General features: G+C 42.5%; 4 protein-coding genes across 7 annotated transcripts in view; all 4 read left to right on the plus strand.

Annotated features, from left to right (window-relative positions):
* The first annotated feature begins 37,620 nt into the window (after positions 1-37,620).
* p4hb (prolyl 4-hydroxylase, beta polypeptide) lies at positions 37,621-83,845 on the plus strand. The gene is made up of 11 exons (XM_061880814.1): positions 37,621-37,934; positions 48,821-49,027; positions 51,177-51,310; positions 53,280-53,417; positions 56,154-56,258; positions 56,373-56,498; positions 56,599-56,799; positions 58,203-58,323; positions 59,646-59,827; positions 60,910-61,029; positions 82,790-83,845. The coding sequence occupies exons 1-11, from the start codon at positions 37,796-37,798 to the stop codon at positions 82,853-82,855; spliced, it is 1,539 nt and encodes a 512-aa protein (XP_061736798.1). The 5' UTR covers positions 37,621-37,795; the 3' UTR covers positions 82,856-83,845.
* An 11,743-nt stretch (positions 83,846-95,588) lies between these two features.
* LOC133538914 (protein phosphatase 1 regulatory subunit 27-like) lies at positions 95,589-98,626 on the plus strand. Its single transcript, XM_061880816.1, has 3 exons — positions 95,589-95,901; positions 95,973-96,123; positions 96,191-98,626. Exons 1-3 carry the CDS (start codon positions 95,688-95,690, stop codon positions 96,312-96,314), a joined length of 489 nt encoding a protein of 162 aa, XP_061736800.1. The 5' UTR covers positions 95,589-95,687; the 3' UTR covers positions 96,315-98,626.
* A 10,012-nt stretch (positions 98,627-108,638) lies between these two features.
* On the plus strand, positions 108,639-129,124 carry anapc11 (APC11 anaphase promoting complex subunit 11 homolog (yeast)). 3 transcript variants are annotated; one of them, XM_061880817.1, is made up of 3 exons: positions 108,639-108,836; positions 109,241-109,359; positions 128,685-129,124. In XM_061880817.1, exons 1-3 carry the CDS (start codon positions 108,760-108,762, stop codon positions 128,828-128,830), a joined length of 342 nt encoding a protein of 113 aa, XP_061736801.1. In that variant the 5' UTR covers positions 108,639-108,759; the 3' UTR covers positions 128,831-129,124. The 3 variants fall into 3 exon arrangements, with proteins under 3 accessions (XP_061736801.1, XP_061736802.1, XP_061736803.1); XM_061880818.1 differs by having other exon boundaries at positions 108,775-108,915; XM_061880819.1 differs by lacking the exon at positions 108,639-108,836 and adding an exon at positions 109,005-109,166.
* A 7,083-nt stretch (positions 129,125-136,207) lies between these two features.
* mgarpb (mitochondria localized glutamic acid rich protein b) overlaps positions 136,208-144,179 on the plus strand; it is a 40,224-nt gene continuing 32,252 nt past the window's right edge. Inside the window, exon 1 of one of the 2 annotated variants that reach the window (XM_061880821.1) lies at positions 136,208-136,426. In XM_061880821.1, coding sequence (XP_061736805.1) covers positions 136,354-136,426 — 73 coding nt within the window. In that variant the 5' untranslated portion in view covers positions 136,208-136,353. The remainder of the gene's footprint in view (positions 136,427-144,179) is intronic. The other variant, XM_061880820.1, reaches the window with a different exon arrangement.

Consider the following 144,179-nt stretch of genomic DNA (forward strand, 5'->3'; position numbering starts at 1 on the left):
ATAGTGACCATCTACCTGTCTACCACCTCAAAGCCTGACTTTAAATTATCTCCCAACCTGCATATAGTGACCATCTACCTTTCTACCACCTCAAAGCCTGGCTTTAAACTGTCTCCCAACCTGCGTATAGTGACCATCTACCTGTCTACCACCTCAAAGCCTGGCTTTAAACGGTCTCCCAACCTGCGTATAGTGACCATCTACCTGTCTACCACCTCAAAGCCTGGCTTTAAACGGTCTCCCAACCTGCATACAGTGACCATCTAGATGTCTACCACCTCAAAGCCTGGCTTTAAACTGTCTCCCAACCTGCATATAGTGACCACCTGCCTGTCTAGCACCTCAAAGCCGAGCTTTAAACGGTCTCCCAACCTGCATATAGTGACCATCTACCTGTCTACCACCTCAAAGCCTGGCTTTAAACGGTCTCCCAACCTGCGTATAGTGACCATCTATCTGTCTACCACCTCAAAGCCATGCTTTAAACTGTCTCCTAACCTGCGTATAGTGACCATCTACCTGTCTACCCCCTCAAAGCCTGGCTTTAAACGGTCTCCTAATCTGCATATTGTGACCATCTACCTGTCTACCACCTCAAAGCCTGGCTTTAAACGGTCTCCCAACCTGCATATAGTGATCATCTACCTGTCTACCACCTCAAAGCCTGGCTTTAAACTGTCTCCCAACCTGCATATAGTGACCACCTACCTGTCTACCACCTCAAAGCCGAGCTTTAAACGGTCTCCCAACCTGCATATAGTGACCATCTACCTGTCTACCACCTCAAAGCCTGGCTTTAAACAGTCTCCCAACCTGCATATAGTGACCATCTACCTGTCTACCACCTCAAAGCCTGGCTTTAAATTATCTCCCAACCTGCATATAGTGACCATCTACCTGTCTACCACCTCAAAGCCTGACTTTAAATTATCTCCCAACCTGCATATAGTGACCATCTACCTGTCTACCACCTCAAAGCCTGGCTTTAAACGGTCTCCCAACCTGCGTATAGTGACCATCTAGATGTCTACCACCTCAAAGCCTGGCTTTAAACGGTCTCCCAACCTGCATATAGTGACCATCTAGATGTCTACCACCTCAAAGCCTGGCTTTAAACTGTCTCCCAACCTGCATATAGTGACCACCTACCTGTCTACCACCTCAAAGCCGAGCTTTAAACGGTCTCCCAACCTGCATATAGTGACCATCTACCTGTCTACCACCTCAAAGCCTGGCTTTAAACGGTCTCCCAACCTGCGTATAGTGACATTCTACCTGTCTACCACCTCAATGCCTGGCTTTAAACAGTCTCCCAACCTGCATATAGTGACCATCTACCTGTCTACCACCTCAAAGCCTTGCTTTAAACTGTCTCCTAACCTGCGTATAGTGACCATCTACCTGTCTACCACCTCAAAGCCTGCCTTTAAATTATCTCCCAACCTGCATATAGTGACCATCTACCTGTCTACCACCTCAAAGCCTGACTTTAAATTATCTCCCAACCTGCATATAGTGACCATCTACCTTTCTACCACCTCAAAGCCTGGCTTTAAACTGTCTCCCAACCTGCGTATAGTGACCATCTACCTGTCTACCACCTCAAAGCCTGGCTTTAAACGGTCTCCCAACCTGCGTATAGTGACCATCTACCTGTCTACCACCTCAAAGCCTGGCTTTAAACGGTCTCCCAACCTGCATACAGTGACCATCTAGATGTCTACCACCTCAAAGCCTGGCTTTAAACTGTCTCCCAACCTGCATATAGTGACCACCTGCCTGTCTAGCACCTCAAAGCCGAGCTTTAAACGGTCTCCCAACCTGCATATAGTGACCATCTACCTGTCTACCACCTCAAAGCCTGGCTTTAAACGGTCTCCCAACCTGCGTATAGTGACCATCTATCTGTCTACCACCTCAAAGCCATGCTTTAAACTGTCTCCTAACCTGCGTATAGTGACCATCTACCTGTCTACCCCCTCAAAGCCTGGCTTTAAACGGTCTCCTAATCTGCATATTGTGACCATCTACCTGTCTACCACCTCAAAGCCTGGCTTTAAACGGTCTCCCAACCTGCATATAGTGATCATCTACCTGTCTACCACCTCAAAGCCTGGCTTTAAACTGTCTCCCAACCTGCATATAGTGACCACCTACCTGTCTACCACCTCAAAGCCGAGCTTTAAACGGTCTCCCAACCTGCATATAGTGACCATCTACCTGTCTACCACCTCAAAGCCTGGCTTTAAACAGTCTCCCAACCTGCATATAGTGACCATCTACCTGTCTACCACCTCAAAGCCTGGCTTTAAATTATCTCCCAACCTGCATATAGTGACCATCTACCTGTCTACCACCTCAAAGCCTGACTTTAAATTATCTCCCAACCTGCATATAGTGACCATCTACCTGTCTACCACCTCAAAGCCTGGCTTTAAACGGTCTCCCAACCTGCGTATAGTGACCATCTAGATGTCTACCACCTCAAAGCCTGGCTTTAAACTGTCTCCCAACCTGCGTATAGTGACCATCTACCTGTCTACCACCTCAAAGCTTGGCTTTAAACAGTCTCCCAACCTGCATATAGTGACCATCTACCTGTCTACCACCTCAAAGCCTGGCTTTAAATTATCTCCCAACCTGCATATAGTGACCATCTACCTGTCTACCACCTCAAAGCCTGACTTTAAATTATCTCCCAACCTGCGTATAGTGACCATCTACCTGTCTACCACCTCAAAGCCTGGCTTTAAACGGTCTCCCAACCTGCGTATAGTGACCATCTACCTGTCTACCACCTCAAAGCCTGGCTTTAAACGGTCTCCCAACCTGCATATAGTGACCATCTAGATGTCTACCACCTCAAAGCCTGGCTTTAAACGGTCTCCCAACCTGCGTATAGTGACCATCTACCTGTCTACCACATCAAAGCCTGGCTTTAAACGGTCTCCCAACCTGCATATAGTGACCATCTACCTGTCTACCACCTCAAAGCCTGGCTTTAAACGGTCTCCCAACCTGCGTATAGTGACATTCTACCTGTCTACCACCTCAATGCCTAGCTTTAAACGGTCTCCCAACCTGCATATAGTGACCATCTACCTGTCTACCACCTCAAAGCCTTGCTTTAAACTGTCTCCTAACCTGCGTATAGTGACCATCTACCTGTCTACCACCTCAAAGCCATGCTTTAAACTGTCTCCTAACCTGCGTATAGTGACCATCTACCTGTCTACCCCCTCAAAGCCTGGCTTTAAACTGTCTCCTAATCTGCATATTGTGACCATCTACCTGTCTACCACCTCAAAGCCTGGCTTTAAACTGTCTCCCAACCTGCATATAGTGACCACCTACCTGTCTACCACCTCGAACCCTGGCTTTAAACTGTCTCCCAACCTGCATATGGTGACCATCTACCTGTCTACCACCTCAAAGCCTGGCTTTAAACGGTCTCCCAACCTGCATATAGTGACCATCTACCTGTCTACCATCTCAAAGCCTGGCTTTAAACGGTCTCCCAACCTGCGTATAGTGACATTCTACCTGTCTACCACCTCAATGCCTGGCTTTAAACGGTCTCCCAACCTGCATATTGTGACCATCTACCTGTCTACCACCTCAAAGCCTTGCTTTAAACTGTCTCCTAACCTGCGTATAGTGACCATCTACCTGTCTACCACCTCAAAGCCATGCTTTAAACTGTCTCCTAACCTGCGTATAGTGACCATCTACCTGTCTACCCCCTCAAAGCCTGGCTTTAAACTGTCTCCTAATCTGCATATTGTGACCATCTACCTGTCTACCACCTCAAAGCCTGGCTTTAAACGGTCTCCCAACCTGCGTATAGTGACCATCTACCTGTCTACCACCTCAAAGCCTGGCTTTAAACGGTCTCCCAACCTGCGTATAGTGACCATCTACCTGCCTGCCACCTCAAAACCAGGCTTTAAACGGTCTCCCAACCTGCATATAGTGACCATCTACCTGTCTACCACCTCAAAGCCTGGCTTTAAACGGTCTCCCAACCTGCGTATAGTGACCATCTACCTGTCTACCCCCTCAAAGCCTGGCTTTAAACTGTCTCCTAATCTGCATATTGTGACCATCTACCTGTCTACCACCTCAAAGCCTGGCTTTAAACGGTCTCCCAACCTGCGTATAGTGACCATCTACCTGTCTACCACCTCAAAGCCTGGCTTTAAACTGTCTCCCAACCTGCATATAGTGACCACCTACCTGTCTACTACCTCAAAGCCGAGCTTTAAACGGTCTCCCAACCTGCATATAGTGACCATCTACCTGTCTACCACCTCAAAGCCTGGCTTTAAACGGTCTCCCAATCTGCGTATAGTGACCATCTACCCTTCTACCACCTCAAAGCCTGCCTTTAAACGGTCTCCTAACCTGCATATAGTGACAATCTACCTGTCTACCACCTCAAAGCCTTGCTTTAAACTGTCCCCTAACCTGCATATTGTGACCATCTACCTGTCTACCACCTCAAAGCCTGGCTTTAAACGGTCTCCTAACCTGCATATAGTGACCATCTACCTGTCTACCACCTCAAAGCCTGGCTTTAAACTGTCTCCCAACCTGCATATAGTGACCACCTACCTGTCTACCACCTCAAAGCCGAGCTTTAAACGGTCTCCCAAACTGCATATAGTGACCATCTAGATGTCTACCACCTCAAAGCCTGGCTTTAAACTGTCTCCCAACCTGCATATAGTGACCATCTACCTGTCTACCACCTCAAAGCCTGGCTTTAAACTGTCTCCCAACCTGCATATAGTGACCATCTACCTGTCTACCACCTCAAAGCCGAGCTTTAAACTGTCTCCTAACATGCATATAGTGACCATCTACCTGTCTACAACCTCAAAGCCTGGCTTTAAACTGTCTCCCAACCTGCGTATAGTGACCATCTACCTGTCTACCACCTCAAAGCCTGGCTTTAAATTATCTCCCAACCTGCATATAGTGACCATCTACCTGTCTACCAACTCAAAGCCTGACTTTAAATTATCTCCCAACCTGCATATAGTGACCATCTACCTGTCTACCACCTCAAAGCCTGGCTTTAAACTGTCTCCCAACCTGCGTATAGTGACCATCTACCTGTCTACCACCTCAAAGTCTGGCTTTAAACGGTCTCCCAACCTGCGTATAGTGACCATCTACCTGTCTACCACCTCAAAGCCTGGCTTTAAACGGTCTCCCAACCTGCATATAGTGACCATCTAGATGTCTACCACCTCAAAGCCTGGCTTTAAACGGTCCCCCAACCTGCATATAGTGACCACCTACCTGTCTACCACCTCAAAGCCAAGCTTTAAACGGTCTCCCAACCTGCATATAGTGACCATCTACCTGTCTACCACCTCAAAGCCTGGCTTTAAACGGTCTCCCAACCTGCGTATAGTGACATTCTACCTGTCTACCACCTCAATGCCTAGCTTTAAACGGTCTCCCAACCTGCATATAGTGACCATCTACCTGTCTACCACCTCAAAGCCTTGCTTTAAACTGTCTCCTAACCTGCGTATAGTGACCATCTACCTGTCTACCACCTCAAAGCCATGCTTTAAACTGTCTCCTAACCTGCGTATAGTGACCATTTACCTGTCTACCCCCTCAAAGCCTGGCTTTAAACTGTCTCCTTATCTGCATATTGTGACCATCTACCTGTCTACCACCTCAAAGCCTGGCTTTAAATGGTCTCCCAACCTGCGTATAGTGACCATCTACCTGTCTGCCACCTCAAAGCCTGGCTTTAAACGGTCTCCCAACCTGCATATAGTGATCATCTACCTGTCTACCACCTCAAAGCCTGGCTTTAAACTGTCTCCCAACCTGCATATAGTGACCACCTACCTGTCTACCACCTCAAAGCCGAGCTTTAAACGGTCTCCCAAACTGCATATAGTGACCATCTACCCGTCTACCACCTCAAAGCCTGGCTTTAAACGGTCTCCCAACCTGCGTATAGTGACCATCTACCAGTCTACCACCTCAAAGCCTGGCTTTAAACGGTCCCCTAACCTGCATATAGTGACCATTTACCTGTCTACCACCTCAAAGCCTGACTTTAAATTATCTCCCAACCTGCATATAGTGACCATCTACCTTTCTACCACCTCAAAGCCTGGCTTTAAACTGTCTCCCAACCTGCGTATAGTGACCATCTACCTGTCTACCACCTCAAAGCCTGGCTTTAAACGGTCTCCCAACCTGCGTATAGTGACCATCTACCTGTCTACCACCTCAAAGCCTGGCTTTAAACGGTCTCCCAACCTGCATATAGTGACCATCTACCTGTCTACCACCTCAAACCCTGGCTTTAAACTGTCTCCCAACCTACATATAGTGACCATCTACCTGTCTACCACCTCAAAGCCTGGCTTTAAACTGTCTCCCAACCTGCATATAGTGACCATCTACCTGTCTACCACCTCAAAGCCGAGCTTTAAACTGTCTCCTAACCTGCGTATAGTGACCATCTACCTGTCTACCACCTCAAAGCCTGGCTTTAAACGGTCTCCCAACCTGCGTATAGTGACCATCTACCTGTCTACCCCCTCAAGCCTAGCTTTAAACTGTCTCCTAACCTGCATATTGTGACCATCTACCTGTCTACCACCTCAAAGCCTAGCTTTAAACTGTCTCCCAACCTGCATATAGTGACCATCTACCTGTCTACCTCCTCAAAGCCTTGCTTTAAACTGTCTCCTAACATGCATATAGTGACCATCTACCTGTCTACCACCTCAAAGCCTGGCTTTAAACTGTCTCCCAACCTGCATATAGTGACCATCTACCTGTCTACCACCTCAAAGCCGAGCTTTAAACTGTCTCCTAACCTGCGTATAGTGACCATCTACCTGTCTACCACCTCAAACCCTGGCTTTAAACTGTCTCCCAACCTGCATATAGTGACCATCTACCTGTCTACCACCTCAAAGCCTGGCTTTAAACTGTCTCCCAACCTGCATATAGTGACCATCTACCTGTCTACCACCTCAAAGCCGAGCTTTAAACTGTCTCCTAACCTGCGTATAGTGACCACCTACCTGTCTACCACCTCAAACCCTGGCTTTAAATTGTCTCCCAACCTGCATATAGTGACCATCTACCTGTCTACCACCTCAAAGCCTGGCTTTAAACTGTCTCCCAACCTGCATATAGTGACCATCTACCTGTCTACCACCTCAAAGCCGAGCTTTAAACTGTCTCCTAACCTGCGTAAAGTGACCATCTACCTGTCTACCACCTCAAAGCAGAGCTTTAAACTGTCTCCTAACCTGCGTATAGTGACCACCTACCTGTCTACCACCTCAAACCCTGGTTTTAAACTGTCTCCCAACCTGCATATAGTGACCATCTACCTGTCTACCACCTCAAAGCCGAGCTTTAAACTGTCTCCTAACCTGCATATAGTGACCATCTACCTGTCTACCACCTCAAAGCCGAGCTTTAAACTGTCTCCTAACCTGCGTATAGTGACCACCTACCTGTCTACCACCTCAAAGCCTGGCTTTAAACTGTCTCTCAACCTGCATATAGTGACGATCTACCTGTCTACCACCTCAAAGCCGAGCTTTAAACTGTCTCCTACCCTGCATATAGTGACCATCTACCTGTCTACCACCTCAAAGCCGAGCTTTAAACTGTCTCCTAACCTGCGTATAGTAACCATCTACCAGTCTACCACCTCAAAGCCGAGCTTTAAATTGTCTCCCAACCTGCATATAGTGACCATCTAGATGTCTACCACCTCAAAGCCTGGCTTTAAACTGTCTCCCAACCTGCATATAGTGAGCATCTACCTGTCTACCACCTCAAAGCCTGGCTTTAAACTGTCTCCCAACCTGCATATAGTGACCATCTACCTGTCTACCACCCCAAAGCCCAGCTTTAAACTGTCTCCTAACCTCCGTATAGTGACCATCTACCTGTCTACCACCTCAAAGCCTGGCTTTAAACTGTCTCCTAACCTGCGTATAGTGTCCAGTTACCTGTCTATCACCTCAAAGCCGAGGTTTAAACTGTCTCCTAACCTGCGTATAGTGACCATCGACCTGTCTACCACCTCAAAGCCGAGCTTTAAACTGTCTCCTAACCTGCGTATAGTGTCCAGCTACCATTCTACCACCTCAAAGCCGAGCTTTAAACTGTCTCCTAACCTGCGTATAGTGACCATCTACCTGTCTACCACCTCAAAGCCTTGCTTTAAACTGTCTCCTACCCTGCGTATAGTGACCATCTACCTGTCTACCACCTCAAACCCTGGCTTTAAACTGTCTCCCAACCTGCATATAGTGACCATCTACCTGTCTACCACCTCAAAGCCTGGTTTTAAACTGTATCCCAACCTGCGTATAGTGACCATCTACCTGTCTACCACCTCAAAGCCGAGCTTTAAACGGTCTCCCAACCTGCATATAGTGACCATCCACCTGTCTACCACCTCAAGGCCTGGCTTTAAACGGTCTCCCAACCTACATATAGTGACCATCTACCTGTGTACCACCTCAATGCCTGGCTTTAAACGGTCTCCCAACCTACATATAGTGACCATCTACCTGTCTACCACCTCAAAGCCTTGCTTTAAACTGTCTCCTAACCTGCATATAGTGACCATCTACCTGTCTACCACCTCAAAGCCATGCTTTAAACTGTCTCCTAACCTGCGTATAGTGACCATCTACCTGTCTACTCCCTCAAAGCCTGGCTTTAAACTGTCTCCTAATCTGCATATTGTGACCATCTACCTGTCTACCACCTCAAAGCCTGGCTTTAAACGGTCTCCCAACCTGCGTATAGTGACCATCTACCTGTCTACCACCTCAAAGCCTGGCTTTAAACGGTCTCCCAACCTGCATATAGTGACCATCTACCTGTCTACCACCTCAAAGCCTGGCTTTAAACTGTCTCCCAACCTGCATATAGTGACCACCTACCTGTCTACCACCTCAAAGCCGAGCTTTAAACGGTCTCCCAACCTGCATATAGTGACCATCTACCTGTCTACCACCTCAAATTCTGGCTTTAAACGGTCTCCTAACCTGCGTATAGTGACCATCTACCTGTCTACCACCTCAAAGCCTTGCTTTAAACTGTCCCCTAACCTGCGTATAGTGACCATCTACCTGTCTACCCCCTCAAAGCCTGGCTTTAAACTGTCTCCCAACCTGCATATAGTGACCCTCTACCTGTCTACCACCTCAAAGCCTGGCTTTAAACTGTCTCCCAACCTGCATATAGTGACCATCTACCTGTCTACCACCTCAAAGCCGAGCTTTAAACGGTCTCCCAAACTGCATATAGTGACCATCTACCTGTCTACCACCTCAAAGCCTGGCTTTAAACGGTCTCCCAACCTGCGTATAGTGACCATCTACCTGTCTACCCCCTCAAGCCTGGCTTTAAACTGTCTCTTAACCTGCATATTGTGACCATCTACCTGTCTACCACCTCAAAGCCTGGCTTTAAACTGTCTCCCAACCTGCATATAGTGACCATCTACCTGTCTACCTACTCAAAGCCTTGCTTTAAACTGTCTCCCAACCTGCATATAGTGACCATCTACCTGTGTACCACCTCAAAGCCGAGCTTTAAACTGTCTCCTAACCTGCATATAGTGACCATCTACCTGTCTACCACCTCAAACCCTGGCTTTAAACTGTCTCCCAACCTGCGTATAGTGACCATCTACCTGTCTACCACCTCAAAGCCGAGCTTTAAACTGTCTCCTAACCTGCGTATAGTGTCCAGCTACCTGTCTACCACCTCAAAGCCGAGCTTTAAACCGTCTCCTAACCTGCGTATAGTGACCATCTACCTGTCTACCACCTCAAAGCCTGGTTTTAAATTATCTCCCAACCTGCATATAGTGACCATCTACCTGTCTACCACCTCAAAGCCTGGCTTTAAACTGTCTCCCAACCTGCATATAGTGACGATCTACCTGTCTACCACCTCAAAGCCGAGCTTTAAACGGTCTCCCAACCTGCATATAGTGACCATCTACCTGTCTACCACCTCAAAGCCTGGCTTTAAACGGTCTCCCAACCTGCGTATAGTGACCATCTACCTGTCTACCACATCAAAGCCTGGCTTTAAACGGTCTCCCAACTTGCATATAGTGACCATCTACCTGTCTACCACCTCAAAGCCTTGCTTTAAACTGTTTCCCAACCTGCGTATAGTGACCATCTACCTGTCTACCACCTCAAAGCCAAGCTTTAAACTGTCTCCTAACCTGTCTACCACCTCAAAGCCTGGCTTTAAATTATCTCCCAACCTGCATATAGTGACCATCTACCTGTCTACCACCTCAAAGCCTGACTTTAAATTATCTCCCAACCTGCATATAGTGACCATCTACCTTTCTACCACCTCAAAGCCTGGCTTTAAACTGTCTCCCAACCTGCGTATAGTGACCATCTACCTGTCTACCACCTCAAAGCCTGGCTTTAAACGGTCTCCCAACCTGCGTATAGTGACCATCTACCTGTCTACCACCTCAAAGCCTGGCTTTAAACGGTCTCCCAACCTGCATATAGTGACCATCTACCTGTCTACCACCTCAAAGCCTGGCTTTAAACGGTCTCTTAACCTGCATATAGTGACCATCTACCTGTCTACCACCTCAAAGCCTTGCTTTAAACTGTCCCCTAACCTGCGTATAGTGACCATCTACCTGTCTACCCCCTCAAAGCCTGGCTTTAAACTGTCTCCTAACCTGCATATTGTGACCATTTACCTGTCTACCACCTCAAAGCCTGGCTTTAAACTGTCTCCCAACCTGCATATAGTGACCATCTACCTGTCTACCACCTCAAAGCTTGGCTTCAAACTGTCTCCCAACCTGCATATAGTGACCATCTACCTGTCTACCACCTCAAAGCCGAGCTTTAAACTGTCTCCTAACCTGCGTATAGTGTCCAGCTACCTGTCTACCACCTCAAAGCCGAGCTTTAAACCGTCTCCTAACCTGCGTATAGTGACCATCTACCTGTCTACCACCTCAAAGCCTGGTTTTAAATTATCTCCCAACCTGCATATAGTGACCATCTACCTGTCTACCACCTCAAAGCCTGGCTTTAAACTGTCTCCCAACCTGCATATAGTGACGATCTACCTGTCTACCACCTCAAAGCCGAGCTTTAAACGGTCTCCCAACCTGCATATAGTGACCATCTACCTGTCTACCACCTCAAAGCCTGGCTTTAAACGGTCTCCCAACCTGCGTATAGTGACCATCTACCTGTCTACCACATCAAAGCCTGGCTTTAAACGGTCTCCCAACTTGCATATAGTGACCATTTACCTGTCTACCACCTCAAAGCCTTGCTTTAAACTGTTTCCCAACCTGCGTATAGTGACCATCTACCTGTCTACCACCTCAAAGCCAAGCTTTAAACTGTCTCCTAACCTGTCTACCACCTCAAAGCCTGGCTTTAAATTATCTCCCAACCTGCATATAGTGACCATCTACCTGTCTACCACCTCAAAGCCTGACTTTAAATTATCTCCCAACCTGCATATAGTGACCATCTACCTTTCTACCACCTCAAAGCCTGGCTTTAAACTGTCTCCCAACCTGCGTATAGTGACCATCTACCTGTCTACCACCTCAAAGCCTGGCTTTAAACGGTCTCCCAACCTGCGTATAGTGACCAATTATATGTCTACCACCTCAAAGCCTGGCTTTAAACGGTCTCCCAACCTGCATATAGTGACCATCTACCTGTCTACCACCTCAAAGCCTGGCTTTAAACGGTCTCTTAACCTGCATATAGTGACCATCTACCTGTCTACCACCTCAAAGCCTTGCTTTAAACTGTCCCCTAACCTGCGTATAGTGACCATCTACCTGTCTACCCCCTCAAAGCCTGGCTTTAAACTGTCTCCTAACCTGCATATTGTGACCATTTACCTGTCTACCACCTCAAAGCCTGGCTTTAAACTGTCTCCCAACCTACATATAGTGACCATCTACCTGTCTACCACCTCAAAGCTTGGCTTCAAACTGTCTCCCAACCTGCATATAGTGACCACCTACCTGTCTACCACCTCAAAGCCGAGCTTTAAACGGTCTCCCAAACTGCATATAGTGACCATTTACCTGTCCACCACCTCAAAGCCTGGCTTTAAACGGTCTCCCAACCTGCGTATAGTGACCATCTACCTGTCTACCCCCTCAAAGCCTGGCTTTAAACTGTCTCCTAACCTGCATATTGTGACCATCTACCTGTCTTCCACCTCAAAGCCTGGCTTTAAACTGTCTCCCAACCTGCATATAGTGACCATCTACCTGTCTACCTACTCAAAGCCTTGCTTTAAACTGTCTCCTAACATGCATATAGTGACCATCTACCCGTCTACCACCTCAAAGCCTGGCTTTAAACTGTCTCCCAACCTGCATATAGTGACCATCTACCTGTCTACCACCTCAAAGCCGAGCTTTAAACTGTCTCCTAACCTGCGTATAGTGACCATCTACCTGTGTACCACCTCAAACCCTGGCTTTAAACTGTCTCCCAACCTGCATATAGTGACCATCTACCTGTCTACCACCTCAAAGCCTGGGTTTAAACTGTCTCCCAACCTGCATATAGTGACCATCTACCTGTCTACCACCTCAAAGCCGAGCTTTAAACTGTCTCCTAACCTGCGTATAGTGACCACCTACCTGTCTACCACCTCAAACCCTGGCTTTAAACTGTCTCCCAAACTGCATATAGTGACCATCTACCTGTCTACCACCTCAAAGCCTGGCTTTAAACTGTCTCCCAACCTGCATATAGTGACCATCTACCTGTCTACCACCTCAAAGCCGAGCTTTAAACTGTCTCCTAACCTGCGTATAGTGACCATCTACCTGTCTACCACCTCAAAGCCGAGCTTTAAACTGTCTCCTAACCTGCGTATAGTGACCACCTACCTGTCTACCACCTCAAACCCTGGCTTTAAACTGTCTCCCAACCTGCATATAGTGACCATCTACCTGTCTACCACCTCAAAGCCGAGCTTTAAACTGTCTCCTAACCTGCGTATAGTGACCATCTACCTGTCTACCACCTCAAAGCCGAGCTTTAAACTGTATCCTAACCTGCGTAAAGTGACCACCTACCTGTCTACCACCTCAAAGCCTGGCTTTAAACTGTCTCTCAACCTGCATATAGTGACGATCTACCTGTCTACCACCTCAAAGCCGAGCTTTAAACTGTCTCCTAACCTGCATATAGTGACCATCTACCTGTCTACCACCTCAAAGCCGAGCTTTAAACTGTCTCCTAACCTGCGTATAGTGAGCATCTACCAGTCTACCACCTCAAAGCCGAGCTTTAAATTGTCTCCCAACCTGCATATAGTGACCATCTAGATGTCTACCACCTCAAAGCCTTTTTTTAAACTGTCTCCCAATCTGCATATAGTGACCATCTACCTGTCTACCACCTCAAAGCCCAGCTTTAAACTGTCTCCTAACCTCCGTATAGTGACCATCTACCTGTCTACCACCTCGAAGCCTGGCTTTAAACTGTCTCCTAACCTGCGTATAGTGTCCAGCTACCTGTCTACCACCTCAAAGCCGAGGTTTAAACTGTCTCCTAACCTGCGTATAGTGACCATCTACCTGTCTACCACCTCAAAGCTAAGCTTTAAACTGTCTCCTAACCTGCGTATAGTGACCATCTACCTGTCTACCACCTCAAAGCCTGGCTTTAAATTATCTCCCAACCTGCATATAGTGACCATCTACCTTTCTACCACCTCAAAGCCTGGCTTTAAACTGTCTCCCAACCTGCGTATAGTGACCATCTACCTGTCTACCACCTCAAAGCCTGGCTTTAAACAGTCTCCCAACCTACGTATAATGACCATCTACCTGTCTACCACCTCAAAGCCTGGCTTTAAACGGTCTCCCAACCTGCATATAGTGACCATCTACCTGTCTACCACCTCAAAGCCTGGCTTTAAACGGTCTCCTAACCTGCATATAGTGACCATCTACCTGTCTACCACCTCAAAGCCTTGCTTTAAACTGTCCCCTAACCTGCGTATAGTGACCCTCTACCTGTCTACCCCCTCAAAGCCTGGCTTTAAACTGTCTCCTAACCTGCATATTGTGACCATTTACCTGTCTACCACCTCAAAGCCTGGCTTTAAACTGTCTCCCAACCTGCTTATAGTGACCATCTACCTGTCTACCACCTCAAAGCTTGGCTTTAAACTGTCTCCCGACCTGCATATAGTGACCACCTACCTGTCTACCATCTCAAAGCCGAGCTTTAAACGGTCTCCCAAACTGCATATAGTGACCATCTACCTGTCTACCACCTCAAAGCCTGGCTTTAAACGGTCTCCCAACCTGCGTATAGTGACCATCTACCTGTCTACCCCCTCAAAGCCTGGCTTTAAACTGTCTCCTAACCTGCATATTGTGACCATCTACCTGTCTTCCACCTCAAAGCCTGGCTTTAAACTGTCTCCCAACCTGCATATAGTGACCATCTACCTGTCTACCTACTCAAAGCCTTGCTTTAAACTGTCTCCTAACATGCATATAGTGACCATCTACCTGTCTACCACCTCAAAGCCTGGCTTTAAACTGTCTCCCAACCTGCATATAGTGACCATCTACCTGTCTACCACCTCAAAGCCGAGCTTTAAACTGTCTCCTAACCTGCGTATAGTGACCACCTACCTTTTTACCACCTCAAACCCTGGCTTTAAACGGTCTCCCAACCTGCGTATAATGACCATCTACCTGTCTACCACCTCAAAGCCTGGCTTTAAACGGTCTCCCAACCTGCATATAGTGACCATCTACCTGTCTACCACCTCAAAGCCTGGCTTTAAACGGTCTCCTAACCTGCATATAGTGACCATCTACCAGTCTACCACCTCAAAGCCTTGCTTTAAACTGTCCCCTAACCTGCGTATAGTGACCATCTACCTGTCTACCCCCTCAAAGCCTGGCTTTAAACTGTCTCCTAACCTGCATATTGTGACCATTTACCTGTCTACCACCTCAAAGCCTGGCTTTAAACTGTCTCCCAACCTGCATATAGTGACCATCTACCTGTCTACCACCTCAAAGCTTGGCTTTAAACTGTCTCCCAACCTGCATATAGTGACCACCTACCTGTCTACCACCTCAAAGCCGAGCTTTAAACGGTCTCCCAAACTGCATATAGTGACCATCTACCTGTCTACCACCTCAAAGCCTGGCTTTAAACGGTCTCCCAACCTGCGTATAGTGACCATCTACCTGTCTACCCCCTCAAAGCCTGGCTTTAAACTGTCTCCTAACCTGCATATTGTGACCATCTACCTGTCTTCCACCTCAAAGCCTGGCTTTAAAATGTCTCCCAACCTGCATATAGTGACCATCTACCTGTCTACCTACTCAAAGCCTTGCTTTAAACTGTCTCCTAACATGCATATAGTGACCATCTACCTGTCTACCACCTCAAAGCCTGGCGCTAAACTGTCTCCCAACCTGCATATAGTGACCATCTACCTGTCTACCACCTCAAAGCCGAGCTTTAAACTGTCTCCTAACCTGCGTATAGTGACCATATACCTGTGTACCACCTCAAAGCCTGGCTTTAAACTGTCTCCCAACCTGCATATAGTGACCATCTACCTGTCTACCACCTCAAAGCCTGGCTTTAAACTGTCTCCCAACCTGCATATAGTGACCATCTACCTGTCTACCACCTCAAAGCCGAGCTTTAAACTGTCTCCTAACCTGCGTATAGTGACCACCTACCTGTCTACCACCTCAAACCCTGGCTTTAAACTGTCTCCCAAACTGCATATAGTGACCATCTACCTGTCTACCACCTCAAAGCCTGGCTTTAAACTGTCTCCCAACCTGCATATAGTGACCATCTACCTGTCTACCACCTCAAAGACGAACTTTAAACTGTCTCCTAACCTGCGTATAGTGACCATCTACCTGTCTACCACCTCAAAGCCGAGCTTTAAACTGTCTCCTAACCTGCGTTTAGTGACCACCTACCTGTCTACCACCTCAAACCCTGGCTTTAAACTGTCTCCCAACCTGCATATAGTGACCATCTACCTGTCTACCACCTCAAAGCCGAGCTTTAAACTGTCTCCTAACCTGCGTATAGTGACCATCTACCTGTCTACCACCTCAAAGCCGAGCTTTAAACTGTCTCCTAACCTGTGTAAAGTGACCACCTACCTGTCTACCACCTCAAAGCCTGGCTTTAATCTGTCTCTCAACCTGCATATAGTGACGATCTACCTGTTTACCACCTCAAAGCCGAGCTTTAAACTGTCTCCTAACCTGCATATAGTGACCATCTACCTGTCTACCACCTCAAAGCCGAGCTTTAAACTGTCTGCTAACCTGCGTATAGTGACCATCTACCAGTCTACCACCTCAAAGCCTGGCTTTAAACGGTCTCCCAACCTGCGTATAGTGACCATCTACCTGTCTACCACATCAAAGCCTGGCTTTAAACGGTCTCCCAACTTGCATATAGTGACCATCTACCTGTCTACCACCTCAAAGCCTGGCTTTAAACTGTCTCCCAACCTGCATATAGTGACCATCTACCTGTCTACCACCTAAAAGCCCAGCTTTAAACTGTCTCCTAACCTCCGTATAGTGACCATCTACCTGTCAACCACCTCAAAGCCTGGCTTTAAACGGTCTCCCAACTTGCATATAGTGACCATCTACCTGTCTACCACCTCAAAGCCTGGCTTTAAACTGTCTCCCAACCTGCATATAGTGACCATCTACCTGTCTACCACCTAAAAGCCCAGCTTTAAACTGTCTCCTAACCTCCGTATAGTGACCATCTACCTGTCAACCACCTCAAAGCCTGGCTTTAAACGGTCTCCCAACCTGCATATAGTGACCATCTACCTGTCTACCACCTCAAAGCCTGGCTTTAAACGGTCTCCTAACCTGCATATAGTGACCATCTACCTGTCTACCACCTCAAAGCCTTGCTTTAAACTGTCCCCTAACCCGCGTATAGTGACCCTCTACCTGTCTACCCCCTCAAAGCCTGGCTTTAAACTGTCTCCTAACCTGCATATTGTGACCATTTACCTGTCTACCACCTCAAAGCCTGGCTTTAAACTGTCTCCCAACCTGCTTATAGTGACCATCTACCTGTCTACCACCTCAAAGCTTGGCTTTAAACTGTCTCCCGACCTGCATATAGTGACCACCTACCTGTCTACCATCTCAAAGCCGAGCTTTAAACGGTCTCCCAAACTGCATATAGTGACCATCTACCTGTCTACCACCTCAAAGCCTGGCTTTAAACGGTCTCCCAACCTGCGTATAGTGACCATCTACCTGTCTACCCCCTCAAAGCCTGGCTTTAAACTGTCTCCTAACCTGCATATTGTGACCATCTACCTGTCTTCCACCTCAAAGCCTGGCTTTAAACTGTCTCCCAACCTGCATATAGTGACCATCTACCTGTCTACCTACTCAAAGCCTTGCTTTAAACTGTCTCCTAACATGCATATAGTGACCATCTACCTGTCTACCACCTCAAAGCCTGGCTTTAAACTGTCTCCCAACCTGCATATAGTGACCATCTACCTGTCTACCACCTCAAAGCCGAGCTTTAAACTGTCTCCTAACCTGCGTATAGTGACCACCTACCTTTTTACCACCTCAAACCCTGGCTTTAAACGGTCTCCCAACCTGCGTATAATGACCATCTACCTGTCTACCACCTCAAAGCCTGGCTTTAAACGGTCTCCCAACCTGCATATAGTGACCATCTACCTGTCTACCACCTCAAAGCCTGGCTTTAAACGGTCTCCTAACCTGCATATAGTGACCATCTACCAGTCTACCACCTCAAAGCCTTGCTTTAAACTGTCCCCTAACCTGCGTATAGTGACCATCTACCTGTCTACCCCCTCAAAGCCTGGCTTTAAACTGTCTCCTAACCTGCATATTGTGACCATTTACCTGTCTACCACCTCAAAGCCTGGCTTTAAACTGTCTCCCAACCTGCATATAGTGACCATCTACCTGTCTACCACCTCAAAGCTTGGCTTTAAACTGTCTCCCAACCTGCATATAGTGACCACCTACCTGTCTACCACCTCAAAGCCGAGCTTTAAACGGTCTCCCAAACTGCATATAGTGACCATCTACCTGTCTACCACCTCAAAGCCTGGCTTTAAACGGTCTCCCAACCTGCGTATAGTGACCATCTACCTGTCTACCCCCTCAAAGCCTGGCTTTAAACTGTCTCCTAACCTGCATATTGTGACCATCTACCTGTCTTCCACCTCAAAGCCTGGCTTTAAAATGTCTCCCAACCTGCATATAGTGACCATCTACCTGTCTACCTACTCAAAGCCTTGCTTTAAACTGTCTCCTAACATGCATATAGTGACCATCTACCTGTCTACCACCTCAAAGCCTGGCGCTAAACTGTCTCCCAACCTGCATATAGTGACCATCTACCTGTCTACCACCTCAAAGCCGAGCTTTAAACTGTCTCCTAACCTGCGTATAGTGACCATATACCTGTGTACCACCTCAAAGCCTGGCTTTAAACTGTCTCCCAACCTGCATATAGTGACCATCTACCTGTCTACCACCTCAAAGCCTGGCTTTAAACTGTCTCCCAACCTGCATATAGTGACCATCTACCTGTCTACCACCTCAAAGCCGAGCTTTAAACTGTCTCCTAACCTGCGTATAGTGACCACCTACCTGTCTACCACCTCAAACCCTGGCTTTAAACTGTCTCCCAAACTGCATATAGTGACCATCTACCTGTCTACCACCTCAAAGCCTGGCTTTAAACTGTCTCCCAACCTGCATATAGTGACCATCTACCTGTCTACCACCTCAAAGACGAACTTTAAACTGTCTCCTAACCTGCGTATAGTGACCATCTACCTGTCTACCACCTCAAAGCCGAGCTTTAAACTGTCTCCTAACCTGCGTTTAGTGACCACCTACCTGTCTACCACCTCAAACCCTGGCTTTAAACTGTCTCCCAACCTGCATATAGTGACCATCTACCTGTCTACCACCTCAAAGCCGAGCTTTAAACTGTCTCCTAACCTGCGTATAGTGACCATCTACCTGTCTACCACCTCAAAGCCGAGCTTTAAACTGTCTCCTAACCTGTGTAAAGTGACCACCTACCTGTCTACCACCTCAAAGCCTGGCTTTAATCTGTCTCTCAACCTGCATATAGTGACGATCTACCTGTTTACCACCTCAAAGCCGAGCTTTAAACTGTCTCCTAACCTGCATATAGTGACCATCTACCTGTCTACCACCTCAAAGCCGAGCTTTAAACTGTCTGCTAACCTGCGTATAGTGACCATCTACCAGTCTACCACCTCAAAGCCTGGCTTTAAACGGTCTCCCAACCTGCGTATAGTGACCATCTACCTGTCTACCACATCAAAGCCTGGCTTTAAACGGTCTCCCAACTTGCATATAGTGACCATCTACCTGTCTACCACCTCAAAGCCTGGCTTTAAACTGTCTCCCAACCTGCATATAGTGACCATCTACCTGTCTACCACCTAAAAGCCCAGCTTTAAACTGTCTCCTAACCTCCGTATAGTGACCATCTACCTGTCAACCACCTCAAAGCCTGGCTTTAAACTGTCTCCTAACCTGCGTATAGTCTCCATCTACCTGTCTACCACCTCAAAGCCGAGGTTTAAACTGTCTCCTAACCTGCGTATAGTGACCATCTACCTGTCTACCACCTCAAAGCCGAGCTTTAAACTGTCTCCTAACCTGCGTATAGTGACCATCTACCTGTCTACCACCTCAAAGCCTGGCTTTAAACTGTCTCCTAACCTGCGTATAGTGACCATCTACCTGTCTACCACCTCAAAGCCGGGCTTTAAACTGTCTCCTAACCTGCGTATAGTGACCATCTACCTGTCTACCACCTCAAAGCCGAGCTTTAAACTGTCTCCTAACCTGCGTATAGTGACCATCTACCTGTCTACCACCTCAAAGCCGGGCTTTAAACTGTCTCCCAACCTGCATATAGTGACCATCTACCTGTCTACCACCTCAAAGCCGAGCTTTAAACTGTCTCCTAACCTGCGTATAGTGACCATCTACCTGTCTACCACCTCAAAGCCGAGCTTTAAACTGTCTCCTAACCTGCGTATAGTGACCATCTACCTGTCTACCACCTCAAAGCCGGGCTTTAAACTGTCTCCTAACCTGCGTATAGTGACCATCTACCTGTCTACCACCTCAAAGCCGAGCTTTAAACTGTCTCCTAACCTGCGTATAGTGACCACCTACCTGTCTACCGCCTCAAACCCTGGCTTTAAACTGTCTCCCAACCTGCATATAGTGACCATCTACCTGTCTACCACCTCAAAGCCGAGCTTTAAACTGTCTCCTAACCTGCGTATAGTGACCATCTACCTGTCTACCACCTCAAAGCCGAGCTTTAAACTGTCTCCTAGCCTGCGTAAAGTGACCACCTACCTGTCTACCACCTCAAAGCCTGGCTTTAAACTGTCTCTCAACCTGCATATAGTGACGATCTACCTGTCTACCACCTCAAAGCCGAGCTTTAAACTGTCTCCTAATCTGCATATAGTGACCATCTACCTGTCTACCACCTCAAAGCCGAGCTTTAAACTGTCTCCTAACCTGCGTATAGTGACCATCTACCAGTCTACCACCTCAAAGCCGAGCTTTAAATTGTCTCCCAACCTGCATATAGTGACCATCTAGATGTCTACCACCTCAAAGCCTGGCTTTAAACTGTCTCCCAACCTGCATATAGTGACCATCTACCTGTCTACCACCTCAAAGCCCAGCTTTAAACTGTCTCCTAACCTCCGTATAGTGACCATCTACCTGTCTACCACCTCAAAGCCTGGCTTTAAACTGTCTCCTAACCTGCTTATAGTGACCATCTACCTGTCTACCACCTCAAAGCCGGGCTTTAAACTGTCTCCTAACCTGCGTATAGTGACCATCTACCTCTCTACCAACTCAAAGCCGAGCATTAAACTGTCTCCTAACCTGCGTATAGTGTCCAGCTACCTGTCTACCACCTCAAAGCCGAGCTTTAAACTGTCTCCTAACCTGCGTATAGTGACCATCTACCTGTCTACCACCTCAAAGCCTGGCTTTAAACTGTCTCCTAACCTGCGTATAGTGACCATCTACCTGTCTACCACCTCAAAGCCGGGCTTTAAACTGTCTCCTAACCTGCGTATAGTGACCATCTACCTGTCTACCACCTCAAAGCCGAGCTTTAAACTGTCTCCTAACCTGCGTATAGTGACCATCTACCTGTCTACCACCTCAAAGCCTGGCTTTAAACTGTCTCCCAACCTGCGTATAGTGACCATCTACCTGTCTACCACCTCAAAGCCTGGCTTTAAACTGTCTCCCAACCTGCGTATAGTGACCATCTACCTGTCTACCACCTCAAAGCCTGGCTTTAAACGGTCTCCCAACCTGCATATAGTGACCATCTAGATGTCTACCACCTCAAAGCCTGGCTTTAAACTGTCTCCCAAACTGCATATAGTGACCATCTACCTGTCTACCACCTCAAAGCCTGGCTTTAAACTGTCTCCCAACCTGCATATAGTGACCATCTACCTGTCTACCACCTCAAAGCCGAGCTTTAAACTGTCTCCTAACCTGCGTATAGTGACCACCTACCTGTCTACCACCTCAAACCCTGGCTTTAAACGGTCTCCCAACCTGCGTATAATGACCATCTACCTGTCTACCACCTCAAAGCCTGGCTTTAAACGGTCTCCCAACCTGCATATAGTGACCATCTACCTGTCTACCACCTCAAAGCCTGGCTTTAAACGGTCTCCTAACCTGCATATAGTGACCATCTACCAGTCTACCACCTCAAAGCCTGGCTTTAAACTGTCCCCTAACCTGCGTATAGTGACCATCTACCTGTCTACCCCCTCAAAGCCTGGCTTTAAACTGTCTCCTAACCTGCATATTGTGACCATTTACCTGTCTACCACCTCAAAGCCTGGCTTTAAACTGTCTCCCAACCTGCATATAGTGACCATCTACCTGTCTACCACCTCAAAGCTTGGCTTTAAACTGTCTCCCAACCTGCATATAGTGACCACCTACCTGTCTACCACCTCAAAGCCGAGCTTTAAACGGTCTCCCAAACTGCATATAGTGACCATCTACCTGTCTACCACCTCAAAGCCTGGCTTTAAACGGTCTCCCAACCTGCGTATAGTGACCATCTACCTGTCTACCCCCTCAAAGCCTGGCTTTAAACTGTCTCCTAACCTGCATATTGTGACCATCTACCTGTCTTCCACCTCAAAGCCTGGCTTTAAAATGTCTCCCAACCTGCATATAGTGACCATCTACCTGTCTACCTACTCAAAGCCTTGCTTTAAACTGTCTCCTAACATGCATATAGTGACCATCTACCTGTCTACCACCTCAAAGCCTGGCGCTAAACTGTCTCCCAACCTGCATATAGTGACCATCTACCTGTCTACCACCTCAAAGCCGAGCTTTAAACTGTCTCCTAACCTGCGTATAGTGACCATATACCTGTGTACCACCTCAAAGCCTGGCTTTAAACTGTCTCCCAACCTGCATATAGTGACCATCTACCTGTCTACCACCTCAAAGCCTGGCTTTAAACTGTCTCCCAACCTGCATATAGTGACCATCTACCTGTCTACCACCTCAAAGCCGAGCTTTAAACTGTCTCCTAACCTGCGTATAGTGACCACCTACCTGTCTACCACCTCAAACCCTGGCTTCAAACTGTCTCCCAAACTGCATATAGTGACCATCTACCTGTCTACCACCTCAAAGCCTGGCTTTAAACTGTCTCCCAACCTGCATATAGTGACCATCTACCTGTCTACCACCTCAAAGACGAACTTTAAACTGTCTCCTAACCTGCGTATAGTGACCATCTACCTGTCTACCACCTCAAAGCCGAGCTTTAAACTGTCTCCTAACCTGCGTATAGTGACCACCTACCTGTCTACCACCTCAAACCCTGGCTTTAAACTGTCTCCCAACCTGCATATAGTGACCATCTACCTGTCTACCACCTCAAAGCCGAGCTTTAAACTGTCTCCTAACCTGCGTATAGTGACCATCTACCTGTCTACCACCTCAAAGCCGAGCTTTAAACTGTCTCCTAACCTGCGTGAAGTGACCACCTACCTGTCTACCACCTCAAAGCCTGGCTTTAATCTGTCTCCTAACCTGCATATAGTGACCATCTACCTGTCTACCACCTCAAAACCGAGCTTTAAACTGTCTGCTGACCTGCGTATAGTGACCATCTACCAGTCTACCACCTCAAAGCCGAGCTTTAAATTGTCTCCCAACCTGCATATAGTGACCATCTACCTGTCTACCACCTCAAAGCCGAGCTTTAAACTGTCTCCTAACCTGCGTATAGTGACCATCTACCTGTCTACCACCTCAAAGCCTGGCTTTAAACTGTCTCCCAACCTGCATATAGTGACCATCTACCTGTCTACCACCTCAAAGCCCAGCTTTAAACTGTCTCCTAACCTCCGTATAGTGACCATCTACCTGTCAACCACCTCAAAGCCTGGCTTTAAACTGTCTCCTAACCTGCGTATAGTCTCCAGCCACCTGTCTACCACCTCAAAGCCGAGGTTTAAACTGTCTCCTAACCTGCGTATAGTGACCATCTACCTGTCTACCACCTCAAAGCCGAGCTTTAAACTGTCTCCTAACCTGCGTATAGTGACCATCTACCTGTCTACCACCTCAAAGCCTGGCTTTAAACTGTCTCCTAACCTGCGTATAGTGACCATCTACCTGTCTACCACCTCAAAGCCGGGCTTTAAACTGTCTCCTAACCTGCGTATAGTGACCATCTACCTGTCTACCACCTCAAAGCCGAGCTTTAAACTGTCTCCTAACCTGCGTATAGTGACCACCTACCTGTCTACCGCCTCAAACCCTGGCTTTAAACTGTCTCCCAACCTGCATATAGTGACCATCTACCTGTCTACCACCTCAAAGCCGAGCTTTAAACTGTCTCCTAACCTGCGTATAGTGACCATCTACCTGTCTACCACCTCAAAGCCGAGCTTTAAACTGTCTCCTAGCCTGCGTAAAGTGACCACCTACCTGTCTACCACCTCAAAGCCTGGCTTTAAACTGTCTCTCAACCTGCATATAGTGACGATCTACCTGTCTACCACCTCAAAGCCGAGCTTTAAACTGTCTCCTAACCTGCATATAGTGACCATCTACCTGTCTACCACCTCAAAGCCGAGCTTTAAACTGTCTCCTAACCTGCGTATAGTGACCATATACCTGTGTACCACCTCAAAGCCTGGCTTTAAACTGTCTCCCAACCTGCATATAGTGACCATCTACCTGTCTACCACCTCAAAGCCTGGCTTTAAACTGTCTCCCAACCTGCATATAGTGACCATCTACCTGTCTACCACCTCAAAGCCTGGCTTTAAACGGTCTCCCAACCTGCATATAGTGACCATCTAGATGTCTACCACCTCAAAGCCTGGCTTTAAACTGTCTCCCAAACTGCATATAGTGACCATCTACCTGTCTACCACCTCAAAGCCTGGCTTTAAACTGTCTCCCAACCTGCATATAGTGACCATCTACCTGTCTACCACCTCAAAGCCGAGCTTTAAACTGTCTCCTAACCTGCGTATAGTGACCACCTACCTGTCTACCACCTCAAACCCTGGCTTTAAACGGTCTCCCAACCTGCGTATAATGACCATCTACCTGTCTACCACCTCAAAGCCTGGCTTTAAACGGTCTCCCAACCTGCATATAGTGACCATCTACCTGTCTACCACCTCAAAGCCTGGCTTTAAACGGTCTCCTAACCTGCATATAGTGACCATCTACCAGTCTACCACCTCAAAGCCTGGCTTTAAACTGTCCCCTAACCTGCGTATAGTGACCATCTACCTGTCTACCCCCTCAAAGCCTGGCTTTAAACTGTCTCCTAACCTGCATATTGTGACCATTTACCTGTCTACCACCTCAAAGCCTGGCTTTAAACTGTCTCCCAACCTGCATATAGTGACCATCTACCTGTCTACCACCTCAAAGCTTGGCTTTAAACTGTCTCCCAACCTGCATATAGTGACCACCTACCTGTCTACCACCTCAAAGCCGAGCTTTAAACGGTCTCCCAAACTGCATATAGTGACCATCTACCTGTCTACCACCTCAAAGCCTGGCTTTAAACGGTCTCCCAACCTGCGTATAGTGACCATCTACCTGTCTACCCCCTCAAAGCCTGGCTTTAAACTGTCTCCTAACCTGCATATTGTGACCATCTACCTGTCTTCCACCTCAAAGCCTGGCTTTAAAATGTCTCCCAACCTGCATATAGTGACCATCTACCTGTCTACCTACTCAAAGCCTTGCTTTAAACTGTCTCCTAACATGCATATAGTGACCATCTACCTGTCTACCACCTCAAAGCCTGGCGCTAAACTGTCTCCCAACCTGCATATAGTGACCATCTACCTGTCTACCACCTCAAAGCCGAGCTTTAAACTGTCTCCTAACCTGCGTATAGTGACCATATACCTGTGTACCACCTCAAAGCCTGGCTTTAAACTGTCTCCCAACCTGCATATAGTGACCATCTACCTGTCTACCACCTCAAAGCCTGGCTTTAAACTGTCTCCCAACCTGCATATAGTGACCATCTACCTGTCTACCACCTCAAAGCCGAGCTTTAAACTGTCTCCTAACCTGCGTATAGTGACCACCTACCTGTCTACCACCTCAAACCCTGGCTTCAAACTGTCTCCCAAACTGCATATAGTGACCATCTACCTGTCTACCACCTCAAAGCCTGGCTTTAAACTGTCTCCCAACCTGCATATAGTGACCATCTACCTGTCTACCACCTCAAAGACGAACTTTAAACTGTCTCCTAACCTGCGTATAGTGACCATCTACCTGTCTACCACCTCAAAGCCGAGCTTTAAACTGTCTCCTAACCTGCGTATAGTGACCACCTACCTGTCTACCACCTCAAACCCTGGCTTTAAACTGTCTCCCAACCTGCATATAGTGACCATCTACCTGTCTACCACCTCAAAGCCGAGCTTTAAACTGTCTCCTAACCTGCGTATAGTGACCATCTACCTGTCTACCACCTCAAAGCCGAGCTTTAAACTGTCTCCTAACCTGCGTGAAGTGACCACCTACCTGTCTACCACCTCAAAGCCTGGCTTTAATCTGTCTCCTAACCTGCATATAGTGACCATCTACCTGTCTACCACCTCAAAGCCGAGCTTTAAACTGTCTGCTGACCTGCGTATAGTGACCATCTACCAGTCTACCACCTCAAAGCCGAGCTTTAAATTGTCTCCCAACCTGCATATAGTGACCATCTACCTGTCTACCACCTCAAAGCCGAGCTTTAAACTGTCTCCTAACCTGCGTATAGTGACCATCTACCTGTCTACCACCTCAAAGCCTGGCTTTAAACTGTCTCCCAACCTGCATATAGTGACCATCTACCTGTCTACCACCTCAAAGCCCAGCTTTAAACTGTCTCCTAACCTCCGTATAGTGACCATCTACCTGTCAACCACCTCAAAGCCTGGCTTTAAACTGTCTCCTAACCTGCGTATAGTCTCCAGCCACCTGTCTACCACCTCAAAGCCGAGGTTTAAACTGTCTCCTAACCTGCGTATAGTGACCATCTACCTGTCTACCACCTCAAAGCCGAGCTTTAAACTGTCTCCTAACCTGCGTATAGTGACCATCTACCTGTCTACCACCTCAAAGCCTGGCTTTAAACTGTCTCCTAACCTGCGTATAGTGACCATCTACCTGTCTACCACCTCAAAGCCGAGCTTTAAACTGTCTCCTAACCTGCGTATAGTGACCACCTACCTGTCTACCGCCTCAAACCCTGGCTTTAAACTGTCTCCCAACCTGCATATAGTGACCATCTACCTGTCTACCACCTCAAAGCCGAGCTTTAAACTGTCTCCTAACCTGCGTATAGTGACCATCTACCTGTCTACCACCTCAAAGCCGAGCTTTAAACTGTCTCCTAGCCTGCGTAAAGTGACCACCTACCTGTCTACCACCTCAAAGCCTGGCTTTAAACTGTCTCTCAACCTGCATATAGTGACGATCTACCTGTCTACCACCTCAAAGCCGAGCTTTAAACTGTCTCCTAACCTGCATATAGTGACCATATACCTGTCTACCACCTCAAAGCCGAGCTTTAAACTGTCTCCTAACCTGCGTATAGTGACCATATACCTGTGTACCACCTCAAAGCCTGGCTTTAAACTGTCTCCCAACCTGCATATAGTGACCATCTACCTGTCTACCACCTCAAAGCCTGGCTTTAAACTGTCTCCCAACCTGCATATAGTGACCATCTACCTGTCTACCACCTCAAAGCCTGGCTTTAATCTGTCTCTCAACCTGCATATAGTGACGATCTACCTGTTTACCACCTCAAAGCCGAGGTTTAAACTGTCTCCTAACCTGCGTATAGTGACCATCTACCTGTCTACCACCTCAAAGCCTGGCTTTAAACTGTCTCCCAACCTGCGTATAGTGACCATCTACCTGTCTACCACCTCAATGCCTGGCTTTAAACGGTCTCCCAACCTGCATATAGTGACCATCTAGATGTCTACCACCTCAAAGCCTGGCTTTAAACTGTCTCCCAAACTGCATATAGTGACCACCTACCTGGGTACCACCTCAAAGCCGAGCTTTAAACTGTCTCCCAACCTGCATATAGTGACCACCTACCTGTCTACCACCTCAAAGCCGAGCTTTAAACTGTCTCCTAACCTGCGTATAGTGACCATCTACCTGTCTACCACCTCAAAGCCCAGCTTTAAACTGTCTCCTAACTTCCGTATAGTGACCATCTACCTGTCTACCACCTCAAAGCCTGGCTTTAAACTGTCTCCTAACCTGCGTATAGTGACCATCTACCTGTCTACCACCTCAAAGCCTGTTTTTAAACTGTCTCCCAACCTGCATATAGTGACCGTCTACCTGTCTACCACCTCAAAGCCTGGCTTTTAACTGTCACCTAACCTGCATATAGTGTCCACATGTCTGAAGCAGACAACTTGATTTCCTTGAATTGCCGCTGGGTATATAGTATGCGCCTGCCTAGAATTACTGCCGGGTCAAATTCATTTCTTAAAATAGTTAGCGCATGCTCAGCATTACCGCCGGCTCAGGATTAACGCCGGGTCCAACTCGTTTCGCAAAATGGTATTTTTATTAGCTTATGTCTAGAATTTCCGCCGGGACAAACTTGTTTCGCCAAATAATTAGCGCATGCCTAGAATTTCCGCCGGGTCAAACTCGTCACGTCACGAGTGACACTTCACCTGTCATCATTTTCAAAACGGAGGAGGCTGATTTCAATCAATTGAAATCGCATAAAGGGAATAAGATTAAAAGCTATTCAGTAGGATTTAAGGTCCAAGCTATTGAATATGCTAAAAAGAACAGTAAGCAGCTATGTTTTATTAATATACCGTAGCTGCGTGTGTCAAATATGAGTCATTAAATGACTCCCGCCTCCTGGTGGTAGAGGGCGCTACTGATCCTTCTTGCGACTACTCGGCTGCAGAAGAAGTGACAACAAGCAGCAAGAGTGAGCAGCGATCGTTTATTTTTTCCTGTTTTAACATGGAGGATTACATATCTAAAATTAAACCGTTTTCTAAACTGGACTCTCAATCGAAGCAGGAGGTAATAAAGGAAGATCTCCATCGAGACAGAGAGACTTTTAAAACTGAAGAAAGATAAGGAAGACTTCTATAAACAAGTTATCGATGCTTTTGATCAGAAGGAGCTGCGCATGGACTTCATTTATAAGTAAAGGTAAGACCATAACAATGTTGTTTTTATTAAATGTGCTTTTAATATTGGTATCCTTACATCACACTTAAATTTATAAGCGCAGGCCTAAATTTACCGCATGCCTTTGGTAAGTGCCGGAGTGAGAAGAGGTTTTAAATTAATTAGCGCCCCGGCGGATATTCAAGGAAATACGGTATTTCCCATGAGTGGTCACAATAGACAGGTTTGACTATATTCCCAACAAAAATGCTGCTTGGCGGTTGAAAATGTTATTTTTTGCTATTTCTACTCGCTCTATTGTTCTCTTCTCTTTTTGATGCACCCAAAATAAGAAGACGGCTCCCAAGCGGCATTGTGATGCAACATTATTTTAGATTTGTGGATTATTCTCCGGGCTTCACGGTGGCAGAGGGGTTAGTGCGTCTGCCTCACAATACGAAGTTCCTGCAGTCCTGGGTTCAAATCCAGGCTCGGGATCTTTCTGTGTGGAGTTTGCATGTTCTCCCCGTGAATGCGTGGGTTCCCTCCGGGTATTCCGGCTTCCTCCCACTTCCAAAGACATGCACCTGGGGATAGGTTGATTGGCAACACTAAATTGGCCCTAGTGTGTGAATGTGAGTGTGAATGTTGTCCGTCTATCTGTGTTGGCCCTGCGATGAGGTGGCAACTTGTCCAGGGTGTACCCCGCCTTCCGCCCGATTGTAGCTGAGATAGGCGCCAGCGCCCCCCGCGACCCCAAAAGGGAATAAGCGGTAGAAAATGGATGGATGGATGGACGGATTATTCTCCTGCGTTCAAAAGGCAACCACCTCCTCTTGGCAGCTCAGCCAGGTTTTGCCACGTGCGTGCGTGCGTGTGTGTGTGCGTGTGTGTGTGTGTGTGTGTGCTAAGTCAGGAGAGCACATCCTGACCATAAAAGAAGAAAACAACTGCTTTAAGTCATAACTCAAATGTTGGCATAGAGTTGACAGGTATTCTCTTCTCAAGGATATGGTTATATACTTTTGCATTAAAAAGTCCCAATTAGGGCCTCTTTCCTAAGAGAAGTGATCCAATCCACCTGTGAATGTCAAACTAAGGGGTCTTATCTTATATGTGCTCAAACCTAAATACCATTATTTACTAAAACTTAGTGGTTTGCTTTCTCCAAGATGAATATGAACATTTACTATATGTGGAACACAATATGAGTTAGTTAATTCACTTCAATACCAAGTGTGATATTAGTATCAGATTGATACGAGCGTGATGAAATCGATATTTTTCACTTCTCTTTTTAATCGCTAGTGTCACAATGTTTTCGTTGTTGTGTTATTCATATTGCAGCATTGATATTTTTATTTTTACATTTTGTTATATTGGTTGCAAACTGAATGAATAAGTTATTGGACAAGTAGGGCTTCTGGGGTAAAAGGCAAAATTATCAAAAATAGAATATATATATAGTTTTCGCTTTTGTTAAGTTACTTTCCATTCGTACCTGAACTTAGGAGTTTGCCAACTTAAGAGTGTTTTGAGATAAGCTTATTGTTACGTAAACATTTGAGTTAAAAGCGTCCCGGCAATTAGTTGGTGTAGCAAATGCCCCCGCGCACCCTTTAAGATCTGACTAAATCGTCTGGTTTAACTCGTTGGCAATAACTTTATTAATTGTGGACGTTGTGTCCGCCAGATCAAAGACGAAAAGAACCATCCAGACTTTTATAGGTGCAAAGTATGGGGGTGTATTAGTGCCCAAGGCATGGGTAATTTACACATCTGTGAAGGCACCATTAATGCTGAAAGGTACATACAGGTTTTGGAGCAACATATGTTGCCATCTAAGCAAAGTTTTTTTCCTGGACGCCCCTGCTGATTTCAGCAAGTCAATGCCAAGCCACATTCTGCGTGTGATACAACAGCGTGTCTGTACATCAAACAAGAACGGGAAATAGTACCACCTGAAAAGCTTCAAAAATTGGTCTCTTCAGTTCCCAAACGTTTACTGTTATAGCAAGAGATTGACATAACTTGGTTTTTCCAACCATGGGAAGGAAGAAAGTGAGTGTGAAGGACAGATCTGAGAAGAAGTGGATGATATTTATTGAATTAAAAAAAGAAATAATCAAAAACATGATGGATCTTGGAGCCAACTTGCTTTGAGTTTACAGTATCACTGCTGGTCTGCACCATATATAGAACAAGTCTAACGCCATGAGTCAAGAATGTTAAAGTATGTCTCAACAGCCGACCTTTTATCCGTGAAAGTATGGAGAACCTGCTTATGGTGTGTTTGACGGAGAAGCAGCTGGATGGAGATACTGTCGACTCTCCAAAGTAAATAATAGGGTTGTGCATCTCTACAGTAAATGGCTATCCGATATAAATCTAGATACATAGGTTACAGTACGATCCACTAACAATACATTTTAAAACATTACAATTCGATGCAATATAATGCCGATGGAAACTTTGCATGGCGAAAAAAAAACTGGTGTGTCATGTCAGTGCAATGTCATGTGTTCCTTTTTTAAATGGACACAGACAAAACGGACAGTTCCTGTATTAGTCATGAACAAATAGTAGAACTAAGAATCTGGGTGTTATCTTTGACCCAATTCTCTCCTTTGAGTCACACATTAAAAGCGTTACTAAAACGTCCTTCTTTCATCTCCGTAATATCGCTAAAATTCGCTCCATTCTGTCCACTAAAAACGCTGAGATCATTATCCATGCGTTTGTTACGTCTCGCCTCGATTACTGTAACGTATTATTTTCGGGTCTCCCCATGTCTAGCATTAAAATATTACAGTTGGTACAAAATGCGGCTGCTAGACTTTTGACAAGAACAAGAAAGTTTGATCACATTACGCCTATACTGACTCATCTGCACTGGCTTCCTGTCCACTTAAGATGTGACTTTAAGGTTTTACTACTTACGTATAAAATACTACACGGTCTAGCTCCATCCTATCTTGCCGATTGTATTGTACCATATGTCCCGGCAAGAAATCTGCGTTCAAAGGACTCCGGCTTATTAGTGATTCCCAAAGCCCAAAAAAAGTCTGCGGGCTATAGAGCGTTTTCCGTTCGGGCTCCAGTACTCTGGAATACCCTCCCGGTAACAGTTCGCGATGCCAACTCAGTAGAAGCATTTAAGTCTCACCTTAAAACTCATTTGTATACTCTAGCCTTTAAATAGACTCCCTTTTTAGACCAGTTGATCTGCCGTTTCTTTTCTTTTTCTTCTATGTCCCACTCTCCCTTGTGGAGGGGGTCCGGTCTGATCCGGTGGCCATGTACTGCTCGCCTGTGTATCGGCTGGGGACATCTCTGCGCTGCTGATCCGCCTCCGCTTGGGATGGTTTCCTGCTGGCTCCGCTGTGAACGGGACTCTCGCTGCTGTGTTGGATCCGCTTTGGACTGGACTCTCGCGACTGTGTTGGATCCATTGTGGATTGAACTTTCACAGTATCAGGTTAGACCCGCTCGACATCCATTGCTTTCCTCCTCTCTAAGGTTCTCATAGTCATCATTGTCACCGACGTCCCACTGGGTGTGAGTTTTCCTTGCCCTTATGTGGGCCTACCGAGGATGTCGTGGTGGTTTGTGCAGCCCTTTGAGACACTAGTGATTTAGGGCTATATAAGTAAACATTGATTGATTGATTGATTGACAGTGCATTGCATTCTATGAACTTTAAGAAAAGAAGATGCAAACAGAAAATTTTTGGAAACACTACCAGGTAATTACTGTTGTTTTTTCAAGTAGCAATAATTAAATACATAGAAAAGCAAGCTGTGCATAGTCCAAACTATAGTATTAGAAGCTGTCAAGTTATCAGGAACCTACCAATAAAGATGATTATTCGGTGGTCGCGTTCACATCTGTGTGCAGTAGTAGCAGGTGTTTTTCAAACAGCTTTATGGTGACAAGTACTCATCACATTTGCAAAAAAAAAAACATAGCACCTGATACATAGAAGTCATTTGGTAAATGTTCAGCTCTGTATTTTGGAGTTAATTTGGTAGTTTGAGGTGGCCGTATGTCCCGGAGACAAGTACAGAAATTACTCCAGAAGGGTGCACCATTTATGAGTATTAATAATATTAATGGATTAGATTTATATCGTGCTTTGCTATATATTAGACATTCAAAGCGTTCACAGAGATGTGAGAACCCGTCATTCATACAATCCACATTCACACATGGTGGTGGGGGTAAGCTACATATGTAGCCACAGCTGTTATTGAGGTAGACTGACAGAAGCGTGGCTGCCAATTTGCGCCTACGGCCCCACTGACCACCACCTATCATTCATTCACCTGTGTGAGCGGCACTGGGAGCAAGGGTGAAGTGTCTTACCCAAGGACATAATAGTAGTGACTTGGATGGCAGAGGCAGAGATCGAACCTGGAACCCTTAAGTTGTTGACATCATGACAACTACCCCCTGGCTGGCACGGCTCTATGCAGGTGATTGTTAGTCCAGTGCATGGTAAAAATGATTTCCCCTTTTCTTCTCAATGACAGTATCTGAGTCACTTTACGCCAATTTCTGAAACTTTGCACTTTTAGTCTGTTTTTAGTACAAATATATGATTCTGTTTACCTCCGCGTACCCAGAAGTGGGCCGGTAAAAGTATGACTCCAATTGGCTGCTTCGCGGCACCTGAATTAATGTTTCAGCGTGTTTGTGTCAATATTACGATGGTCAGATGGATGAAAAAGTACAGATAGCAGTATCATTAGTTCACAATTTTAACGGTCTGCTTTGACCTACCCACTTAAATGTATCTATTCGGATTTTTTAACTCTTTTGGTACTGTCTGCCATGTTGCTCTGTTGATGTCGAAAGTCGCAAACGATAATGTTTCTCTCGTTATACGTCATCACAAGATTAGAAAGGCCATATTTTATAACAGATCTCCAGTCACCCGATTCATGACGCACTTAATAAGTCATTTGTAATTCATTTCAATGATAGACGTGGATTTGAGTTACGTTGATATAGTGTTAAGAGCTCCGCCACAGAACCAATTCATCTCTTAAGTTAAGGTACTACTGTACTTCGCTTGAACAATTGTATGCACAAAACCCAAAACCGGTGGAGTTGGGACGTTGTCCATCCATCCATCCATTTACTACCGCTTATTCCCTTTAGGGTCGCGGGGGGCACTGGTGCCTATCTCAGTTACAATCGGGCAGAAGGCGGGATACACCCTGGACAAGTTGCGACCTCATCGCAGGTTGGCACGTTGTGTAAATGGTAAATAAAAACAGAATACAATGATTTACAAATCCTTCTCAACTTATATTCAATTGAATAGACTGAAAAGACAAGATACTTAATGTTCTAACTGGAAAACGTTATTTTTTGCAAATATTAGCTCATTTGGAATTTAATACCTGCAACATGATTCAAAAAAGCTGGGAAAAGTGACAAAAAAGACTGCGAAAATTGAGGAATGCTCATCAAACACTTATTTGGAACATCCCACAGGTGAACAGGCTAAGAGGGAAAAGGTGGGTGCCATGATTGGGTATAAAAGCAGCTTCCATAAAATGCTCAGTCATTCACAAACAAGGATGAGGCGAGGGTCACCACTTTGTGAGCAAACACGTGAGGAAATTGTCCAACAGTTTAAGAACAACATTTCTCATCCAGCTATTGCAAGGAATTTAGGGATTTTACCATCTACAGTCTGTAATATCATCAAAATGTTCAGAAAATTTGGAAAAATCACTGCACGTAAACAGCAAGGCCATGACTTTCGATCCCTCAGGAGCTACTGCATCAAAAAGCAACATCGGTGTGTAAAGGATATAACCACATGGGCTCAGGAACGCTTCAGAAAACCACTGTCAGTAACTACAGTTTGTCACTACATCTGTAAGTGCAAATTAAAACTCTACTATGCAAAGCCAAAGTCAAAGCCATTTATCAACAACACCCGGAAACACTGTCGGCTTCGCTGGGCCTGAGCTTGTTTTATTTGTTGATGTTATGGCAATCTTGAGCCAACAAGAGATTGATCAAATGCCTTTCTGGTGACTTGGAAAAGAATGTTCTTTATTGCAGTAGCAACAAGACACAATGACTAGGAACTCAAACAAAACAGACTAACATGAACAAAAAATCAACCGCACTGTTTTATGAATGTGCATGAAAGTTTGATGGTGGTTGTAAGAGCAAATCGGCAACTATGATGGGTTGTCAGTTCTCAAATTATTATAAAAAATATACGTCGTCAATCTTTATTGCAAAACCCAAAACCAGTGAAGTTTACACGTTGTGTAAATATATAAAAAAACAAAACACAATGATTTGCAAATCCTTTTCAAACGATATTCAATTAAATAAAATGCAAAGACAAGTTACTTAACGTTTGAACTCGAAAACTTTATTTTTTGCAAATATTAGCTCATTTGGAATTTGATGCCTGCAACATGTTTCAAAAAAGCTGGCAAAAGTGGCAAACAAGACTGATAAAGTTGAGGAATGCTCATCAAACACTTATTTGGAACATCCCACAAGCGTTATTGATCCAAAAGGGAAATTGTTCTACACAGTAGCTCAGTTACAAAGGATAGAAATTGTAGATGGAAAGGATAATGCAAGTATAAAGTAGACTAAAATGTACCATGGTAGCAATATAAAATAAAACATACATGTATCCATCCATCCATTTCTACCGCTTGTCCCATTCGTGGTCGCGGGGTGTAGCTGGTGCCTAACTCACCAGCATTCGGGCGGAAGGCGGTATACACCCTGGACAAGTCGCTATTTCATCACAGAACATACATGTAATAATTACATATTATATATAGAGTATAATATATACTAATATATTATATTATTATATTATATGTTCATATAATATATACAATATATAAAAAATCCAAATTACCATGTACAACAAAGATAAAAATAAAAATAATTTTAAAAAATAAGTAAAAAAAAGGACAGCATAAATAAAAAGTAGGTCCAGCAGAAAATATGCATTACATGTTGGTCTTAGTATAATCCATCCATCCATCCATCCATTTCCTACCGCTTGTCCCTTTCGGAGTCGCAGGGGTGCTGGAGCCTATCCTAGCTGCACTCAGCGGGATACACCCTGGACATATTAATGATCAACAAATCACACCTTGAAAAAAACTAAGTAAAAAGTATCTATTTAAGAAATATTGTTTCAAGTGGTCATAAAAACGTACCCCACTATATTCAAACTATTAAAGGGACAAGCGGTAGAAAATGGATGGATGGATAGTACGTTCTTCCTTGCTTTGCAATTGGTCCATTGTACAAATTGGTGATGTTCTTCAAAGGTTTTCACACCGAAAGGAAAAACATGCAATTAAACCCAACTGTGAAAGAATGGGAATAACCTCATTATACTATTGACTAAGTTTTATATTCATAAATGTAAGTTTCTCAATAGCTGACCTGTAATTTGTGCCTTTAAAAAAAAATTAGAACTTAACTTTAAAACGCTTTCTACCTCTAACAACCAAAAAACTGTGAAAACTATGATGCTATGCTCCAAATTAGGATTATTTACGGAATTTGTGTGAGCCTATGGGTTTACATTTTGTTACATATGTATATTTTGCATTCTATTTGTTACTTTATTGAGTTTACAACCCCCTGGTGCTGTTTTGTACTGTTTTAGTTCTTGTTTTGATTGTTTTGTATTTGCTTGTGGGTAAATGTTGAATATTATAAATAAAGGTTTTAAAAAAGAATAATTAAATCAATAAAAAATAAAAATAAAAAAAGAATGGGAATCACTGGACTCGCAAAAATTTATAATTAAAAACATTTATAAAAAACAAATAATAATAAAATAAAATTTAAAAGAAAAAAAAGAAAAAGGAAAACAATAAACAAGCAAACAGAAAATAAAAATATTTAAATAAAGATGAATAATGTGAATGCGTGGGTTCCCTCTGGGTACTCCGGCTTCCTCCCACTTCCAAAGACATGCACCTGGGGATAGGTTGATTGGCAACACTAAATTGGCCCTAGTGTGTGGATGTGAGTGTCAATGTTGTCTGTCTATCTGTGTTGGCCCTGCGATGAGGTGGCGACTTGTCCAGGGTGTACCCCGCCTTCCGCCCGATTGTAGCTGAGATAGGCGCCAACGCCCCCCGCGACCCCAGAAGGGAATAAGCGGTAGGAAATGGATGGATGGAATATTAATCACTGGACGCGCCCCCTTTGACCTGCGTGCTACGGCGAGCCTGCTGGTGGGGGCGAAGTGCCAAGCAGTTCATCCGAAAGAATGCCTGCCCATTGTGCATGTTTAAACAAGGTAATTTGAAATAAAATCAAATGCGTAAACTTGGAAAATAATAAAATGTGTTATGACGAGCAATATTGTGAATATAAATGCATTGCCCTTAATGGTAGATTCCACTCCGGCATTTTTTAAACATGTATTTCTTTCAAATATATTATATTTTTTTGTAAACCTTTATTTATAATATTCCACATTTACAACATTAGCATACACCCACTCAGGCATTTCGCTGCATGGATACCGCGGCGCGCTGACGTACATAATCTTTATGCACACCTATGTGCTACGACGGTATCTTCTTATTTTTTGACTGTATATGTATATGACGTTTGTGCGCGTCACTGACGTAGGACAACAGTTGCCCGGCGCCTTAATTCACTTCCAGGTGCAGGCAGCTGCGGTCCAGTCACATTTCAACACGAACAACTTAGGACCTGATAAATACGCATGCGCACTGCAGCTGACCCCCCTCCGCTTCCCGAGCGCACTGCCACGTTAGTGAGCGCCAGACACAAAAAACTAGCACCAAAAAAAAAAACAATAAGGAAGAACAAAGAGCAACTTTGACTGTGTCCCTCATTGTCCATATCTGTCCTGCGGAAGACTTGTCGTCGACGAAGATGCTCAAGATATTCCTCCTGTGCACGTTAGCCGTAGCCATTCCGGCGGAGATCGCCGAGGAAGATGACGTCCTGGTGCTTAAGAAAAGTAACTTCGACGAGGCTCTCCTACTGCATCCCAACATCCTGGTAGAATTCTGTAAGTACTCCAAAATCCACCTAATGGTTGTCCGCCATTTTTCAGGCTCTTCGGTTAGCTTGCTAGCTAACCTGTGTGTCATACAATGAAACTTTGTCGCCTTCCCCAAGTTACTTCCGGTCGTGGCTAAATCCTGGAGTGGGATGGAAACTCTGAATAATGTTTCGATGCAGGCTAACACTTGACTTTGTTACAGCTAATTACTTGGCGCGCGCACTGGCCATATAACATAAGCTATGCACAACATATACTTTAATTTACTTATTTTGCAGAAGCATGTCAGCATTCATTCAATGATTACAATAAAGACAGAAGTTGTTTGCCGATCATCCGTAATTTTGAATGAGTCACAAATACTTTGAATCTGTGAGCAACTCAGGCCTGCCCCGCTGCTCAGGAGTCAGATTGTTGACCTGCTTCCAAACCACGTGACCATCCATGGACTAATCACGGCCTAAACGTAGGTCAGACAAGCCAATGAGCTGAGGGTGGGCGGGGTTTCTGGATAGTGGAGCTAAGTTGACGTGTACTTAAAAGACTGCGGAGTGGCGTATTTTTTGTAAAGTATTAAAAATGATGCGCTGCAGGGTATTAGTTTTTGGCACACCTAAACCGAATGTCATCTGTGTGAATGCTTAAGGGCGAATACAATTGATGATCTGTCCAAAATATATTTTTTTCATCAGTCCGTATTTGACGTTTTTGAACAACTGTGCCTGTGCCTTTAGGAAGGCCGGCTTGCCGTGGTGCTGCACCAGGGTAGGGAATTCAAAATAGGTCCTTCTATCTGCTGGAAGTCAGCACAAAAAAAAGCTGGAAATATGACAGAGTGTCAACTTTTAGTGTAATAGACCTGCATTAAAACCAACCCAGCATTAAAATGTTGAGCTCATTCAGGACTATGGTTGTTTATCAACCCCAAGTAATTATCTCTTTTTTTTTTTTTACTTTAACATTTTCATTAAAGGGAACTGCACTTTGAGATATTTTGCCTAAAGAAACTGCATTTTTTTTTTTGTGGAAATTTTGCCTATCGTTTAGAACAGACCTGGGCAAAATACGGCCCGGACGTTAACATAATTTATTTTAATTTTTTTTTACATCAAAACTGTAGCCGCCATTATGATGTGCAGTGCTGTTTTTAAATGAGCGTAAGTTTTGAACTATATTAACTAGGGCTGCGAATCTTTAGGTGTCCCACGATTCGATTCAATATCGATTCTTGGGGTCACGATTCAATAATATATCGATTTTTTTTTTTCGATTCGATTCGATACCGATTCAAAAACGATATTTTTTCGATTCAAAACGATTCTGTATTCATTCAGTATATTGGTTTTCAGCAGGATCTACCCCAGTCTGCTGACATGCAAGCAGAGTAGTAGATTTAAAAAAAAAAAGCTTTTATAATTATAAAGGACAATGTTTTATCAACTGATTGCAGTAATGTAAATTTGTTTTAACTATTAAACGAACCAAAAATTGGACTTATTTTATCTTTGTGAAAATGTTGGACACAGTGTGTTGTCAAGCTTATGAGATGAGATGCAAGTGTAAGCCACTGTGACACTGTTGTTCTTTTTTTATTTTTATAAATGTCTAACGATAATGTAAATGAGGGATTTTCAATCACTGCTATGCTGAAATTGTAACTAATATTCATACTGTTGATGATATTAATTTTTGTTTCACTACTTTTGGTTTGTTCTGTGTTGTGTTTGTGTCTTCTCAATTGCTCTGTTTATTGCAGTTCTGAGTGTTGCTGGGTCAGGTTTGGTTTTGGAATTGGATTTCATTGTTATGGTATTGCTGTATAGTGGTTTGTTGGATTGATTAAAAAAGTAAAAAAAAAAATAAAAAATAGATTTTTTTTTTAAAATTAGAATCGATTCCGAATCGCACAACGGAGAATGATTTGTATTCAAATCGATTTTTTTCCCACACCCCTAATATTAACTATTTTAATCGTTGAAATCTGCGCTATAGGGTGGGCGGGATTTCTGTTTAGTTGTGGAGCTAAGTTGACATGTACTTAACCAAAGACTACTTCAGGGTGGTGTATGTTAAAGTATTCAAAATGATGCGCTGGATGGTATTAGTTTTTGGCACACCTGAACCGAATGTTATCAGTGTGAATGCTTATGGGCGAACACGGTGATCTGTGCAAAAAAACAAATTCATCAGCCTGTTAGACATTTTTTAACAACTTTTCCATTTTTCACACCAACCCAGCGTTAAAATGTTGAGCTAATTCAAGATGATGGCTGTTTATCAAAACCAAATAATTATCAAATGTCCTGTTCTCTTAACATTTTCATTAAAGGGGCACTGCACTTTTTTAGAAATTACAAATTTTGCCTAAAAGTACTGCACTTTTTTTTAGAAATGTTGCCTATTGTTTAGAACAGACCTGGAAAAAATGCGGCCCATTAAGAATTTCAAGCCAGTCCGCCGGACGTTCTCTAAATGTTTTTTTAGACCCTTAACATCAAAACACACTCACATTTTCTGTACTAAAACATTTCCCTTTAGGAGGAACTGCACTTTTTTTTTTGAAATTTTATAATCATTATTAAAGACATGACCATGGATTCATCCATCCTACCATTTTCTACCGCTTGTCCCTTTCAGGGTCACGGGGGGTGCCGGAGCCCTTTTTTTGTTTGTTTTAAATACATTCTAAATATTAAATAAATGTGATAAGTTTGCTTACAATGGAGCCTATGGGAGATGTTCAATTCTGCCTTAAAACAATCCAAACATCCTTAGAGGTTGTATATACATTAATTATGTAAGGATATATGTAATGTAGTAGCAGGCACATTTATAATATTTACATATTATGATTATTTTAAGCATGCACATTAATTTAAAAGGTGCATCGTCATACATTTACTTCTTTTTCTTCATCACTGATTTCTGCTCATTGCAGACTTTAGCAGAGCCAACAAACAATAAAATGTCACTTACTATACAAGGTCTGCTATCATTAGGATGCTGAGTGTGAGGGTGTTCATATATTCCCATTTAGATTAAAAATGTCACGTAATCCTTGCGAAGAAATGTGGGGGGGGACATGCACATGTTTTCGTGTCGTTCTCCCCAGTTCCAGGTCCTAAATGGCTGTCGGATTATCTCCTCAGCCATCTACTTTTCAGGTGAGATGCATGCTATATAGGAGTGTAACGGTACGCAAAAATTTCAGTTCGGTACTTACCTCTGTTTAGAGGTCACGGTTTGGTTCATTTTCGGTACAGTAAGAAAACTACACAATATACATATTTTTTGGTTATTTACCAAATTTGTAAACAATGGCATAACATACATATACCGTATTTTCTGGACTATAAGTCGCTGTTTTTTTTCATAGTTTGGCCAGGGATGCGACTTATACTCAGGAGCGACTTATGTATGAAATTAACACATTACCGTAAAATATCAATTAATATTATTTAGCTCATTCATGTAAGAGCCTGGACCAGTGGTTCTCAACCTGGGTTCGATCGAACCCAAGGGGTTCGGTGAGTCAGCCTCAGGGGTTCGACCCTTACCACTTATTCCCTTTGGGGTCGCGGGGGGCGCAGATGCCTATCTCAGCTACAATCCGGAGGAAGGCGGGGTACACCCTGGACAAGTCGCCATCTCATCGCAGGGCCAACACGGATGGACAGACAAGATTCACACACTAGGGCCAATTTAGTGTTGCCAATCAACCTATCCCCAGGTGCATGTCTTTGGAAGTGGGAGGAACCCGGAGTACCTGGAGGGAACCCACGCATTCACGGGGAGAACATGCAAACTCCACACAGAAAGATCCCGAGCCCGGAATTGAACCCGGACTACTCAGGACCTTCGTATTGTGAGGCAGACGCACTAACCCCTCTTACACCGTGTAAATAAAAACCTCCCCTTATTGGCTTTATGGATACGGCAATAGCAGAAGTCAGACTGATTTGCATGTGTGTAATTTTGTTGTGAGTTCATGCACTGTGTTGGTTTTATTCTTTGAACAAGGTGATGTTGATGCACGGTTCATTTTGTGCACCAGTAAAAAAACATAACTTGGTCTTGTATTTGAAAAAAATAACATTTTATTTTTCACAAAAAAAGGGTTTGGTGAATGCGCGTATGGAACTGGTGGGGTTTGGTATCTCCAACAAGGTTAAGAACCACTGGACAAGACGAATAAGATTTCATGGGATTTATCAATTAGGAGTGACAGATTGTTTGGTAAACGTATAGCATGTTCTATATGTTATAGTTATTTGAATGACTTTACCATAATATGTTACATTAACATACCAGCCATCTTCTCAGTTGGTTATTTATGCATCATATAATGTACACTTACTCAGCCTTTTGTTCACTATTCTTTATTTATTTTAAATTGCCTTTCAAATGTCTTTTCTTGGTGTTGGGTTTTATCAAAAACATTTCCCCCAAAAATGCGACTTATACTCCAGTGCGACTTATATATGATTTTTTCCTTCTTTATTATGCATTTTCAGCAGGTGCGATTTATACTCCGGGGCGACTTATACTCCGAAAAATACGGTACGCACATGGTCCATTGCCAGGATTAATGTGGTCAACATGTATAAAATAAAAAATAAATAAGTTAAGGCTCAGAATGGTTTCTTAACAAAACGTTTCTACATATAAAGTTCTTTTTTTGATTGATTGAGACTTTTATTAGCCTGGCTAACTTTGCAGTAAGAGGATATATGGGCTCATTGTTCTTCCACCATATAAATGGGTCAAAATCTAGTTTTTAATGCAATCTGGACTTAAATCTGCTGCCATAAAAATATTTGTTATTGCTTTAGCCCTGCCTGACTCGCCGAGGAAAGGCTGCTTGAATGCGGTGGTCACGCTTCAAATGGGTTAGCATGTGTTATGAGAGTAGCGTATGTGTGTGTGTGGCCCTTTTAATATGTGACAGCATGTGATGTCAGTGAGTGTGTGGGCGAGCGAGGTGAGGGAGCTTAGCGCGAGTGAGGAGTGCCTGGTGTTTTGTTGGATTGGCTGTGTGCAAGACCTCAAAGCCACGATTTGCAACTAATCGCCGGACTCTTCATTTACTCGGAAGTCCGTAGCTGTGGAGACCCACTGCCGGGTAAAGTGAAGGGTGTTTCCCCCTAGAATACATCAGCCCTGGAAAAGTGTCTCCCCTGCGCTGCTCGACTACGGTCTGGGAGCCGGAAGCAGGAAAGGTGCAACACATGTTTGACGTGTTGTCAGAAGCAGCTGCTGAACAATATCGGCAAACCTCCGTCCTCCATTGTTGTATCGCGCAGCCAATGTTTTCCCAAACGGGAGATCTTAACGAGGCAGGAGGGTCTTCCAGCTCTGGCTTTTACATGTTGTCCTAGCCCGGTCACTGCTAGCTTGTGTACTCGTTCGGTAGACCTCCGAACCGAACCGAAAACCCCGTACCAAAACAGTTCAATACAAATACACATACCGTTACACTCCTAATGCTATATGATCTACAATAAACATATCGGGAGCAGGGATGAGAGGAAACGGCAGACCACTCGATGATGTATACATAGGCACACACAGAAGTGATAACGTCACCACTATAAATAGTTCTTCTGGGTTAGCGCTTATAATAACAATATCACCGTGCGCAACCCGAGGGTCCCTGGTTCAATTCCCACCTAGTACCAACCTCCTCACGTCCGTTGTGTCCTGAGCAAGACACTTCACCCTTGCTCCTGATGGGTGCTGGTTAGCGCCTTGCATGGCAGCTCCCTCCATCAGTGTGTGAATGTGTGTGTGAATGGGTAAATGTGGAAGTAGTGTCAAAGCGCTTTGAGTACCTTGAAGGTAGAAAAGCGCTATACAAGTACAACCCATTTATCATTTATTTATTTATTTAATACTTGGTTAATATTCAAGTCATTTTATTGTTGGCGTTTTTTGAATGGTTATTTATAGGATTTTATGGGCGGAATCGTGGAGTTCCCAGTGGATCCGGTGTAAGCTGCCTTACATTTACGTTTAATACTTAAAATGCATTAAAAAAAATGTATCAGTCATGTCTTTCATGATTGTGAATAAGCACAATTATTAAAAAAAGTTTGGTTCCCTTAACACGTTTTTCTTTTTTTTAATGCATTTTAAATGGTAAATAACTATGATCACAAATTCGCTTACAAGGGAGCCAATTGAAGTCCCTCTGTTCTGCAGATAAAGCCCTCTAAAAACATCCAAACACCTCCATCAAGGTTTTATATACATGATGTCAGTGTATATATAATGTAGTAACAAGCACATTATTAATAACATGTAATATTTTTGTATTTTGATAATTTTAAACATTTGGGGGCGCATTGATTTCAAAACCGCATCACAATTTTCGCTTTTTCCTTCCACTATTGATGACTCCTCACTGCTCAAACTGGGCCTATAAAAAGATATCAATATATATCGCGATAGACACAATCAATGCCATATAAAATGCGTTTGATAAAACATTCAACATAGTTATATTTTTTGGTAGGTAGAAACCAAAAAATTATGAAGCAAGATTTGATGCATGAAGTCACTCTGGAAACCCAGCTAAATAGGAAACAGGAAGTGTCACTGAGAATGTGTGTGACACACCAACAGCCAATAAGGTAACAGTATGGACTACTAGGTTTGGTTGCGCCGTCTTTCTGTCTCGCTGTGGCTTCTCTAAATGGAGTGAGGAGAGAAACTGTAATGAATTGATATCAACTCAATAACAAAACTCGTCTTTAGTTTTGTTGTTTTTTATGCAGATGGTGCGACAACATCCTGACACTTCCAATGTGTCAGTTTAATTAGTTGCTTCCCAAACTACTCTGTGTAGTGATCAATAGCTTTTACACTACTGTCATCTAGTGACTCGAAAAAGCAACTACCTTCAAATTTTCTGCATTTATTGTACCACCTGGCTACCAAACACCTTTTTCCCTGATAAATAGCACTCTTGGTAAGTTAGAAATGGTATTGTATTTATTGGCAGACTTAAATAGGTCTAAAAAAAATCGATCAATATAAAAAACGTATGTTATGTTTTTCAGCCATATCGCACAGCCCGACTCACTGCAGTCTTCATGAGTGCCAACATACATGATAAAACATAAGTTGCTGTACTATGTCTGCTCTCACTAGGATGTTGACTGTTAGGATGTTCATATATTCCCATTTAGATGAAGAATGACTCATAATTCTCGCAAAGAGAAAAAAGGTCTCTTTTCGTGTCTTTATCGTAGGGCTGGGCAATATATCGATATATATGATATATCGCGGGTTTGTCTCTGTGTGATATAGAAAATGACTATCGTAATATTCGAATATACGTTCTCACGCAGTTGCTTATAGATGCGGGCTTTACACTACAGGCTCTCCTCACTCTTTCCTGTCTCTCCTTCTCACAGACAAGCAGGCACACAAACTTACACACGTCACATACTGTCACGTCATACGTCACATATGTATACGCCCTCGCCCAGCAGAGATGTAGCCGACTGGGTAACGTTAGCTGTGATGCTAACGTGGCAATACGAGTGAAAGAAGGTGCGGATCTGGTAACAAATGAAAGACTTAATTCCCAATAAAAACAGCAGTGGTTAGGTTTCAAGTGGGAATATGTCGAACAGACAACCATAATTTGTCGAATGTGGGGCAAAAGCCTTGCTATGAAAAGTAGCATTACTGCTAATATGTAGCATCGTTTGAAAAGTCACTCGCTAGAGAATGAAGAGAATTTAATAACGTCCGTAGTAACCTACCACATAGTGAAGGACGAATACTATTTGATTTCCTATTATGCAGCTCAATTTTATTTGACTCTTAAAATGTCTGACAATCTTGCACTTTCTGTTTTGGAAATGACATGAATGTTTGTGCCACGGCTTAATAACTTTAATAAATACATTTTTGGTCAATTGACTTAGTTGTGATTTCCCTCTCTGCTTGAAAGTTTAAAAGTAGCATATATTAATGCAGTATGAAGAATGTTTTAATGTAGACACATAGAATAATCATACCACTGTGATTATATGTATCAAGTGTTAATTCGAGGCCAAGGCAAAATATCGTAATATATATCATATATCGCGATATGGCCTAAAAATATTGAGATATTAAAATAAGGCCATATCGCCCAGCCCTACTTTATCGCCATTTCTGGATCTAAATTGTATGCCAAAGTTGCCAACGGGTCAGTTTGTCTTCATCCTTCTACTGTCTAGGTGAGAGACATTACTTATGCTCAAGGGTAAACCTTCAAATACCCAGACGTAAAAAGTAGTTCACCGCAGCCACTGATGTCTATCCCCTTTAATTCAATTCCCCTTTATATCAAACCAGTCTTAAGTGAAAACTGATCAGAATTTGGACTGACAATTTTCCACATTACCAAAATTCCCTCATTTCCAGAGATTCTACATCAGTGGTTCTTAATCTGGGTTCGATCGAACCCTAGGGGTTCGGTGATTCAGGCTCAGGGGTTGGGCGGAGGTCAAGACACCAAAATCATCGTGTAAATAAAAACTTCTCCCTATCGGCGTATTGCGGATACGGCAACAGCAGAAGTCTCACTGATTTGCAGGTGTGTAATTTGTTGTGAGTTTATGCACTATGTTTGTTTTGTTCTTTGAACAAGGTGATTCTCATGCGCGGTTCATTTTGTGCACAAGTAAAAAAAAACATCGTAACAATTTAGTATGGGGAACATATTCACCATTAATTAGTTGCTTATTAACATGCAAATGAGCTCTTAACTAGTCATTATTAAGTACTTATTAATGCGTTTTTCGGCATGGCCTTATTATAACCCTAACCAAATAACTCTAAATTAAGTCTTTGTTACTTAATATATGTTCCCCATATGAAAGTGTTACAAAAACATATAAATTTGTCTTGAATTTGAAAAAAAAAAAAAACATTTTATTTTTCACTAAAGAAGGGTTCGGTGAATGCGCATATGAAACTGGTGGGGTTCGATAGCTCTAACAAGGTTAAGAACCACTGTTCTACATTATTTTTACACAAATTGATTAATCTCGATAATTATCACTACAGTGGGACCTTAAATTAATATTTTGAGATAGTTGCTTTATCTTGGGTTTTTGCTAGCTTAGTTATGAGCAAACATCTTGAGTTACGAGCGTTCTCGCTGTTGGTAGTGATTGTCCACAGTCAAAGATCGCCACAATTCCACCCTCCAATTACCTGCACTCGGAATGTTAGTGGGAATGATGGCGCCCAGCGACACAAAAAAAAACCTAAATAACATGTCCGACTAGGGCTTGGCGATATATCGATATGCACGATATATCGCAGGTTTGTCTCTGTGCGATATAGAAAATGACTATATCGTGATATAGTCTATTACACACACAGTCATCATATTGCTGTGATTATATGTATAAAGTGTTAATTCAGGGCCTAGGCAAAATATCGAGATATATATCGTGTATCGCGATATGGCCTAAAAATAATCGAGATATTTAAAAAAGGCCATATCGCCCATCCCTAAGCCCGACCATGTTGCAGACTCTGCATGGCAGCCCAACTTCACGCCATTCCAGCATTCAGCTAATTTAGGACATCCTACTGTAGGCTGTATTATTTGCCGCATTACAAAAATCCCAGTAATCCAGGAATTCTAAATTGTCTGGCCTGGAAATTACCAATTAAAAATTGCATTTTTTTCCCACCCATTCGAACAATTACTTTTTCAAAATATTGACGCCAATATTTTCCACAATATGCCAGAATTCCTACTGTTACCGTAGTGCCACATTTTCTGTAAAGTATTTCAGTTCAGCTTCAAAATGCATTTATGACTTTTAAGTATTTTCTGGACCATAGAGCGCACCGGATTATAAAGCGCACTGCTGATGAGCGGGTCTATTCAGATTTCTTTTCATACAAAAAGTGCACCAGATTATAAGGCACATTAAAGGGGTCATATTATGATTTTTTTTTTAATTTAAAACATTTCCTTGTGGTGTGTGCGTCATATTGCAGTCGACTTGTATCTCTTATGTCTGCCTACCATCTACTGGTCACACTTTTCACTGCACCATGTATCAAATAAAAATGCTTCAAAGTCGGTAAACACAGTAAGGATTTTAATTGCGCCTTATAGTCTGAAAAATACGGTAAATTGCCTTGTGTTTTAACAGATATTTTAACAAGTAATTGCTTTTGTGCGGATAGTTGCTGCTTTGAATAAATAAATGATTATAAAATAAGTCAGTCTTGTCTTAAAATTATGGCTGTAAACTAAAATATTTCATTGCGATTATTGGATTTTGTCTGTATCCATCCATTCATCTTCTTCCGCTTATCCGAGGTCGGGTGGCGGGGGCAGCAGCCTAAGCAGGGAAGCCCAAACTTTCCTCTCCCCAACCACTTCGTCCAGCTCTTCCCGGGGGATCCCAAGGCGTTCCCAGGCCAGCCGGGAGACATAGTCTTCCCAACGTGTCCTTGGTCTTGCCCGTGGCCTCCTACCGGTTGGACAGTCCCTAAACACCTTTCTAGAAAGGCGTTCGGGCGGCATCCTGACCAGATGCCCGAACCACCTTATCTGGCTACTCCCGATGTGGAGGAGCAGCGACTTTACTTTGAGCTCCCCCGGGATGGCAGAGCTTCTCACCCTATCTCTAAGGGAGAGACCAGCCACCCTTTCTTAATTACAGAAGTTTTATTAAACATATACATTTCAAGTTTTTAGTATCAACATTGGACGGAAAACTCACTATAAAGACGAAAGAAATTGCACCTGCAGTGTGCCAAAACCGTCTTTTCATGTGAACAGTTTTTTTGCCATTGTACCCAAGTTGGGCCAAATATTTTACCAACATGTTCACTGCATTTCTTGCTTGTACTCCATCCGTCAGATGCCCCATGGTGTGGTCACTGCAAGGCGCTGGCTCCGGAGTATGCCAAGGCCGCTGGAATGTTGAAGGCGGAGGGTTCAGCGATCCGCCTGGGTAAGGTTGACGCCACGGAAGAGAACGACCTGGCTCAGGAGTTTGGTGTCCGAGGATACCCAACCATCAAGTTCTTCAAGGGAGGAGAGAAGGACTCCCCCAAAGAGTACTCAGGTGAGCAGTTGTTTTTTTATTTTTTACCCAAACTGAATTACCAGAGGAGACGGGATGTTTTCAAAGCAGCCTTGCACAATTGTTGGTAAAAATTTAGATTTAAAAAAAAAAAAATGTTTTAATCATGATTTAAGATTTTGTCAAAATAAAATACTGCTTTATTTTGAGATACGAGCTGTCCACAGTTGCTACAGAGTAGCATTTTTTAGGTATTGCTGGAAGTAGGATGGAGAAAAAAGAAGACAGTTAATGAAAGTATGTATTTGTAAACGCTCTGAAGTGGGTAAGAGGTAGGTTTGAATAAGCTTTGCTTCTTCCTACTTCTTTTCGGACATGCTGTAAAGAGAAATTATATGAAATTGTGTGATGTATTATACTGTGTGGTCATGTTCGAAATAAAACAAAGAAAGAAAAGAAAGAAAGGATGAAATGCAACTGAGGAAGCACACAGGCAGGACACAACTCTTAGTAAGCGCAGTCTTAGAATGTACAGTACAGGCCAGAGGTTTGGACACACCTTCTCAATCAGAGTTCTTTATTTTCATGACTATTTACATTGTAGATTGTCACTGAAGGCATCAAAACTATGAAAGAACACATGTGGAGTTATGTACTTAACAAAAAAAGGTGAAATAACTGAAAACATGTTTTATATTCTAGTTTCTTCAAAATAGCCACCCTTTGCTCTGATTACTGTTTTGCACACACTTTGCATTCTCTCTGAGCTTTACGAGGTAGTCGCCTGAAATGGTTTTCACTTCACAGGTGTTTTGATGCCTCCAGTGACTATCTACAATGTCAATAGTCATGAAAATAAAGAAAACGCATTGAAATGAGGTGTTTCCAAAATGTTGGCCTGTACTGTATGTGTATGCATCTTGCACCCTGCAATGTAAAACAGGTAATTGACACACCAAGGAGGAATGATGTAAGCCTTTCAGAGCAAAATAAAATACAAACCCTTACTTGGCAAGAGTGGGTCTATGAAACCCTATCAAAAGATTGAATATTATGATAATTTGCTATATCAATACATCGTCACACGAGAGACAAATACAGGTAAAGTGCCATTTTGGTCATTAGCCGTTATGCTGTCAAGCTATTTTCCTGTCAAATATTGATTGGAAGACATACCTGAATACATGTAACACAGATACGCTGAACGTTTTCGAATCAGACAAATGCTCAATGACTTTGGCAATAAAATGTTCAGTCCGTTTTAAAAAATTTAAAGAAAAAAATAGTGGTGATTCTTTGGATTTTACACTGCAGGCCAAAGTGGCTGAAATGGGATTTTTAAGATTTGATTTTTTTTCCAGATGACTTTTTACACTGCAAGTAAAGTGGGATTTTTATCAAGACTCCTGTGTAAACGTTCCCAGGCCCCAATGTGGCATATATGTCACTTGTATGCGCACTTTGATAAGGTAAAAACAAAGTTGACCCGGAGTAAGCCGCCTTTGTGGGGCCTATTTGCACTATAGAAAAGTGATGCACTGAAAATTTGGTCATTTTAAATTGAAACTGAACCAAGTGTGATGAAATATCCATTTCCACCGGCGCCTGCTTCTTTCTGGCGCACACGCGTGTGACGTAGCTCGCCCAAAGTTGACAAAAAAAATCTGATTCTAGTCACATACAGTTCGCATCGCATTTATACTGAAGTCAGATTTGAAAAGATCAGATTCTAATCGTATTCAGGACTACCTGCTGATGTGACCTGAATCTGATGCCAAAAGATTAGATTTGAAGCACTTTGGAGCGTTTAGACAGGCAAAAAAAATTCAGATCTGTCACTTAAGGGCCAAATAAATTTGATTTAGTGTGCCGTGTTTGATTTTCAAAGTATATTTTGGGGGTTTATTAAAGCACGCCATCATTTGGTGTATTTGTCAAAACAATAACTACACAGGATAGAGAACACAGGGTCTTCCTCTGATCGTGGCGTGGCACCATGGCTAAATTGAAGCCACCACACCTTATAAAAAATGCTTTCTGTGGAGTTGAGGGAAGTAGCACCATGGACTGAGGCACTGCTTCAGTGTGTCAGTCTGAATTTAAAATGTACAAGTCCAAGTTTTCAATAAAAAAATTTTGTTAATGAATTTTATTTTCATAAATTTACTTTTTTTTTTTTTGGTTGTTTTAGCTGGAAGACAGGCAGATGACATTGTTAACTGGCTGAAGAAGCGCACAGGCCCTGCTGTCACCACGCTGGCCGACATCACTGCTGCACAGTCCCTGATCGCCGACAGTGAGGTGCTGGTCATTGGGTTCTTTAAGGTGAGAGAGCATTTTGAATGGAGTTCATATTATGGCTGCACAATCTAAATAAGAACATATAATTCCGATTTTCTTGCTTAGAATTGCGATTGCATATTTTCTTTGACAATTTATTCCACGCACACACATTTTTGATGTTTTTGTCCCCCCTTTATAGAAAATGTTTCCTTTTGTGGTTTTTCAAGGGAGGTCCCGGAAGGACAGTTAACTGGAGACAAAGTCAAACATCGCCCACTAAACTCTTTATACATGCACTTAATATAAACAAGTCTAAATAGAAGTTAATTTATTAATGTGATTTAGGGTTTCAGCTATCAATTTTCCTAACTCTGAAGTTAAAAAATTATGAAAACCACGATCTTACTGAACTTTGATAACTTTGTGGTCTACCTGGCGCCAGCTCACTAAAACTAACCAATGCTAACAATGACAACAAAATACGTTTGGAAAAACTTCAAGTATCGTAAAATCGTTCATCGCTTTATTTTGAGAGAAAAAAATGTGTATCTAAATCGCCTGTCAGGAGTGCGACAGCTGGTCACGCTCCACAATTGTTATATTGACCAGGCCCTCACCACTGCGTGTATAGTGCAATCCTAGAGAAACTCTGAAGCGACGCCGTCTTTCACCAGTAAAGGGGGACTTGCACCTTTTTGGAATTTTCCCTATCACTGACAGTCATGAAAGACATGAGGATGGGTGTATTTGCATTGATGCATGCTAACTTAAATAAATGCAATCGAAAGTCCGTTTACAATGGAGCATATGGAAGTCGTTATGTTCTGCCTATAAAAGCCCTTAAAAAACCTCCAAACACCTCCATTAAGGTTTTATATACAAACCCAAAACCAGTGAAGTTGGCACGTTGTGTAAATCGTAAATAAAAACGGAATACAATGATTGGCAAATCCTTTGACGTATATTCAATTAAATAGACTGCAAAGACAAGATATTTAATCTTCAAACTGAGAAACGTAATTTTTTGGGGGCAAATCATTAATTTAGAATTTATTGGCAGCAACACATTGCAAAAAAGTTGGCACTGGGGCATTTTTACCACTGTTATATGGCCTTTCCTTAAAATCTTATATTGACTATACTCATAAGTGTAAGACTAGATCTCATATGTGAACACTATTTTTATCTATATGGACAAAAAGTGCAGTTGCGCAGTTACATCAGGGTGCCATCTTGCAAAATTCTTATATTTGTTTTTATCTCTTGTTCTTCATAAGGTGCTACTTGCACATTTGTTTTTACATTTTTTAATTGATTTTATGGTATTTAGTTTTTGCCATATTGTTTATAATTCTTATATTGCTTTCATATGCACATTAAATTTCTACTTAAGGTGTGTGCGTGCGGTAATGTTCTAATCTTGTAATGTAAGCAAATGCACCACAGCGTACCCGTCAATGTCAGGCCTTCAACAATCGCTATTTCTCTGGAATCAATAGTAGTCTTGCAGAAACTCTCCGCTTACTTTACTCATTACACAAATCCTCAAAGCAACAAAATACAAATTGATGCTTTTTTGTAGTCTATGTACTTGAAGAAATGTTGTAGCCCCGATGTGATTGCTGTTTTAAATTTTTTTGTTTGTGCTGCTCTGTTCATACACATAACTTTTCAGTTTTGAGTCAAAAGTCTCTCACCTTGTTTGTGTCGATTTTTCTCTAAAACATAAAAGCTTCCTCCCACTTCCAAAGACATGCACCTGGGGATAGGTTGATTGGCAACACTAAATTGGCCCTAGTGTGTGAATGTGAGTGTGAATGTTGTCTATCTGTGTTGGCCCTGCGATGAGGTGGCGACTTGTCCAGGGTGTACTCCGCCTTCCGCCCGATTGTAGCTGAGATAGGCGCCAGCGCCCCCCGCGACCCCACAAGGGAATAAGCGGTAGAAAATGGATGGATGGACATAAAAGTACTCTGTTTTTGTCTTCTTTATCATACAAAAATGTCAATAGGATGTTGAGTCTGATGGTGCCAAGGCCTTCGAAAAAGCAGCTGAAGCCGTAGAAGACATTCCCTTTGGCCTTACCTCCGAGGATGCCGTTTTTACCAAGTTTGAGGTGTCCCAAGACAGCATTGTCCTCTTTAAGAAGGTGAGTGATCACTTATGTCATCAAAAACTCAAACTAATGTGGTCGCAATTACTTTTACCATGCACACTAAAGCATTATAAATAACATGGATTGTATTTTATTATCTTGACTTGTTCCATCAGTAACGCTTCACATATAGGACTATAAGGCGCACTTAAAATCATTTTTTTCCCTCAAAACTTGACAGTGCGCCTTGTAACCCAGTGCGCCTAATGTACGGGATATTTTTGGTTTTGCTTAGCGACCTCGAAGCTATTTCATTTTGTTCATGGTGAAATAAGTGTGACCAGTAGATGGCAGTCAAACATAATATAAATGTGTTTACTGCAATATGATGGCAGTCACACACAGGAGATGTGTGTGGACTGCAATATGACTCTAGTAAACAACAGCAACATTTTATATGTTCCATTGAAAATATAGAATATACAACATTGCACACGGCGCTCAAAAATCTTATCAAAATGTTTTAGTACGACTTTGGTAAGCTATGAAGCCGCACCGCTTGATGGATTGTACTGTGCTTCAACATACATGTATTATGGTGTGTGTATAAGATAAGACATATGCTCTGGCATTTTGTTTCACAATATTATGCAAAAGCAACTTTTCTTATCTTCTGGTACCTGCTGATTGTAGTTGGGACCTGCAATAGTCCTGAAAAATTGCACGCGTCCGCCTTTGTAGTCTCCATAGTTGATAAGCTTCTTCTTTTTCTCTATCTTCTTGTTATGGAACATTCATCCTCCGCTGTTGCCATTTCTAATACAAAGTAGTGTAAAGTTCTTACTTATATCTGTCAGTAAACTCACCATGAAAGCTCTAAAACATACCAATGGTGTAGTGAGTTTACATTATTCACGCAAGGAACTAAAGTTATTAGAGTTGTTGTTTTGATTGAAGTAAAAGTCTGAATGTCATTAAAACAGTTATATCTTTTGACACTTCTTCCACTCCCGACCTTGCACGCTACATCGCTACAAAAAGATGACGTATAAAAGACGCTGCTGAAGGGGAGCCACTTAAATAAGACAACCCACAAAATGGCGCATCCTGAAGCGACTGTCAGAAAGCAACTTGAAAATGATATGTAAAACATAATTTATGCAACATTTTGACCAAAGAACCACCATCACATGTTATGTAGACCAGTGGTCCCCAACCACCGGGCCCGATTGGTACCGGGCCGCAGAATAATTTTTTATTCATTTATATATATAAAAAAAAAAAAAAAACACAATATACTCTTACAATTGTTTTTTTTTTCATGACAAAGAAAAAAAAGAAGGATTCTGACAATCTTGCACTTTCTGTTTTGAAATTACATAATTACCGATGATTGTCACACACACACTAGGTGTGGTGAAATTTGTCCTCTGCATTTGACCCATCCCCTTGTTAACCCCCTGGGAGGTAAGGGGAGCAGTGGGCAGCAGCGGTGGTGATTTAACCAGTTTGTACCACTGCTTAATAACTGTTTGATAAAAACTGTTTTGGTAAATTAACTTAGTTGTGATTTCCCTCTCTGCATAAAAGTTAAAAAAATGCATGTATTAGTGCAGTATGAACAATAATGTTTTGATGTAGACACATATAATCATCATACTGGTAGGATTATATGCATCAAGTGTTAATTCAAAGTTAAGGCAAAATATCAAGATATATATCGTGTATCGGGACATGGCCTAAAAATATCAAGATATTAATAAAAGTCTATCGCCCAGCCCTTCGCCCTATAATCCTTATATATGAAAAAAGATCAAAAATCGACCATTCATCGGCAGCGCGCTTTATAATCTGGTGCGTCCTATGGTCCGTAAAATACGGTGGTCATTTGTGGCCTCACGTAAGTCTTTTTATTTAAGCTCACGTTTTGTTCGACCACACTTTTTTAGGATACGCGTTGGTAATCTGACACGGTTGATCCCAAAGTCTCCCTGGCACTGATTTTGCCACGTCTTGAGGTCCCCCTACATTGCTTTTCACATCCCTAACTTTTTGGAGTTGAGATCTGCTCACAAAAGAAAATGGTGCGCACTTGTGAAAAACAATCCACTCTTAGGCTAATTGACTTTAAGCAGTGACAACTTTCTTCACTTACATAGCTAATGCACATGTAGATTTAAATCTCCTACGTTCAAGTATCATACTATTTCGCAAATGAATGACCCTGGAGCTTAAAACCTGTTGGTACATTTTTGTAGGGACACCTGCTGCAACCACATCTCTTGCATGTACACATTGATCGTGGTAATTGGTTTATGATGCGTGCCATGGTCTCCATGAAGGACTAATGGAGCAACAAAAGAAGATAACTAGAGCAAGTGGGGCATTTTTACCAGGTTGGTTGTCCTATAATCCGTAATGACAACATTTTGAGGAGCTTTAGGTTCTTGCGCTTTCACATCAACATGTCAGTTTATGGTCCTGTCTGTGGATATGCTGTGTTCATTCTTATGGTTGTGTAAATAACCTAGACCCAATGAAAAATACTAATGTGGGTTCCTTGCCTGCAGTTAAGCAAACTCCCAAAACAGGGCCTGGAGGTAACAGGCTTAATTTTTCTGCCCGGAATTGCCAACAAGTCTGACAGAATAGCATCAGTCAAAACAACCTACTATTGAGCTATTCTTAACACGCAATAGTCAGTTTGCCTGGAAGTCCTCCAGCGATTTTCATGTGGGTTGTTCGTAAATGTTTTGTCATCCAGACATACAAATGTTTTTCTGTTTTCAGTTTGATGAGGGACGGAACACTTTTGACGGTGAGCTTACCAAAGAAAGCATCCTGTCTTTCGTTAAGGCCAACCAACTGCCTCTGGTCATCGAGTTCACTGAGCAGGTAATTTGTGGGGTCGCGTACATTAATCCACCAATCTAAGTTTTAGTAACAAAATAGTCCACAATGCCACATGTTTATGTGAACCCTTAATTTTTATATCTGTATTACCCAAAGACCGCCACAAAAATCTTTGGGGGAGAGATCAAGTCCCACATTCTCATGTTCCTGCCAAAAGCAGCTTCAGACTTCCAGGACAAAATGGACCAGTTTAAGAAAGCGGCAGAGTCATTCAAGGGTCAGGTAGGTCATCTCTAAGGTCACATTTTAGTCATGTTTTTCACAGAAATCACTTACTTCAATTTAGGATGAAGACATTTTTTTTGACTAATTTTCTGTGTAGATCCTGTTCATTTTCATCGACAGCGACGTGGACGACAACCAGCGCATCCTGGAGTTCTTTGGCCTAAAGAAAGAGGAGTGCCCTGCCATCCGTCTCATCACATTGGAGGATGAGATGACCAAGTACAAGCCAGATAACGATGCCATAGTTGCAGAAAGTATTATAGAATTCTGTACACAATTCACTGAAGGCAAACTGAAGGTAGGAATGTGATTGACAACAACGCTTATCAAAAAAAACAGAACTGCACTTTGATAAACTCACTGGTGCTGACTTAAATGGTAACATGAATACAAGATACATTTTCTTTTTCCACTAAGAACCCACATACCCCAGTTTAAACTTGTATACAAACACATTGCTGTTTGGACAACAAAGGTTTTCAATTGCGTATATTGACCCTAGAGTGACCTACCAATAATGGGAAAAATATAAGACAGAGGTGCGTTCAAGGGCAGCTGAACAGAGTAGGATGCCACAACGACCGCAAGAACACACTTGTCAGTGCATAAGAAACACAAATCATGCAAAATAGTGGGATTTCCAACATTGTATCTATTTATGTTAGTTATTAGAAGAAAACAAAACTGGTTAAGATATTTCAGTGTGTGTAGAAGTACCTAGTGAGCACAATACCGTGATAACTGATAATTTCAGTCACAATACCCGTGATGGCATTTTCATTTTGTTACATCCCTTGGTGCATGTGCTAGTTTGTTGGTTTGGGCTAGCAAAACACTGACAATGGCGAAAACATTCGCACATGCAGCATAGCCAATTTTAGTGCAATTGCTCCTCTGCAATTTTAATTTAAACTATGTTCATGTGTGGGTTTAAGCAATTGGGTTATTGAGCAAAGAAACATGCATCTGCAGCATGTATATTGGTTGGTGAGCTTGATCAAGCAAAACTTTGAGACATGTACACATGCAGCATAGCTGACTGTTCAAATGCTACTCTACAGTTACATTTGGGGGGTGCACATGTGTTTGTGGGTTCGAGCAATTGGACAAACAGAGATGAGCACATAATAGCCGACTGCAGTGTGATCGCTCTACAGTTACATTTGTTGAGCTTGCGCACAGCGTGTTTTTGGTGGAATTTGGCTATAAAAGCACTGGGACAATAACATCCACCCACTCACGCATGCATAGATTGCAGCCGACTATTGTGCGATTGCTCCTCTTCCGTTGCATTTAGTATGTTGACATGCACCAGTTGGTTCTGGGGATTGGATTTACAGACACGTGCACCTGCTCAGTGTAGCAAACTATTGTGCGATCGCTTTGTCACAATTACAATTTTACAAACGTTCATATTCGATGACAATAGATTAAAAAATTATCTGCTAAATCAAAATAAAGTTTTCATTTTGAGTAATGTTATCGCACCTTCGCATGCAATAGAAAAAGCAGATGAGGAATTAGAAATGTGCAAACTTGACACCAAATAACATGTCATTCAAAAAATAAGTAGGATAAGGCAATTTAGTTTACCTCACCCAACAAGCCCAAACACTCTTACATGGCCAAGTAGCTAGCATGGTAGCTAATGTGGTACATGCTCACTTGTTAACAATTGTTGTGTTGTCTCTTCCTCCTCAGCCTCACCTCATGAGCCAAGACATCCCTGAAGACTGGGACAAAAACCCAGTTAAGGTTCTGGTTGGCAAGAACTTTGAAGATGTCGTCTTCAATCCCAAGAAAAACGTCTTTGTAGAATTCTGTAAGAACTGGGCTTCTCAGTTTATTTGCATAATGTTGAGAGCAATTGGATTTTGAAACTGGTGTTGGGCACATCTGTTCATCATTACTGACTTGAGCGAGGCAAAAGGCAAATTTTTAAATTCGTATTTTCAATATGGTTGTCAAATAGGCAACCATAGCCTGTAACCTGAAATCTGTACCATTCTTAGTATCACAGAGAACCAAGCGTATTTCATTTCAAGCATCGGTCAGGCTTCACATGAACGCAATGTGGCTGCCACTGCCGGGGGAAATGTTACCAGACACTGATGCTGAAAAGATCCACTTAAAAATAGTAGCTGTATCATCCTCCAAATCCGAGTCCATGGTTCTCGCCCGGAAAAGGGTGGAGTGCCATCTCCGGGTTGGGGAGGAGACCCTGCCCCAAGTGGAGGAGTTCAAGTACCTAGGAGTCTTGTTCACGAGTGAGGGAAGAGTGGATCGTGAGATCGACAGGCGGATCGGTGCGGCGTCTTCAGTAATGCGGACGTTGTACCGATCCGTTGTGGTGAAGAAGGAGCTGAGCCAGAAGGCAAAGCTCTCAATTTACCGGTCGATCTACGTTCCCATCCTCACCTATGGTCATGAGCTTTGGGTCATGACCGAAAGGATAAGATCACGGGTACAAGCGGCCGAAATGAGTTTCCTCCGCCGTGTGGCGGGGCTCTCCCTTAGAGATAGGGTGAGAAGCTCTGCCATCCGGGAGGAACTCAAAGTAAAGCCGCTGCTCCTCCACATCGAGAGGAGCCAGATGAGGTGGTTCGGGCATCTGGTCAGGATGCCACCCGAACGCCTCCCTAGGGAGGTGTTTAGGGCACGTCCAACCGGTAGGAGGCCACGGGGAAGACCCAGGACACGTTGGGAAGACTATGTCTCCCGGCTGGCCTGGGAACGCCTCGGGATCCCCCGGGAAGAGCTAGACGAAGTGGCTGGGGAGAGGGAAGTCTGGGTTTCCCTGCTTAGGCTGTTGCCCCCGCGACCCGACCTCGGATAAGCGGAAGATGATGGATGGATGGATGGATCATTCAGCAATTCACATTGAAATGTGCACTATTTTGAGTAAATTATTTGATTCAGGGATTTGTGCAACTCAACAGATAATGAGTTATTTCTTAGGATATGTCCACACAATCAGGAGTATTTGTAAAAAATAAAAATAAAAAAAACACATTTTGGGGCCTTTTGTCAAAACACAAACGTTTGGTTTTGTTCCTTAAAACCTAAGTTTCAGGGTGATAGCGGAACAAAAGTCCTCGGGTGTAAGTCTTCTGCAAAGACTGAATGAACTTTCCTGTGTTGCAGATGCACCTTGGTGTGGCCACTGCAAGCAGCTGAATCCCATCTGGGAAAAGTTGGGAGAGAAATACAAGGACAGTGCTGACATTGTTGTGGCAAAGATGGACTCCACAGCCAATGAGATTGAAGCAGTCAAAGTCCACAGCTTCCCCACACTTAAATTCTTTCCGGTGGGAGATGAACACAAGGTATTTCAATCATTTATTTGAGCAGACTTTTTTTATTCTTTTTTTTTTTAAACACACAAGCAGGTCTTCACCTAGTCTTGCAATTATTTATTGGAAATGTAAGCGTTTATTCACTTCCAAAGTTACGGCCAAGTGTCATTAGAGCTTCTAGATTTAGCAATGCGAACGGTGGAAATATGAGCCTGTTGACCTCCATATGCTTCTTGTTTGGTTCTGCTGCCTTCCTACTTGTAAGACTGCTTTCCTCTTGAGCCGGTATTCTCATTTTTGCCATCAGCTGTTTTGCCTATTGTTGGGCTGTGAGCGCCCCTAGAGGGCTGCCAAAAATACCGGTACCTGTTTCTCATCTGTGTGCCGAATGGGCCACAGCAGTACACTGTGGTAGTAATGACAATATTTATAAAAAAAAAAAAGCTACAGTTAAAGAAGTATCTCAAAGCGCAAAAAATTACTTAAGTGGCAAAACTGTATTTTAATTTCTGCCTGAAGTGTATTCGATAAACTATTAGTTAATTTTGAATTTATTTTAGCACTGTGTAATTGTATTTACATTTTTCATCAGTTGTGTTATTTGGCAGTATATTTGATTAGTATTCTGTATTCGGCCTCACCTTAGCCTTAAAAATGTTATAAACATTTAGATATCCTTTACAAGGTTTATTCTGTTAAACTGTTAGTAGGTAAAATTGAATACGATTAAAATCAAGACTGAAATTACTAAAAAGAAAAATGCTCCCGCAAATTAGCAGTTTTAGCAGCACTTACATAATTGCAGCCCAGACATTAAAGTTTCTCTATAAACAATAGATTATTGTACAATAGTTAATGTCACACTACAATATATATCGTAATATCGCACAGCACAAGCTGCTATACTGGTTTCCCCCTCGTAGAAAGTGTAAGGATTAGCTCATGACCCTAATTTGACTGTCTCTGGCAGGCTGTGGTGTCTGCATTGAAATACATGCGTCCTCTTCACATGTGACCAATTCAAATAAAATCACACCTGAGCAATCTTATACTGTGTTTTTAAGCTTCTATATACCGGGTTAAAGAAATAAAAAACTACATCCTGTCAATAGGTGATCGATTACAATGGGGAGAGAACATTGGAAGGCCTCACCAAGTTTCTGGAGAGTGGTGGTCAGGATGGAGGTGCTCCTGCTGGGGATGATGATGATGACGACGATGATTATGATGAGGTAAGAAATTCACATTTTATTGGCATGTGTATCTGTGCACAGTATCTTGTGGGGTACAATGACAAGTTGTTTTGTGGCGTGACTTCTAATTCTAGCAGCATTAATATGTTAGTTTTAAGTATACATTATAATACAAAAGTATAAAACATTTAAGCATGGAATGTAGACAAAATATTAGGGCTGCAGCTAACGATTAATTTGATAATCGATTAATCTGTCGATTATTACTTCTATTAATCGATTAATAATCGGATAAAAGAGACAAACTACATTTCTATCCTTTCCAATACTTTGTTTAAGGAAACAGTATACTGGCACCATGTCCTTTCGACTTGCAGAATAAAACCGAGGCAAGTGTTACAAAAATGTTAGTTTTTTTATAAAGTGCTCCATTGTCATGCACAATAGCAATAATTTTTCTTAGGGGAATTTCAAACCTGGCTATTACCTATTCCAACCATTCTACAATGTTGGATGCTGAATGTCTTTCCTCTAGTGGCATGGTCATAAGGCAGATTGACATTGATTGATTGATTGATTGATTGAAACTTTTATTAGTAGATTCATGGTACAAATATATACTATCAGCATAATACAGTCATCACACAGGTTAAACATCATAGTATATACATTGAATTATTTACATTTACAATCCGGGGGGTGGGATGAGGAGCTTTGGTTGATATAAGTACTTCAGTCATCAACAATTGCATCAACAGAGAAATGGACATTGAAACAGGGTAGGTCTTACTTGGTAGGATATGTACAGCGAGCAGAGAACATGGTGAGTTCATATAGCATAAGAACAAGTATATACATTAGAAATACATTTGATTATTTACATTATGTTATTTACAATCCGGCGAGATGGGATGTGAATGGAGGAGGGTATTAATAAAGGGTGGAAGTTGCCTGGTGGTATTGTTTTAGAGCGGTTTTGAAGGAATATAGAGATTAACTTACTTTTACACCTGTTGGGAGTGCATTCCACATTGATGTGGCATAGAAAGCGAATGACTTTAAGACCTTTGTTAGATTGGAATCTGGGTTTAACGTGGTTTGTGGAGCTCCCCCTGGTGTTGTGGTTATGGCGGTCATTTACATTAAGGCAGTAGTTTGACATGTACTTTGGTATCAGGGAGGTGTAGCGGATTTTATAGACTAGGCTCAGTGCAAATTGTTTTACTCTGTCCTCCACCCTGAGCTAGCCCACTTTGGAGAAGTGGGTTGGAGTGAGGTGTGATCTGGGGTGGAGGTCTAAGAGTAACCGGACTAGCTTGTTCTGGGATGTTTGGAGTCTAAATTTGAGAGTTTTGGAGGTGCTGGGGTACCAGGAGCTGCAAGCGTAATCAAAAAAGTGTTGAATGAGAGTTCCCGCTAGAACCATCAAGGTGCTTTTGTTGACTAGAGAGGAGATTCTTTAGAGGAATCTAGTTCTTTGGTTGACCTTTTTGATTACCTTGGCTGCCATTTTATCACAGGAAAGACTAGCCTTTAGAATGGAACCTAGGTAGGTGATCTCATCTTTCCTGGTGATAACAATGTCACCCACTTTTATAGTGAAGTCACTGACTTTCTTAAGGTTGATATGGGATCCAAATGGGATGGATTCCGTTTTACCTAAGTGTATGGACAGTTTGTTGTCAGCGAGCCAGGTGCAAATATTAAGGAGTTCAGCACTGAGGATTTGTTCCACCTGTGACTTGTCCTTGCCGGTAACCAGCAGGGCCGAGTCATCAGCAAACGGGAACAATTCACAGTCGCATGCTGATGGCATGTCATTTACGTATAATAGGAACAGTAAACGTCCTAGTATACTGTCTTGGGGGACTCGACAGCTTACTGAGAGGGGAGGGGACACGGTGCCGTTCACCTCTCCCACCTGTTTCCTCCCCTCCAAGTAAGATTGCATCCAGCTCGATAAGGTTTTATCGAATCTTATTGCTCTGAGCTCATCCAATAGTATAGCGTGGTTAACGGTGTCAAAGGCCTTCTGAATGTCCAGCATGACCATGCCGCAGTATTTGCACGCGTCCACCTCATGTTTGATATGGTCGGTCAGATAGAGAAAGCATGTGTCAGTGGAGTGGTTAGTTCTGAAGCCGGATTGGAATTTGTACATTATTTTATTAGTAGCAAAGTATCTATCGACCTGTTCATAAACAATTTTTTCCATTACTTTTGAAATGGAACTGAGAATAGAAACAGGTCGGTAGTTACCAGGTTCTAATTTGGTTCCTTTTTTATAAAGGGGGGTTACTCTTGCTATCTTGAAATCCTTGGGTACTTGGCCTTGTTTGATTGAGAGGTTTATTATATGTGTGATTAATGGGGCAATGGTGGTGGCAAGAGTCCATGAGGAATCTTGAGGAGATATTGTCAAGGCCGGTGGCCTTTTTTGGGTGGAGCGCGCTCAATTTATTAAGCACCTCGTTAGCTGAGACCATTTCTCATTTGAAATTGTTGTTGATTACTCCTAGCTTTCTGTAGAAGGCTTTAATGTGTTCTACACCAAAGCGACCAGAGTGATGGGACAGCTTTTTAATGAGTTGTGGCTATGCTAGTGAAAAAGGTGTTAAGTCTGCTTGCTACCTCCATTTTGTCTGTAATGAGGGAGTCACCCTCCTTGATGTTGATGTTGGTGAGTCTGGTTTTAAGTTTCTGGCTGCATCCAGGAAGCTGGTTGTTGAGAATTTTCCAGTGCTCACATGACTTTTTTGTGTTTTCCTCTATTTTGTCGTTGATATAATTTATTTTTAAGGATTTAGTCAGGTTCTTTGATTTATTTCTTAATTTATTGCATTGCTCTTTGAGCGTTGAAAGGAGTGATTTGAGGTTATTATTGGGTTGTTAATTTACTTTGGTTGTACACTTTTGGTATTCAAAGTATTTTCTGTCTCTGTCTTTTATGGCAGCTAATAGGTCTGGATTGATCCATGGTTCAGAGCGGGCTTTGATCCTGACTGTTCCCACGGGAGCCATATCATTTAGTATCGTTAGGAACACTGTTTTGAAGCGGTCCCAAGCATCTTCAACCAGGTTGCTCGTGAGCACAGTCCCACTCACCTAATTTAAGGTCGAAATTATCACTGGAGTATGTTTTAAGGGATCTGGATTGAGCTGTTATGTGGCCATTGGCTTTGGGTTTACTTATTCTGCGCGTGCAGAAGGTTATATAGTGGTTGCTAAGACCACTGATCATGACCCCACTATTTTTTATGCCGGTCTGATGTGAGGATGAATTCTATGGTTGATTGGGTGGAATCACACACCCGTGTGGGGAGTGTTATTAGCTGGGAGTGAACATGCAGATTACAGAATTTGCTGTAAGATTTCAAGACAGACTCTTCTCTGCGTTGAATATCTGTGTTCAGATCTCCAGTTATAATTTTCTCCACACCAGCTAAGCACTCTTCAAGAGCACCATAGAAATCACTCTGATTAGGGGGTCTGTATACAGTCCCTATAAGTACCGGCTTAGCGTTTGTGAATTTGATTTCTGCCCACACAGATTCAAGGGCATTGGGTTAAGATCAGAGCGAGTTATGTATTTAATATCCTGGTCAATATACATACAAACACGACAACCATGTTTATTCCTGTCCTTTCTGATGTGACCGAGAAGTTTTCTATCTCTATCGCTGAGTCAGAAACACTTTCATCTAATTTAGTTTCGGAGAAACACAGGATTTTTACCTAATTGTTTTGGAACATTTCTCTGATTTGGTCAAGTTTATTTCCAGAGAGGTTGTTCACATTAAGATGGATGATGTAGCCCACCAGAACCAAAAAGAACATCAGAGTCCGTTGGGGAGAGGTACTGTCCAGAAGATGGAGGGATGTTGGTTGTTATTGAGGTTTGTGGCAAGACTTGGGGGAGGGGGAGAGGCCCATTGTTCGTCGTTCAGGTGATGGGGGAGGGGCCAGGTAGGAGTGGTGGGGGTTGATGTGGTTTTCGCGGGTTTTGGTAAATAATGATAAATGGGTTGTACTTTTATAGCGCTTTTCTACCTTCAAGGTACTCAAAGCGCTTTGACACTACTTCCACATTTACCCATTAACACACACATTCACACACTGATGGAGGGAGCTGCCATGCAAGGCGCTAACCAGCACCCATCAGGAGCAAGGTTGAAGTGTCTTGCTCAAGGACACAACGGACGTGACGAGGTTGGTACAAGGTGGGGATTGAACTAGGGACCCTCGGGTTGCGCACGGCCACTCTCCCAAGGCTCAAAGACACAACGGACGTGACGAGGTTGGTACTAGGTGGGGATTGAACCAGGGACCCTCGAGTTGCGCACAGCCACTCTCCCACTGTGCCACGCCGGTGGAGAACAATGACCAGGGATCCACGAAGAGTCCCCCAAAATCTGTGTAGGCCGTCCAGGTGACGCGGCGATGACCCCCAGGGTTTCGGGAGAGGTTAGGAGGACCTCCGTTCTGCCGACTTTAATGGCAAGCCATGACGCCGCTGTCCTCACCGGTGTCTGAGCTGTCTTCCTCCGTCTCCGGGCCGCCAACCGCATCGTTAGCAACAACATTGCTAGGCTTCGCCAGGCGAGATATCATTAACTGGGTGCTTATTGGTCCAGGGTTTAGTTCAGTGTCTCCTGAGAGTAGAAGTCATAGTAAAATTGTAGCTCTTTGGTCTATCCTACCAGTCAGGAGCTTGTTTCTTCTGTTCCGATCCGCTGTGAGGCATGAGTGGATCGCGTTACCTCCGAAGCCTAGGTGCTTCGCCGATTAATTACCGAGGAGGTAGAAATCGCAGTGATTGTCCATTTCGCGTTCACGACTCTCACTTTCAAGAGGGTATTGTAGCGTGGTGGTTTCAAATATACATCCGTGATCCACAGTAGAAAAATGAGGAAGTGTGGTATCATCCGAGCGGTTGATTGTATTCCCGAGCGGGAGCGAAAGAAAATGCGACTGCTCATCTTGGCGTCCAGTTCATGTTCCATTTGTCTCCAATGTAACGGCATGTATTGCCAAGGTAGGCTACACTTGTTCACACATCAGTAGTGAGAGCTATTTTGCTCTGCGTGGCTTTTATGTCAGTCTACACAGCATGGAATGTCTGCTCGTACTTTCGCTCCTTCAGTTTGGTAAAATGGTTCCTCGAGGGAAGAGTGTAACCAGGGTTGAGGACGTGAATCATTTGTCTAAAACCTTCATCCTCCACTATTGATAGTCTCCTCATGTCAGTTATCAACATATTCAGGATAGCATCAGTCAATGCAGCCACTTGCTCACAGCAGTCAGTCCTTGATATGACTGTATGTAGGTTGGTTTGGGTTCAGTAGTCTATTGCGTCTGTTCATAGTCTGTCCCTAATGTGCCTGATTGATAAGTGTTGAAGATATGGAGTGGACTGGGTGTGAGGGGTCATCCCGAATGTTAGTGGCACTTTTTGTGAAGATGGCGTTTATAAATTTCTGTCCAACAAGGAAGGGGCAGCCGACCATCCACTGTCTTGTTGATTGCTGCAGGTCCTGCCGTTTGGAGTACCAGACACTAGGGCTGGGGGGTATCTCTGTATTACAAATTACACTGGTATATTTTAGAAAGAGATATGAATTCAAAACAAAACCGGTATATGTCATTCTTGACACAAAAGGCTCGGTGCTTTTATTTTGTCTGCGCTGGGTGTCCCTACACTCGGAGGGAGGCGAGGCAGGAGCCGCGCTCACTTGACACATACTCCAATACGAGGAGTGTGTGAATCATACCTTCCCATACGCCGGGAAAACACATATTTTGTCATTCTTTGAGTTTGCTCTCAATGAAAGAAGAATCTTCAGCAGTATTGTACGTGTCTTCTTGGCCCTCATAAAGATTGTGATTGGTAAAATTCCAAAAAAAGGTGTAGTTCTCCTTTTAGGAAAGACAGGGTCCCGCCGGCGCAGCAACACGAAGCAAGTGTGACGTCTAGCTCACTGCTCACCTTTTGCCTCAGGGACAGAGGGACAGAAGTAGAGCCTCTAAACATGAGTACAATCTATGATAACACCAGCAAAAGATGCTAAATTTTTACCCGGGCTTCTTGACACCTCCAAAAACATGCACCTGGGGATAGGTTGATTGGCAACACTAAATTGGCCCCAGGTGTGTGATCATGTGTGAATGTTGTCTGTCTATCTGTGTTTGGCCCTGCGATGAGGTGGCGACTTGTCCAGGGTGTACGCCACCTTCAGCCCGAGTGCAGCTGGGATAGGCTCCAGCACCCCCCGCGACCCCGAAAGGAATGAGCGGTAGAAAATGGATGGATGGATGTTTCTTAATGGGGAAATACTTTAATGTCTCTTATGTTCATGTTAGATATAAGGTTGCTAGCAAGCTAACGCAAGTCGTTCCATAGGTTTATCAAGGTGGGGTTATGAATCACTCTTTTGAAATGTTTTGTTTAATGTGGTAATACTAGCCATCGAGAGTGTTACTGCGGTTATCATTTTATTACTGTATCGTTGCTTTTCTCGTCAGGATTCTCTGCTGTGTAGTGGGGACGTTTGACAAGAGGTCATATGGTGAACATGCATTGGTCATCATATGCTTTTTACTGGAAGCTAACTGCAACCACCATTTTAAACGGGTCATATGTTTATTCTACATTTAAAACACTTTCTTGTGGAATGTAATTGTAGTTTTTTGGTCAAAATTTTGCATAGATTGTTGTACAGTTTCCAGCTGCTTTCTGACCGTCTCTTTAGGATGCGCCGTTTTGAGAGTGGTCTTAATTACATGGCTCCACTTCAAGTGCGTCTTCACCCTGTCATCCGTGTTACAGTTTTTAGCGCCTCTATATGGAGTCTACTGACTAATATACTTTTGAACTTTACGCTAATATTACAAAAGGCAACAGCTGAGGATGCATACAACATGTACAAGCCATTCTTCCCCACAACAAGAGGGTCGAGAAAAAGGAGTTTGGTGGGCAATTGGTGGGCTCGTGCATGCAGAGCTCATATAAATGTATTCCATTTGGATAATCCGCTGACATCATCAATAGAAAAAAACAGGTTGTGCAAATTCAAAACGTTTTGTTTGAAGTATGAAGGAAGGGAAGATTGTTGTATAAATATCCCTGCCATGCCTCTGGTTTGATTTCAAATTTATGAGACATACAGTGCCCTCAAAGTATTAGAACAGTGAGGCCAACTCCTTTTCTTTTTGTCAAAAGATGAATATGAGACAAGAGATCAACATTTCAGAGCAAATAATTTTTGGTTGAAAAAAAGAGATAAAGAAGTAGAATACAGCACTATGTCATCAGTTTCTGATTTATTAAATTGTATAACAGTGCAAAATGTTGCTCATTTGTAGTGGTCTTTCTTGAACTATTTGGAAAGAAAGATATACAAATAACTAAAAACTTGTTGAAAAATAAACAAGTGATTCAATTTTAAATAAAGATTTCTACACATAGAAGTAATTATGAACTTAAAGTGCCCTCTTTGAGGATTGCAATAGAGATCCATCTGGATTCATCAACTTCATTCTAAACATTTCTTCACAAAAAAATAAACCTTTAACATCAATATGTATGGAAAATGTCTACAAAACACGGCGGACGGTGTTGATGAACGTGGACCCCGACTTAAACAAGGTGAAAAACTTATTGGGGTGTTTGCATTTAGTGGTCAATTGTACGGAATATGTACTGTACTGTGCAATCTACTAATAAAAGTCTCAATCAATAAATCAAAAAAAAACACCTTATATGTAGAAAGGTTGTGTTAAAGGGGAACATTATCACAATTTCAAAAGGTTTAAAAACAATACAAATCAGTTCCCAGTGGCATGTTTTATTTTTCAAAGTTTTTTTCAAAATTTTACACCTCCCGGAATATCCCTAGAAAAAAGCTTTAAAGTGCTTGATTTTCGCTATTTGCGATGCCACTATCCATTTCTCTGTGACGTCATACAGTGCTGCCAATACAAACAACATGGCGGTTACCACAGCAAGATATAGCGACATTAGCTCGGATTCAGACTCTGATTTCAGCGGCTTAAGCGATCCAGCAGATTACGCATGTATTGAAACAGATGGTCGGAGTATGGAGGCAGATAGCGAAAACAAAATTGAAGAAAAAAACTGAAGCTATTGAGCGAATAGCTATTGACGCTATTCGGCCATAGCATGGGTGTACCTAATGAAGTGGCCCATAACATGGCTGCCTTATTAGCATCGCCGGTAAAATGTGCGGACCAAACGATCAGGACTTTCGCATCTTGTGGTACTGGAGCAACTTAAATATGTTGATTGGTAAGTGTTGGTTTTGCATTAAATGTGGGTATCTAGTTTCAAATGTACATACAGCTAGCGTAAATAGCATGTTAGCATCGATTAGTTGGCAGTCATGCTGCGACCAAATATGTCTGATTAACACACAAGTCAACAACATCAACAAAACTCACCTTTATGATTTCGTTGACTTAATCGTTGCAAATGCATCTGCAGGTTATCCATACATCTCTGTGCCATGTCTGCCTTAGCATCGCAGGTAAAATATGCAGACACTCTGGCACATTCAATGGGGGTCTGGCGGCAGATTTCTTGCCAGTGGTGCAACTTGAATCCCTCCCTGTTGTTACACCCTCCGACAACACAGCGACGAGGCATGATGTCTCCAGGGTTCCAAAAAATAGTTGAAAAAACGGAAAATAACAGAGCTGAGACCCAGTGTTTGTAATGTGTTGAAAATTAAAATGGCGGGTGTATTACCTCGGTGACATCACGTTCTGACATCATCGCTACAAGACCGATAAACAGAAAGGCGTTTAATTCGCCAAAATTCACCCATTTAGAGTTCGGAAATCGGTTAAAAAATACATGGTCTTTTTTTCTGCAACATCAAGGTATATATATTGACCCTTCCATAGGTTTGGTGATAATGTTCCCCTTTAAGAAACCATTCTGAGCCTTATCTTATTTAGTTTTTATTTTCTATTTGTTATGTATGTATTAACCCTGGCAATGGACCATGTGTGTGTGTATATGTATGTTATGCCATTGTTTACAAATTTGGTAAATAACCAAAACATTTATATTTTGTTATCTTACTGTACCGAAAATTAACCGAACAGTGACCTCTGAACCGAGGTACGTACCGAACCGAAATTTTTGTGTACCGTTACACCCCTAGTTTTAGGTGAGCAAAAGTATTGGAACATATAAACTTAAAATAGATTAAAGTGAATAACACTTAATATTTAGTAGCAAATCCTTTGCTTTCAATAAGTGCATCAAGTCTGTGACCCATTGGCATCACCAAACTTTTGCATTCTTTTGTGATGCTTTTCCAGGCTGTCAGTTGTTTATTGGGGGTTGCTCCCTTCAGTCAGCAGGTAAAATGCATGCTCTTTTGGGTTTAAGTCTGGAGACTGACTTGGCCAGTCTAAAACCTTCCACTACTTGCCCCTGATGAACTCCTTTTGTTGTTTTGGCTCGTCTTGCTGCATGATGAACGATCTCCCAATCAGTTTGGTTGCATCTTTCTTTAAATTAGCAGACAAAATGTTTCAGTAGACTTTTGAGTTCATTTTGCTGCTGCCATCATGTTACATCATCAATGAAGATGACGTTCCAGAAGAAGCCAGGCACGCCCAAGCCATGACATTGCTTCACAGATGAGCTTGTATGTTGGATCATGAGCAGATCGTTTATTTTTCCAAACATTCACCTTTCCATGACTTTGGAAGAGGTTAATCTTTGTCTCATCAGTCCATAAAACTTGTCCCCAGAATTGTTGAGGCTCATCACCGTACCTTTTGGCAAATTCCAGCCTGGCCTTTTTCTTCTTGCTAATGAAGTGAAGTGAATTATATTTATATAGCGCTTTTCTCTAATGACTCAAAGCGCTTTACATAGTGAAACCCAACATCTAAGTTAGATTTAAACCGGTCTGGGTGGCACTGGGAGCAGGTGGGTAATGTGTCCTGCCCAAGGACACAACTGTACTGACTAGGATGGCATAAGCGGGGATCGACCCTGGCACCCTCAAGTTGCTGGCACGGCCGCTCTACCAACCGAGCTATACCACCCCATAGTGGTTTGCGTGTTCTGGTGTAGCCTCTGTACTTCTGTTCATGAAGTCTTCTGGGATACCTTTACTCCTGCCCTCTGGAGGTGGTTGCTGATGTCACTAACAGTTGTTTTAGGGCCTTTCTTCATAGCTCTCACAATGTTTCTGTCATCAACTGCTGATGTTTTCCTTGGTCTTACCTGTTCCACATCTGTTGCTTAGTACACCAGTGGTTTCTTTCTTTTTCAGGACATTCCAAATGGTTGTACTTGCTATGGCCAATGTTTGTGCAATATATCTGATTGATTGTCCATCTTCTCTCAGATTTGCAATTGCTTCTTTTTCACCCATATACAGCTCTCTGGTTTTCATGTTGGTTCCACCTCTAAATGCAGTCTGAGCTCAGTTTCAGATTGGGTAGGTTAGGTTTTGCTTGTGCAGACATTCAGTACTATTTGTTGTTTGAACAATTAGTGTATTTGGGAGACACCTGAGCAACAAAACTCACCTGTCAGTCACATGTTGGATTTAGATTTGTTGATCTTTGTTGGGGAAATTCATTTTCACTGCCGTACATTTAAACAATAGACATTCGCCTGTTTTCGGCCTCACATTCCGCCCAGCTCAACACAGCGGCCCCATCCCGGAGCGTGGCCCCACAACTCGTCTAGCAAACACACATGCAGGGGACGGCGTGGCAGTGCCAACAATCTGAGGGTTACTGGTTCAATCCCCACCTTCTACCATCCTAGTCACGTCCGTTGTGTCCTTGGGCGAGACACTTCACCCTTGCTCCTGATGGGTCCTAGTGAGCGCCTTGCATGGCAGCTCCCGCCATCAGTGTGAATGTGTGTGTGAATGGGGGAATGTGGAAATACTGTCAAAGCGCTTTATGCTTGTTTTTAAAAAGGGGGTAGAAAAAAGCGCTATAAAAGTATAACCCATTTACCATTACACATCAGGACAGCACGGTGGAAAAGGGGTTAGTGCGTCTGCCTCACATTACAAAGGTCCTGAGTAGTCCTGGGTTCAATCCTGGGCTCAGGATTTTTCTGTTTGGAGTTTGTATGTCCTCCCTGTGACTTCGTGGGTTCCCTCTGGGTACTCCGGCTTCCTCCCACTTCCAAAGACATGCACCTGGGGATAGGTTGATTGGCAACACTAAATTGGCCCTAGTGTGTGAGTGTGAATGTTGTCTGTCTATCTGTGTTGGCCCTGCGATGCGGTGGCGACTTGTCCAGGGTTTACCCCGCCTTCCGCCCGATTGTAGCTGAGATATGCACCAGCACCCCTCATGACCCCAAACGGAATAAGCGGTAGGAAATGGATGGATGGGCATCACACATCACATAACAAAAATACATCATATATGACCAACACATTTATAGGCTTGTCAGACAGGTCGGCCGGGCCTGCTGTTAAAGGCTGCTATAGCTGCAGGGATAAGGCTTTTCCAGAGGTGGGTCCTCCGGAAAAATGAAAAAAAGATAGATTTTGTGTATAACTCACAAGGTTGCATTATTTCAGGCATTGTTAGCCTTTTTTCATGTGTGGTTCAAGAGTTATGTTTAAATAACTGTAATATTGAGTGTTACAGTGTACTGTCATAGAGATTAAAACCTATTTTTTCTATTTGCAAACTTTACAAAAACAATTCATTCTACTAAAACTCACATAGATTCAATAGTACAGGCGTTTTTAAACATAATGCATATTTGGTTTTGAAGTTATGTGTATATAACTTTCATATTTATTATGAAAGTAATACTGTCATATTGAGTAAAAATCAAACTTGGGTCTTTGCAAACCTTACAAAATATAGTTTTTTTTCTAGGAAAACTCAGATATATTTCTCCAGGCATTATCAGCCATTTTGCATTTGTGGTTTAGTAGTTATGTTTAAATAACAGTAATATTGAGTGTGACAGTGTACTGTCTTTGTGAGTAAAACCTATTTTTTCTATATACAAACTTTACAAAAACAATTGATTCTAGTAAAACCCACATAGATACATTAGCACAGACATTTTAGACATAATGCATGTTTGGTTTTGAAGTTACAGTATGTGTATATAACTTTCATATTTAGTATGACAGTTATATTGTCATATTGAGTAAAAATCAAACTTGGGTCTTTGCAAACCTTACAAAATATTGTTTTTTCCAGTGAAACTCACAAAGATACATTTCTCCAGGCATTTTCATTCATTTTGCATGTGTGGTTTGGGATTTATGTTTAAATAACTTTGATATAGAGTGTGACAGTGTGCTGTTATAGTGAGTAAAACCTTTTTTTTCTATTTGCAAACTTTACAAAAACAATGAATTCAAATAAAACTCAGATTAAAAATTACTGTTGGAGAGGAGTGCGAGAATGGTTGTCATCTGAGTATTTCAAGTATGTTGTGGTGGGTGAAATGCTACGGCAGTCATTTGTGTAGAGTGTGTACAGGAAAGGGCTCAACACACATCCCTGTGGGACCCCGGCGTTGATGGTAACCATCGGGGATGTGTTTGAGCCCACCCTTACTGCTTGCAGTCAGTCAGTGAGGAAGTTATGGGTGAGGTGGATCAGCCGAGGGGGGATGTTGAGCTGGTGTATTTTCCGGTTCAGTAGTTGCTTCTGTAGGGAGTTGTAGTCGAAGCTGAGATCCACAGAGAGGATCCTGGCAAAGTTGCCTGGGGAGTCCAGAGGCTGGAGGAGGAGATGCAGAAGGCAGGCCATAGCATCCTGTGCCCCTCCTGGCCCTGTAGGCAAATTGGAGGGGGTGCAGGTGTGGGGTGACAACTGGAAGGATGATGTAAAGCAGCAGTTTTTCCAGGCACTTCATAATTATGGATGTGAGGGCTATGGGGCGGTAATGGTTGAGTTTTGTGGGTCTGGATTTCTTCGGTACTGGGATGATGGTTGCAGTTTTCCACTGTGTACGTATTGTTGCAGACCAGTAGCATTGACAGAAGAGTGAGTGTAGGATAGGCGAGAGCTCTATGGCACAGTCCCTAATCACCATGTTCCAATACTTTTGCTCCCATGAAAAAAATCTAACAAATGGTGCTATCTTCTAAGTTTTGTATCCGATCCAGATGTAAATACCGGGAAATAAAAGCTGAAATGTTAATGTCTTGTCCCATAGTCATCCATGATGTCAAACCCAAATGTTTTCCGTCTACAACAAAAATAAAGCAATTTAACTCACTGTTACAAATACTTTTGGAGGGCAGATTCCAAATGCACAAAATAGGTACCAATATGTAAGAACAATTGGTTTTGCATAATAGGTCCCTTTTTAAAGTAATACATATTTGGCAGTTTTAATAAGTATTATATTTAGTAAAGGTTGCTTATTTGATGCAACTATTGGATGGATCTTGAACTAAAGTGGTACAACCATATTCAGGATATAAATTTACATTTGAGGTCCAGGCTTTGGGAAGGCCTTTCCAAAAAATGTAATGTTTGCCAGCTTTATTCATTTCAACACCAGTTTTGATGCGTTTGGAATCATTTGTCCCATTGGAACACTAAATTGGGTCCCAAGTTTCAGCTGTCAAGATGTTAATATATAAAGCGAAGTTAAAGTATTTCTCCTCCTGTGATACCATCCCCTTTTTATTTATCTGAGGGTGAAGACCTTCGCAAATGGTTGACCCAATCATATAACGTGTACTTGTGGACAATTGTTAAATGATCTTGGACACAACATTTGTTTAGAAATGTCTGTCACCAAGAAAACTATTTTCAACTTGTGTAAATCAATAATTAAATGTTCACTGCTGCCCTCGCCCTTCGCAAGTATTGGTTAATCAAAGAGTAGTGTCAAACCATGTGATGTTTCCAAAGAGATGCCAACTGCTGGAGTCAATCAGGATTACTGAGAAGTTAATAGTGCTTGGCCTTGTCAAGTAAGACATTGAAACCATCAGCACCATATATTAAATACTTAAAGTATACTTAGCCTTAGACTAGATCTGGCCAATCTGTCTATGAACATGAGCTGATAAGGGCCTACTTGGGTAAGAAGTGAAAAGTCTTCTAAAACAAATAATTTAGTCCAGTTGAATCAGAACACCCAAAGACAAACTTATTTGTATATATTTGAGAGTAAATTGAAAAAAAATTCTGAACCAGTGTAAATAAGAGAACATCCAAAATACAGACAGGCGTGTGATTTTCCGTCTATAGTCCGAAATCCGTTCTTTTTTTATCGCTGGAAAAATATAAATTATTTTCAGGTGTTTCCAGACCTACATTGTGTTAAAATCTTGGTCCGTCTCTTTGCCATACCTGCCAACAACTACAGTTTTCCCATAATGAGTACAGTTTTTGATATTCAATTCGGTTTATGGCTGCAGTAATAACGGTTTTAAGATTATTAACTTAAAAATCAACGTTACGTAGCGAAGAAACTTCATGGGCAGGGTACAAAATATACGGGAAAGATCAGTGATTGTTTGGTTTACGTAAAGGGAATAAGCGGTAGGAAATGGATGGATGGATGAAATCTATGATTAGTTAGTTTTAAAATGAGTCACAAATTGTCACAAATTATTAAGATAAGGGCAAAACTTATGGACAGGCCAATAAAAAGCAAGATAGGGCAGGTCATCAAACCAGAAAGGTAAATCACAACAGACATCGCAAATGACAACCATTGTCAGAGAAGAGAAAAGGGAATATTCAAGCGGGCGATTGATATGTTAAAAAAACTAATGGAAGATGGCAGAGGGATTTTCTTTCTTAGATATTTCTTTTAACGATGTAAACTAAGTCCTGGAAACCCACGGTGCGTCTACTTGGCCACATTTGGACACATGTATGCGTCTGGATAAAACAATGGCCAAAACATTAATTTGAGTTGTTTACCAAATCAAAACTGCTCTCGACATGGAAGACGTAGAATACACATTTAAGAACACATGATTGGGGTAGACATGTAATGACTTTTGCTACAGTATAGCCAAGGGGTCACCAACCTTTTTGAAACCAAGAGGTACTTCTTGGGTACTGATTAATGCGAAGGGCTACCAGTTTGATACACTTAAATAAATTGCCAGAAATAGCCAATTTGCTCAATTTACCTTTAACTCTGTTATTAATAATTAATTATATTTATCTTTGTGGAAACACAAATCATCTTAATGATTTCTCACAATAAATACATATAGAAACAGATAAATATCAATATGCAACACTTGATTTTTATATTTTCTGTAAGTGCACATTTTTCAAATTGGACATTTTCAAATGATCACTTCTAAGACAGTCTTGTGAAATCACAATCTCCCATTTTAACTAGCTAGCCACTAACATTTTTTTAACAAATCATGAATTACTTTGCACTATGTTTGTACAAATAACTCATGTAAAATACAAAAGTCAACTCTCAAATTTTTAAATAAATCATGTCACACTTTGAACTGGACACCAAATCTGTTATCTGTTTCTTTGTCAGTTAGTGGGAAGCCTGGCATTGCATGCTATTAACTAGTGTGTTGTAATCTGGTGTCTAATTTGACACTGTAACTCTGAGTGAGTCTTGCAGATGTGCCTTAGTGAGGCGTGTTTTGTGTTTATTCTTGATGAAGTTCATGTCAGAAAAGGCTTATTCACAAAGATAATTTGAACCAAACAGGCTTGCAACCTTCATAGCTGCTGCGCATACACCACTGTACTTTCTTGTGTCAACAAGGCACCAAAAGTTTAATGCAGCCTGGTGGGCTTTATATTTGAAATTGTCAGGAAAGAAGAGGAAGGAATTTAAAGGGTAAAAAGGTATGTGTTTAAAAATCCTAAAATTATTTTTAAGGTTGTATTTTTTCTCTAAAATTGTCTTTCTGAAAGTAATAAGAAGCAAAATAAAACAATAAATTTATTTATTTAAACAAGTGAAAACCAAGTCTTTAAAATATTTTCCTGGATTTTCAAATTCTATTTGAGTTTTGTCTCTTTTAGAATTAATTATTACATTATTACAAATTAATGTGAAAATAATGTAAATAACTAGATAAACCATCTGTGGTTGTGAAGTGAACTCAAAGGTTGTATATACTGTATAGAGTAGGCTAACCCATGTGGGTCCTGTGGATGTGAACACAAGTTTTAATTACTGTAGTGACTAAATAACAGTGACTGAAACAGACATAGTGATTCATTTGAATGAATGGGCTATGTATTTATGTCAACTCTGTACTTAAAATGGTGCTTTAAAAATTCGCATGCCTGGTCAAAATTGTGCACCCCATCAATTTTTCAAAAATCATTTAAGTTGATTAGAATGGTTCAGGAACTCAAGGTATTTGGTTTTTAGTGCATTTAATCTTTACTCGTTTTCATTGTCTTAAGATCCTAAAATAACCCTCGGATGAGTCATGATTAGGGATGATGTTCGAAAACCGGTTCTCCCTATTGTTCGATAAGGAAAGAACCGATTCTATGGATTCAAATCCTTTTTTGAAAAACGTTTCCCGTTATCGAAGCCACTATAGTAAAGAAAATGATTTGGTTCTTTATTCGAATCCCTGGGAATGAATCCCGTGTCACAGGAAATGTCCTGTGGCACATCACAGGAAATTACTTATCTCAGTCCTTCGGCGGCAGATACAGAAGCAGCAGCAACAACAATGGACCGGGAAAAAACGCTCCAAGGAATGGCTTCACTTTACTAACAAATGCGAGGAGGAAACGGCTATCTGCAATTATTCTCAGGCTTGGCTGGCCTGTAAGGGGAGCAGTACAACAAAAGTGTTGAGACATGTTCAGGCCGTACATAACCTGAAAGTTAGAGAAGCAGCGACAGTCTTCCTCTGCTTCAACCTGCAGTCCCGGTGATAGTGCCTGTGAGTAATTAACGTTAACTGTTGCTGGTTCATTTCCATATCTGCTCACATGTAGCCTTTAGGCTAAAATAACGTTACCGAATATGTCAACCAGGACTGAGGTAATGTTAGCTAGACTAACCTTACCTAAGCATAGCCAGTGGCTAACTGTAATGTTAACTGTATCTTGTAGCCTACACCACTCCAGAGTTTGCAGGTCTGGCTAATAAACAATACAAATGAATGGAAGATTTTCCCTGCATGTATTCTTCTTAGGTGGCTCAATTAAAGTGGCACTAACAGTCAATATTTATTTTATTTTTTATTAAAAAATACAAGTGAAGGCTGCTAAAAGTGAGTTTTTGTCAAACCAAGTATTGTGTTTTTTTTCTATATACAACTACTTATCTGGATTCGATAAGAGAATCGATAAGGAATCGGTTCGATAAGAGGATTTGATAATGGCATCGAAATCGATAATTTGTTAAACATCATCGCTAGTCATGATTGTAGGTCCTAATGTTATCCCTGACCCCTAGTTCTCCAAGTGGGTGTGCTTAAAGGGAACTGCACTTTTTTGTGATATTTTGCCTATCCATTACAATCATTATGAAAGACATGACGACACAGGGATTGTTTGTTTTTTTAATGAATTATAAATATTAAATCAAGTCTGCTTACAATAGACTATGGGAGCTGTTTAATTGTAAAAACCTTAAAAACATCCAAATACCTCCATAGAAGTTTTATATAAATGATGTAAGTATAAATATAATGAATTAAAAGGGACATTTATAATAACGTCGGATATTTATATATTTTAAGCATCACACCCAGCACATTAATTAAACGTTTGCCTTTTTTTTTTCTTCATTACTGATTTCTGCTCAGCCCAAAAACATAATTAAACATCACTTACTGTGCAAGGTCTGCTGTCATTGGTTACAGACTGCTAGGGTGTTCATATATTCCATTGAGATGAAAAATTACCAAAATACTTGTGAGGGTGTAACAAGTGTTTTTAATGTTGTCCACGCCAATTCCAGATCCTAAATGGCTGTCAGTGTGCCAACTTGTTGGATTATATCTTCAGCCATCTAGTTTTCAAGTGAGAGGCATGATTGATGATCTACAATAAACTTACAGAGCACAGGGAAACAAGCAAGCAGCTGCTTAGTCGATTATGTAAACATCGTCACACAGGAAGTGATAATTTTCATATCACTAAAATGGATGGATGGATGGATAATACTTGGTTATATTTAAGTTACTTAATGTAAATGGAGTATTGCTGGCGCTTTTTGAATGGTTATTGATTTTTATGGGCAAAGTAGTGGACCTCCCATTGGCTGCACTGTAAGCGGCCTTCTAGTTACGTTTAATATTTAGAATGCATTTTTAAAAATCCATCCGTCATGTTTTTCATGATTGTGAACGATGGGCAGAATTCCCCAAAAAAGTGCAGTCCCCCTTTAAACTAAAAGTTCTAAAGTTGAGCAATGAGCATTAAAGTCGTTTGTCATTAAATGTTGTCTTCTGAATTCACAATTTCAAATGTAAATAAGTGAGATGTTGATGTGTCGGGTCTTAATGCAGAGGATTAACGCTGGCTTTTAACTGGCGCTCGCAAAGCTGAACATTACGGGTCCTCTCTGCACACCAGGACAGTTTAATTTTATTACCACTCCTTCTCAGAAGTCTAATTTGAGCACCGCCTATTACTGTCCACTCGTTTTCTACAGCTGTTATGTTTACTGGGACTTGCCCGGAGACGCACGTGCAACACGGAGGACCTTCCTGCGCACATCTTTCTCAGTTAGTACCAGACCAGACATGAGGCAATGGCCATGCAAGTGCACAATGTCACAAAGTGGGGTGAAGGGTACGGATGATGTCCGAAAACTTTCTCCTGATGCTTCGATAAGAAAAGAACCGATTCCATTGATTCAAATCCCTTTTTGAGAACCGGTTCCGGTTATCAAAGCCACTGTACCGTATTTTTGCGACCATAGGGTGCATCGTATTATAAGGCGCCGTGTCAGTTACGGGTGCTATTTAAAGCATAAATAGGGCGCAGCGTATTTTTTGGGCGCAGGCGTGGTTAAACATACGCTAACTTAAAACATACGCTAGCATTCATGGACGCTGTTTTTTTAAAAAGGCAGCAGGGGCAAAGCTGAGTTCGGTTGTACTTTATTGAAGTATTCATCAATGTACTCACATTATTTTTTGATCAATCCTCAACCACAAATCCATCAAAGTCCTCATCTTCTGTGTCCGAAATGAACAGCTGGGCAAGTTCTCAATCAAAAACACCAGATTCCCTCTCGTCATTTTCAAAGTCAGTCTCCTTGCCGTGGGGCTCCTCGGAAAAGATGCCGGCTTTTGCGAAAGCTGGAACAAGCATCCACCATCCATTCACAAATTGTGGCGTGACTCGCCCAACGCTGCCTCCTAGTTTTCGCGAAGCTGTGTTCGTCCGTCATTTATTGCTGGAATGACGCTCTCAATTTCACTTTGAACGTCCTGTTCACACCCATGTCCAGCGGTTGGAGTTTCTTCGTCATACCTTAATGATGACTCCAGTTGGAAACTTTTCTTTCAGCAGCGTCTTCCCCTTGAAAATCACCATAGGTGGCAATTTCCGTCCATTACCATGGCAAGTGAGCACATCAGTAAAAACCGACTTCTCTTGCCCTGTTCTGTGTATGGATTCCCTACCGTGCTGGTAGCCTTCTTCTCCACAGTGTGCTTAACCGGGATGTCGAAAGTGAGTGGCACCTTGTCCATGTTGGTGATGTGTTTGTCGGCAATTTTTTTTATTTACAACGCACATAGCAGCACTGTATGCTCACTGGCGCGTGTCTATAGCATCCTCTCTCACCTGAAACCTTCACCCTTTAACGTTCGCATGCTGTCCTGAGTCACGTTCGCCTTTCCTCCATATAAACAGCGTGCCCGCCCAGTCACATAACATCTACGGCTTTTGGAACTCTGCGCACACACGACAACCTATTTGGATTCGATAACGAATCGGTTCGATAAGAGGATTCGATAATGGCATCGACATCGATAATTTCTTAACGAACATCATCCCTAGTGAAGGGACATGATCCCATGTTGGTTTTTACGAGTTCACCCTCTAACAAAGATATCAACTTTTTGTTTTCGTAGCTTGTCACAGAAAGATCTTTAAAAAAATTGAAAAGTTCATATGTTTGTATTTGATACTGTGAAATAAGTATTTAATACCAAAGCAAAACATGACTCCAAATACTTGGTGGAAAAACCCTTGTTAGATGTTTTTTTTGTGGTGAGGTAGGGTGATTATGACAAGTCACAATTATTGAAACTTCTACCTCCATCCGTTTTCTACCGCTTATTCCCTTTGGGATCGCGGGTGGTGCTGGTGCCTATCTCAGCAGCTACAATCGGGCGGAAGGCAAAGGTACACTTTGGCCAAGTCGCCAACTCATCGCAGACCTTCTACTTCATTTTCGGTTATTGCACGGCTATCCCACTCAACTATCATTCTATTTGGGCGAGGTCTTCCTTGTTGTAGCCAAAGTGTGTCTGAACAAATGTTTTGGTCTGACTGACTGTCAAACATCCCCGCAATAATTGGGTTAGCGAATGTCTTAACTTTTTGCTTGCAACTTAAAGCGTAACAATAGTCACACAACTCTTCTATCAAAACACTCATAAAAATGTTATTAAATCACTGTTGGCGTTAACGCACTTTTTGTCTTTTTACGCATTGAAATCAGAAAGGACGTGCGTTTCCGAAAGTCCGCTTCAGGAGCCACTTATGAAGATGGAAAGATGTTGGGCATGCCATGTAAACAGGCTAATAAAAACAACACATTTATGACAAGATTCACTGATTTTCAAAGATCCAGCCTCACCAGGCACGGGTGATGCACCAAGAAACATCCTGTTACACCTTTCCTGCTTGTCTGCTCCCAGACCGCAGGGGAGACGTTCCCTCTAGGGCAGATATATTGTCGGGGGTAAAAACCCCGGCAGTGGGTCCCTACAGTTCTGCTCTTTGGTCAGAGTTACGAGGCCGTCGATTTGTTACAAGTCATTGTTTTCCACAAAGCCAAACATCCAGCATGCTTTTAACACTCCTAAACATGCTAGCGCTCCCTCTCCTAACTTGCCCACTCTCTTACATGTGTCACTCACTCCACATACCGCCATTCTTAAAGGGGAACACAGCTTATGGCCATCACCAAGCTAGAGCTCAAATGCCAGAGGTATTGAGTGCCACTGTATTAAATGACATTGAAACTAACTTGCCAAATTCTAAGTTTGTTGGCATTATTTGCCATGAAAGTGTAGATGAGGCGGTTTTTAAACAACTGATGACAATATATAATATACAGGTGAGAATAATAATTACATTTGTCATATGCAAGCACACCATTATCATAATGTCATGACCGAAGGAAAACACTTTTTACACGTTTATACTGAAATAAATACACCTACAGCTTATTAAATGAAATTATAAAAAAAAAAAATACCGGCAGCGGTAAATAGTTTAGATCCATGAAGGAAAGAAGAAAGTGAATGAATGTTTATAACGGAATAAATTTACATATGCATAAAAATGTATTTTTTCAATGAATTAACATTTATGACAACCTTTTTGCAAAACACTATATAGAATGAGATACAGGTTAATGCATACATTTATTTGTTTTCAAAACTGTTACAAAAATTTGGGACCCCAAAAATGTATTGTGGGACACCATTTTTATGACTTGATGCGGTCCCTGGGATCCCATTTTGAAAATTCCTAGCACCAACACTAAATGTTTTGATGGATTGTTTTTACATCCAAAAATATTTGCACTTCATGCTCTGATTTGATTTGTTTGAGGCTTAGAGTAACATTTTTGTTTGCTCTCCAGGATCTAGGTGAAGGTCAGGACGAGGACTCTGACGGTGAGGACGACGATGGTCATGACGAGTTGTAAGAACTGGTAGGAGAGAAAAAAGGAGTTCCACCCTGTCCCCTCTTTACAAGTCATTACACTAACTTCACTTTTAATTGAACCCCCCTGGCCCCGAGAACATTAATAAGTCACTTGCGTTAACCGCCCAGTAGTTGGCCAAGTCAGCACATGAGTGGCGAGGCGGCCCCGAATCTCATTTTGTTTTATTTGAAGGGGGAGGGGCTGCACGGTGATGCCTCCAGCAAGGCTTCCACGCCAACTCTCTGCCTTTTTTTCCTCAAACTTGATTTCTTTTAGCCATCAAGAGTCTGTGCACTAAAGCGGTTTTGTGCGTGGACAAGTGGCCATCTTGTTTGTATTTTCCCTCGCCGCTAAGCAACTTCTTGCCAATCTGTGTAGTTAAAGATCTTCATTTGTTTCTCCCCTCACTCGTCTGAGGAGGACTGACCATTTTTCTAAAAACAACAAATGCTAACTTTTTTCGACTAGGGGGGGAAAAACATGTTTTATTTAATTTCTTTATCTTTTTTTTTTTTTTTTTTAATGTTTGACCATCGTGCCCAGTTGGCCTCGTTGGGCAGAGTTGGCACTTGGACACACTCAGGCCATGGATGTTTGGTTTTGGCGTTTTTTGAGTGGGTTCTGCAAAGTGGCGTTGTGTTCATGCCTCACTAGAGATTGTTTTTGGTGACTTAAACAGGACATTTGATGTTGGTTTGAGAGAAGTGCTTGTTAATCTAAAGCGCCTCACACACGCTGTACCTTGTATCCATCTTGGCTCCCACAACACGCTACTTGTCACCGTGAACTCAAGTGGGAATGGATCATTTGCATTTAGTCTTATTGACTAAAATAGATTGTACTGTATTAGGTGGTGACACAAGTAGAGCTAGGAGTTTACGTTTAACATCTGTACAGCAGTGAGGGATACTTAAAGCATTCCATCATAATCCAGATTGGTGTGGAAAATGTGAAATGGTGGCCAATAAACAAAAAAAAATGAAAAACACATTTTGCCTCCTGTTTTTGTTTCGCAATGTAAATTTAGTCATACAAGTCAAACAACTGTTGCTAACTAAATACAAAATCATTCCTGCGTGTTTTGCCCCCAATGAGAAGGCACAAGGCTTAAACTTTTTTTTTAGCTCCGTCAAGGAAGTGACCCTTGACCTGAAGAATGCAGAGGGGGCTGTGGGCTTCAATGTGTGGCTTGGAAGTAGGCTGCAGCACGCAACACTTAAATTTTTTCTAGCAGTATGCCTAATTTGGAATACAGCATTACCTTGACTGTAATTTGATAAAGTTGCTACGATTAGTAACTACTAAGTGACACATATAATTTAATCATTGAATTTATGTAGCACCATTTAAAAACATCTTAATTGTTGCAGAGTGCTGGACAATAATAAGAATAAGCATTTAAGAACTACAGTCGTGGTCCAAAGTTTACATACCCTTGTAAAAAACATAATGTCATGGCTGTCTTAAGTGTCTAATAATTTATACAACTCTTATTTTTTTGTGATAGTGATTGGAGCTCATACTTGTTTGTCACAAAAAACATTCATAAAGTTTGGTTCTCTTATAACTTTATTGTGGGTCTACTGAAGGCGTGACCAAATCTGTTGGATCAAAAGTATACATACAGCAACATACATTATCAATTCTGGTGATGTAGAAAAGGTAAAATCAAATCAAATTAGCTTCATGGCATGGCCTCTTAACTTCATGTGAGTGATTATGATTGACGTTACCTGTTGACTTCTCTGAGCCCAGTTAAATAGAGCTCATGTGATGCAGTCATTTGACTCAGTTACAAATGCGACAATGGGGAATGTCAAAAGAACTCAGCACAAATCTGACCAAACAAATCATTGACTTGAACAAGTGAAGAAAGTCTCTTGTAGCCATTTCAAAGCAACTTAAGGTCCCAAGAGAGAACTGTGCTGACAATTGTTCGTAAGTATAAAGTGCATAGTACAGTTTTGTCACAGCCACGATTAGGAAGAAATTGCAAGCTATCGCCCGCTGCTGTGAAAAAATTGGTCAGGATATTCAAGAGTCAACCGAGAACCACCAGAAAGCAGGTCTGCAATGAATTGGAAGCTGCTGGAACACAGGTGTCAATGTCCACAGTCAAGCGTGTTTTGCATCGCCATGGACTGAAAGGCTACCATGCAAGAAGGAAGCCCTTGTTCCAGAAACACCTTAAGTCTTGTCCAAGGTTTGCTGAAAGATAAGACCTTCTAGAGGTAAGTTCTGTGGTCAGATGAAACAAAAATTGAGCTGTTTGGCCACAATACCCAGCAATTTGTTTGGAGGGAAAAAGGTGAGGCCTTTAATCCCAGGAACACCATCCCTACCGTCAAGCATGGTATATTATGTTCTGGGCCTGTTTTGCTGCCAATGGAACTGGTACTTTACATAGAGTAAATGGGACAATGAAAAAGGAGGGTTACCTCCAAATTCTTCAGGATAACCTAAAATCATCAGCCCGCTGGTTGAGTCTTGGGCGCAGTTGGCTGTTCCAACAGGACAGTGACCCCAAACACGTCAAAAGTGGTAAAGGAATGGCTAAATCATGCTAGAATTAAGGTTTTAGAATGGTTTTCCTAAAGTCCCTCACATAAACATGTGGACAATGCTGAAGAAACAAGTCCATGTCAGAAAACCAACAACTTAGCTGAACTGCACCAAGTTTGTCAAGAGGAATGGTCAAAAATTCTACCAGAAGCTTGTGGATGGCTACCAAAAGCGCCTTATTGCAGTGAAATTTGCCATGGGACATATTAACATTGCTGTATGTATACATTAGACCAGTGGTTCTCAACCTTTTTTCAGTGATGTACCCCCTGTGAACATTTTTTTAATTCAAGTACCGCCTAATCAGAGCAAAGCATTTTTGGTTGCAAAAAAGAGATAAAGAAGTAAAATACAGCACTATCATCAGTTTCTGATTTATTAAATTGTATAACTGCAAAAATATTGCTCATTTGTAGTGGTCTTTCTTGAACTATTTGGAAAACAAAAGATATAAAAATAACTAAAAACTTGTTGAAAAATAAACAAGTGATTCAATAAAATTTAAATAAAGATTTCTACACATAGAAGTAATCATCAACTTAGAGTGCCCTCTTTGGGGATTGTAACAGAGATCCATCTGGATTCATGAACTCTTTCTAAACATTTCTTCACAAAAAAAGAAATCTTTAACATCAATGTTTATGGGACATGTCCACAAAAAAATCTAGCTGTCAACACTGAATATTGCATTGTTGCCTTTATTTTCACAGTTTATGAATTTACATTCATGTTTTGTTGAAGTATTAGTCAATAAATATATTTATAAAGGATTTTTAAATTGTTGCTATTTTTAGAATATTTCAAAAACATCTCACATACCCCTTGGCAATAACTTCAAGTACCCCCAGGGGTACATGTACCCCCATTTGAGAACCACTGCATTAGACCATACTTCCCAACCCCCCGATTTTCCCGGGAGAGTCCCGAATTCCAGTGGCCCTCCCGAAAATCTCCCGGGACAACCATTCACCCCGATTTTCACCCGGACGTCAATATCGAGGGCGTGCCTTAAAGGCACTGCCTTTCGCGTCAACATCCTGTAGTCACATCCGCTTTTCCTCCGTTCAAACAGCATGCCGGGCAAGTCACACAATATATGCGGATTTAGGTTAGGTTTGGTTGATATCAGCACCTCAGTCATCAACAATTATATCATCTGAGAAATGGACATTGAAACAGTGTATGTCTTACTTTGTAGGATATGTACAGCCAGCAGAGAACATAGTGAGCTCAGAAAGCTTAAGAACAACTATACACATTCACATTTGATTATTTACAATCTGGGAGGTGGGGGGGGAGTGTTAGTCTAGGGTTGTAGTTGCCTGGGGGTGTTATTTTAGTGCAGTTTTGAAGGAGGGTAGAAATGCACTTTATTTTACACCGGTTGGGAGTGCATTCCATATTGATGTGGGATAGGAGAATGAGTTAAGACCTTTTATTAAATCAGAATTTGGGTTTGTGGAGATCCCCTTGGTTATGTGGTTATGGCGGTCATTTACGTTATGAAAGTAGTTTGACATCTACTTCGGTATCCGGGAGGTGTAGAAAATTTTATAGACCAGGCTCAGTGCGAGTTGTTTTTCTCTGTCCTCCACTCTGAGCATGTCCACTTTGGAGAAGTGGGTAAGAGTGAGGTGTGACCTGGGGTGGAGGTCTAAGAGTAACCCAACTAGCTTGTTGATCTGGGATGTTTGGAGTCTAGATTTGAGGGTTTTGGAGGTGCTAGGGTACCAGGAAGTGCATGCCTAATCGACAAAGAGCTGAATGAGAGTTCCCGCTAGAATCGTCAGGGTGCTTTTGTTGACCAGAGAGCAGATTCTGTAGAGAAATCTTGTTCGTTGGTTGACCTTTTTTTTATCACAGGAAAGATTCGCCTCTAGATTGGAACCTAGGTAGGTGATCTCATCTTTCCTGGTGATAACAATGTCACCCACTTTTATAGTGAAGTCACTGACTTCTTAAGGTTGATTTGGGACCCAAATAGGATGGATTCCGTTTTACCTAAGTGTAAGGATAGCTTATTGTCAGCGAGCCAGGTGCAAATTCTACAGTTCGGTACTGAGGATTTTTTCTACCTGTGACTTGTCCTTGCCGGATACCAGCAGGGCCGAATCATCCGCAAACAGGAACAATTCACAGTCGCAAGCTGATGACATGTCTTTTACGTACATTAGGAACAGTAAAGGCCCTTTTCATTTTCCTGAAGGAACTCTCTTGAAGGAATCAAAGTACTATCTATCTAATGTACTGCCTTGGGGGACTACACAGCTTACTTAGAGGGGAGGGGACACGGTGCCGCTCACTCCTACCACCTCTTTCTTCCCCTCCAAGTAAGATTGCATCCAGCTCGATGTGGTTTTATCAAATCCGATTGCTCTGAGCTTATCTAACAGTATAGCGTGGTTAACGGTGTCAAAGGCCTTCTGAAGGTCCAGCATGACCATGCCGCAGTATTTGCCCCTATCCACCTCATGTTTGATGTAGTCAGATAAAAAAGGCATGTGTCAGTGGAGTGGTTAGTTCTGAAGCCGGATTTGAATTTTTTTTTTTAGAGTCAAGGTATGTATCGACCTGTTTAACAATTTTTTCCATTAGTTTCGAAATGGAACTGAGAATAGAAACAGGTCGGTAGTTACCAGGTTCTAAGTTGCTAAATTAACTAATTAAATCAAATAATGAAATTAATTTTCCCAATATTAATACATTTAAAAAAGTGAAAAACTAAGTAACAATCCATAAATTGCTCTGTAGCAATCCATTTCCTACCACTTGTCACCCTCTCGGGTGTTACTAAAGCCTATCCCAGCTGCACTTGGGCGGAAGAGAGGGTACACCCTTGACAAGTCGTCACCTCATCACAGGGCCAAAACAAACAACATTCACACTCACATTCAAAAACGAGGGCCATTTTAGGGTTGCCAATCAACCTATCCCCAGGTGCATGTTTTTGGAGGTGGGAGGAAGCCGGAGGGCAGAACATGCAAACTCAACACAGGAAGACTCTTAGCCCGGGGATCGAACCCATGACCTTATTGTGAGGCACACTCACTGTCCCCTGTTCCGCTGTTTATATATTTTATATGATGTTATTTGATGTATCATGTGAAACAGCGGTGTCATTGAGGGCCATATTGCCGTGAGGGCCACTTGAAACGGCAAATATCATGAATTATGCATTTGAATATTGAAAATATATTTTATGTAAACAAATAAACATCTGTAGATTTTACAGGAAAGAAATGGCAACTTATTCACCAGAATTTAACTAAATATGTACAGTGTTTTTACAACGTATTACGGTAAATGGAAAAACAATAACACTTTTAATTCTGCCATCTGAGCTGCCAGATTATTACTGTCATTTTTTGTTTTCCATTTGCGGTAACACAACTTTAAAAGCAACAAATACTGGCAGCTCAAACCACACTTTTTCAGTAATAAACAGATGTTGTTTTTTTCAATTTTCAGTAATATGCCGTAAACACCGTAAATTTTACCGTAAAATCTATTGTCATTTTTACGGTGCACTTGCTTTGTAATCAGAAGTCAAGCAGATATTGAAGTATTTCTATGTTGACGAAAAAATGTGTTGTAATATTGGATACTATTAAAGTGAAAAAATGTCATGCCGTGCATAAAAACATTTTTTGTCAAAATGTAAAAAAAGAAGAAATTATATGAAAAAAATATAGGGTTTATTGACACATATTTTGGCGGGCCAGATCTGGCCCCCGGGTCTTGAGTTTGATACATGTGATGTAAAAGGTCTGTGCTGTGCTCTTAAACTCTAAGTATTATTTCTAGTCGAGTGTAATCAACAGAAACAGTGATGGATCTGTGTGCCGTGCTATTAAAAAGCATTAAAAGTAATTAAATTGATTTTATGAAAATCAAAGACTAAAAACATTAAAGGAAAAAAAAAACTCTTGCAATTGGCAACCAAAAGACAAAATAAACCACCTGACCCAGTTTTGGTAACAGTGAGGAAAAACTACACTACAATATTTATTGACATGCAACTTTTGCTAACAAATATTGAAAGTTTACCTATTTAGGATAGTTAAGTTTTTAACCTCTTAATTACAATAGTACAAAATACCACAGTAATAAAGTACTGTATGATTAGTGAATTTGAAAAAGTTACTTGCATTGTTTCATACATTAAGTTATGATTACATTAGTGCTCGATGTGGCCACAGTTATTGTGTAACTTGTCAACTATTCAACATTATTATTGTCAACTGCTCATAATTTTATCAATAGACATTTGCATGCTTTTGAATATAAAATTACGATCTGCATGGGCATTTAATTTGTTTTAGGTGGCATTAATAAGCACTAAAAATTTTTTATGTGGCATTAAAAAGCACTAAATTTGTTTTAGGTGGCATTAAAAAGCACTAAATTAGAAACCTTAGTGTGGTCTTACAAGACTTATAAAGCAGGTATTGATAGAATAACTTTCTGCTGTGAGATATTACTTGTTCAACAAACTCTTGTGCTAATAAAAATGGGAAATAAAAAATGTTTTCGCATCTATTTACACCAATTACATATTGTACTGATACAATGAATATCAATAAGGAATATCGATATTGGTATCGGCATCGATAAAATCCTAACGCTATTATTATTATTATTACAAATAATTGCAGTAAATTACTTGTTTGCATAATTTAAAAAAATAACAACCCCAATATTTTATCACATGCAATTTTGTCAGAATGTCACAAACATTTTTTTATATTTTACTTGATTGTTCGTCATTTATCTGTTCACAGTTTGCAACAGTTTTATCTGAAGTCCAGTCATGTATTTGGAAGTGAAATTTGCTGCCAAGAACAGCAGTACTGATCCTTGACCTGATCATTGACCTTTCAAGGACCCATCCCCAGTTAAGGTAGAAGAGCATGCGCAGTCAAAAGAATAATTACAGGTTAGTGTCCTTTTTCGAAGACATGGTTGCCAACACTGATCCCAGTTGACCTTTAGCAAAAATTCACCCTGAACCTACACCAACATTCACGCCAATGGACATGTTAACCTGAAGAAGGCACTCTTTAAATGTGTACTATATAATTTTGTGCTTTAACGCCGTGATTCTCAAACTGTGGTACGTGTACCACTAATGGTAAAATGGTACGTGAGCTTCATTTAGTGGTACGCCAAAGAATCACTTGATTAAAGGGGTGTTTTGTTTTCATATATTCACACATTTTCACAACCAGTGAAGTTGGCATGTTGTGTAAATCATAAATAAAAACAGAATACAATGATTTGCAAATACTTTTCAACTTATATTCAATAGAATAGACTGCAAATACAAGATATTTAATGTTCCAACTGAGAAATCTTTTTGTTTTTTTGTAAATAATTATTGACTTAGAATTTAATGGCAGCAACACATTGCAAAAAAGTTGGCACTTGGACATTTTTACCAATGTGTTACATGGCCTTTCCTTTTAAAGGCCTACTGAAATGAGATGTTCTTATTTAAACGGGGATAGCAGGTCCATTCTATGTGTCATACTTGATCATTTCGCGATATTGCCATATTTTTGCTGAAAGGATTTAGTAGAGAACATCGACGATAAAGTTCGCAACTTTTGGTCGCTAATAAAAAAAGCCTTGCCTTTAGAGAAAGTAGCAGACGATGTGTACGTGACGTCACGGGTTGTAGGGCTCCTCACATCCTCACATTGTTTATAATGTGAGCCTCCAGCAGCAAGAGCTATTTGGACCGAGAAAGCGACAATTTCCCCATTAATTTGAGCGAGGATGAAAGATTCGTGGATGAGGAAAGTTAGAGTGAAACACACCAAAAAAAACGTGACAGCTCCAGGGGGCGGCAGTGGGACCGTTTCAGATGTAATTAGACACATTTACTAGGATAATTCTGGAAGATCCCTTATCTGCTTATTGTTTTAATAATGTTTTAGTGAGATTGAGTCATACCTGAAAGTCGGATGGCTGCGGTGAATGCCAGTGTCTCTCAAAGAAGCCAATTGAGAGGCCAAAATCACAGCTGCCTTTTTGAGCTGCAGGAGGAAGTCGCATAATCAACTGAAGTCTCCAGTAAGAGCCGACTTAATATCACAATTTTCCCATCCAAAAACTTGCTGGTTGATGTAGAGAAACATGTTTGCTTGACCGCTCTGTGTTAAAGCTTCACAACAAACATATCGGTGCTAAAGGCAGCTGCAATCCACCGCTTTCCACCAACAGCATTATCCTTATAGTCTCCATTATTAATTTAACAAATTGCAAAAGATTCAGACACACAGATGTCCAAATTACTGTGGAATTATGCAAAGAAAAGAGACTACTTTTAGCCGTGTGTGGTGCTGGGCTAATATATCCCCTCCAACCCGAGACGTCAAATGCACGCGTCATCATACGTGTCATCATTCCACGACGTTTTCAACAAGAAACTCCGCGGGAAATTTAAAGGCCTACTGAAACCCACTACTACCGACCACGCAGTCTGATAGTTTATATATCAATGATGAAATCTTAACATTGCAACACATGCCAATATGGCCGGTTTACTTTACTAAATTACAATTTTAAATTTCCCGCGGAGTTTCTTGTTGAAAACGTTGCGGAATGATGACGCGTATGATGACGTGTGTTTGTGACGTTATTGGTTGGAGGGGACATATTAGCCCAGCACCACTTACGGCTAAAAGTCGTCTCTTTTCATCGCATAATTACACAGTAATTTGGACATCTGTAGTGCTGAATCTTTTGCAATTTGTTCAATTAATAATGTAGACTATAAAGAACAATGCTGTTGGTGGAAAGCGGTGTATTACAGCTGTGTTTAGCACCGAGACATAGCCGGTGTTTCTTTGTTTGTTGTGAAGCTTTAACACAGAGCGGTCAAGCGAACATGTTTCTTTACGTCAACCAGCATGTTTTTGGATGGGAAAATTGTGATATATATCTTACCGGAGACATCAGTGGATTATGCATCTACCTGCAGTAGCTGTCAAAAAAGGCAGCTGTGAGCTTGGCTCATCGGCTTCTCTCTGAGACACTGGCGTGTTCACCGCAGCCATCCGACTTTGAGGTATGTCTTTACAATCTCACTAAAACACTATTAAAACAATAAGCAGATAAGGGATCGTCCAGAATTATCCTAGTAAATGTGTCTAATTACATCTGAAACGCTCACACTGCCGCCGTCCGGAACCGTCGCTTTTTATTTTATTTTTTTTTTTTTTCTAGTCCTTCACTGTCAACATCCTCATCTACGAATCTTTCGTCCTCGCTCAAATTAATGGGGAAATTGTCGCTTTCTCGGTCCGAATTGCTCTTACTGCTGGTGGCTCACATTGTAAACAATGTGAGGATTTGAGGAGCCCTCGCACCGGTGACGTCACGCGCACATACTTCCGGTAAAGGCAAGGCTTTTTTGTTAGCGACCGAAAGTTGCGAACTTTATCGTCGATATTCTCTACTAAATCCTTTCAGCAAAGATATGGCAATATCGCGAAACGATCAAGTATGACACATAAAATGGACCTGCTATACCCGTTTAAATAAGAAAATCTCATTTCAGTAGGCCTTTAAAATTTTAATTTAGTAAACTAAACTGGCCATATTGGCATGTGTTGCAATGTTAATATTTCATCTTTGATATATAAAACATCAGACTGCGTGGTCGGTAGTAGTGGGTTTCAGTAGGCCTTTAAAGCTTCACAACAAACAAAGAAGCACAGGCTGTGTTTCTGTGCTAAAGTCAGGTGCAATCCACCGCTTTCCACCAACAGCATAATTCTTTTTAGTCTCCATTATGCAAAAGATTCAGCAACACAGATGTCCAACTTACTGTGTAATTATGCGATGAAAAGAGACTACTTTTAGCCGTGTGTGGTGCTGGGCTAATATATCCCCTCCAACCCGAGACGCCACGCGCACGCGGCACCATACGCGTCTTCATTCCGCGACATTTTCAACAAGAAACTCCGTGGGAAATTTAAAATTGTAATTTAGTAAACTAAATTGGCCGTATTGGCATGTGTTGCAATGTTAATATTTCATCATTGATATATAATCTATCAGACTGCGTGGTCGGTAGTAATGGCTTTCAGTCGGCCTTTAACAACACTCTGTAAACGTTTGGGAAATGAGGAGATCAATTTTTGAAGCTTTTCAGATGGAATTCTTTCCCATTCTTGCTTGATGTACAGCTTCAGTTGTTCAACAGTCCGGGTTTTCCGTTGTGGTATTTTAGGCTTCATAGTGCACCACGCACTTTCAATGGGAGAGAGGTCTGGACTACAGGCAGGCCAGTCTAGTACCCGCATTTTTTTACTACGAAGCCATGCTGTTGTAACCAATGAAGAATGTGGCTTGCCATTCTCTTGCTGAAATAAGCAGGGGCGTCCATGAAAAAGATGTTGCATTTATGGTGCCTTCACAGATGTGTAAGTTACCCATACCTTGGGCACTAATACACCCCCATACCATCACAATGCGGGGCTTTTGAACTCTGCGTCTAGAACAGTCCGGATGGTTATTTTCCTCTTTTGTCCGGAGGACACGACATCCGATTTCCAAAAACAATTTTAAATGTGGACTCAGCAGACCACAGAACAGTTTTCCACTTTTCATCAGTCCATCTTAGATGAGCTCAGGCCCAGCAAAGCCGGCAGTGTTTCTGGGTGTTGTTGATAAACGACTTTGGCTTTACATAGTAGAGTTTTAACTTTCACTTAAAGAAGTAGTGAAGAACAGTAGTTACTGACAGTGTTTTTTTAAGTGTTCCTGAGCCCATGTGGTGATATCCTTTCCACACTGATGTTGGTTTTTCATGCAGTACCGCCTGAAGGATCGAAGGTCTGTCATATCATCGCATACGTGCAGTGATTTCTCCAGATTCTCAGATCCCTAAATTTCTTGCAATAGCTGGTTGAGAAATGTTTTTGTTAAACTGTTAGACAATTTGCTTACACATTTGTTCAAAAAGTGGTGACCCTTGCCCCATCCTTGTTTGTGAATGACTGAGCATTTTATGGAAGCTGCTTCTATACCCAATCATGGCACCCACCTGTTCCCAATTACCCTGTTCACCTGTGGGATGTTCCAAATAAGTGTTTGATGAGCAACCCCCAACTTTTTCAGTGCTTTTTGCCACTTGTGCCAGCTTTTTTTAAACATGTTGCAGACATCAAATTCCAAATGAGCTCTTAACTCAAAATCATGTGATGCAACAAGCAATTGTCGGAAAGGGATTTGTACGACCCTTTCCTGGGTGGATCTCGCATGAGAGGATGAGGAGGGGTTAATCATTATGTAATGCAGACTGCTGAAATTGAGGGAACGCTCCACTCTACATAACTGATGCTGTGGTCAAAGTTGGAATGGCGGCTAAAGTGGATTGTACACTCTTGCAATACGTCACGTTTCATGTGTCAGGTAAACCAAATAGCGCCTTATCAATCCCATTCCTACTGTATTTCTTGCCTTTGTGTCATTCAAACCCTTTTTTAATGAACATTCTACACTGGCTGAATTTAAGTTGTCACTTTGACTTTTGATTCCAAAGCAGGTTTTAGTTTGTTGATATCCATCATCCATCCATCCATTTTCTACCGCTTATTCCCTTTCGGGGTCACGGGGGGGCGCTGGCGCCTATCTCAGCTACAATCGGGCGGAAGGCGGGGTACACCCTGGACAAGTCGCCACCTCATCACAGAGTTTGTTGATAAACAATGATAATAATCTGATAATAATACAAGAAAATGGAAACTGTGTACTAGGGTTGTACGGTATACCGGTATTAGTATAGTGCCACGATACTAATGAATCATATTCGGTAATATACAACATCTAAAAAGTACCGGTCCCCCATACTGAGTGTGTGTATGGGCGGTGGGAGACCTTCAGGAGTCTAGTAATAATAATAATAATGATAAAAGGCAAAATGGGGCCACAAACAATTGGTTTTTGAATAGTCTTTGACGAAAGCTGAAGACATTCATTTCAAATGAAAACAACATGCTGGTTATTGCATCTGTACGTGAGTGACCCGGGAGTCTCCTTAAATCTGATCCTCCTCGACCTGCTGAGGACGTGACGATTCTCCCGGCTCGTGACTGGTTAAGGGAGGAACCCTGACCGCTCCTAAAATAGCCTGACAGAGCGTATAAAAAGAGGCAGAGGGAGGTCTTGCACCACTCTCAATTTATCCTGAGAACGTGAGTGGATCTGAGAGAAAGAACTTTACAGAACACCGACTTTCTCCGTGGGATCTGACAGAAAGATGAAGTACTACAGTTATCCCGTGTCTCAGACTGGGGGACTGGGCGCCTTCCCCCAGGACAAGTACAGAAGCTCGGCATCGCAAAAGTGCCTCCGCAGCGTCCACTTCTCTCACGACGTCGTCTTCCAAGATTTTGTACGGCACGGTGAGCTAGAGAGGATCGGATGCTTTATCCGCGCCAGGAGAGTCCGCCTGGACACCATCTACCACTCCGGTACCGGCCTGTTCTGGTTTGACGTGCAGACGGTGCATTGACATGGTCGCTAACGTAATAAGTGTGCACAGGTATGGCGGCCATCCATGAGGCAGTTCTGTCCGGAAACCTGGAGTGTGTGGAGCTCCTGATCCGCTACGGAGCAGACATCCACCAGAGGGACGAGGAAGGGTGGACGCCGCTTCACATGGCGTGCAGTGACGGCTTCCCTCACATCGCACGGTGAGCATCTTCACACTCCCAACATTCCTGATACCGACAATCAGCAACGTGATCCGTTTTCTTTCAGCTACCTTCTCTCCCTTGGCGCCGACCCAAACCTGGAAAACGACAGCATGGAGAAGCCCTCGGACCTCATCGAGCCAGAAAACAAGGAACTGCTGGACCTCTTTGGCCCGGTTGTCGACGGCTGAGAACGTCTGAGGTTACGTCTCTCGACTCGGAGACGGGCGGTGAAGCCCCAACGAGTTTGGCATCTTGAAGCGGAGAGCTGCCTCGACTGAGGAGGCGACGGTGGACGCCCGATGAAAGGAGGCCCGACGGAGCTGGCTGCATCCCCTGGTGGACCTCCTGGAACCAGCTCTGGTTTTTATGCTGCGGTGACTTTCAATCAACACTTTGGTCTAATTTGACATGATACTGGAGAAGGTGGACAAGACACAGGTTTTGGCTCACATTTCACACACAATACTTCCATGAGTGCACTGTGTCCTCCAGTCAAATGTTTTCTTTTCTTCTTCTTCTCTCCTTTTTTTTTGTACCCATTGAGTTTCCAGCAGTGCAGACTGAATTGTGTAGACTCTTTTTATGGACAATATCCATGTACTGACAGAGCACTGCGTCTAGTTCAGGGGCCTTAAACTCATTTTAGATCGGGGGCCACTGGAGAAAAATCTACTCCCAGGTGGGCCACAAAGCACGACACTTTTTTCAACTTTTACTGTCAATCTTGTGCTAACGGATTCAATTCCGACACATATTCTTTCCTGTGCGCACACGTCTTTTACTTTTTCATCCTACGTCAATAATCTTTGAGACACGGTATACTCGGACAAAATAGACTAAAACGAACTACAACCAACGCTAGCAATGGTAATACTGGTGGAAATCAGTACAGCATGTTTAGCAGCCTAATGTACGCCACTAAAGCGGAGACATTTTACCAAGGTATGCCTACAGGCTACTGTTTCAAACGTTACAGATTGCCATATCACTTGGTACACGTAGTCCACCATATGTAAACACGAATGAGGAATTATTGTGTCATGTGATTTGGCTGTCTCCATATGTTTCACATGACAATATGGTTAACTTACAACAATCATTTAACAGTTTTGTTTATTAGCAAATACATGCTAGATCTCTCTTTCGAATGGCCGACTAGCGTTGCAGATAACTTCCTCTGCCACAAGTCGTTGCACAGTCCATCTTCACAAAGGTATTTTCCTCTGGTTTATAAGTAAAACGTCGGACTGGTAAAATCACGGCACGATAACCTTAAAAATAAAGACAACTTTAGATTATTTTCTTCGTTTAAAAATAGAACAAGCACATTCTGAAATTGTACAAATGATAATGTTTTAGGGTTGTTTTTTTACCATTACCTGTTGTGGTTAAAGTATATATACTTGTCGTTATTTATATTTTCTGAATAAATTATGTGATGATGTTCATCAATCAACTCATTGGTGTTAATTTTCAATCTATCAGGATATAAAAAAAAATGATATCAAAATCCAATTACAGTATGTTATTTATGTAGTTTGTTTTCCTCGACTGATGTACTAACGTAGTTTATTTTGTACATATGTAGCATCATCTACAAAGATACAAATAATTGTTATTACAACATCCAGTGGACACATTTAAAAAATTTCTGGTAATTTTGTATACAAACCTTCTGTGCTATTTGTTGTTTGAATAATCAATGTATTTGGGAGACACCTGAGCAACAAAACTCACCTGTCAGTCCCATGTTGGATTTAGATTTATTGGTCTCAGTTGGGGAAATTCATTTTCACTGCCGTACATTTAAACAATAGACATTACACATCAGGGCAGCACGGTGGAAAAGGGGTTAGTGCATCTGCCTCACAATACGAAGGTCCTGAATAGTCCTGGTTTCAATCCTGGGCTCAGGATCTTTCTGTGGAGTTTGTATGTCCTCCCTGTGACTATGTGGGTTCCCTCCGGGTACTCCGGCTTCCTCCCACTTCCAAAGACATGCACCTGGGGATAGGTTGATTGGCAACACTAAATTGGTCCTAGTGTGTGAATGTGAGTGTAAATGTTGTCTGTCTATCTGTGTTGGCCCTGCGATGAGGTGGCGACTTGTCCAGGGTGTACGCCGCCTTCCACCTGATTGTAGCTGAGATTGGCACCAGCGACCCCAAAGGGAATAAGCGGTAGAAAATGGATGGATGGATATATATAAATAATCTCTCAGAAGACCGTTTGCGACACAGTCTGCTAACTGCTAATGTGACGTTTGCTACATAGCGTTGGTATCCTTTAAAGAAAATCCTAGTAGGAAGATAATGTTTTGATTTGATTATGTTTCTCATTTACGTAGTGCAGAAAATACATATTTTTAAGAGTTCTAAAATTCCTAACCGTCTGTTTGGCCATAAATGTGTTCAAGTGAGGAAGGCAAGGTCGAGCCAATGTGTGTTTGTGCTCTTTTTGATTTGTTTTTTACTTTTTCAAATAAACTGTTTATATAATTCCTCAGATTTCATCTTAATTTTTTTCCATCAGGTGTGTAAAGCATATTTACTACCTACTAAAAATCCAGACTTGTGCTTTGTCCTACAGTGATATATTTTAAAAAAAGATGCCACAAGGGGTGAAAACAGTGACTTTGAAGTGGGGAGGTTGTCGTTAAAGATTTTTTTCTGCCATTTAAAGGACCCATATGTAAGAATCTGGCCAGAACTGATACTGCAATCATGGTCAAAATTCTGTAGTCCCCTTTCCCTCTCCCTGACTGAGGTTGCCAGATACGCAGCCTAATCAAGCTCGACACATTTTAAACAGAAATGAGGCTAGTTTCAGGAAGAAGTACGTCATTCCTGTGTATAATGTCACAACAAATGGCAATCATATGGTTTTTGTCAGTACTATCAGAAAACAGACTAAAACAAACTACAACCAACCTGAATTAATTGAAGTGAATTGATCAACTCATTTTATGTTCTTCGTGTGGGGAATGTTTACCAAGTTTAATTAAACAGTGGTATTTCAGTTCGAACACACAGTTGTGGTCACAAGTTTACATACAATTGTGAAGGACATAATGTCATAGCTGTCTTGAGTTTTCAGTCATTTCTACAACTCTTATTTTTTGTGATAGAATGATTAGAGCTCATACTTGTTTGTCACAAAAAACATTCATGAAGTTTGGTTCTCTTAAGAAACAGCTACATTTTTGTTTCATCTGACAGCACATAGATAAGGCCCCCTAGTTTGACATTTGCAAGTGGATTGGATCACTTCTTGTAGGAAAAGAGGCTCTATTTAGGACTTCGGGATGCAAAAGTTACAACCATATCCTTGAGAATACAGTACTTGCCTAGCTCAAGTTAAGTTATGACTTAAAGCAGTTTTTTTTACAGACACTTAGACACGTGCATCGCCTTTTATGGTCAGGATGCACTCTCCTGACTTAGCACACACACATAACGACAGAAAGAAGGAATATAAAAACTGATGGCTTCTCCAGTGAGGAGTCCTTAATTTGTTTTACCTTCCTTCTGGTACTGCAGACCTGTTTATAGATGCCCGCTTGTAATAAAGCAACTTTTTGTTCAGCAAAGGGTCTCCGACGTCTCTTTTGATCGAGCCGCAGTGCCGTGATGCCCTACTGCCCGAGAGGCCATCACTTTAGCATGCTTAGCCGCCTAATGTACGCCCAAAACTAAAGTGGAGACATTTTACTAAGGTATGCCTATAGGCTACTATTTCAAATGTTTCAGACTGCCGTATAACTTGGTACATGTAGTCCACAATATGCAAACATGAATGAGGAATTATTTTATCATGGGATTTGGCTGTCTCCATACGTTTTACATTGCCATGACAATCGTGCTAAAATTGGAACCCATTTCCTCAGCATATTGACAAGGATATAGGCACTGAAACTACCCATATTCACATAGGGTTTATTTGTCGAAAATATATTTTGCACCGTCAGGTCAATTAGACATTGACATACAGACTAATAAGCATATATTTCCCCCGTTAGCCTGTATGTCGATGTGTCGTTGACCGGGCTTGCATGCTAAGCATTACACCAGGAGCGAATCACTATCACACTAAGCATTGGTTGGACCAACATACTATCTTTGTTAGGCAAGATCATAGACTGTATTGGACAATATAGTTTACATACCAAATGTCGATTTCCATTTATTAAGAGTAACCAGAAAATGTAAATGCCTGACTTACCTATCAAGGAGGAAATTACCAAGTTAGACATCAGATGAAAAAATCCTCTCCGCCTTCAAACGTCTCCATCTTTCAAAGGCATCCCCAATACAAATCCTCGTTTTGTTCCTGGCTTTGTCATGAGGCCTTTTAGATTTACTAACGTCTGACATGTTTAGTAACTTTACCAGTGGCAGTAGCCAGACGAAGATCGCGCTGGCAACCTTGACGTAACACACTCACAGACTTTCTAATTGGTCAAACCATGAATTGATTAACGTGGACCCCGACTTAAACAAGTTGAAAAACTTATTCGGGTGTTACCATTTAGTGGTCAATTGTACGGAATATGTACTGTACTGTGCAATCTACTAATAAAAGTATCAATAAATCAATCAAAGCGGGACATCAGCTACAGGAAGAAGAAGCTGGAGCAGAAGCTGCAGCAGAACAACGTGAGGGAGGTCTGGGAAGGTGTGAAAACCATCAAGCCACAAGACAAAGACCAGAGCTATTGTGGGGACAATAGAGAGGGCCGATGAGTTGAATAACTTCTTTAACCGGTTTAACCAGCCCGTGTCCTCTCCATCCCCCACTCCCCATCACAGCCACCCCATCTTCTGCTCCCCTCAACGCACCTCCCCCCCAGCCATGGCAGCACCCCCCTCCACCACCTCTACGCAGACAGTCATCTCTGCGGACCAGGTCAAAGGTCAACTGAGGAAGATACAGCCAAGGAAAGCAGCAGGCCCAGACAAGCTGTGCCCCCGACTCCTGAAGACCTGTGCTGCAGAACTGGGTGAACCACTTCAAAGGATCTTCAACCTCAGCCTGCAGCTGGGAAGAGTGCCCACCCTCTGGAAGACGTCATGCATCGTTCCAGTTCCCAAAAAGAACTGCCCCAGTGAGCTGAACGACTACAGTCCAGTGGCGCTCACCTCTCATCTAATGAAGACATTGGAGCGGCTCTTTCTCAGCCTCCTCAGACCACAGGTGCAACATGCCCAGGACAGCCTGCAGTTTGCGTACCAGGAATGCGTTGGTGTGGAGGATGCTATCCTTTACCTGATGCATCGAGCCCACTCACACCTGGATAAGGGAAATGGCACTGTGAGGATCCTGTTCCTGGACTTCTCGAGTGCCTTTAATACCATCCAGCCCCGCCTCCTTCAGGACAAGCTGTACAAAATGCGAGTGGACCCCTGCCTGGTTGCCTGGATTTCGAACTACCTCACCGACAGGCCACAGTACGTCAGACTGAAGGACATCACGTCCGACACTGTGATCAGCAGCACCGGAGCACCGCAGGGAACGGTGCTGGCCTCTCTTCTCTTCACCCTGTACACCGCTGACTTTTGCTACAACTCAGAGCTGTGTCACATCCAGAAGTACGTGGATGACACAGCCATTGTTGGGTGCATCAGGGACGGCAGAGAGGAGGGGTTTCGGAACCTGGTGAGGGACTTTGTTGTCTGGTGCCACACGAACCTCTTGCAGCTCAATCCGTCAAAGACGAAGGAGCTGGTCATTGACTTTGGGAGGTCGAGTCCACGGTCACAACCTATTGTGATCGAGGGAGTTGAGGTACAGACCGTGGACTCGTTCAAGTACCTCGGGGTTTGGGTGGACAATAAGCTGGACTGGACTGTCAACACGGACCACCAGTACAAAAAAGGACAGAGCAGGCTCTACTTCCTCAGGAGACTGCACTCCTTCAACATTTGTAGAAAACTCCTGTGGATGTACTACCAGTCTGTGGTTGCCAGTGTTCTGTTCTACATGGTAGTGTGCTGGGGGGGCAGTACATCTAAGAAGGACAGCTCCAGACTTGAGAAACTGATCAGGCGGGCCGGTTCTACAATCGGAATGAAACTGGACTCACTGGTGACGGTGGCAGAGAAGAGGACTGTGGACAAACTAGTGAGCATCCTGGATGATGCCAGTCACCCTCTGCATATCGTTATCAGTAGCCAGAAGAGCCTGTTCAGTGCTAGACTGCTTCATCCCAAGTGCAGGACTAATAGACTTAAAAACTCCTTTGTCCCACACGCCATTAGACTGTACAACTCCTCTCTGGGGCAGGGGGCGGGGGGTACTAGGATGACAGGGGATGCAAAACAATAACAGTGCAATACGTTTTCATAACATGGTCACTACTGCCTACTTTGTCTTGTTATATTCTTATTTTACTGTTATAATTGTATTCCCATTGTTGCTTTTTATTTTTTATTCTTATGGTAATATTTCTCTATTTTGTTTCCATTTAAACCCCCATTATTTACTTTTTACTTTTTTTTAAATTGATCTCAACTCTGTACACTACTGCTGGAATTTTAATTTTCCTGAAGGAACTCTCCTGAAGGAATCAAAAAAGTACTATCTATCTATCTATCTATCTATCTATCTATCCATCCATCCATCCATCCATCCATCCATCCATCCATCCATCCATCCATCCATCCATCCATCCATCCATCTATCTATCTATCCATCTATCTAAATGAAAACAAGATTTCGGGGTTGTAAATAACATTTTTAAATGAGCATGTCCCAGCTGAACTACCGTTATCAGTTTTAGAGGTATTCGGAAAAAAAACATGATTTATTAATGCATTTTGACATATCAGGGCCATATAATGATGACTTTTTTTTGATTGATTGATACTTTATTAGTAGATTGCACAGTTCAGTACATATTCCGTACAATTGACCACTAAATGGTAACACCCGAATAAGTTTTTCAACTTGTTTAAGTCGGGGTCCATGTTAATCAATTCATGGTACAAATATATACTATTAGCATAATAAAGTTATCACACAGGTTAATCATCATAGTATATACATTGAATTATTTACATTATTTACAATCCGGGGGGTGGGATGAGGAGCTTTGGTTGATATCAGTACTTCAGTCATCAACAATTGCATTAACAGAGAAATGGACATTGAAACAGTGTAGGTCTTATTCAGTAGGATATGTACAGCCAGCAGAACATAGTGAGTTCAGATAGCATAAGAACAAGTAAATACATTAGAAGTACATTTGCTTATTTACATTTGGTTATTTACAATCCAGGGAGATGGGATGTGAATGGGGGAGGGTATTAGTAAAGGGTTGATGCTGCCTGGAGGTGTTGTTTTAGAGCAGTTTTGAAGGAATATAGAGATGCACTTACTTTTACACCTGTTGAGAGTGCATTCCACATTGATGTGGCATAGAAAGAGAATGAGTTAAGACCTTTGTTAGATCAGAATCTGGGTTTAACGTGGTTTGTGGAGCTCCCCCTGGTGTTGTGGTTATGGCGGTCATTTACGTTAAGGAAGTAGTTTGACATGTACTTCGGTATCAGGGAGGTGTAGTGGGTTTTATAGACTAGGCTCAGTGCAAATTGTTTTACTCTGTCCTCCACCCTGAGCCAGCCCACTTTGGAGAAGTGGGTTGGAGTGAGGTGTGATCTGGGGTGGAGGTCTAAAAGTAACCGGACTAGCTTGTTCTGGGATGTTTGGAGTCTAGATTTATAAATAAATAAATGGTTTGTACTTGTATAGCGCTTTTCTTTTGAGGGTTTTGTAGGTGCTGGGGTACCAGGACTTGACCTGAAATGATTACATATAGCTCCTTTAAATGTGTAAGTTATAAAAAAAAAGATGTAAAAATTATAAAATAAAATGAATCAATCTGTGATAGTTTAACCATAAGGCTACTTGAATCAAATGAAAAATGTCTGTGACTGACCACAACACCTTCTATCAAAAACACAAAATGGTTTGTTCCACCTAGCATAGGACACTCCAGTCATCACAGACATAATGACTTAATCAAAGCTCACCTTTAAGTATTCACACACGGCACGGACATTTAAAAAAAAGTAGAGGTGTAAAAATGTAATAAAACTATCCCTCGCAGTACAGGATAAAGTTATATACAAGTTTCACTTTTGTATCTCATTGCCCATAACTACTGTGCTGTGTTCAAAGACCCTCGATTATAATTAACAAAAGAGGTATCACAAGTTTTTAGAGACAAGACAGAAAGAGACTTAGGAGATGCACTAATGATAATATTATAACAATGTAATATGTGTTTGTACTCTACATTGATGATCAATCAATCAATGTTTACTTATACAACCTTAAATCACAAGTGTCTCAAAGGGCTGCACAAGCCACAATGACATCTTCGGCTCAAATCCCACATCATGGCAAGGAAAAACTCAACCCAATGGGACAATGAAAAACCTTGGAGGGGACCGCAGATGCGGGGACACCCCCACTGGGCGACCAGTGCAATGGACATCGAGGGGATCCAGCATCCCCTCCAGTCCATAGTGGATCTAACATAATAGTGAGAGACCAGTCCATAGTGGGGCCAGCAGGAGACCATCCCGAGCGGAGACAGGTCAGCAATGCAGAGACGTCCCCAACTGTTGCACAGACGAGCAGTCCACCCCAGGTCCCGACTTTGGACAGCCAGCGCTTCATCCATGGCCAACGAACCTGTGTCTCCCACCTCCATGAAAGAGAGGGGGGCAGAGCAGAAAAGAAACGGCAGATCAACTGGTTTAAAAGGGAGTCTATTTAAAGGCTAGAGTATATAAATGAGTTTTAAGATGGGACTTAAATGCTTCTACTGAGGTAGCATTTAATTCGGGCATTCCAAAGTACTGGAGCCCCAATAGAAAACTCTCTATAGCCCGCAGACTTTTTTTGGGCTCTGGGAATCACTAATAAGCCGGAGTCCTTTGTGTCACGCTTACGGCGCATCTGGTTGAGTGGATTTGCCACCTCTTGGATGCACAACGACCAGTCAGACAGGATTGCAGGTAGGAACTTGATTTAATATGCAAACAAAAGAACACTGGTACAAAAATGGAAAAATAAAGCATGTGCCTACGCACGGGAAGCTAATGCTAAACTTAGCAGGAGATAAAAGTACTAACAGGGACGTACCGAGCGCACGCGAAGCTAAGGCGGAACTTAGCACAAAGAAATCTACAAAGCAGGGAAACATACGTGACAGTTGCGTGGGAGCAAACAATGAGCCGAGGACGAACTAAGGTAGAATGCAGGCTTATATACTCAAACAATAATTGCCATCAGGTGTGCGAAAAAGGCACAGCAGCTGGGACAAATAAGAAACCATGGAAACGAGATAAAACAGGAAGAGCACAAACACACGGATCGGCAGAGTCTAAGCATGATCAAAAAACATAACAGGCGAAACAATAAACGATCCGAGTAGCCGATCGTGACACTTTGAAAGCAGATTTCTTGCCGGGACAATACATTCCGCAAGATAGGATGGAGGTAGACCGTGTAGTATTTTATACGTAAGTAGTAAAACCTTAAAGTCACATCTTAAGTGCACAGCAAGCCAATGCAGGTGAGCCAGTATAGGCGTAATATGATCAAACTTTCTTGTTCGTGTCAAAAGTCTAGCATAGGGAGACCTGAAAATAATACGTTACAGTAATCAAGACCAGAGGTAACGAACGCATGAAAAATGATCTCAGCGTCGCTACTGCACAAAATCAAACGAATTTTAGCGATATTACGGAGATGAAAGAAGGCCATTTTAGTAACACTCTTGATGTGTGACTCAAACGAGAGAGTTGGGTCGAAGATAATACCCAGATTCTTTACTGAGTCACCTTGTTTAATTGTTTGGTTGTCAAATGTTAAGGTGGTATTAATAAATAGGTGTCGGTGTCTAGCAGGACCGATAATCAGCATTTCCATTTCCTTAGCGTTGATTTGCAAAAATATAGCGGACATCCATTGTTTAATTTCATTAAGACACGCCTCCAGCTGACTACAATCCGGCGTGTTGGTCAGCTTTAGGGGCATGTAGAGTTGGGTGTCATCAGCATAACAGTGAAAGCTAATACTGTATTTGCGTATGATGTCACCTAGCGGCAGCATGTAGATGCTGAAGAGTGCAGGGCCAAGAACCGAACCCTGGGGAACGTCACACGTTAGCTTAACATAGTCCGAGGTCACATTGTTATGGGAGACCCACTGCATCCTGTCAGTAAGATAAGAGTTAAGAGTTTTTCGAGGATCTTCAAAATAAACGGAAGGTGGGACACCGGCCGGTAGTTTACCATAAGGTCAGGATCGAGGTGAGGTCTTTTGAACAGAGGATGAATAACCGCTTTTTTGAATGCTAGGGGAACAATGCCAGAGGTAAGTGATAAGTTTATAATATTTATCACTGATGGACCTAATATTACAAAAAGCTCCTTGATAAGTTTCCCAGGAAGTGGATCAAGTAAACGATTATCCTATGTGTATACTTTACACTATGAAGTAAAGGAAAACATGAAGATTTGAAATTATATTTAAGTGACTAATGACAGGTTATATAAGTATTTAAATTCATATGCTGGCCACTTCATAGTGAATTTGTTAGCACTTTTTTGGGGAAAAGGACAACAATTAAGGTTTTTTTTTTTTTTTGGAGCGGCTGGTGATGTAGATATGTTAATGCCATCTTTAAAAAGTCCAACGCCTAATTTAGGTTTTAACATGTTTTTAGATAGTTGGTCTCAACCAAATTCATGCAATAATTTGTATTTTAGTGCTTGTAAACATACCAAATATGGGGCGGTGACGTTGGGTAGACGTTATGAATTTTGTATATATGGGGGCCTAGAATTTTGTGCACCAGCCTTGGGTGTAACGATATATGGATTCAGAATCAGATTTTTCAGTCGGGAACATTCGATATGGGATGTAATTCAGATTTTTCAACATGACAGTAAATAATTTTTAAAAATACACTAAGACGTGCCATTTTGGTTTGCAGGTGCCATTTCTTGTGTGGCATTCACCACTTTTTGATTGTCTCAAATCCAAAACTTTTGTCGGTATACATAGTCAAGAAAATAATATAATCACATCTCCAAGGCTGTAATACTTTTACTTCCATTGCTGCCCCCAAGCTAACGTGTGCAACCTTTTCTTACAAGGAGAAAAAATTACAAAGGGGAATAATGCAAATAATGAAAGTCTCTTGAATCAATTAGAACGCACCCTTTATGAGAAATGACGATCATTAAATGAGAAATAGAGTGAAGTTGAATTTCAAATCACTGATAGCTTGCCAAAAGTTATTTTTGTAATTTAAAAAAAAAGATTGAGTATGTAAATTTGTAATTTAGTTGACACAACATGCTCTCACATGTTTAATGGTTTGAAATGGAATCACTCTTTAATACAATATTAAAGTTAAGTTAAAGTACCAATGATTGTCACACACACACTAGGTGTGGTGAAATTTGTCCTCTACATTTGACCCATCACCCTTGATCACCCCCTGGGAGGTGAGGGGAGCAGTGGGCAGCAGCGGTGCTGCTCCCGGGAATCATTTACGGTAATTTAACCCCCAATTCCAACCCTTAATGCTGAGTGCCAAGCAGGGAGGCAATGGGTCCCATTTTTATAGTCTTTGGTATGACTCGGCCGGGATTTGAACTCACAACCTACCGATCTCAGGGCGGACAGTCTAACCACTAGGCCACTGAGTAGGTATTAATGGTTAAAGTAAGCAGAAAGACAACGTTTTTAACAGATATGGCTCCAGTACCTCCTGCGACCCTGAAAGGGACAAGCGGTAAGAAATGGATGGATGAATGGATGGATGGATGGATGGATGGATGGATGGATGGATGATTAGGACATGCAAAATAGACCATCAACTAGAATACACTTGGAATGTAAGAAACAGACAAACATTTCATCTCCTCAACAGATGGACACTTACAAAGGAATGAAACCTTCATGTCTATAATACAATTAATATTTTAGATGACATTTTATAAATATAATATTTGAGGTCAATATTATATCTATATAAGTAATAGTAATCCTTACTACCTTATGTAATCATTACTGTGATATGATGTATGTTTTTTTATTTGTATTAATGTATTTTGTCTTTTTTTTTTTAGATAAATGACATTATTAGTCATTATTATTCTTTAATAAATAAGTATTTTTAAGCTTTTGTATCATTTTGTGAAACCATTGCAATAAAGTAATTTTAAAAAAAGTTATCTTTCTCGGAATTTTAGACTAATATACTGTGAGTCTTTACACCTTTTTTAATCGCTTTTTTTTAATTTATACTTTTAATCGCCGGTTTTTATCTTGTCTGGTATGCTGTTATTGACTGTTTATGTTCTGTAAAAATACTAATAAAAAAACTCAATAATTACGAGCTTGTCACGTGCCGGAAGAGGCGGGACTAATGTAAAGTTATGGCTGCTGTCTATAGTGCCTTCGACAAGCTAGTGGGGGCAAAGTGCTGCAACGCATACGGTTGCAAACTGTGGGAATAGCATTTCAGAGGTAAACAAACTAATCAAATGTTGAGTATTGGTAGCAACCTGGATACAAATCAAATTATGATTTATTTCCAATATACATCAAATGCTTTGCCTTCAGCGGCAACATGCCCCCACCTTGTCGGCACGTCGACTGGGTGCTAGTCGTCGAAGAAGAAGCGGGTAAATATTGCCGTCCTCATTTCCGGTAAACGTGAAACGATAGTAATGAATTTGGGATCAAGATTGACGCACTCAGGAAGTAAGTACACATTTTATACATAGTATACTTACTGAAGTGTACACAGTATACTAATTGAAGTATATTGTAGTGTACTTTATTGGAGACACGTCTATCAGCTGCTAGCAAGAAGAAACGTTAGCATCACATGGATTTGCCAACCAAAGGAAAACCTCGATAAATGTTGTTTTGGAAGTAGCATAAACGCTAAAGTGTGAGGCGGATTCAAACGCTGAAAAGTGGATGAAGTAGTTAAGAGTTCAAAGTCAAAAGTAATACATGTGTTAGCTGTACTTGTAATAGCATTGCCAGCTGACGTTGTTGTTGTTGGCTGTTTGTCCTTCAGGACGTGCAGGATGAAGGTGAAGGTGAAGAAATGGAACGGAGTCGCGTCCTGGTTGTGGGTAGCTAATGATGAGAACTGTGGTATCTGCAGACTGGCCTTTAATGGTTGCTGTCCTGAATGTAAGTATGCACTTATCTCCAAGGTACACTATATTGCCAAAAGTAGTTGGCCAACCATCCAAACGATCAGAATCCGGTGTTTTAATCACTTGTGTAAAATCAAGCATGGAGACTGTTTCTACAAATACTTGTGAAAGAATGGGCTTCCCTCAGGAGCTCAGTGATTTCCAGCATGCACCTGTCATAGGATGCTACCTGTGCAACCAATCCAGTCATGAAATTTCCTCGCTCCTAAATATTTCAAAGTAAACTGTCCGCTTTGTTACAAGAAAATGGAAGAGTTTGGGAACAACAACAACCCAGCCACCAAGTGGTAGGCCATGTAAACTTGACAGAGAGGGGTCCACGGACGCTGAAGCGCATAGTCCAAAGAGGTCGCCCACTTTTTGCACAGTCAGTTGCTACAGAGCTCTAAACTTCATGTGATCTTCGAATTAGCCCATGTACAGTACACAGAGAGCATCAAGGAATGGGTTTTCATGTCCGAGCAGCTGCATTTAAGCCATACATCATTAAGTCCAATGCAAAGCGTCGGATGCAGTGGTGTAAAGCAGTGGTCCCCAACCACCGGGCCGCGGCCCGATTGGTACCGGGCCGCAGAAGAATTTTTTATAAAAATGTTTTAAAAAAAATTTTTTTTTAATTTTTTTTTTTATTAAATCAACATAAAAAACACAATATACACTTACAAATAGTGCAGCAACCACATAAACGTCCCTTTTTCATGCCAAAGAAGAAAAAAATATATTATTAAGCGTTGACCGGTCCGCGGATACAAAAAGGTTGGGGACCATTGGTGTAAAGCGTCCTCTGGAGTGATGAATCACGCTTTTCCATCTGGCAATCTGACGGACGAGTCTGGGTTTGGGGGTTGCCAGGAGAACGGTACATTCCGGGCTGCATTGTGCTGAGTGTGAAATTTGTTGGAGGAGGAATTATGGTGTGGGGTTGTTTTTCAGGAGTTGGGCTTGGCCCCTTAGTTCCAGTGAAAGGAACTTTGATTGCTCCAGGATGCCAAAACATTTTGGATAATTCCATGCTCCCAACCTTGTGGGAGCAGTTTGGAGCGGGCCCCTTCCTCTTCCAAAATGACTTCACCAGTGCGCAAAGCAAGATCCATAAAGACATGGATGACATAGTCTGGTGTGGATGAACATGACTGACCTGTACAGAGTCCTGACCTGAACCCGATAGAACACCTTTGGGATGAATTAGAACGGAGACTGAGAGCCAGACCTTCTCAACCAACATCAGTGTGTGACCTCACCAATGAACTTTTGGAAGAATGGTGGAAAATTCCTATAAACACACTCCGCAACCTTGTGGACAGCCTTCCCAGAAGAGTTGAAGCTATAATAGCTGCAAAAGGAGGACCGACATCGTATTGAATCCTATGGGTTAGGAATGGGATGGCACTTCAAGTTCATATGTGAGTCAAGGCAGGTGGCCAAATACTTTTGGCAATATAGTGTCTGTGACCAAGAATTTGAAAAATGAACTTCAAAATATCTTAGCCCCCTTAATAAATGTCATAAATGCATTACACCGAAAAATTAACAATCTTCAATAAGACCTCATTTTCGTCACTTATTTGACATTCACCGTACGCGAGGGTCTTGTGAGATGATACAGGCCTCTGTCATATCATTATTAAGAACAAATGACCGACAGGAAGGCGAGAAACATTTTTTATTTCAACACTCTCGCACCGTACTTGCTGTCAAAACTCTAAAGACCCTACTGCACAGTTCCTGTTTTCACAATAAAAGCCCTGCTTCATCCTGCCTGCTCTAACAAAATAAGAGTCTCAGAGAGATAGCTCGCACAAGCTAGCAAGCTACAGAGTTTGCAGTCATGTATTTCTTGTAAAGTGTATATAAAGGAGTATGGAAGCTAGACAAATAAGTTGCCAAAAAACAAACACTTTCACGTGGTAATGGACAGAAAAGAGGACTTTTTTTCTCCTCCATTTGAAAATGTGGACGTTGTCATCACTACTGTCTGATTCCAATAAATGCAAGTCATCAGAATCCGGTGATACACAGACTTATATTCTTGTGTTCATATAACAAAGGAATCTATATGTTTAAACATGCTTGTACATGTTTAAACACATTGAATTTGCCAACAAAAATGTATTTTATAAAAAAAATACATATAAATGAATGAGGTAGCTCCCCTCGACTTGGTCAATTGAAAAGTAACTCGCCTGCAGAATAAGTGTGGGCAACTCTGCATTAAATAAAAGTAACTTTATAACTTAAAAACAAAGTGTTCAAATATTTTTTATTAATTTAATTGAGTTAAGTACCGATGTTACAATTAGCTCTAACCTCCATATTTTCCTGGAATTTTGAAATAGTTTTTAGAGTGAGTAATCGCGCATTAATATGACACTCTGTCACCATACTAGTGGAGTTTATTTCCGGATGAAATGTTACACGCATTTTTGTTTTGTTTGGCCGAGGAGAGGCCGTGCCAGCAGCCATGATGGCCACTGCAGCCTCACTAAAACATTTTAAGGACACTCAAAAACCATGATCGGATGCTAGGGTTGTCCCGATCTGAAATTTGGATCAGATCGGCCGCCGATATTTGCCAAAAAATGCGTATCGGCAAGGCATGGGAAAATGCCGATCCAGATCCAGTTTAAAAAAAAAACAAAAAAAAAACGGTCCGTTTTTTCCAGCGCACCGATTTGAATAATACATTCTACTCTTCTGCTGCCCCCCACGCTTCGTTCCTAATTTTGCAGCACACCTTCAACACATCCACAGATCTGTGTTCTAACCGTTAAGACGGCCGTGTGAATTAAAGTTACAGTAAAAATGTCAGCTCTGTGGGATTATTTTACCCTACAAAACGAAAAAGATGAAGAGGTAGAGTGCAAAACATGTCACAATAAAGTCAAGCGTGGTGGTAAAGTTGTAAGACATTTTAATGAGTCTTGAGAGTGAGAGGCTTTTTAGCACTCATCATTGATGAACACAGGAGCAGGCTGACACCTGCGCATCTTGAAGTGCTCGTCTTTGTTAGAAATAATTTCCCCATTATGCTTGGACTTCAATTGTTTGCCCCCCGACTGGTGTAAACAATTGAAAGGAGCGTGTAGATAGTTTTTTTTAGTTTTTTTTTAGTTTACACTTGTTCAAGAGCAAGTATTGATGTTGAGTTATAGACATTTTATCCCACTCAGGTTGTTTGTGTGTTATGCTTTTTTTGATAATGTTTACAGAATTATTTGCACTTTATACTGTTCAGTTTTTTTACTGTTTAACGATGCCATTACCTGGGGATAGGTTGATTGGCAACACTAAATTGTCCCTAGTGTGTGAATGTGAGTGTGAATGTTGTCTGTCTATCTGTGTTGGCCCTGCGATGAGGTGGTGACTTGTCCAGGGTGTACGCCGCCTTCCGCCCGATTGTAGCTATGATAGGTGCAAGCGCCCCCCGCGACCCCAAAAGGGAATAAGCGGTAGTAAATGGATGGATGGATGATCCCATTTCTGTTTGTCATGTATAATTTTTTCTATTTTGTGTTTATCCTTGAATACCAACCATTGTGTATTATTCAAACTAAGGCTGGGCGATATAGCGATATATACGATATATCGCGGGTTTGTCTCTGTGCGATATAGAAAATGACTATATCGTAATATTCAAGTATACGTTCTCACGAAGGACTTTTAGCTGCGGGCGTACACTTCAGGCTCTCCCTTCTCTTTCCTGTCTCTCATTCTCATAGACAAGCAGACGCACATTCTTACATACGTCACATACACGCCCTGGCAGGGCAGAGAAGTAACGGCGTGGCTAACGTTAGCTGCTAACGTAGCCGTACGAGAGAAAGATGGTGTGGATCTGGTAACAAATGAAGGAAGACTTAATTCCCAATAAAACAGCAGGGTTTCCATCGTTTGGCGGTGGTTCGGCTTCAAGTGAGAATATATCGAACAGACAACCGTAATTTGTCAAGTGTGGGGGGTAAAAGCGTTGCTATAAAAAGTAGCATTACTGCTAATATGTAGCATCATTTGAAAAGTCACTCGATAGAGAATGAAGAGAATTTCAACCCCTTAGTAACATACCACATATTGAAGGACGAATACTATTTGATTTCTTATTATGCAGCTCATTTTATTTGACACTTAAAATGTCTGACAATCTTGCAATTTATGTTTTGGAAATGATTTGAATGTTTGTGCCATTGCTTATAACTTTAATAAATACACTTTTGGTCAATTGACTTAGTTGTGATTTTCCTCTCTGCATGAAAGTTTAAAAGTAGCATATATTAATGCAGTATGAAGAAGAATGTTTTAATGTAGACACATAGAATCATCATACTGCTGTGATTATATGCATCAATTGTTCATTCAGGGCCAAGGCAAAATATTGTAATATATATCGTATATCGCGATATGGCCTAAAATAATCGCGATATTAAAAAAAGGCAATATCGCCCAGCCCTAATTCAAACTCACCTAATTCAGCTGGCTAGTTGTTATCAAAAGTACCAAAACCCTTTTGAACATGAATCTGACAACTAAGTAGGCTAAATAACTTTAAACTTTAATACATGCTCAAATAGGCCAGTATTGGCCAGTATCGGTATCGGATCGGAAGTGCAAAAACCTGGATCGGGACATCCATATCGGATGCTAAGACTGACTTCATATTTACAGTATATGGACAAATATGTACCATATTTTCTGGACCATGGGGCGCATCAGATTTTAAGGCGCACTGCCGATAAACGGATCTATTCAGGTCTTTTTTCATACAAAAGTGCACCGAATTATATTGCGCATTTAAGGAGTCCTATTATAATTTTTTCTGAATGTAAAACACTATCTTGTGGTCTACATAACATGTAATGGTGGTTATTTGGTCAAAATGTTGCATAGATTATGTTTTATAGATCATCATCAAGTCGCTTTCTGACAGTCGCTTCAGGATGCGCCGTTTTGTGGGCGGTCTCATTTACTTGGCTCACCTTCGACAGCCTCATTTCCCCGTCATCTTTGTTGTAGCGGTGTAGCGTGCAAGGGAGGGAGTGGACGAAGTGTCAAAAGATAGAGTTAACTGTTTAAATGACATTCAGACTTTCCTTAAATCAATAACAGAGCAGCATCTCCTCATCCGTGGCTCTCTAGTGCAACAACAACACCGGAAATGTGTCCTGTGAAAAACCATCCGACCAGAACGCTCTAATAACTATAGTTCCGTGGGTGAATTATGTAAACTCATGACACTGGTAGTTTTTAGTGCTTCCATAGCAAGATATGGCCTAGTGGTTAGAGTGTCCGCCCTTAGATCGGTAGGTTGTGAGTTCAAATCCCGGCCGAGTCATACCAAAGACTATAAAAATGGGACTCATTCCTTTCCTGCTTGGCACTCAGCATCAAGGGTTGGAATTGGGGGTTAAATCACTAAAAATGATTCCCGGGCGCAGCACCGCTCCTGCCCACTGCTCCCCTCACCTCCCAGGGGGTGATCAAGGGTGATGGGTCAAATGCAGAGAATAATTTCGCCATGAATTGATTAACGTGGACCCCGACTTAAACAAGTTGAAAAACTTATTCGGGTGTTACCATTTAGTGGTCAATTGTACGGAATATGTACTGTACTGTGCAATCTACTAATAAAAGTATCAATCAATCAATCAATCAATCAACACCAAGAGTGTGTGTGTGACAATCATTGGTACTTTAACTTTGTATAAGTTAGGACTAATGCACTATTTATATTAGTTCTCAATGTTCAGAGATTAGTTGCTGTATGTCAGAAGTAGGTAGACGCGTAGAGGACACTGGTGTTCAAACATTGTAACCCGCCCTCTTTCGGGTTGCAATCGACAGGATACACCCCACCTATGCACAGGCGCAGAGAAGGAAGGTCCCCGTAAAGTCTGTGTTTGGAGTTTAAACTGAAACTGCATTTAATTGGGAATTTTGCATAACAATCACAATCCTTATGAGAGACTCATTCTACTTCTATGCCACATAAATATGGAATGCACTCCCAACAGGTGTAAAAGAAAATGCACCTCTATCCTCCTTTAAAACCAAACTAAAAGAACACCTCCAGGCAACTACAATCCTAGACTAACACCCTCACCCCACCAAATCCCATCTCCCCTAATTGTAGATAATCAAATGTATATACTTGTTCTTATGCTTTCTGAGCTCACTATGTTCACTGCTTGCTCTACATATCCTACGAAGTCAGACCTACACTGTTTCAATGTCCATTTCTCAGATTATATAATTGTTGATGACTGAAGTGCTGATATCAACCAAATCTAAACCCCCCCGCCCCAACCCCCTCCAAATCCCACCACCCGGATTGTAAATAATGTAATTAAACATCCCACCCCCCGGATTGTAAATAATGTAATTAAACATCCCACCCCCCGGATTGTAAATAATTCAATGCATATACTTTGATGATTAACTTGTGTGATGACTGTATTGTGCTGATAGTATATATTTGTACCATGAATTCATTAAAGTGGACCCCGACTTTAACAAGTTGAAAAACTTATTCAGGTGTTACCATTTAATGGTCAATTGTAGGGAATATGTACTGTAGTTTGCAATCTACTAATAAAAGTCTCAATCAATCAAAACATCTTTTTTAATGCATTCTAACTTGTAAACAAAAGACAGATTACAATGGAGCCAATGGGAGCAATGAAGTCATTGCGCCCATAAAACCCAATAAAAAAACATCCAACAATATTCCATGTACATTTTGTGGGACAAGTGGTAGAAAATAGATAAATGGATGAATGTACCTGAATGTTAAGCAAGTATTAGCAATATTGTTGTTATAAGCGCTAACATTAAGGATCTACATTAATGGTGCATTGATCAGCGAGAGGTAACTTCCTTATGCTGCTATATTGACATCAGCTAGTGAGCTGCTTACTCGCCTCAGAGTTTGTGAATGTTAATTTTAGATTATAAATCATGCATCTCAACTGGATAGTAAAATGGTGTGGACATAAACTGAGAAGTTGGTACAGTTTTACAGTCAATTTAGACCCGGAAATGTCAAAAAAGACCTGAAAAGCGCTTCGTTCCACCCCCCCTTTTTTGCGTGTGGATTGAGACATTCTTCATCTGAACCAGGAGTGCTAACACTTTTTCAGCAGGCGAGCTAGTTTTCAATTGCATCAAAAACAAACATCAGTGTGTAAAGGACATCACCACTTTGGCTCAGGAACACTTCATAAAACCACTGTCGGTAACTGAACTTGGTTGCTACATCTCTAAGTGCAAGTTAAAACTCTACTATGCAAAGCAAAACCCATTTATCAACAACACCAAGGAACGCCGCTGGCTTCGCTGGGCCCGAGCTCATCTAAGATGGACTGATGCAAAGTGGAAAGGTGTTCTGTGGTCTGACGAGTCCACATTTCAAATTATATTTAGAAACTGTGGACGTGGTGTCCTCCGGAACAAAGAGGAAAATAACCATCCGGATTGTTATAGGCGCAAAGTTCAAAAGCCAGCATCTGTGATGGTATGGGGGTGTATTATTGCCCAAGGCCTGGGTAACTTACACATCTGTGAAGGCACCATTTATGCTGAAAGGTCCATACAGGTTTTGGAGCAACATATGTTGCCGTTCAAGCAACGTTATAACGGACACCCCTGCTTTTTTCAGCAAGACAATGCCAAGCCACATGTTACAACAGCGTGGTTTTGTAGTAAAAGAGTGCGGGTACTTTCTTGGCCCGCCTGCAGTCCAGACCTGTCTCCCATCGAAAATGTGTGGCGCATTATGAAGCGTAAAATACAACAGCGGAGCCCCTGGACTGTTGAACGACTGAAGCTCTACATAAAACAAGAATGGGAAAAAAATCCACTTTCAAAGCTTCAACAATTAGTTTCCTCAGTTCCCAAACGTTTATTGAGTGTTGTTAAAAGAAAAGGTGATATAACACAGTGGTAAACATGCCCTTTCCCCACTACTTTGGCACGTGTTGCAGCCATGAAATTCTAAGTTAATTATTATTTGCAGAAAAAAAATCGAGTTTGAACATCAAATATCTTGTCTTTGTAGTGCATTCAACTGAATATGGGTTGAAAAGGATTTGCAAATCATTGTATTCCGTTTATATTTACATCTAACACAATTTCCCAACTTATATGGAAATGGGGTTTGTATTTATTTATGAAAGAGACATTTTTGTTCACAAGTTAATGGTGTTTAATGATAATACAAGCATGTTTAACACATATAAGTTCCTTTCTTTCATGAAAAAAAGAATATAAGTTGGTGTATTACCTGATTCTGATGACTTGCATTGATTGGAATCAGACAGTGGTGCTGATAGCCTCCGCATTTTCAAATGGAGGAGAAAAAAAGTCCTCCTTTCTGTCCAATACAACATGAAAGTGGTTGGATTTGGCATCTCATTTGTCCAACTTGCAAACTCGTTTTCAAACACTTTGTTATGAGAGTACCATATGTGTGTGTGGCCCTTTTGATGTGTGGCAGCAGGTGAGTGACGTCAGTGAGTGTGTGGGCGAGGGAGGAGAGGGAGCGGTCGCTGAGGGCGGAGGAGAAATACATTGGCATCAAACTCTGTAGCCTGCTAGCTTGTGCACACTAGCTTTTTGAGACTCTTATTTTGTTAGCACAGGCAGGATGAAGCAGGTCTTTTATGGTGAAGACAGGAACTGTGCAGCCGGTCTTTAGAGTTTTGACAGCAGGGTACGGCCCAAGAGTCTGTTGAAATAAAAAGTGTTTCTATCTGTCCTGTCAGTGATTTTTTTTCTTAATAATGAGCTAGCAGCAGCCAGCGTCATCTCACAAGATCATCGGGTGCCGAGAATGTCAAACAACTGACGAAAGTGAAGTCTTGGTTAAGATTGATGATTGCTAATTTTTATGTCTATTTTTTTAATGCCTGGCTTGCGATTGACTGACAGATCCTCTGCGATCTACCGGTAGCTCGCGATCAACGTAAGGCCCACCCCTAATCTAAACGATAATGTGGTAATCGTTGATGTTCAAGAAAAAATCAAGAGTTGCATTTTTAAATGAGTGCTACGCTGTATGCCTAAAATTACCAAAATATTAAATGTTATTATGAATGTGCCTGTTACTACATTACATATATATGTATAAGTGTACCTATCATGACACATGATAGGTACACTTGATGGAGATGTTTGGATGTTTTTTTTTAAGTGCTTTATGGACAGAATAAAGCAACACCTACAGGCTCCATTGTAAGCAGAATTCTGACAACATTTATTTAATAGTTAGAATGCATTGAAAATGAAAAACGTGTTCTTGTCTTACTTAAGGATTGTGAATGATGGGCAAAATTCCCCCCAAAATGCAGTTCCCTTTTAACTTCTATTTGTGATATACAGTACACAGTGTTGGCGCTAGGAATTTTCAAAATAGGGTCCCTCAGTAAATTTTTGGGGTCCGACTTTTTTGTAACCGTTTCGAAAACAAATGATAAATGTTTGCATTAGCCTGTTATATCTAACATACCATATTGTGTTTTGGAACGGTAAAAGGGTATTCTAGTAAAATATGCAGAGATAAGATGTGTCCGTATCAAAATATTACTAGAAATACATTTTTGGCAGCAGCAAAGTGGTCGTTGGGTAGATTTTAGCTTTGTAAAGGTATTTCAACAAGTAAACAGTACAGTAGGTACTTGATTTTGGTATTTGTCATGCTTATAAGGGTATTCTAGTAAAATATGTAGCATTGAGATGTGTAAATATGAAAATATTGCAAACCCCATTTCCATATGAGTTGGGAAATTGTGTTATATGTAAATATAAACGAAATACAATGATTTGCAAATCAGTTTCAACCCATATTCAGTTGAATATGCTACAAAGAGAACATATTTGATGTTCAAACTGATAAACACTTGTATTTTTTTGCAAAAAATCATTAACTTTAGAATTTGATGCTAGCAACACGTGACAAAGAAGTTGGGAAAGGTGGAAATAAATACTGATAAAGTTGAGTAATGGTCAGCAAACACTTTTTTGGAACATCCCACAGGTGTGCAGGCTATTTGGGAACAGGTGGCTGCTATGGTTGGGTATAAAAACAGCTTCCCAAAAAATGCTCAGTCTTTCACAAGAAAGGACGGGGCGTGGTAGACCCCTTTGTCCACAACTGCGTGAGCAAGTTGTCAAACAGTTTAATAACAACGTTTCTCAAAGTGCAATTGCAAGAAATTTAGGCATTTCAACATCTACGGTCCATAATATCATCAAAAGGTTCAGTGAATCTGGAAAAATCACTCCACGTAAGCGGAATTGCCGGAAACCAACATTGAATGACCGTGACCTTCGATCCCTCAGACGGCACTGTATCAAAAACGACATCAATCTCTAAAGGATATCACCACATGGTCTCAGGAACACTTCAGAAAACCCCTGTCACTAAATATAGTTTATTGCTACATCTGTAAGTGCAAGTTAAAGCTCTACTATGCAAAGCGAAAGCCATTTATCAACAAGATCCAGAAACGCTGCCGGCTTCTCTCAGCCCGAGATCATCTAGATGGACAGATACAAAGTAGAAAAAGTGTTCCGTGGTCTGATGAGTCCACCTTTCAAATTGTTCTTGGAAATATTCAACATCGTGTCATCCGGACCAAAGGGGAAGCGAACCATCCAGACTGTTGAAAAGCCAGCATCTGTGATGGTATGGGGGTGCATTAGTGCCCAAGGCATGGGTAACTTACACATCTGTGAAGGCACCATTAATGCTGAAAGGTACATATAGATTTTGGAACAACATATGCTGCCATCCAAGCGCCGTCTTTTTCATGGACCCCCCTGCTTATTTCAGCAAGACAATGCCAAGCCACATTCAGCACGTGTTACAACAGCGTGGCTTTGTAAAAGAAGAGTGCACATACTTTCCAGCCCGCCTGCTGTCCAGACCTGTCTCCCATCGAAAATGTGTGGCGCATTATGAAGCGTAAAATACGACAGCGGAGACCCCGGACTGTTGAACGACTGAAGCTCTACATAAAACAAGAATGGGAAAGAATTACACTTTCAAAGCTTCAACAATTAGTTTCCTCAGTTCCCAAACGTTTTTTGAGTGTTGTTAAAAGAAAATGTGATGTAACACAGTGATGAACATGCCCTTTCCCAACTACTTTGGCACATGTTGCAGCCATGAAATTCCAAGTTAATTATTTTTTGCAAAAATAAAATTAAGTCATCTTGTCTTTGTAGTGCATTCAATTGAATATGGGTTGAAAATGATTAGCAAATCATTGTATTCCGTTTATATTTACATCTAACACAATTTCCCAACTCATATGGAAACAGGGTTTGTACTTGGAATAATTTTTTGTCTAAGACTTCTGTGGAAATAAACCAATCAAGACTCAGACTTCCGTAGCCCGTACGCGGGTCACCGGGGTCCCCCTCTGGAGCCAGGCCCGGATTTGGGGCATAAGGGCGAGCGTTGGTGGCCGGGCCCGAAGAGGCAACGTGGGTCACCCTTCCAATGGGCTCACCACTCAAGGGACGGACCATAGAGGTCGAGTGCATTGTGAGCTGGGCGGAAGCCGAAGGCAGGGCACTTGGCGGTCTGATCTTCGGCTACATAAGCTAGCTCTTGAGACGTGGAACGTCACCCCGCTGAGGGGGAAGGAGTCTGAGCTAGTGCGCGAGGTAGAGAAGTTCCGGCTGGATATTGTCGGACGCACCTTGACGTACAGCAAGGGCTCTGGAACCAGTTCTCTCGAGAGGGGCTGGACTCTTTCACACTGGCGTTGCCGGCAGTAAGAAGCGTCTGGCTGAGTCAGAGAGATTTTCAATTCCCACCTCTGGAAGAACTGTGAACATGCCACGAGGGAGGTGCTGGACATTGAGTCCGAGTGGACCGGGTTCCGCACCTCTATTGTCGAGGCGGCTGATTGGAGCTGTGGCCGCAAGGTAGTTGGTGCCTGTCGTGGCGCTAATCCTAGAACCCGTTTGTGGACACCTGCGGTGAGGGATGCCGTCAAGCTAAAGAAGGAGTCCTATTGGGTTGTTTTGGCTCATAGTAATCCGGAGGCAGCGGACAGGTACCGACCGGCCTAGCGGCTTCAGTGGTCGTGTAGGCAAAAACCCAGACATGGGAGGAGTTCGGGGAAGCCACGGAAAACGACTTCCGCACGGGTTGGAAGCGATTCTGGACCACCATCCGCCACCTCAGGAAGGGGAAGCAGTGCACTGTCAACTCCGTGTATAGTGTGGTGTTCTGCTGACCTCAACTGCGGATGTTGTGGATAGGTGGCGGGAATACTTCGAAGACCTCCTCAATCCCACCAACACGTCTTCCTATGGTCCCACCAACATGTCTTCCAATGGGGAAGCTGTTCCTGGGAAATCTGTTGTGGGCTCTCCTATTTCTGGGGCTGAGGTTGCCGAGGTAAATAAAAAGCTACTCGGTGGCAAGGCCCCAGGGGTGGATGAGAGCCGCCCGGAGTTCCTTAAGGCTCTGGATGCTGTGGGGCTGTCTTGGTTGACTCTGCAGCAACGCGTGGACATCGGGGGCGGTACCTCTGGATTGGCAGATCGGGGTGGTGGTTCCTCTCTTTAAGAAGGGGAACCGTAGGGTGTGGTCCAACTATCGTAGGATCACACTCCTCAGCCTTCCCGGTAAGGTTAATTCAGGTATACTAGAGAGGAGGCTACGCCCGATAGTCGAACCACGGATTCAGGAGAAACGGTGTTGTTTTCGTCCTGGTCGTGGAATTGTGGATCAGCTCTATACTCTCAGTAGGGTTCTTGAGGGAGCATGGGAGTTTGCCCAAACAGTCTACATGTGCTTTGTGGATTTGGAGAAGGAATTCAACCGTGTCCCTCAGGAAGTCCTGTGGGGAGTGCTCAGAGAGTATGGGGTCCGCTCCTTGTACGATCAGTGTCAGTCCTTCGTCCGCATTGCCGGCAGTAAGTCGGACCCGTTTCCAGTAAGGATTGGACTCCCCCATGGCTGCCCTTTGTCACTAATTATGTTCATTACTTTTTTGGACAGAATTTCAAGGCGTAGTCTAGGCGTTGAGGGGATCCGGTTTTGTGGTTGCAGGATTAGATTTCTGCTTTTTGCAGATAATGTGGTCCTGATGGCTTCATCTGGCCAGGATCTTGAGCTCTCACTGGATCGGTTCGCAGCCGAGTGTGAAGCGACCGGGATGAGAATCAGCACTTCCAAGTCCAAGTCCATGGTTCTCCACTTGAAAAGGGTCGAGTTCCATCTCCGGGTTGGGGAGAAGACCCTGCCCCAAGTGGAGGAGTTCAAGTACCTACGAGTCTTGTTCACGAGTGAGGGAAGAGTGAATCGTGAGATCGACAGGTGGGTCGGTGCAGCGTCTTCAGTAATGCAGATGCTGTATCGATCCGTTGTGGTGAAGGAGCTGAGCCGGAAGGCAAAGCTCTCAATTAACCGGTCGATCTACGTTCCCATCCTCAGCTATGAATAGAATAGAATTAACTTTATTGTCATTATATTTGCATATAACGAGATTAAAGACTCCAACTTAAGGTGCGGTAGTGGGAACAAATATGGGGTGAAATAAATTACATAAGAGGTAAAAAGGAAAAACTTAACAATTGAAATAAACAGACTACTATCCAATAAAAACAATAAGCAATCCTGTACAATATACAAAACACTATAGAAGTACAAAATACTGTACAATATACAGAGCAAGACAGGAGTACCGAAGTAATACATAACAATCAGTGTCGGACGTATTGCACTCGAAGGGTAGTATTGCACAGTAGGGTATTGGGGCATGATATTGTATAGGGGTGAATTATTATTTTAAATTAGAGTTCAACATGGTGACAGCTTTGGGAAAGAAGCTGTCTCTGAGCCTGTTTGTTCTGGCTCTGATGCACCTGTAGTGCCTGCCTGATGGTAGCAAGTCGAAAAGGTGGAAGCCAGGGTGTGTGCTGTCCTTGGTAATGTTTTTTGCTCTGTTGAGGCAACCTGAGTTGTGTAAGTCCTTCAGGGAGGGCAGGGGACAGCCGATGATTTTTTGTGCAGACTTTATGACCCTCTGAATCGCCTGTTTGTCTGTTTCAGTGCAGCTGGCGTACCACACTGTTATGCAGTACGTCAGCAGGCTCTCGACAGCCGAGCGATAGAAGGTCACCATCAGCTGCCTCTCCAGTCTGTTCTTCCTCAGCACCCTCAGGAAATAGAGTCTCCGCTGGGCCTTCCGGATGACCGCAGTTGTATTTTGGGTCCAGGACAGGTCAGCAGCTATGAGGGTGCCGAGGAACTTGAAGGAGCTGAGTCTCTCTACCTCCTCGCCGTTGATGTAGAGGGGGGGCGGGGTCTGCAGTGTTTTTCCTGAAGTCAAAGATGAGTTCCTTGGTTTTTGTGGTGTTCAGTGCCAAATTATTCACTGAACACCACGCTGATAGTTTCAGGACCTCATCTCTGTATGCAGACTCATCCCCCCCTGTAATGGGACCCACCACCGTTGTGTCATCGGCAAACTTGATGTCGGTGTTCTCCGAGTGGGCTGGACTACAGTCATGAGTGTAGAAGGAAAACAGCAAAGGGCTCAGCTCACAGCCCTGTGGGGAGCCGATGCTGAGTGTGCGGGGGGTGGAGAGATGGGGCCAAGTTTTACTGTCTGAGGTCGGTTGGTCAGGAAGTCCTTAATCCAAAGACAGGTGGGTGAGGGTAGGCCTAAGTCCAGCAGTTTGGTGACCAGGATGTCTGGAATGATGGTATTGAAGGCGGAGCTATAGTCAATGAAAAGCATCCTGACATAGCTCCCTCGGTGTTCCAGGTGGCTCAGTGTGGAGTGGAGAGCCATGGATATGGCGTCATCCGTGGATCTGTTTGCCCGGTAGGCAAACTGCTGTGGGTATAGGGTGGGGGGGAGGCAGGCTTGGATGTGGTGGAGGACCAGCCTCTCGAAGCACTTCATGATGACAGGTGTGAGTGCTACTGGGCGATAGTCATTGAGGTTGTTTGTGGCAGCTTTCTTGGGTACCGGGATGATTGTGGCAGATTTAAGGCAGGGTGGGATGAATGCCTGTGCCAAGCAGAGGTTGAAGAGGACGATGATAATGTAGGAGAGCTGGTCGGTGCATGCTTTGAGCACCTTCCTGGGTACACCGTCTGGATCAGTCGCCTTCCTGGGGTTCACTGCCTTGAGCACCCGCCTGACCTCGTGCTCCTCAATAATGAGTGTGGGGGGGTGGGGGCTGGGGGGGTTGGGGGTGGTGGTGTGACTGTGACTGATTGTGATGTCTCAAAGCGTGCAAAAAAGCAGTTCATCTCCTCTGCTAGCGATGCATCCCAGTCCCCGGCGACTGCGTCACAGCCTTTGTAATTGGTGATGCCCTGCCACATCTGCCGTGGGTTGTTGCTCGAGAGGTGGTCTTCGATCCTCTCTTTATAGTCCATCTTGGCTTCTCTGAGTCCTCTCTTTAGGTCAGCACGCGCGGCGCTGTATAGAGAACTGTCACCTGACCTGAAGGCAATGTCCCGAGCCTTGAGGAGCATGCGGACCAGGCATGCCATCCAGGTTTTCTGATTTGGGTAAACCCGGATGTTTTTTTTCACAGTGACATTGCTGATACAGTACTTTATGTAGGATAGTACCAACTCTGTGTGTGTGGGCAGGTCTTGGTCTTTGAAAACATCCCACGCAGTTTGTGCAAAGCAGTCCTGTAGCTGGGGGAGTGCATCCTCAGGCCAAGTTGTAACAGTCTTTATTACTGCTTGTGTCCTTGATCTGAAGGGGGTGTAAGCAGGGATGAGCAGCAAAGAGAGGTGGTCTGACTGGCCTAGGTGGGGGAGGGGGATGTTTCTACAGGTCTTTGATATTACAGTAAACATGGTCCAAAGTGTTTCCCCCTCTAGTAGGGCATTTAACAAACTGGTAAAATTTTGGTAGTACTGTTTTCAGATTGGCTTTATTAAAATCACCAGCAATAATGTGAACACCATTGGGGTGGGCACGCAGCTGTTTGTTTACTGTATTTAGCAGTAGGGTGAGAGCCATGCTAACATTAGCATCTGGTGGTATGTAGACTGCCGTAATGATTACTACTGTTAGCTCTCTTGGCAGAAAAAAAGGTCGACATTTCACTGACATAAACTCTAGGTCGGGGGAACAGTGACTGTCTATGATAGTGCTGTTATTAGACCATGCGTTATGTACATAAACACAGAGACCACCTCCCCCGCTCTTACCCGAGTCCTCCTTTCGGTCCCGACGTAGCAGCGTGCGGCCTGCTAGCTGCACCGCAGCGTCGGGGATTAGGGGGTGAAGCCAGGTCTCGGAAATGACTAAAAAACAACAGTCCTGGATGTAGCTATTTCCAGCTAGCTCAAGTTTTAGCTCGTCCATTTTGTGAGCCACGGATCTGGCGTTGGTGAGGTAAATGCTCGGCAGCGGAGGCTTGTGGGGCTCTTTCTTGATTCTCTTTTGTTTCCTCTCCCGCCGCCGCCTGCGTCGCCTGCCTGACCCGATAACAATCCACGGAGATTCGGGCGGTCTCGCTATCTCGTCGGGTACGGTGTGTGAGCGGTGGAAATCGCTCGAAACAGCTATCTTGTGTCGAAAACCAATGTCCAGTAGGTTTTGATGACTGTGTTGTGTCACGAAGGTAGATATGGTCATGAGCTTTGGGCTTTGACTGAAAGGACAAGATCACGGCTACAAGCAGCCAAATGAGTTTCCTCCGCTGGGTGGCGGGGCTCTCCCTTAGAGATAGGATGAGAAGCTCTGTCATCCGGGAAGAGCTCAAAGTAAAGCCGCTGCTCCTTAACATCGAGAGGAGCCAGGTTTTGACTGATTGATTGAAACTTTTATTAGTAGATTGCACAGTTCAGTACATATTCCGTACAATTGACCTCTAAATGGTAACACCCAAATAAGTTTTTCAACTTGTTTAAGTCGAGGTCCACGTTAATCATTTCATGGTAAAAAGATGAGGTGGTTCGGGCATTTGGTCAGGATGCCACCCGAACGCCTCCCTGGAGAGGTGTTTTGGGCACGGTCAACCGGTAGGAGGCCACGGGGAAGACCCAAGACACGTTGGGAAGACTATGTCACCCGGCTGGCCTGGGAACGCCTCGGGATCCCCCGGGAAGAGCTGGACGAAGTGGCTGGGGAGAGGAAAGTTTGTAAAGTATGTAGCTTCTAAACAAGAAAGAGGTTTTATCACATCAACATCGGACTAACAACAGTCCTTTAAATCTCATTAACACCCCAGAAAAGGCAAACTGTCATTTTCCGGACACGATAAAACCTTAAATAATGTCTAACACGTAGTGTGACAATAACCACGAAGATAAAGTGTTTGTTTTACGCCTAGTAATCTGCTGTGGACAGACGTAGCCAAGCAATGCAGGTTTAGCGAGCACTGCTCGCTCCCGTGAAGGAAACACATTTTTGGCAGGCAATCACATTTTGGCACAACACCGGCAAATATTAACTAAACACAAGCGGAAAGTGATAATCGATAATAATATCAAAAAAAAAGCAAGCAAACCGGAGTTTTGACCCAGAGAAGGCAGGGTCGGTAGAAAATCTGAGTCCCTCGCGCAGACTTCCGGAAATGCGCATTCTTTCTGATTTCAGCGCATAATAAAACACAAAAAATGTGTTACCCTCAACATTGAGTACAGGCCAAAAGATTGTACACAACTTAGTGAAGTGAATTATATTTATATAGCGCTTTTTCTCTTGTGACTCAAAGCGCTTTACATAGTGAAACCCAATATCTATATTTTTACATTTAGAACAGTGTGGGTGGCACTGGGAGCAGGTGGGTAAAGTGTCTTGCCCAAGGACACAACGGCAGTGACTAGGATGGAGGAAGCGGGGATCAAAGCTGCAACCCTCAAGTTGCTGGCACGACCGCTCTACCAACCGAGCTAGACCGCCCCACATACGCCATACTGCGCTTAGGGGCAGTATGGCGTATTGGGTAGAGCAGCTGTGGCAGGAACCTGAGGGTTGCAGGTTCGCTCCTCGCCTCTTGACATCCAAATCGCTGCCGTTGTGTCCTTGGGCAGGACATTTCACCCTTGCCCCCGGTGCCATTCACACTAGTGAATGAATGAATGATAGGTGGTGGTCTGAGGGGCCGTAGGCGCAAACTGGCAGCCTCGCTTCCGTCAGTTTACCCCAGGGTAGCTGTGGCTACAAATGTATCTTACCACCATCAGGTGTGAATGAATGATGGGTTCCCACTTCTCTGTGAGCGCTTTGAGTATATAATAATAGAAAACTGTGATATAAGATCTAATCCATCCATCCATCCATTTTCTATCGCTTGTCCCTTTTTTCTGTGTTGGCCCTGCGATGAGGTGGCGACTTGTCCAGGGCGTACGCCGCCTACCGCCTGAATGCAGATGAGATAGGCTCCAGCAACACCCCAACCCCCCCTTCAAAAAATCCAATCCATTATTATTATTATTATTATTACCTTCTCATTAAATGCGTTTTCTTTATTTGTAGATTGTCACTGAAGGCATAAAAACTATGAATAAACACATGTAGAGTATGTACTTAACAACAAAAGGTGAAATAACTGAAAACATGTTTTAGATTCTAGTTTCTTCAAAATAGCCACCCTTTGCTATGATTACTGCTTTGCACACTCTTGGCATTATCTCCATGAAGTTCAAAAAGTAGTCACCTGAAATGGTTTTATTGACAATCTACAATAGTCATGAAAAAGAAAACACATTAAAATGAGGTGTGTCCAAAATTTTGGCCTGTATTGTATATAGACCTTTTATTTGTTACATATTTTGTCTTAAAATCGTAACATATAGTAGTAACATTAGTAACAGTGGTCGATGCATCATTTTATTGTTGACCGCCTGGAGGTGGCTAGCTAGCGCGACTAAAGGCATGGCCATGCTTCTAAGTTACTCATTCAGGGGAGGGACAAACTTTAGTGGTTGGAATTCACTTTTTAGAAAGAAGTGGGTAAATATTGGGATTGTCATTTTTGTGCACATCAACAGTACTTTGACAGTACTCCATTTTCAATCGCAGTGTTCAGAGTACAGAAATTGATGTTCACTGATGGAAGTATTTATTGTGCGATGCAGCCAAAATCTGGAAATGGCTGCCCCAAAATGTCAGCTGCAAACAAAAATGGAATTAATGATTTTTGTGTGTCCTGTCATAATTAAAATAGTAATACTGTATTTTCTGCACTAAAAATCTCATTCCCAATACTGGTTCTGTGTACCCCTAGACTAATTTTTTCAGTAATAGCTGTAGGAATGCACAAGTATCGCCCCTCCACCATCACAATTGTCAATCTGTTTTGCAGGTAAGGTACCTGGGGACGACTGTCCGCTGGTCTGGGGTCAGTGTTCCCACTGTTTTCACATGCACTGCATCCTGAAGTGGCTCAACTCTCAGCAGGTCCAGCAGCAGTGTCCCATGTGCAGACAGGAGTGGAAGTTTAAAGAATGAACACACCTGATTGTTGGTACGATTGTAAATAAGCTTTTTTTCATACCTGTACATGACACAACCGAAATGAAACGGATTTCTAAGACAGTGGTGTACAGTTCATTTGAAAAATAAGTTATCGGAACCAAATATGTGTTTGTACTGTACTGTAGAGGGCGCTGCAGGCTGGGGCAAATAAGCCATTGGTCAACTGGTGGTTGTCAGGTGTTGACCTGGAAAGTTTAGACTGAATTTGGCAATTTATGGAGTTTTTTGACCTGCTGGAGCCAAATAAATTGTTGATGTTACATCAAAGGTGGCTCTTTGATTTTAATTTTCACATGCCAAATCAAGCACAAAATTAACCGCTTGCAGGGGTGCTTGCTGAGTAAACCAGTGGTGTTGGGTGTTTGCCACCCCTTCCAGAAAAACTCTAAAAGCGTTTCGGGGTCACATGGTTGCAACCCATGTGTGCCACATTTCTGACGGCCATTTTGTGTATACACACTCAACCCAATGCATTAAGTCGTTAAAATATTGCATTTAAGCGTTGCCTCCTTGCATTGTGAGTCTCAATATGTAACTGCTGAAAAATAATCAGGAAAAATAAATAATTTATTAACTTATTTTTTATTAAAGAGGTGTAGTGCTTCTCTGTTAATGTCAGCCAATTGCTAGCATGCTAACTGTTAAAGTGTGTGAAGTAACAAAATAATTAACAATTTAGAAAATGTTTGCCGGCATACGCCTCAGAGTCAAATATGTTGTTTCTTGGTGCATGTTAACTGTTAGAATGCTAATGTTAGCAGGCATTTTTTTTTAGGATTTTGCAGGTATGCACAAGAGTCAAATATAACAGTTGGCATGTTTGATTTTTACCAAATTTTGCAAATAAATTCCTCAAAGTATTCAAATATTCTTATTTTATGCCGGTTAACATTTAGCATGCCAACAGTTGAAATGCAGTGCACTGTCAGTACCCCAGATGGTGCACTCAAAATTTAGTCGACACAATTATTGGGTCGATGCATCGTGTAGAAGTGGCGCGGGCACAGTGTGGAGATACTTTTAAGTTACTCATTCAGGGGAGGGACTAACTTGAGTGGTTGTAATTCACCATTCAAAAGGAGATAAGAGGAGGAAGTGGGTAAGTGCACAATAACAGTTTTAAAGTATGTTTGGCCCTACAATGAGGTGGCGACTTGTCCAGGGTGTACACTGCCTTCCGCCCGATTGTAGCTGAGATAGGCGCCAGCGCCCCCCCGCAACCTCAAAAGGGAATAAGCTGTAGAAAATGGATGGATGGATGGGATAGTACTAGAACTGCCAAGATTTTGAGAAAAAACCTAATTGTCATTTTTTTTTCCCCACCAAGATTGCGATTTTTATATTTCATACATTAAAATTTATGACACTGTGAAAATAACGACTGAAAAAAGCCATGCTACTTTTAGACTGTTTTTCATCATATCCTTGTTTCAAAGTGCTACACATTAGAACAATATGCAATCATTTACTTAAAAAAATATTTGGCTTTCTCCAGACAGCGCTTTTGTCTCCATCATGTTCTTAAACTGAAGAAATAATAGATAGAAACTATACTATTTTTTGTAATGTAATCATCCATCCATCCATTTCTTACCACTTATTCCCTTTCGGGTTCGCGAGGGGCGCTGGTGCCTATCTCAGCTACAATCGGGCGGAAGGCGGTGTACACCCTGGACAAGTTTCCACCTCATTGCAGGGCATACACAGATAGGCAGACAACATTCACACTCACATTCACACACTAGGGCCAATTTAGTGTTGCCAATCAACCTATCCCCAGGTGCATGTCTATGGAAGTGGGAGGAAGCCGGAGTACCCGAAGGGAACCCACGCATTCACGGGGAGAACATGCAAACTCCACACAGTAAGATCCCAAGCCTGGGGAGAACATGCAAACTCCACACAGTAAGATCCCAAGCCTGGGGAGAACATGCAAACTCCACACAGTAAGATCCCAAGCCTGGGATTTAACCCAGGACTGCAGGACCTTCGTGTTGTGAGGCAGATGCACTAACCCCTCTTCCAAAGTGAAGCCCTAATGTAATCATAACATACAATAATAATGCAATATTGTGGCCAAACAGCTCAATTTTTGTTTCATCTGACCACAGAACTTTCCTGTAGAGGGTCTTATCTTTGTCCATGTGATGTCAGATTAAACAAAAATGTATCTGTTTGGCCACAATACCCAGCAATATGTTTGGAGGAGAAAAGGTGAGGCCTTTAATCCCAGGAACACCAAACCTACCGTCAATCATGGTGGTGGTAGCTACAAACCCTGTTTCCATATGAGTTGGGAAATTGTGTTAGATGTAAATATAAACGGAATACAATGATTTGCTAATCATTTTCAACCCATATTCAGTTTAATATGGTATTAAGACAACATCTTTGATGTTCAAAATGATAAACATTTTTTTTTTGCAAATAATCATTAACTTTAGAATTTGATGCCAGACATGTCTCCCATCAAAAATGTGTGGCGCATTATGAAGCGTAAAATACGACAAGACCCCGGACTGTTGAACAACTTAAGCTGTCCATCAAGGTAAGAATGGTAAAGACTTCCACTTCCAAAGCTTTAACAATTAGTTTCCTCAGTTCCCAAACGTTTATTGAATGTTGTTAAAAGAAATTGTGATGTAACACAGTGGTGAACATGCCCTTTCCCAACTACTTTAGCACGTGTTGCAGCCATGAAATTCTAAGTTAATTGTTATTTGCAAAAAAAATAAAGTTTATGAGTTTGAACATCAAATATGTTGTCTTTGTAGTGCATTCAATTGAATATGGGTTGAAAAGGATTTGCAAATCGTTGTATTCCGTTTATATTTACATCTAACACAATTCCCCAACTCCTATGGAAACAGGGTTTGTATTATGCTCTGGGCTTGTTTTGCTACCAAACTAAAATCATCAGCCCGGAGGTTGGGTCTTGGGACACAGTTGGGTGTTCCAACAGGACAATGACCCCAAACACACATCAAAAGTGGTAAAGGAATGGCTAAATCAGGCTACAATTAAGGTTTTAAAATGGCCTTTTCAAAGTCCTGACTTAAACGTGTGGACAATGCTGAAGAAACAAGTCCATGTCAGAAAACCAACACATTTAGCTGAACCTATTTTGTCAAGAGGAGTGGTCAGAAATTAAACCACACGCTTGCCAGAAGCTTGTGGATGGCTACCAAAAGTGCCTTATTGCAGTGAAACTTGCCAAGGGACATACAAGCAAATATGAACATTGCTGTATGTATACTTTTGACCCAGCAGATTTGGTCACATTTTCAGTAGACCCGTAATAAATTCATAAAAGAAACAAACTTCATGAATGTTTTTTTGTGACCAACAAGTATGTGCTAAAAAAAAATTAAACTTGTAGAAATTATTGGAAACTCAACACAGCCATGACATTATGTTCTTTACAACTTTTGACCACATCTGTACATAAGTATTCACAGCCTTTGCCATGAAGCTAAAAAGTGAGCTCAGGTGCATCCTGTTTCAACTGATCATTCTTAAGATTTTCCTAAACCTTAATTGGAGTCCATCTGAGGTACATTGATTGGACATGATTTGGAAAGACACGCACCTGTCTATATATAAGGTTCCACACTTGACAAAGCACAAACCAAAAAATGACGTAAAAGGAAATGTCCGTAGAACTGTAGATTGTGTTGAGGCACACATCTGGGGAGGAGTAAAAACAAATATCTGCTGCCTTCAAGGTCCCAATGAGCACAATGGCCTCCATCATCTGTAAATATAAGTTTAAAGCTAAAGTACCAGTGATTGCCACACACTAGTGATGGGTTGATGAGGCGTCATGAAGCGTTTCGACACGTTGCAAATCCGTATTGATACTGTGTCAATACTGTGGCACTAAATACTGACATCTGCTGGACATTAAAAATCCCTACAGGCAACCTATGAACCGACTCAACTGACACTGATTTTATGACCTTGTACAGGGGTCGGGAACCTTTTTGGCTGAGAGAGCCATACAAGCCAAATATTTTTAAAAGTATTTCCGTCAGTGCGATATAATTTATTATTTTTTTAACACTGAATACAACAATATGCGTGCATTTTTAAGAAAGACCAACATTTTTTGAGTATAATAAGTCTTTTATTCTTTTTAATACCATTATTATTCTGAGGCTAACCAAAAATAAAATAAAATAAAATAAAATACTTCTTACCATTAATGCGACTTCTTGAACAGGTGCGGTAGAAACCGGATGGATGGATGAAAATGCATGAGAATGTTTTATATTTTCAACGTTTTTTTTGACACTGTGATAACCAGCGGAATTATTCATTACTTAATGTGTTAAGCAATGTCAGCTAAGATTTATATGAGAGCCAGGTGCAATCATCAAAAGAGCCACATCTGGCTCTAGAGCCATAGGTTCCCTACCCCTGACCTAGTATATACAATAGTATAAACCAAGTCATTGTATTTCATTTAGGATTATTTCATATCTTCATTTGAATAAAAATGTATTTTTATCTTTTTTAGATACAGTCAATAAATAATGTGAACATGTATCATAACATGGAAATCTAAGCAAACGTGTTGTGAATGAGGATACTTGTGACTGGGAATTTTTTTTTTTTTTTTTACATGCGCTCTGAATACGCACTGTTGATTGATTGATTGAATCTTTTATTAGTAGATTGCACAGTACAGGACATATTCCGTACAATTGACCACTAAATGGTAACACCCAGATACGTTTTTCAACCTGTTTTCCACGTTAATCAATTCATGGTAAAAACGTAATGAGTGATCCATCGAGCTGGATTTGAACCAGTGGCCTAAGGAACTCAGCATGTGCATCTACAGCCCTCCGTTCTACCAACTGAACTACCGAAACGGTTTAACAAATAAACACGTACCGTTACAGACCTACTAACAGACCGAGTAGAAACTTGGACAGAACAGGATAAAACGACAAGGAAATGAACACAAATACCTTTTTTCCCGATATATGATCAAAATATTCCCACACGGCGGAAATGATCTCCGACGATGATAAATTACCACGGTGGCAGAGGGGTTAGTGCGTCTGCCTCACAATACGAAGGTCCTGCAGTCCTGGGTTCAATCCCAGGTTCGGGGATCTTTCTGTGTGGAGTTTGCATGTTCTCCCCGTGAATGCGTGGGTTCCATCCGGGTACTCCGGCTTCCTCCCACTTCCAAAGACATGCACCTGGGGATAAGTTGATTGACAACACTAAATTGGCCCTAGTGTGTGAATGTGAGTGTGAATATTGTCTGTCTATCTGTGTTGGCCCTGCGATGAGGTGGCGACTCGTCCAGGGTGTACCCTGCCTTCCGCCCGATTCTAGCTGAGATAGGCGCCAGCGCCCCCCGCGACCCCAAAAAGGGAATAAGCGGTAGAAAATGGATGGATGGATGGAGAAGTGCAGCGATTCTGTTGGCAGCAGCATCTCGTTGGCAGATGCGCTTCCTTATAAACACAGTTTAGCGTGCAGTCGTCAGTGCGACACAGTTCGCGTATCGGTCACGTGACCGAAACAGCTCATGATCGCTCACGTGACTTTCAAAAAGCGGTACGGGCACGACCCAGGGTTTTGCTCTATGAGCTCGTTGCATGCGCCGATGCATCGGTGTTGCCGGACCCATCACTACCACACACACACAGTAGGTGTGGCGAAATTATTCTCTGCATTTGACCCATAACCCTTGATTACCTCCTGGGAGGTGAGGGGAGCAGTGAGCAGCAGCGGTGGCCACGCCCAGGAATCCTTTTTGGTGATTTAACCCCCAATTCCCACCCTTGATGCTGAGTGTCAAGCAGGGAGGTAATGAGTCCCATTTTTATAGTCTTTGGTATGATTCGGCCGGGTTTGAACTCCAAACCTACCGATCTCAGGGCGAACACTCTAACCACCAGTAGTCTGGAACCACCAAGATTCTTCCTAGAGCTGACCGTTTTTTCAGTGGAAAGACCTGGGAGATGAGCCAGGATAGAGTGAAAGATGAATGCAGCAAAACCTGCTTTTGAACTCAGAATGAGGCGACGGTTCATCTTTCATCAGGACAACGACCCGAAGCTCGCAGCTGAGATATCTGAGGAATGGCTTCTGGACACTTCTGTCAATGTGCTCAAGTGGCCCCTCCCAGAGCCCAGACTTCAACTCTATTAACATCCCTGAAGAGATCTGAAAATGGCTGATGGAGTTTGAGAGGTGCTGAAAAAGGAATGGGCAAAACTGCCCAAACATAGGTGTGCCAATTTGTGACCTCGTACTCAAAAAGTCTTGAGGCTGTATTTTCTGCCAAAGGTGCACAACAAAGTATTGAGCAAAGACTGTGAATACAATTTCTTAGTTTTTTTAATTTTTAATACATTTGCAAAAAGCTCAAACAAATATATAATAATAATGGATTAGATTTATATTGTGCTTTTCTATTGTTAGATACTCAAAGCACTCACAGAGAAGTGGGAACCCATCATGCCTTCACACCTGGTGGTGGTAAGCTACATCAGTAGCCACAGCTGCCCTGGGGTAGACTGACGGAAGCGTGGCAGCCAGTTTGCGCCTACGGCCCCTCCGACCACCACCAATCATTCATTCACCGGTGTGAGCGGCACCGGGGGCAAAGGGTGAAGTGTCCTGCCCAAGGACACAACGGCAGCGACTTTGATGTCCATAGGTGGGAAGCGAACCTGCAACCCTCAGATTTCTGGCACGGCCGCTCTACCCACTACGCCATGCCGCCCCTATATTCATATTGTTATTGTTATTATGGGGTATAGTGTGAAGAATTTTGAGGACAAAAAAGATTGTATTCTATTTTGATCAAGTCTGTAACAACATAATGTGTAAAAACGTGAAGCGCTGTGAATACTTTGTGGAGGCAGTAAAACTGCATTATAAACTGTACAGTACATGATCCTTGGAAATGTTGCAGATGGTCTTAACGTCAAATTATATTTTTAAAAGCTTATTTTTCCATTAAAGCTCATTTACATCATTTACAAATTGCAATGCTTCAAAGGGTCGAATATTACTATTCAACTATTCTATTCTTAGCATGTTTCTTGGATTAATGTTTGTGGAACAAGTAGAGGAATATAGCTCTCTGGTTTTTAGCTTTGAAATCGTTAGCCTCTCAGTTTCAAGGATTTTCATGGAATAAATAATATTTGGCTTCAATTTAAAGTATATTTGTGCGACACAAAGTTATTATATTACGATATACCTATTTCTGATTAGTAGTACTTAATTTTAAAAACAAATATCCACCACTTTAATCAAATGTGTTTCGAGTTTATGCAGTTACTTGGGTGTCTCTCCGTCAGGCGGCCACCTGGGGGCGCCCCAGTAAGCCGCCACCTTCTAACAGGCTGATTGTGTTTCTTCCTGGATCCACATTGTAGCCACGGAGCTCAAAGTTCCAAAAAGCAGTGGACCACATCACTCACCTATTAATCTACTGCTGCAACAACAACAACAACAACAAAATGTTCTGCAGGAAGGTTTGGCAGAGACTCGGTCCGGGGGTCCTAAGGTTCTTCACGCCAACATTTAGCAAAGGTCAGTTTAAAAATTGTTAAATGTTGGGTTTGCTGTGTGTTGTGTGTTTACATTGATTCACACATGAAAACGTCTTATTGTCTGCTGTCGTATACTTAAATTGATATATTTACACCCATTACATACATACATACACCCATTATAAAACTGGAATATAATATACAACTGCTGACTCATTTGTAAGAGTTTAACATTTGCTGGGTTTTTTTGTTTCTTGTCATAGGAACATTACTATGGCAATAATTTAGCCCAAAGGGTGGTATTTGGGCCATTTAAGGGAAAGTGTTTTTTGTTTTGTTATTTTTATCGACTCTTGTCATATTGTAAAAATAAAATATTTTTTTCATTAAAATTAGATAATATGCTAATTTGATTCATCATCTATATCAAAAAGCTATAATGTTTTGTTTAAATAGCCCTGCATGTACAGTATGTGATGGATTTATTCATCACATATTAAGGAAATTCAATTGTTGTAAATTTGGAAACAATACAATGAGTAAAACTAATGAATAATAGTAGTCGCCCCAAGAAGATGACACTATATAGATAGGTATCTATAGTTATACAGAGTGTGGAGAAATGAGCTGCATTCCTGCTTGCTAAATAACAACCTGTTCCTCCATAGTGTCATATAGTATATCCATCCATTTTCAACCGCTTGTCCCAATATGTCATTCATATATTGGTTTGCATTGAATTGTTTTGTGTGTCTTTTATGCACAACCTTACATGAGTTAAAGTAATCCTTAATTTCTTTTGATTAATAGAAAAACTATTACAAACCCGATCATACATATCTTCTTTATGCAACCTTCACTAGAAATGGTGTTTGTTGCCGTGCTATATAATCATTTGAGTAAGTTTAAAGTGAACATTTTTCACCATCACAAATCCAAGTTCTCGCTGTGCAAGTGAGTTTTGGGTCTTGTATATTCAGGATGCGTCTTTTCTTTTCACGCATCCTTGCCTGCATCATCATTTTCTCTGGGCTCTGGGCATGTGGAATTCAGGCTAAGGGGAAAAACTGCTTCCACTGCTTTTTTCCCCCCACTGTCAATTTCCTGAATCGAGTCCCGACTCTTGGCAGGAGTGAATATCTAGCTTTGTTTTATTAATTTGAATAAGAAACACATGAATGCTCCTCCCAAAGTTGGTACATAAAAGGGACAGACAGGCTGTTACTCATTTTGTAGTCTCAAAAGCAATACCACTCAGTGCACTTATGTAAGTATACTTAGTGAGTGCGCACATTTTGATGCACTGTAGTTGTGTACGTTGACCTATTTTCTTCTCTTATTTACTGGTGCAGTGCAACCACTTGTTGCAGAATGATTTCATAACATTTGTGACTGCACGTCACTAACACTTAATAGAATAGAATAGAATAGAATAGAATAGAATATAAAGTACTTTATTGATCCCTGGGGGAAATTCAGCAAAGTGCACTAACTAAAACACAGCCTGGGTGTAGTTGGTAGTCTCTTCTGATACAACATGTGAGGAGAACACATGGTCACACAACAAGATCATCCACACGTGTATCTTCCGCCTTAGGTGCCATCTTGGCATGCACATCCGTTTTAACAGGCTTGAACAAGTGAGATTAACTGATTACTTTGTATAAATAACTCGTACTTGGCCTTGTCCATGCAAGGTGCTGCACTCGCTGTCACAATATTGGACCTCACTGCCTCATCAGGACACAGCCATTAAAATGTGTTTTGCAGGGGACACACGTGCACGCTCGCAACATAGCCGAATCACAGAAGGAGTGTAATGCTACCTTACCAACAAAAATAGCTCTCAATTATTTTTTGTCACACATGCACAAGGGGGCACACATTTGTTTACACCCCCATGAATTGAATTACTATTACAAACCCAATCATACAAAACCCAAAACCAGTAAAATTGGCACATTATGTAAATCGTAAATAAAAACCATTATTTTCAAATCCTTTTCAACCTATAATCAATTGAATAGACTGCAAAGACAAGATACTTAACGTTCGAACTGGAAAACTAACTGTTTTTTGTTTTTTTTGGAAATATTGGGTCATTTGGAATTTGGTGCCTGCAACATGTTTCAAAAAAGCTGGCACAAGTGGCAAAAATGACTGAGAAAGTTGAGAAATGCTCAGGTGAACAGGCTAATTGGGAACAGGTGGGTGCCATGATTGGGTATAAAAGCAGCTTCCATGAAATGCTCAGTCATTCACAAACAAGGATGGGACGAGGGTCACTGCTTTGTCAACAAATGCGTGAGCAAATTGTCCAACAGTTTAAGAACAAACTTTCTCAACAAACCATTGCAAGGAATTTAGGGATTTCACTATCTACGGTCCGTAATATCATCAAAAGGTTCAGAGAATCTGGAGAAATGATGGCACGTAAGCGGCAAAGCCTTGACCTTCGATCCCTCAGATGGTCCTGCATCAAAAACCAACATCAGTGTGAAAAGGATATCACCACATGGGTTCAGGAACACTTCAGAAAACCACTTTCAGTAACTACAGTTGGTAGCTACATCTGTAAGAGCAAGTTAAAACCCTATTATGCAAAGCGAAAGCCATATATCAACAACACCCAGAAACGCTGCCGGCTTCACTGGGCCAGAGCTCATCTAAGATGGACTGATGCAAAGAACACTTGTCAGTGTTCTGTGGTCTGACAAGTCCACATTTCAAATTGTTTTTGGAAATTGGACGTCGTTTCCTCCGGACCAAAGAGGAAAAAAAAACATCCTAATTGTTCTAGGCACAAAGTTCAAAAGCCAGCATCTGTGATGGTATGGGGGTGTATTAGAGCCCAAGGCTTGGGTAACTTACACATCTGTGAAGGCACCAATAATGCTGAAAGGTACATACAGGTTTTGGAGCAACATATGTTGCCATCCAAGCAACGTTATCATGGATGCCCCTGCTTATTTCAGCAAGACAATGGCAAGCTACATGTTATAATGCAGTCCTTTGAGACATTTGTGATTTGGGGCTATATAAATAAACATTGATTGATTGATTGATTGATAACAGCGTGGTTTCAAAGTAAAAAAGTGCGGGTACTAGACTGGCCTGCCTGTAGACCCAGGACTGTTGAACAACTTAAGCTGTACATCTATCAAGAATTGCAAAGAATTCCACATGAAAAGTTTCAAAAATTTGTCTCCTCAGTTCCCAAACGTTTACTGAGTGTTGTTTGAACGAAAGGCCATGTAACACAGTGGTAAAAATGCCCCTGTGTCAACTTTTTTGAAATGTGTTGCTGCCATTAAACTCTAAGTTAATGATTATTTGCAAAAAAAAATGTTTTTCAGTTCAAACATTAAATATGTTGTCTTTGCAGTCTATTCAATTGAATATTAAATGAAAAATATTTGCAAATCATTGTATTCTGTTTTTATTTACCATTTACACAATGTGGTGGTGTGGTTAGGGTCATGTTCATCATGACGTAGTCAAATCATTTGCATGATATAGTATATGATTTTATTTAAACAGTCTAACAAATGTGTGAATATATTTAAAAACAAATCTGTGCTATAAATCAATATTAACATATAGCTTTTTATATTGTGTTCTATTTTCAATTGTTGCCGCCTAATGTACAGTATGCTTTGTTGAGAATTTTTAAATTGTCTAGAGACTTTTAGTGACTTTCTCTATTAAAAAAACAAACAAATCTCGCATCTTTTTCTGGTGTTATTATAGACTGTACTCGTGTTTAGAGACTCTGTCTCCCGCCCTCGATGTGCGTGACAAACTGCAGGCTGCAGCGAGTATGATGACGTTGTGGCAAATGCAAGAAACAGAACGTTGTCTCGTCAAGGTCTTTATTGTAGACTGCCAACATGAGAATAGCAACAACACAACACAACATGCACTTTTTATGTGTTCTCCCAAAACGCAAACCATACCCCTTCTCTGAGTGTGAGCATGGTCCTAGTGCCCGCCACACAGCCCCCCTCCCCCGAACACCCAGACAGCAAGTTATGGGGAATACATAACAGGAGGCCTCACTCGCCTGCCGCAACGGGTAAAATGTCCATCCCGAAGGGCCCTGTGGAGGCGAAGGACATTCAACCCTAATAGATTTCGGAGGGCGACCTCGGCGGGGGACTTGGCCCGGCAGGACTTCATCACCTGCGACACAATTCGCCGGTTTAATCCTGTCCAAAGAAACACATTCCCTACGCCCGCTCATATCCAGCACAAAAACCTTAGGACCGCGTCCTAGAACCCTAAATGGGCCATCGTAAGGGGGTTTGAGGGGCAAACAGTGGGCATCGTGACGGACAAAAACAAAACGGGCATTTTTAAGCTCTGATGGCACAAATGATTTTGGGAAACAGTGGTGGACCGGGCCAGGAGCAAAGGACTCCCTCGGCCAAAAGGAAACGATCGCGGGGCACCACCCTCAGGTAAAAATTCACCCGGAATGCGGAGTGGTTGACCAAACACCAATTCAGCGGGGGCCGGAGCGAGATCCTCTTTAGGGGCCGAGCGCAACCTGAGCATAACCCAAGGTCCCAAGGTAAACCCAATTGCTATCCACGAGCGCCGCACGCAGAGCTTAAGCGACCGGTGAAAACGTTCACATAAGCCGTTAGCTTGGGGATGGTAGGCTGTCGTACGGTGCACCTGCACACCCAATGACTGCGCCAACGCTGACCAAAGCTCTGACACGAACTGGGGTCCCCTGTCCGAGGTGATATCGGATGGCGTGCCAAAACGCGCAACCCAGGCCGACAGAAACGCACAGGCAACGTCCACAGAGGCAGTGGAGGAAAGAGGAACCGCTTCTGGCCATCTGGTAGTACGATCAGCCATCGTTAGCAAGTGTGTATAACCCTGCGACGGCGGGAGGGGGCCAACTAAGTCCACATGCACGTGGTCAAACCCCCTGACCGGAATCGTAAATGGTTCAAGGCCCGCTTTAGTGTGCCGATGGACCTTGGAGCGCTGACATGCCACGCTTGCGGCTGCCCACTGCCTAACATCCTTCCTAAAGCCAGCCCAAACAAACTTGGCACCAACCAACTTGACGGAAGCCCGAACGCCAGGGTGCGACAGGGAGTGTATTGCGTCAAAAACCCGGCGGCGCCAGTCTACCGGGACGACAGGCCGAGGGCGGCCAGTGGACACATCACAAAGGAGGGCGGGACTGCCATCCTGCACCACCACCTCCTTGAGCACAAGCGCTGTACCCTCAGCTTTGAGTGCGCAGATGCTGGGGTCGTCGGGCTGGTCAGCGGCCATTCCCGAAAAATCTAAACCGAGCTGCACGGGGCACACGAGTACGCGCGGGAGACAGTCAGCCACAGGGTTGGCCTTACCGGCCACATGCTGAATGTCCGTCGTGAACTCAGAGATGGACGACAAGTGACGCTGTTGACGGGCTGACTAAGGCTCTGTGACCTTTGACATGGCAAACGTCAGGGGTTTGTGGTCAACAAAAGCCGTGAAGGATCGACCCTCCAACAGAAATTGAAAATGGCGTGTTGCAAGATACATTGCTAACAATTCATGGTCAAATACACTGTACTTACGATTGTTATCCCGCAGTTTACGACTGAAGAACGCAAGGGGCTGCCACACATTCGCCACCCACTGCTCAACTACAGCACCCATGGCGACATCAGACGCATCCGTCGTCAAAGCCATAGGTGCCATTGAAACAGGGTGGGCGAGAAGAATAGCCCCTGCGAGCGCGGATTTAGCCCTCTGAAAAGCTTGGACCCGCTGAGGAGTCCATTCGAGGGAATCGCTAGCCTTTTTGTTACGTAGGGCACCATAAAGAGGCTGCAGGGGGTGGGCAGCGCGCGGGAGGAACCGATTATAAAAATTAATCATGCCCAAAAATTCCTGTAGAGCTTTGACGGTGGAGGGACGAGGAAAATCCGCCACCGCCTGCACCTTCGAAGGCAAAGGAATCGCACCCTGCGACGAAATACGGTGACCTAAAAAAATCAATCTCCGACAGCCCAAACTGACATTTAGAAGGATTTACGATCAGGCCGTGCTCGTCAAGCCGTTTGAACACCTGTGCTAGATGTGACTGGTGCTCCGCAGCTGAAGGACTCGCCACCAAAATGTCGTCAAGATAAACAAATACAAAATTGAGCCCGTGCAACACTGAGTCCATTAATCTTTGAAAGGTCTGTGCTGCCCCCTTCATGCTAAAAGGCATATGCAGGAACTCAAAAAGCCCAAACGGGGTTATAACTGCGGTCTTGGGCACGTCCTCGGCGGGCACCGGAACCTGGTGATAACCGCGAATGAGGTCTACCTTCAAAAAATGGCGGCACCAGCCAGGCGCGCCGAAAAGTCCTGGATGTGCAGGATAGGGTAGCGGTCGTGCGTCGTGATGTTGTTAAGGCGCCAAAAATCCCCACAAGGGCGCCAGGAACCGTCTGTCTTAGGCACCATGTGCAAGGGCGAAGACCACGGGCTATTAGAACGCCTAACGATGCCTAAACGCTCCATAATAGCGAAATCCTCTTTAGCAATGGTCGATTTAGCCGCTTCAAGACGGTGAGCGCGCGCAAAAACTGGCGGGCCTACCGTGGGAAAAAAATGTTCAACGCCGTGTTTAGTGTCCGCGGTGGAGAAAGCGGGAGTGGTTAACGACGGGAAATCCGCCCACAAACGCTGAAAAACGTCACCAGATACCGAGTAATTAGCGTGTGTTAACGGTCCAAGTCCCCCTGCCTTACATGTAAAAATTGAAAAAGACACAGCATCAATCAATCGGCGGTTAGCAATATCAACAAGCAGTCCATTAGCACACAGAAAATCCGCGACAATAATGGGGACCGCGATTGCGGCGATGATAAAATTCCACTGGAAATTCTGTCCATTGAAGCATAGAGTCACCAACCTGGAGCCGAAAGTGTTGATTGATGAGCCGTTGGCGGCACTCAGCAGCGGCCTTGTCCGCGTCCGTGGCAGGTAGCAGGCTGACTTGCGAACCGGAGTCCACCAGGAAACGTCTCCTTGACGACGAGTCAGCGATGAAAAGCCGCTTGCCTGTTTCGCCGGTGCCCACAGCCACTACTGAACGCCGGCGTTGGAGTTTCCCGGGGCTGTGAAGGAGCAAGGAGGGACACACCGTCGGGCTTTGGCGCCAAAACGTCGATGGACGAAGCACTGGCCTGTTTCGCGCCTTTTCCGGGTAGTGACTCCCGCCACTACCGCTGGGTCGGCGCCCTCCGTCGTCTGCAGCGGGAGCGCTTCTACGCTCTGCACGGCAAACCGTCTGGAAGCCACAAGCACCCGGTCAGCTTCTTCAGCCACTCCCCGGTAATCGCGGGAGGTCAAAGAAGTGGAGTTAGCTAGCGCTGCACGGGCTGCAGGTGGAAGCCCCCGCAAGAAAAGGTGCGGGAAAATTAACCCGCCTTCTTCGGATCCCAGCAGCGACAGCATACTGTCCATCAAATCCACGGCCGTGCCATCCCCCAAACCCGGCAGGGAAAGAAGTCCATCCGCCCTCTAAGCGTCAGTCAGAGTGAATCTTCGAAGCAGGAGATTCTTGAGGGCGGGGTACTTGCCGCTCTGTGGAGGGTTTCGCAACAGCTGCATAGCGCGGCGAGTAGTCTCCTTGTCGAGGGCTGTCACCACCAGGTGATACCGGGAGTCGTCGCTGTCGATTCCCCACATGTTGAAAAGTGACTCGATGTGCTGGAACCATGATGCTGGGTCGCTCTGCCAGAACTCTGGAAGTTTGCATTTTGCTGGAGTCGCAGGTTGCTGGA

This window comes from Nerophis ophidion, linkage group LG20 (genome assembly GCF_033978795.1).
Source record: "Nerophis ophidion isolate RoL-2023_Sa linkage group LG20, RoL_Noph_v1.0, whole genome shotgun sequence".
Classification (NCBI taxonomy): Eukaryota; Metazoa; Chordata; class Actinopteri; order Syngnathiformes; family Syngnathidae; genus Nerophis; species Nerophis ophidion.

Excerpts from the sequence above, each read along its gene's own strand:
- p4hb (XM_061880814.1), top strand. The coding sequence starts at position 37,796 with ATGCTCAAGATATTCCTCCTGTGCACGTTAGCCGTAGCCATTCCGGCG. Across the intron at positions 49,028-51,176 it reads CTCCCCCAAAGAGTACTCAG|CTGGAAGACAGGCAGATGAC; the intron begins GTGAGCAGTTGT and ends TGGTTGTTTTAG. Across the intron at positions 56,800-58,202 it reads TCACTGAAGGCAAACTGAAG|CCTCACCTCATGAGCCAAGA; the intron begins GTAGGAATGTGA and ends CTTCCTCCTCAG.
- LOC133538914 (XM_061880816.1), top strand. The coding sequence starts at position 95,688 with ATGAAGTACTACAGTTATCCCGTGTCTCAGACTGGGGGACTGGGCGCC. Across the intron at positions 95,902-95,972 it reads GGACACCATCTACCACTCCG|GTATGGCGGCCATCCATGAG; the intron begins GTACCGGCCTGT and ends AAGTGTGCACAG. Across the intron at positions 96,124-96,190 it reads GGCTTCCCTCACATCGCACG|CTACCTTCTCTCCCTTGGCG; the intron begins GTGAGCATCTTC and ends GTTTTCTTTCAG.
- anapc11 (XM_061880817.1), top strand. The coding sequence starts at position 108,760 with ATGCTTTGCCTTCAGCGGCAACATGCCCCCACCTTGTCGGCACGTCGA. Across the intron at positions 108,837-109,240 it reads AGTCGTCGAAGAAGAAGCGG|GACGTGCAGGATGAAGGTGA; the intron begins GTAAATATTGCC and ends TTTGTCCTTCAG. Across the intron at positions 109,360-128,684 it reads TAATGGTTGCTGTCCTGAAT|GTAAGGTACCTGGGGACGAC; the intron begins GTAAGTATGCAC and ends TCTGTTTTGCAG.